The 144,179-nt window shown below is 38.7% G+C and overlaps 1 pseudogene; it reads right to left on the bottom strand.

Annotated features, from left to right (window-relative positions):
- Positions 1-70,302: 70,302 nt before the first annotated feature.
- Positions 70,303-132,901, bottom strand: LOC124508743 (nuclear receptor coactivator 7-like; annotated as a pseudogene).
- Between the last annotated feature and the right edge of the window lie 11,278 nt (positions 132,902-144,179).

Below are 144,179 nucleotides of genomic sequence, written 5' to 3'. Positions count from 1 at the left end.
TCTCATTCTTTCGGCATTGTTTTTTTGCAGAACACACACATTTCAAAAAATTTAATGAAGTCTGACTTATCAATTATATCTTTCATGGGTCAAGCATTTGCTCTCATATCTAAAAAGTCATCACCATACTCAAGGTCATCTAGGTTTTTACCTGTGTTACCTTCTAAGAGTTTTATAGTTTTGCATTTTATATTTAGGTCCATGATCCATTTTGAATTAATTTTTGTAAAGGATATAAGGTCTGGGTCTAGATTCTGTTTTTGTTTGCTTGTTTGGTTTGCATGCAAACGTCCTGTTGTTCCAACACTTTCGTTGGAAAGAATATGTTTGTTCCATTTGATTGCCTTTGCTATTTTGTCAAAGACCAATTGACTATAGGGATCCATTTCTTGGTTCTCAATTCTATTCTATTGATCTAGTTGTCTATATAGTTTTAACCAATATCACATTGTCTTGATTACTGTAAATTTATAGTAAGTCTTAATGTAAGGTAGCCATCAGTCCTCCAACCTTGTTCCTCTCCTTCAATGTTGTGTTGATTATTCTTGGTCTTCTCTTTTTCATATAAGCTTTATTATTATTTTTAATGATTTATTTTATTTTTGAGAGAAAGAGAGACAGACAGGTGGAGGAGGGGCAGAGAGAGAGAGAGAGAGAGAGAGAGAGAGAGAGAGAGAAAGAGGCAGAATCCAAAGCAGGTTCCAGGCTCGAAGCGGTCAGCACAGAGCCTAATGCAGGGCTCGAACCCATGAACCACGAGATCATGACCTGAGTCAAAGTCAGATGCTTAACCAGCTGAGCCTCCCAGGCGCCCCTTCTGCATAAAATCTGGAATCGATATGTCAATACCCATAAAACAACTTGCTGAGGTTCTGATTTGGATTGCATTGAGTCTAGAGATCAACTTGAGAAAAAAATGACATCGTGATAAAATTGTGTCTTCCTACCCATGAATAAAGTATCTCTCCATTTATTTAATTCTTTTTTTGCTTTTGTTCATCAGAGTTTTGTAACTTTTTTTCCAAATAGACCTGGTACCTATTTTGTTAGATTTATACTTAAGTATTCAAGTTTTAGGGTAATAATATAAATGGTATTGTGTTTTAATTTCAAATTCTACATGTTCATTGCTTTCACATTGGAAAGCAAATAACTTTTGTCTATTAACCTTATGTCCTACAAACTTGCTACCGTCACTTATTTGTTTCAGGATTTTTATGTTAAATTTGTTGGAGTTTCTACATAGATGATGTCATCTGGGTGCAAAAACAGTTTTATTTCTTCCTTGTCCATCTGTGTACTTTTACTTCCTTTTCTTGTCTGGTTGCATTAGCTAGGACTTCCAGCATGATAGGGAATACTCCAACAGGTTAGTCTCTGGTTAAGTAGTTTCCCTTGAGGGCAGATCTTAAGAAGATCAGAGCACTCTGGTGTATTTCAAAATGAACCCTCCACCCCTTCTCCTGCCAGAAAGGGAGTTTTTCTTTGTTATTCACAATGGCAATCTAATCAGAGCTCCTGGAGGTAAATTTGACAAGAGTGTAATGACTCTCCTATGTCTAGGTACCCCAGGAGTGTTTAACTCTCAGACTTATTGATGCTGAGACTCTAGCAATTCATCAATCACAGTTCAGATTTTCCTACCCAAGCCTGATTTGGATAGCAGTTTCAGCTCATGAGACCCTGCTCAGGTAAATCGTGTCTTCCTGAATTTACCTGTTTCCCTCTAGTCTTGGGGGATGAGGTTTGTCCTGTGTCCTCAATCTCTTACAAATCCAAGAAGAGTTGATTTTTCAGTCTGTTTAGCCCTTTACTTGTTAGGGTAGAGTGGCAATTCCCAAGCTCTTTATATGTGGAACTGGAAACCAGAAGTCCCATTATTATTTTTTTTTTATTTAAACTGTTTATTTCGAGATCATTTTAGATTCACATACAGCTATTAGAAATAACACCAAGAGATCCTACATATGCTTTATCCAGTTTATCCCAATGATAACATCTTACAAAACTATTGTGCAATTTATTGTAGTAGAACATTTACTTTCACATTTTAGTCTCCTTTTGTTTTCTCCCTAGGAACAATTTCATCTCATCTAGGTTACTCTTCCATTCTTAGACTCCCTTCTAGACAATCAGGGACAATCGGTGAAAAGTTTAGAGTCCCCAGCATCCCATGGGCTATTTCTATTTCTTTTTTCACATATATATATATATATATACCCACAAACTGAATGCTTGTAGAAGACAAGTTTTAGCCTGAAGGCAGAGGTTTATAAAGGACTTACCTTAGCAGGTTCACACAGGGTTGACATATAATATTAATGATGATGATGGTGATAATAATAATAATAATAATAAAGGTCAAACCTCTCAATATTTTTGTCTCTACTCAACTGTAATATTACCAGAGTTCTGCAAGAGAGTGCCTAAGATTTGTTTCTGTTCCCATATTTTAATATTTTATTTTTTGTCATGTCTTTAAAAGGTGCCCTGTATACTTCTCCATCACTTACCTCGCCATGGAACATGCTGAGCTTTTTTTGCTTCCAAAGGTTAACCTGAGTTCACTGAGGGCAGGGGCTTTACCTTTTCCCCGATAAAATACTATCCCCAAAAGATGGGAGAGTTTAAATAAATGTCTACCATTAAGCATTAAGCTGAATGTTATTCCAACAATTACAGCAACTGTGTCTTCTTTCTCTCATGTCAAAGGGTGAAGAGATGACCAAACAAATATAATCAATCCATCACGAACACAGGAAGAAATAGACTTGTTCTAAAGATGTGTCTGAGAAAAGAATAAGTCAAAGAAGAGGTACACGAGTTTTGCCACTTTTAAGGTTTTCTACACTTTTACATTACACTGCCATTTGTAAGGTTTTTAAAATATTTTTGCTATATAATACAATTGTTAGATGGCTATGGCAAAAACATGAAATGACATTTAGAAGAAACTGTTACATGATACAAAATGAACTAAAAATGTTATCCAATTCAGCCATATAAATATTAAAATTATTTGTTGTTTTATAGCACATTTCACAGCAATTCTAAAACCATGGATTATACATTGGGTCATATGTTCACCAGCTTAAACAGCAAGGATGAGTGAAAACACTCTAAGTTTGGCCTCTACTCAAACCTAATGCATTTTATGTGTCAAATGGATTCAATGCTTTCAAGGATAGAATGCAATTTATTTTTTGGCAAATACATGAGTTCCCGGTTTGAAGAAATGACTATGGGAAAAAGTTTTTCAAAACACTATTTTGGTGAGTGAGTACAAATCAATCAACCAATATAGTGTTTGATTTAAACACTGAAATATTTTTTTAAATGAATTACAAAAGCATTTCACTAAAACGCATTTAAGTTTGGCATCTTTGTTTTGTTTTATTTTGTTTTACGATTTCTAGAAATGTTCAGCTAGATTTGTTCTAGCACACAGATGATTTCTTTTTAATCTTCACGTGGATTTCACTGAGGACGATTAGATGAATAGCTGGTATGTGATTAAGAATTTAGAGAGAGAGAGAGAGATGTTTGAAGGGATGCATGTATGTATGTTGTGGTTGTTGAGACTGGTGTCATGTTCTTTGAGAAAGGGAGAAATTTAGGTCTAGACAGAAATGTAGAAAAATCTCTGCATCGAATCCTGCCCATGGTTCTACCAAAATTGCCAGGTGCTGATTTTCAAGAAGGCTACTAGAATATCTGTGGGTCATGGACGCTGAGTTCATGTCCGCAACAACGCGGAGAGGACCACCTTTACTGAGTCTTAGTATCATCTCAGAATAGGAAAATCAGAATTGGATTTTACACTCTGGGTCTGAGGGCTTAAATCAGGCCTTTCATGACAGCGGTCTCAGTAGCACGGGGCAAAGTGTATTAAATATTATTTTAAGACTGATGCATAAAGTGAAGTGAAGACCTTGAGAGAATCTTGAGTAATCAACTGTGTTTTGGTGAGTTGCACGGTTTGCTCAGCCAAATGATCTGTTATCCTGAGAAAAAGGCCATTTGCCCCAGTGAACAAAATATAGTCTTCAAAAGGGAACAGGTTGAGTAATTCGTCAGCAAACAAGGCATTATTGACTGGTTTACAGGGTTGGCTTCTTGGGCAAGAAGCTCCCGGAGCAAAGAGTGAAACCCTTGTCTAGGAAAACTAGGAAGGTGCCTTTGTACATCCTGATAGTGAAGGCAGGGTCTCTCCCTTCTCAAAGTGGAGATTAAAGTCATCTTGATGGGTTGGAGGAGCTCTCTCTTGCTTTGGAAGCCATCAGGTGGTGGGGCCTTGTCAATGTTCTGTGATTTTGCTATTGGGAAAGGTCAGCCTGAGGTCAACACATGAGGAAGGGTGTAGATGGGAGAGTCATGCTGAGGACAAGCAAGTCCTGACAAGGGCATGCCCTCAACTGGCCATGGCACCTGCGATTTCACACACCTGAGTTTTATTGCTTTAGACATATTACTGGGGGTCTGGTGTTTGCATCTGAAAGCATGGTGATAGAGAAACACACTAAACTAATTTTTTAACGTTTATTTTTGAGAGAGACAGAGAGAGTGGGAGTGGCAGAGGGGCAGAGAGAGAGGGAGATGCAGAATCCCAGGCAGGCTCCAGGCTCTGAACTGTCAGCACAGAGCCCAACACAAGGCTCAAACCAGTGAACTGTGAGGTCATGAGAGACAAAGTGGGAAGCCTGACCAGCTGAGCCACTCAGACGCCCCCACACTCAACTATGGATAATGGTTTCCTCTGGAAGGCAGAATTTACAAAGTGGAGAAGAAAATGTTCATTTAAAACTAAGGGTTGTGGGGGCATCTGAGTGGCTCAGTCAGTTAAACGTCAGACTTTGGCTCAGGTCATGATCCCGTGGTTCATGGGTTGGACCCCATGTCGGACTCTGCACTGATAAGGCAGAGCCTGGAGCCTGGTTGGGATTCTGTGTTTCCCTCTCTCTCTGCCCCTCCCCTGCTTGTGATCTCTCTCTCTCTCAAAAATAAATAAAGAAATATTTTAAAAATATTAGGGTTGTTAACAGTAGTTAAAGATATGGGGAAATCATTTAGAATATAATTTGATGGAAAAAAGGAATATGCAAAATTTCATTTAATTAATTCAACAAATGGCGGTGGCCATCAGTATGGATCAGACGCCATTCTAGGTGCTGGAGATATGTCTGGAAACAAAACAACAACTACAAAAAAAAAAAAACCCTGTGCTCATAATCCCTCTTTCCCTCTCTCTCTCTCTCTCTCTCTCTATATATATATATATACACACACACACACACATATATGTATATATATTAATAGTATATATATATATATATATTAAGAAAGGACATTCAAAGGATTATTTCCAATAGTTATCTATAAGTAGTAGGATTGTTTTCTTCATATTTAAACAAAATCACCATAAACCGTTATTATTTATTAAAAATGGTTCTAAAAAAGTACTAAACAAATGCAGAAGCAACGAAAATTTGGAAAAAGATCTTTTTGACTTTAACCCTATGTCTATAATTAAGAAACATCTAAGGTCACCCAAAATATCACTGATTTAAGACTCCAATTGGGAATTTCTAAATTCCCATCTCAATTGTCTTAACCTTACCCAATACAGAACTCAAGGAGAGAGAGAGAAATGAAGGATGTTTAAAGTATAAGTCCTGAAAAATTATTAAAATTCAAAACAACAATTTGTAATCTTAAAACAGGCTGGTTTAAACTTTGTTTTGGCATACTATTTCGTAATTTTAAACCTAACACTTGCTTACTACTGGAAACTTACAACACCTACTAAAATACATTAAAAAATAAATAATAAACAGCATCACAACTTGGATAATTGTAAGCATCATTTGTTTCCAATTTCATATTCCTATATGTTATTTGGAAGGTTTAGATATATGTAAATAAACATAAAAAGGAAATATTTTAATGATTTGTTTTAAAAATAGTATTATTCCATACATACTGCTCTTCAGTCTGCCTTCTAATCTCTATTTTAATTACCCATTTTTACAAGCTTTACTTGTAAAACTAGAAATTCTAGTTTTACTTTCTAGAAATTTTGCTTTGCATGATTTCAAAAGAAGCAAAGATCCCTAAACTTATTTTGCATTCATAACGGAAAATACATTTCTTTTCCGAAATCTCTTACAGATGAAAGTTTCTTTGCTTTAAGAAAGTTTACTTCTTAAATATCTTAAATATTAGAATTGAAAATTACAATGCATTTATAGCCAGATAATAAAAAATGTACCAATTGTGACAGAGATTGTCTTTTCAAATATATTCATAATTTGAGAAAATAGAAGGTAACTGGTGTATACATAATCTGGTAGAAGAAAAGGTCAGTATCTCTATCACACATCTAAAGTTTTAAATGGTTTTACTTTTTCACTGGTTACATATCAATTTTCAGACAGCAAATACAATTTTATGACAAGTGACCTTATCCTTGTCAGGAAGAGATCTATCTTCGAGCTAGCTGTACATCAACACAAAGTATATTTTTATTCTTATACTTCTATAGGAACAGAATAACACATCTTCATTAAATGTCAAGTGTTTATCTTATAAGATTTAGAGTTGAAGAAAATGTGGTAGAAAATTGTGTCACAATAATTGATTTAATGCGATATAAGGTTATATTTTAGGAAAATAAGTCATAAGCTGTGGTATCTAACAGCTTTTAGCATTTTGAAGTATCCGCAGGCTGAAGTTTTTGTTCTCCATATAGATTTATAGAAACAAATGTAATATGTATTTATTTCACATAGAAAACCATTTTGAAAATATTTTTCAGCATGTTTATTATATGTAAATATAGTCTTTCGTCAAAAGAAGTAATGAGAGGAAAAGCGGTGTTCACATAGCAAACCAAATTTTTCCCAGGCCATCTTGCCTTAGACCAGCAAAATGGTTGATCCCAAATCCAGTCCCTTGGCTTTGTATCCAAGGTCAAGTTGGGCAGTGTCTGACTTTACTAACGCAGTCAATGGCAGCCTTCACTGGTGCTATCCAAATTCCGTGTGGACAGACATCAGACACTTTTTAATCAGGTTTTTGTTTAAAGGATACAGACAAAACTAAAGCCAACCCATTAGAAAATGTGCTTTCGCGGTTAAAAATAAACGAAAAGGTCAGAGAAATTAGAATATGAGAAGGACACTATGTACAAATAACTAATATCCTGGGTAAGTCTTTGTTAGAGCTTCTCCTTCTTATTCTCCTCACCGATGCCCCCACCCCCTTCTTCTCTAATCTGTTTTCATATTAGCATCAAGGGGAGACTGGTATGAAACAGGTGGTGACACTCTCTTCAAGACTCTAACTCATCTTTTGTAGCCATATCCAGATTCTTTTTATTTAAATTCAAGTTAGCTACCATACAGTGTAGTGTTGGTTTCCAAAGTAGAACCCAGTGATTCATCACTTCCGTATGGCACCCAGTGCTCACTCCAACAAGTGCCCTCCTTAATGCCCATCACCCGTTTAGCCCACCCCCACCTACCTCCCCTCTAGCAACCCTCAGTGTGCTCTCTATATTTAAGAGTCTCTTGTGATTTGCCTCCCTCTCTGAGGAATCGTTTTGAATTCAGGATCTTCCATAACTTAAGCCATCTGTCAGGCTTGGATTCATTGGCAACTTACGTTATTGCCTTACTGTCTTATTTATTAAAATTTAAAATTGATAAAGCATGCAAGCTTATTGTTCTTTTTGAACTGTATGCATATGGATATTTCTTAAATTTGATGTATGCGTTTTTCTGTTAGCTTCTGGAGACTGTTGTTCCTGACTGCTCACCCACAGTCTCTGTTTCTATCCTTATGGTGCCTTCTCTTTCTGTCTTTGACCTCTGTTGGGGAGAAAAATGTGTCTCTTCTTCCCTTCTAGGATCTTTGGTTGGCTCAATATTTAAATTGGCACAAGAAAGATTGACGGAAGAAAAACACATTGAATTTCCCATGTACAGGTGCCCCCCAAAGCCATGAGAGGCTCCTGAGCCGTCAGGTAATTGGGGCTCACACGACAGCCTGAGCTAAGGCAGGAGGCTAGGGTCCTGGGGCCTCAAGCAAAAGGAAGGCAAAGTCCAGGAAGATGAAAAGAGCAGGTGTTTGGTAAATGAATGTTTTCCACACAGTGCAGATGAGTCTCTTTGATATAAAGGGTTATCTTTGTTGTTAGCTCTATCCTGGCACAGGTCCTCTATTTGAATTCTTTTAGGCAGGGTAGAAAGCCCTTCCTGAGTCTGCGGGGCCTTGATTATCTTCAGCCTGAAAGGGTTTACATCCGCAAGTGGCACGTTCAGGGGCAGCCTGCCCCGGATGCCATCACCATATTTCCTGTCTCTTAGGGGAACCCCTGGGAAGACACCGGCTTATCCAAAGCAACCTCTCCAGCTCAAGATCCTTAACTTAATCGCATGTGAGAAGTGCCTTTTGCCATAGAAGGTAACACTCACAGGTTCTAGGGTAACAACGCCCACATGTTTGGGGAACGATTATTCAGCTCACCTCGGTACCATACAATCCAGAAGAAATAAAACTAAGGTAAAACAAACAAACAAAAGATCCCAGCAACTTGGGATGTTTAGAAAGATATTTAAATAGGGGTGTTTAAGTGTTTGGGGATTACATTTCTCTCCATATGGCTCTACCTACATTAACTGGCCTATAAAAAATTATAAATTATCAAAAGCATATAAATGCTGTGCGTTTGGTTTTCAGTTTATTAGATCATGAACACACAAAACATAGAACAGATAATTAAACATAATTAAAGTTATTACCTAATAGAAAGTATTTTTCTTTCATTTCACATGTCAGATGGTATTGTCACAAAATACAAGATATTTAATTTTTGTAGGGCAGAAGAAAGGGTCTATTAAGGTAACTGTTATTATTTCTCTGTTTTTCATGGTCCAAAGTAAATTGTTCTATCTAAAACTATTAAATCAAGATGCAGAGGCACACATATAAAATTCGAGGTATTAAAAGCAACTCTAGAAGGGAGAAAAAACACTCATAAAAGAATCAACAAAATGTGAAGGGTTGTTGGGAAAACAAGGCAGCGCATTAGCTAATGACCTCATCTTTCACAGTGCTGAAGGGGTGTCTAAAGTTAATAAATCCTGGAGAAAAATCTCCATTACATAAAGTTATAATGGTAACTCTGCTGTTTGTTTTCTATTTAAATCTCACATTGATTTCAAGTTTTGCCCTGCCCCGTCGTCATACGTTGTAGTGCTCTGGTCCTTGTAGGATTCCTTCGTTAGGCTTTCCTGTCATCTGGCTCCGAGCTCGGGTTCAGCCAAAGGGAAGAAGCCCTGTACAGTGGCGTTAGGACAATGAAAAGCCAGCAGGGGTACTTTGTCTTCTGTCTCCGGTAACCTCTCCAGCCCCGGCTGTTAACCCATTCTCAAACCATCTAAACGTTCTCTGCTCGAACATGTCAATTATTCCTCCGTGAGAACGTAAGATCTGAAGATTTACTAACACTACTGTGTCCGGTATCTGATAATATTTGATGTCCTTCTGTTAATGATCTGCAGATCTGCTCTACTTTTAAACCCATAGTTCTGGTTAAAAACAAACAAGTGAAATGACAAAAAGTATATGGTTGAGGGGAGGACAAATAAGAGTTATTTGTCCTTATTTGGTAGAGTAATGATCAATCAATATTTGCTAAGCGCCTAATATGTGCTGGGAAGTAAATGAGACACTTGGGATGTTTGAGAAAAAATGATGGACTATAGTCTAGAAAACTGACCCATGCCATACGCACATAAATATAATCAAATGATAATGGTAATGGTGATGAGAGCATTGGGCATAGAAAGTCAAGTAAACATCTATAAAACTGTGTGTTATAAGAACTGACATTGGTCAAAATATCAAGTTTAGATATTTCACCATGTTTAAAAGTTGTATTGTATCATTTATGCTATTTTACAGGGCATAATGTGGTACTATATATTTATAATTTATTTTACAGACCTACAAGCATGATTTTGGCAACAACTTACTCAGACTCTCGAAGAGTGTTCACCAAATGGACAGGCAAATTAAGTAAAACAAACTATCAATTCAGCTAAATAATTGGCCAAGAAGTCAATTCTGTCAAGAATTTATTTGGACTGAAACGGCTTGTTGTTTGATGAAGTTAATTTTTCAATTTAGCCAATGCTTTTAAAGCAATTTTGTGTGTGTGCTAACAGCTTTGGTCCGCTGAGGGATTACATTTCCAGTCTAAAGTAACTAGCATTAATGGGGCTCTCTCTGATGGTATTGCTTTATATTCAGAAAAATCAGGGGTAGACCAAAGAAGAAACGATAAACAAGGCAACATGTTTTTGAAGCATGAAGTAGAATAATTTTAGGAGCCTAAAAGCCCAGGTACAAATAATTATACCTAAAATTGGTTAATTACAACTCAGAGTTAAGTGGCAAGTGTCCAATTGAAACTGAAATTGCTCTATTTGGCTGCCCAATTATCCAATTGCGGCAGTAATTATTGGCTGCTAATTTTTTTTCTCTCTAAAATAAATTCAGTGTCCATGTATGTCTTTTAAATCTCAAGTACATATCACCACACCTTTAAATTTGCTTGAAGCATCAGTGGTTTCAATCATGCAGATTTTTTGAAAAACAATTCTAAATGTTTCAGATACAATTAATAATTAATGGACTTCATCTATACCGGCATAATTAATCCACTTTACCTATATATTATTTCCTGGGGAAGCTTACAGCTAAGTTTTAGTTAAAAGAGTGCCTCTCAAAGTTCATTAAACACGGATCATCCCTTTTTGTCTGGTGAGCTAGCATTATGCAGAGGCTATTAGGCAAGGTTATTTTTGAAAATATAAATTATTAATACCGTGTATATTACTCCAAGTGGAAGCCCACGCTGTAGCATTGAGTAATTCAGCAATACTAGGAACAAATCCAAGCTTGCTTTACAAATATTTTACTGTTTTCCTGTGGTAGTCACTCAAAATAATTGATACATGTAATTGACTTAAAATGATTTTCGCAAGATAAGAGTGGGTGGATAATAATTCAAACCTAATGACTGCACAAAAGCATAAATCTCAGACCATTATTTTGACATCGAGTGTAATTCTATCTCTCATTGCATGTCTACCATTTTTTGTCCTAAGTATTTTGGACATAATGTTCAGAAGCTAAGGAATAAAGGCAGTTTGAAGAAGGATTACAGTTAAAGAAGGTATTTGTGAGCGGTGTCTCTCAAAAGAAAGAAAAATAAATAAATGAGAAAAACCAGGAAGCAAGGAGACAGGAACAAGGAAAGATGGCTGTGCTATGCTGGTTGCGATGAATATTACGAACTAAGCATCGTATATTTCAGACTGCATTCGCATTAATGACGTACCATGGTAATGCATTCCCTAGTGGGATAATATTGAAGAAAACAATCCCAACATTACCTACGAATCTGTACTTCCAAACTTGGCGATTACATTTCGATTTGGTTTCCTCATTCAGCCCCCAAGCTGCTTTCAGCAAAAATGCAGATGACCGTTGGGCCCATTTTTTAAATGGTGGACGTCACCTGCTCCCTTGAACAGAGTAAATGCCATGAGTTCTAATGTAATAATGATTCTAGCTTTGCTTCCCTAACCTGAGTCAAGGAAATTGTCCCCCTTGTGGGTGGAACTGTGTCCCCCTCCCAGATTTATATGTTGGTATCCCGACTCCTATATCTCAGAGTGTAACCTTATTGGGAAATAGGGCCTTGAAGATGTGATTAATTAACATGAGGTCACACCAGAGTAAGCTGCGCCTATGAAGGCAGTGTGTCTGGTGTCCTTACAAAAGGAGAAATCTGGGACAGTCATGCTCACACAGAGAATGACGTGTAGAGGTGCAGGTGGAGATAGGGCTATGCAGCTGAAGCCAAGGAACCTGGCAGATTGCATACTAATTGCCAGAAACAGAGAGGGGTGTGGAACACATTCCCTTTTGCAGCTCTCAGAAGGAGCCAGCCCTGCCAGTACCTTGACTCCTGGCTTCTAGAACTGTGAGAGAATTCGTTTCTGTTGTCTAAGCACCCAGTTGGTGGTGCTGTGTTACAGTAGCCAGCGGGAACAGACTAACTGATGACGTTCTCTTTCTAGGCGTCTGAGTTCCTGCTTCCTCATCACGTACAGAAAGCAAGTACAGTACAGTCCAACAAAACAAAAAGACCATCAAAAGTGGCTTAAACATACAGAGTTTTTCATTTCTCTATCTCCAAACACAAATTTCAGAAGAGGTCCTTCTCCTCGTGTCTCCAGCAGAGAGGAAAAAATAACTTTAATCTGTGTAATGAAGAGTCTATTGGAACAGTGGACACATGTATAGATTGGACTAATTGTTGCATTGACTTTTGTTACTTAACACACATATGCAATTTATTTTTATAATAGTTCGGTTACAGAGGACTTTGAATTTGAAAAGAAAGTTATAGAAGAAAAAATATTCTTGAAAGGATCATCTTCCAAGCCACTCCTCGTCTCCTTTCCCTTATGTTCCCAGACCGTGACTGCTCTTTTTTCAGAAACAAACAAACAAACAAACAAACAACATTGGAATGTGTGTAGAGGAAAATGTTACTTATTTCAATAATAGTCAAATGGTGGAAAAAGCAAAGTGTTTTTTTAAGTCAAATTTAAAATATATGATCAGGGGCGCCTGGGTGGCTCAGTCAGTTAAGAGTCCAGCTCTTGCTTTTGGCTGGAGTCATGATCAGGTTCGTGAGTTCGAGCTCAGCATTGACAGAGCAGAGCCTGCTTGGGATTCTCTCCCCACCCCCCCCCCTCCCCAGTGCGTGCACACATGCTGTCTCTCTCCCTCTCTCTCTCTCTCTCAAAATAAATAAATTAATTTTATTTTATTTTTTTTATATTTTTTTAATGTTTTATTTATTTTTGAGACAGAGAGAGACAGAGCATGAACGGGGGAGGGGCAGAGAGAGAGGGAGACACAGAATCGGAAACAGGCTCCAGGCTCCGAGCCATCAGCCCAGAGCCTGACGCGGGGCTCGAACTCACGGACCGTGAGATCGTGACCTGGCTGAAGTCGGACGCTTAACCGACTGCGCCACCCAGGCGCCCCTAAATTAATTTTATTTTTAAAAGTAACACATGTAATCAACACCATAACAAAACAGAATTCTTTAATTCTTTAACTCAAAACCGATAGTCCATATATATAAGATAATCATCCTTTGGAAAGATGGTAGTTCTGTGATTCTAACATTCTAATTGCAGATAGTTACATTTCAGAATATATATTGATTTGATATTTGATTTAATTTACGAGATTTATTTGTTTGTCATACTTTTATTTCTTAAAATTTTGGTTTGGTTCCGAGTTCTATGGTTTATTTGATGTACTATTCAAATTCGAGTTTCAGCAAATTAGTCTGATTCATTCCACATTTGGTTCACAGATAGTCATATTTACTGTCCTTGGTAATCTACCCGAGAAAAGAACGGATATTTCATTCCTAAGGACAATCATGGTGTCCACTGTTGGGCAAGCTTCCAGACCAATGCATACTGATACCAACTTGCTGAGATAATAGCGTAGAATAAACCAAGCTTCTCATAAAAAATAAAAGAAGGAAAACCTGTTTTCTCCTGGGAACATCATTTCAAAGCCTCCACTTGATCATATATTGCCACAAATTGTTGACAGTTTCAGTTTTGACATCAAGAACACGTTACCTCTATCTACTGCTAGGAGAAAAATGTCAACAATATTGATTACAAATATTCTCATGCCAAGAGAAAGCTGAACACTGAATATGAGACACCAAAAAGTCCCAAAGCATGTGGTTCCAAAGATACACAGCGCTTTCTCAAGTTGCCTTCCAAAGTGACATGAGCTGGCTAATTCAGTTCATGTTAGTTCTTTAAATATTTGTGGACCCTTGTTTTTCAGAAGCAAATGATTACAAGAGAACTGGTAACTATCTTTACCATCAAGCAGCTCACTCTTAATAGAATTGTTTGAAGAAGGGTTTTGAAAATGTCTATTAACTAGAAATAAACGATAAGGAAAAATTCATCTATCCCATTTTGACTAAAACATATATGTATTTCTTTATCATTGATACTAGAAAAATTTTAATCCCATGATAAGCAACTATTCCAATGAGTATAAAATGTTTTTAGTCTTTTGCTAAATATCCTAAATAATCTACAAGATGACATGAGGCATACCAAATATAGAGATGTTCATTGTGTCATGATAGACATAAATGTTGAATGTTGGAAAATGGTAAAAAGTATTATTAGAAATCCAGTGGAGAGAAAATCAGACCAATTAGATCTGACTTCAATATTTTAAATATTAACATCTTGTTATACTAGGAAATACAAGAATGGAAGTGAAACTATCAGATTATTGTGTTCCAAATGAATGCATGTGATTTTTAAAATAATAGTTTGTTAAAATCCCTCATGCAATAGCACAATGATTATATAACATGATACAGTAGGGAAAACATAAGAGTTGTGTAATACAAACAAAAACTAGAAAGGTTGAGTGCTAGTGATTTATTTAGGGATTTTTGTTTCCCTAGGGTGAAGATGCTTTATAATTTGTATAATGTTGCTATAAAAACTACCGGGGGCACCTGGGTGGCTCAGTCGGTTAAGCATCTGACTTCAGCTCGGGTCATGATCTCACGGTCCATGAGTTTGAGCCTGGCGTCGGGCTCTGTGCTGACAGCTCAGAGCCTGGAGCCTGTTTCAGATTCTGTGTCTCCCTCTCTCTCTGACCCTCCCCCATTCATGCTCTGTCTCTCTCTGTCTCAAAAATAAATAAGCGTTAAAAAAATAAAAAATAAATTAAAAAAACTACTAGTTTAAAACTCCAGTTTAATGCATAGTTATTCATTCATTTAGCAAATATTTATTCAGCATGCCCTTTACCAGCACTGAGTAGATACTGAGGCCGACTGGGTAAAAAACTCAGATTTCTTTCTCAAAGAGCAAGGTCTAGTAAACAAGTGAATTGGAATACTAAGTGATACATTTTTGATGGATTTATACACATGAATAAATGGATGCATTTATGAATCAGTGCCGGGGAACTTATCCCAGTCAATAGAGCTCTGGAGAATCTTCCCGGAGAAGGTAATATGAACAAATAATTTTAAAATATACTTATGTTCGCTGTGTTGCTTGTTACTAAATTATTAGGTTAATTCTTGTTTGGGTCTTCCATTTTGACTAAATTTTGTTTCTGAAGTGAATTCTAGTTATAAATCTATTCACTAAAGGTTTTCCCCCACCTTCATCCCGTTAGCCTAAAATGCTCATCATGAATGGACACACCTATCCATTCTTGCCACGCTCCCCCCATCCCCCCCCCGCAAAAAAGTAAGGGGAGAAGTAATGGGGTACAAAAGGTAATATCACTCCAATGAGACTTAGAAATCACCTTCATATGCTTAATGGAATATCATATGATAAATAGCAATACCATATATAATAGCAATGATGTTAAATGAAGAAGAACAACCATAACAAGGAGCTGTAAGGATTCCATTTAGAAATTCCTTGAATTGAATTGAATTGAATTGAATTGAATTTCCTTGAAAAGGAGTTGAATGGTCATGAAAGAAGATAAAATTTAAATAATGTTATTGCTATAAGAGCTAAACAAATAAAGAGGACTGTGGCTATATCACTGGGGTTTGGGTGATGGAGTTAAATATACAGCCTCAGGAGTGTGTGTTTGTTTTGACAAAAACAGTTTCAGAGGAGAGCGGAGTGCAGACACCATTAAATAGTGAACTATGTGTTGTGATTTAATTTTATTTTATTTTTAATTTTTTTAATGTTTATTTGTTTTTGAGAGACAACGACAGAGTGTGAGCAGGGGGAGGGGCAGAGAGATTGGGAGACACAGAATCTGAAGCAGGCTCCAGGCTCTGAGCTGTCAGCACAGAGCCCGACAGGGGGCTCGAACCCCCCGAACCGTGAGATCGTGACCTGAGCCAAAGCCCAACATTTAACTGACTGGGCCACCCATGTGCCACTTGATTTCATTTCAGATATCAGTATTATCTAGTCTTCTGCTTTTCCCTAGATGGATTGGGTGTTGAGAAATTTATCTAAAAGTATATCTGGAAGCCCAGTGTATGAAGCAAATAAAACCAAAGCGACTTTCTGAAAACAGTAGTGAAGTGATGATTCCCAAGACTTTCCAGTTCCCTTCTTCTCTCAGAACTCAGGAGGGACAGTTTAAACATCTCCACCTATAAAGACTGAAAAGGCCATTGACGGGCTAGGATGTGTTGATGTGTGTCTGATGGGATTTGGACTGACATTCAAAGTGCTAGAAATAATACTGTGGATGTGGGATTAAGGATGTATTGGAACAAAGAGAGATGGACATAAGGATTCCAGTTAGATGTTCACAAAAATCATCCAAAGTACCTTGAGATTGTTGGCAATGGGAGACTGAGAAGAAAGTTATAAGCTCTTGAAAGTTACTTAGCTTTGAGAGTGGTGCTTAGTGAAATATAAATCAGGATACACGAACATAATTTTGAGAATAGAGAGAATAGTGGGTAGCTTCTGATAACCTAATAGTTAGGGCTAAATAACATTTCATCCAGTCGGTCCCTAAATCTTAAAGAATGGAGACAAGGGAGCTCCATTGAAGGTAAATGTATATGCTGGAAAGACTAAGATAGTTCGGAAGCTTGCATCAAGGTATAAAATATCTACAAATATTGATCATTCTTGTTGCATTGGGGTAAACCAAATAAATAGAAGAAAACGACAGGAAAAGCATCACAGCCAACAATCTCCAGACTACAAAATTAAAATTGCATTTCGAGAGGAAAATAATTATGTGAGTGCTTTGACATTTTTTCATAGCTGCACCAAATGGCTTTTATCTTGAATATTTACTAAATATGAAATTGCTTGATAGAATACAAAATAGATTTAGAAGGAGAGTAGACACATTAAAAATAATTTATATGATTATTTTATGTACAATTCAATACAGATATAGCATATAATTTATAGGATATTGAATTAACGTAATATTTTAATAATTGTAACATATTATTCATTTCAAATTCCTACTTAAGGCATTAAGTAGCTAAGCACAGAGTTGCCACTCAGTGAATATTGAAATACAAGATTTAAAACTATGTCTGCTTGTATTTAAGGCAAAAAAGTCCACCCTTCCAGGAAGTAGTTATTATTGATAATAAACCAATATCGAACTTAAAATAATTTTTAAAAAGGAAATTTCCATAAAGGCAAAGTATTAGTAATGAATGCTATAAAATACAAAACAATGATGGACCAAAATGCAGAATTCACTAAGGAATTATCAGTAAAACAGTCCGCAGAACTTAAACTGTTTGCTCAACCTGAGAAAGGATATACAAATGGGTCACAGTATGGAAAATGGAGAATATTTAAAATTTTGTTAACTTTTATTTATTTTTGAGACAGAGTGCGAGTGGGGGAGGGGCAGAGAGAGAGAGAGAGAGAGAGAATCTGAAGCAGGCTCCAGGCTCTGAGCTGTCTGCACAGAGCCTAATGTGGGGTTCCAACTCATAAAATGTGAGATCGTGACCTGAGCCGAAGTCCAATACTTAACTGACTGAGCCACCCAGGCGCCCCAAGAATATTTTAAAGGGACACAATGTTTATGAGATTCTTTGCTATGAGTCCCAACCCCTATTGAGAGGAAAGCATTTAATATGGCAACTTGGGGAGATTAAGCGTGATGAAAGTAGCTCGCTGGAAAAGGATTGAATGTCCCCCCAAAGCAGAAAAGGTGAAAGACAGCTGAATAACGGCTTTGGTGGCAGAACCCAGACTTACTGTTATGCTGAAATTGGGCTGAGCTCTTAGAACTTGTCAGAAGGATACATTGTGTCTCCCCACCCCACCAAAAACAACGACAACAAAAAATACCAGAACTGGCATGGGGTCATCTTGAGATCTGTTAATAGAGCCACCTGGAGTGGGGAGGAGTCCCAATGGGAAGAAGGCACAGGTTGATGATGAATGTAGAGGGACAAAGGAAGGTGGCAAGTCTCCAGTGGCAGTGAACTCTAATTCAAGGTAGCTGTGTGAGAAACCCATGACAATGAGAATCTCCGGAGAATCCACAAAGACAGAACTATGAGAGAAGGAGCCAGCTTACCACCTACTAGGTCCAGAGCCCATGAAGTCCACACACAAAACCACCAAGAAAGAATTTACTATTCCCCTGTTGTTTTCTATCATCCTTGAGTTCTAATACCCATAAAAGCCTGGAGCCAAGGTTAGGGAATTAAAGAATGGGAAGAAGAGTTGAACCAGCTACCCCCCTGCCCCAAAGCAAAGGGGTTTCTGAAATACATCCTCGTGGAGAAAGAACGGAGTCTACTCCAAGTATGGAGTCACCGCTGTTCATTATTATCATCACTGTTCATTACTGTCACCCAACTGTCGTGAAGTCACTGAGAACTTATTCAGCCTGACTCGCATCATGTACATGGCCGTCACTTGTATAGATTTGATAGAAGACTTGCAAAATCTCATATAAGCAGTCGGTCTAACTACTATGCCATAAGTATGCGTAAAAATAAAACCGTAATTGCAATTGCAATTAGAAATTAAAATTGCCATGAAGGGAAATTGATAGCTCTTATGGTTCAGTGTTTGTGACTTACAAACTAAATAAGCAACAACAACAACAACAATGTTGAGACTGGTAAAAAAGTTATTTTGCCGTAAAAGTACTACCAACTAAAAGATAAAAATTTCAACCCCATAAATCTTTCTCGTGAGGCTACCTTTCTAATCAGAATTATCAGAGTTAAACGTAATCTTACTCATTTTATCTACTTACTGGGATCCAGGTCACTTGATTTCTTAAATTCCACTTATTATGGGATTCGCTTTATTCTAAAAATCATATCGTACCATTACCTGATTCCACCATCTGATACATCTAATATTGTCATGCGATAGATTCAGAATTGATATATATTTTTCACTCAATTGATCATTTGATGAACAGTAATAAGTGTAAGACCTATTCTAGGCACTGGCGGTAAAGCAAGGAATAAAATAGAAAACCTACCACTTCATGAGCCTTAGAGTGTAATAGGGGCAATTGTCAGGAAGAGAAACAAGAGAAGAAAAAGAAATCAGAGTAAGGACAATCATGCCTCACAGGACCTACCATTTCAGATCTGGTGGTCTGGGAAACCCATTTGATAAAGAACCACTTGAGCGGAAACCAAAAACAGATAGGAAAGAGCAGGGGTCTAAATAGGAAACGACATCCCAGAAAGGGGGGTAAGCAAGTGCCAGTCCCGAGGCAGGAGAAAGCACGAACTGGGAGCCACGTTTGGCTGCTGGAGTTGTTCCTGTCTCCCAGAACTGTGTCTGCTCTAGTGTCCTTCCAGTTCTTCCTCTTTGGTTGGGGTGGTCACCAGAGTTGTGGCTTCAGGGGGCATTCACGGGAGCAGTTCAGAGTCCAGCAGCTGGGGCCCTTGGCCAAAGTCTGCAGTTGCAGAGGAAAGTATTATATAACAAGACGCTTGTCCTGTGCAAGAGATACTCTCTCTAGGTCAATAGAATAGTCCATGAGAAGGATGCTTCCTCTATCGCATTAGAGTTAGTCGTTAAGAACTAATACTAGCAGGGGTACTTGGGTGGCTCAGTCAGTTAAGCATCCGACTTTGGCTCAGGTCACGATCTTGCGGTCTGTGAGTTCAAGCCCCGCGTTGGGCTCTGTGCTGACAGCTCGGAGCCTGGAGCCTGCTTCAGATTCTGTGTCTCCTTCTCTCTCTGTCCCTCCCCCGCTCATGCTCTCTCTCTCTCTCTCTCTCTCTCTCTCTCTCTCTCTCTCTCTGTCAAAAATAAATAAACATTAAAAAATTAAAAAAAAAAAGAACTAATTCTAGCAAAGTGAGAATTTCAAATAATCCTGTTCTCATAATCTATCCAGGCTGTCATAACCAGATCCACAAATCAAGTGACTTACCATTAGCAAACACTTATGTCTTACAGTTCTGGAGCCTGGAAAGTCCAAGGTCAAGGCACTAACAGATTTCGTATCTGGTGAGACCCTGCTTCCTCACTGAAGGCTGACTTTTCTCTGTGACCTCACCTGGTGAAAGAGGACAGGGAGCTCTCTCAAGACAGTTTCACAAGGACACTAATCCCATTCATGAGGGTTCCACCCTCATGAGGTTATCGACTCCCAAGCTCCCCACCTCCTAATACCATCATCAGCTCGGGGGTTAGGATTTGCACGTATAAATTGTAGGGAGGCACAAACATTCAATCGAGAGCGCTTACATGGATTATTGTGAATGTATCTGTGGTTCGAGAATAACAGCAATGACAACAGTAATAATATTATAGAGGCAATAGTACATTTTTGCATCACCAGGTATACTTAGGAATTAGCATATTTAACTGGTTTATGGGATGAGTTCTTTTAGTACCATAAATAGTTACAAAGGATAAATAAACAGCTGAGGCACAGAACGGTTATGCCACTTCTCTAAGGTCACCAATCTCATAAATTCGAAGAGTCCGTTGTCCCCATCGGGTGTCCTGACATCACAAACCAGATTCGTGGTTATCATTAGGGTTTTAGACCATTCGGAAATGGTTCATGGAAACCATTTACTTAAAACGTGTCCTTAAAATGACTACACATATCCTTTTGACTATAGAAAATAAAAGGAATGATTGTTCCAATTTCACAATCTAGAGTCTCATAGCAAACCATCCTCCAAATATTCAACCTCGTAACTCTAGGAGGAGAAAAAAAAAATCACATACTCCAGTAAAAACATAGTAGAGCCTAGGTGAAAAGAAGCTTTCTGGGGAACGGCTTGATATAAAGTTGGTCTGGGCACATCTTTGGAGCCTAGCTTTGAAGATGGTTTATCAATAACCATGGAATTCACGAACGGTGGAGAGTGTTAATTTCAAAGGTTTAGAAAAATCTGAATCATACTTCGTCAATCTGTTAACAAAATGACAATAAAAGCACTATATCCAAAGAGCTTCTCACATCCTGCATAATTATAATGCTTTTTTATGCTAGGCATGTCAATTAGCACTGATCTTCACTCTGAAAGCATTGTTAAGTCTTAGGAAGCCTGTGAAGGGTGCAAGTATGGGTCCTGTGAAGTACAATGTGTAACAATTCGTTAAGTAGCTTTTATTTTCACAGGAAAAAAAATAGCTAGAAATATGGCCAATTCAAATCTTCTTGGGAGAGCTAATCATCCAGTCACTGCTAATATCAGAAAGGAAGTTGGAAATTCATAAAATCAGGTTTTGCCTGAATCTATTTATTGAGCAAAAAATTCTTCCAGACACAGTGTTCCTTTCGGTTTATCAGTTGATATCTATCTATACAACAACTTGAATCCAAACAATCGCCATCAGTCACAGAGTCAGGAAAAGTCTGATGCGATAGGAAGTCCCAAGGGCAGACCCAGCTATACACAGACTTCTCAGTCTTACGCACGTATGTAGGTTAGCTCCCACAGTCATTTTTACTATTTAATGCAATTGCCTTCAGAGGGAATAACTGAATATTACATGAATTTTTTTTTATGAGCGTTTTTTAAGACATTCGTCTTTAAAGGTACTGAGGAAAAAAAATAAGGACATTCAAACCAAATAAGATATAGGAGAAGGAGCTAATATTTGTAATGAAAACAGAGGCAGGATCACACTGTGATAGAAGTGGGCAGATATGGTGACCAGGACCGCTGGCACACTTGATTAAATCAGATTTTTTTTTTCCCATAAAGAAAACTCTATCACAGGTGTCTGCTCCGACAAATACATACCTACCTCTATAACCAGTATAACAAAGGCATCATTCTGCCTCTACATCGCAGGCTCATCCAGAATATAAGAACCAAGAGGAAAGCAGTCATGTCTGTCTTGCTCCCTGTGAGATCCCGTACACCAGGTTATAGAATGAAAATGAGTAAGTATTCAATTAACATTTGTTGGCTGACTACAGACATACTCTTCCCTGTTCCTCTAAGACGAAAAGGTCACAGCAATAAACATTTCCTTAAAAAAGCCTCCTCAGACTATGACAGTAGTCCGTATCAGGACTAAATAGAACATCATTAGGCAGAACATCATTTATAGTATCTACGCAACTTTAGTGTTACTCAACAAATCTTAGAGGGGACGAAGACTATTTTCTGTCTAGCTGATGTTTAGATAACAGAAAAACATTACATTCTAATTTTCTGGTAAGAGGCACAAAAAATACCAGGTGTGTACTTTTACTTAAAGGAGTGCATTCTTTCAAAACCATTGAGACTTGTGTTCCGTGAGGAACATTCAGGTTAGCAAACAGGTATAGTGAATCCATTAATTCAGCAGCACCATCAGAATGAACCCCCCCAGAGTATGCTGATTGTACTGCTTCATGACCGAGAACAAGCAGGGGAGGGGCAGAGAGAGAAGGAGACACAGAATCCGAAGCAGGCTCCAGGCTCCGAGCTGTCAGCACAGAGCCCGACGCAGGGCTCGAGCTCATGGACTGCAAAATCATGACCTGAGCTGAAGTCGGATGCCCAACTGACTGGGCCACCCAGGTGCCCATGGAAACTGTTTTTTTTTTTTTAAATAAAAGAAAGTTCTAAGCCTCTGCCAATATTCCATATGGAGGTTAAATAATTGCCGAAAATTAATAGAGTCTAGACACGGAGGAAAAGAAGAAAAAAGATGGTGTTCGTTTGGGGACCATAATTCATAAACCCGCCTCACGATGTCAAAGGCAACATATTGTTATGGGTTGAATTTTGCTGTCCCCAAAATACATTTTGAAATCCTAACCCCAGTACCTCAGAAGGGAACATTAGTAAGAATCAGGGTCTTTATACAGGTAATGAAGCCGGCCATTGGGGTAGGCTCCAATGCAACGTGACTGATGTCATTATGGATGGGGGAAATTTGGACACAAAGACAAGCACGTGCAGAGGGGAGATCTGAAAACACAGGGGGAATAACATCTACAAACCAAGAAGCATCTGAGGCCGGCAGAAGTCAGGGGGCGGCACGGAAGGCATTTTCCCCCACAACCCTCAGAAGAAGCCAACCGTCTGACATCTTGATGCTGCACTTCCAGGATCCAGAACCACGAGCCATACGTTTCTCTTACTTAAGCGCCCAGTTTGTGGTACTCTATTATAAGAAGCTACTACGTGTATCATCTGGGACTTACTGATAATCCCTTCCTTCCCATCTTGAAATGCTCAACGATCATTATTTTACTCAAGCAAATGAGTGTCATAGAACCTCAGCCATTATATCCTGAATTGAGCAAGAGAAGCCCAAAGAAATGTTTGTATCTGTTGGGATTTTTTTGTTTCCTTGTTTGCTTACACTTTACACTGGAGCTTTCCAAAGAACCCGCCTTGTGTTTACCCAACCAAAACAAGTAGTTGGACAGTTGATTCAAATGGCCACTTTGGGAGTAAGGCACAAGTTGTTGGACTCGATGGTTCTTCTAGGTGAGGGTTGAAAAAAACAAAACAAAACTGAGAGTGTAATCCTCTGAAGACTCAACTTATTTGATAAGATTCCCATAAAAACAAAGCCTGAAAAACAGTAGGAAGGCTTCTTGAAAATAAGTCGTATGTTTCATTTCAAAATACAAGTATTCATACCAAAAGGGGAATAATTAAAGGAAAGCCAGCAAAGGGGCTATTTGAAGAATGATGATATTTTCCCGCTGATACATGTAAAACTTTGTTCATAAATCCTATTACCTAGCTGTAGCTCCCTGGAAGATCATGGCTTGAGAACGCTTTGATAAAAAACAAGCTGCCAACACGGACAGCAACGTGCTCTACAACAACAAGAAAAAGCACATTTCAAAAGCAGATGAGAATTATTCTTTTGCTCCCAGGTCCAGCAATGGTAGTGCTGAAGTGCCAGGACGTTTTAAGGGGGAACCGAATTAATCTTTATTAATCCTTGTCACTGTGATTGCATAATGTCTGGATGTGAATGCCTGAGGTGCGATAGGCTCTTTCCTCTTCCTCTGGCAATCAGAAGTGTGAAAATAAACCTTACACTTTAAAAGAAACGCTGAATTCGAAAAAAGAGAGAGAGAGAGAGAGAGATGTAATCATCTGAACTGAAAAGAAAAAAAAATGCTTTACAGGAGAAAAAATATACACTATGTCAGAGTTACAGACGTGCGTTTTATGTTAATGTATTCACTGCTATATGTCAGGGCTGTGAAAATCGGCGGCAGAAACAAGAAGGCAGGTGGCCAAGTGCATACAAGAGAAATTAAAAAAAAAATTCGTTCATTTGCATTTTTTGAGGATCTCTCTCTAGAGCGTAATTAATACCTTTAAAATTACTTCCTCCAACGATCTGTGTATAGTCCCAATTGAAACTGCCACTAGGTGCTAATTAGTGAGTAAGGTCAGGTTCCGTAATAAATAAATAAGTGCAAACACAAACACGCGCGACTCATGAAGCCAACCTCCCAGCAAGGACTAGTTTCTGCCATTCTTGATGTTCTCACTTGCTAACGTGGGTAGCCTGGATGGCTTCTGAGCGGAGCCTCTGCCCATAGGAGCCACACACACCAACTGAGTCCACTTTATGGTGTCACGTTAGCCCAGACACCCCAGTGTTGGGTGATGATTCTCTACAACTTGATTCCAGTCTGGCCTCTGAATCTCAGACCTCACAGACTGACATCTCAGCACACACCCAGTGGCCAGCTCATTTGCCATCTGTCATTTTTTTTATTTGTTTATTTTGAGAGAGAGAGAGAGAGAGAGAGAAAGAGAGAGAGAGAGAGAGAATGCAAGCAGGGGAGGGGCAGAGAGAGAGGAAGACAGAGAATCCCCAGCAGGCTCTGTCTGCATTGTCAGCGCAGAGCCAGATGCAGGACTTGAACTCACAAACGGTGAGATCTTGCCTGGAGCCAAAATGAAGAGTCGAAAGCTTAAGTGACTGAGCCACCCACATGCCTCCCTCGGCCATGTCTCATTTTGAACAGGATCCCAAGCAAAGGCTGTTAAAGGGCTCCGTGCGCATTCCTAATGTCACCTTTAAGGGTTCTTGGTCTAATTTTTTCTGATATGTTATTCCTTTCTGATTTATATAATAGGATTGACATTTAAAAAAAGGCTGTACCTTTATTTAAAATAATTTTTTTAAGTATTTATTTATTCTGGGGACAGCACAAGGGGGGGAGGGGCAGAGAGAGAGGCGGGCAGAGGATCCGTAGTGCGCTCAGCGCGGACGGCAGGAAGCCCGTTGTGGGGCTTGAAGTCACCATCGGGGAGACCATGACCTGAGCTGAAATCAGAAGCTCAACCGAGTTACTCAGGAGCCCCAGTCTGTACCTTCCCTAAGGGTAGAATTGTATTTTTCTACTGTAAAGAGTAACTTAGTAGGTCATACTTATTTGTTTCATTCCCTGACTCAACATTAATATTAAAAAAAAAAAAAAAAAAAAAAGAACGACAGGTGCCAGTAGGTGGGAGTCCTCGCAAGGTAACAGCTTAGTTCCGAGGAGAGGGCTGCACAAAGAAGCGGTCCCACTAGAAGGTAAAGCTGTAAGGAAAAATAGATGTGAGCTGCAGGGGTGCCTTCACCGGGCATTCGTGGGCAGTGGACAGTCAGCAGCAAGGCTGGGGTAACAGGCCTGCAGCGTGATGATACACGCCTCCTTCCAGATGTGGCACTTTAATTAGAGATTTCGGAGGTGAAGCAAGAGAGAGCACATTGAATTACTACGGGCCGGGGGTGACTGAGAATCCGGCGGAGGTGGAGCTCTACCTACCTTTCGGGGACACCCACGGGGACCAGCCAAGCCCGGATGTGGTAGATGCTCTGTGTTGCTTTTCTAAAAGCAAACATCCCTGGGGCGCCTGGGTGGCTCAGTCAGTTGAGCATCTGACTTCGGTTCAGGTCATGATCTCACGGTTGGTGGGTTCGAGCCCTGCATCAGGCTCCGTGCTGACAGCTCAGAGCCCGGAGCCTGCCTCGGATTCTGGGTCTCCCTCTCTCTCTCCCCTTTCCCGGCTTGCGCTCTGTCCCTCTGTCTCTCAAAAATAAATAAACCTTAAAAAAATAAATAAATAAAAGCGAACATCCCTGAATTCAGAAACAACCTGTAGCTCCCAGGATTTGGGCTACTCACGTGAGGACCTCTGTTCCGTGACCCGCATTTTCCTTCTGTCCTCATCCCGTCTTTCCATCCCTTCACAGATAAATTTCCCCAAAAAGTAAATGATGGGGTATCTCTGTTTTTTTCTTCCCCAGCTTCTGTTCACCCCACTCTTACTGTGTTTTGTCTTAATAAACCGGCTAGATTGCTATCAAGCCAGTTAACAATGTCACCGAGGTCGCTGCTTATGGCCTTGTACTCTACCTTGCCTGGTCCTAATGCATTTCCCCTTCTTCCTTGGGTCTCTCCCTAGGTGATCTACCCTACCCCCGATCGCATGCCCTGCCTGATAGCCCTCTGATTTACAGCTTAATGCCAGAAGGAACCCCTGCCATGCCTGGACGTGTCACTGTAACCTCGGTCCGCACACGAATGTCATAGAGGTGCCATCAGCTCAGCCCATTCAAAAATCAAGGTCGTGACCTTGACCTTGCCCCAACTGATTCTCATCCTGTGCATCGTTTTTCAAGGAATGTCCCCATAATCTTTTTAGCTGTACTAGCTGTAAATATTCTTTTTTTTTAATTCTTTTTTTTTTTAACATTTATTTATTTTTGAGACAGAGAGAGACAGAGTATGAACAGGGGAGGGGCAGAGAGTGAGGGAGACACAGAATCTGAAACAGGCTCCAGGCTCTGAGCTGTCAGCACAGAGCCCGACGCAGGGCTCGAACTCACAGAGTGTGAGATTATGACCTGAGCCAAAGTCGGACGCTTAACCGACCAAGCCACCCAGGTGCTCCTGTAAATACTTCTAACCATTTTGTTCTTCTCACCGCCCATAGTTTACCTATTGCCAGTTTGACTTTGTCTCCTAAAAATTGTTTATGTGTACACACTTCTCTACGTTTCCACTGCCACCACCTATTTAGCAAACAGAAGGCTCACTGGAGTTCATTCCTTTAAAAATATTCTCCATCATTCCTCTGTTTAGAGCTTCTCCATGTCTCCTCTGTTTCCTAGGTTAAAGACAAAGCTCTTATCAGAAACCTACCAGTCGCCCGTTGACCTGCTTTCCCCATTCCCAACTCCACAGAACCCTGACCCCCAGTTCCCTCTTTTCCCCTTGTTCTCTGCTCACACTTGAGCACCATCCACACAGCTCTCTCCATTCCTGACATTAATGGAAGTTTCGGGAATGCCATTCCCTTGCTAGCGTGAGTATCGGATTAACCTTTGAATTCTACACAACTTTATAAAATAGAGAACGGCAAGAACCCATACCGAGTTTTTCTTCACCTTGCCTAGCACACAGTACTTAATAAATATTTGTGAGAGAAATATACCTTCTTTTAACAAAAATATAATTTAAATTACATGATGCTACTATAAAGTAACGCAGCAGTCAGAGAAAGACAGATAGCATATGTTTTCACTCATATGTGGATCTTGAGAAACTTAACAGAAGACCATGGGGGAGGGGAAGAGGAAAAAACAAACAAACAAACAACTTACAAACAGAGGGAGGGAGACAGACCATAAGAGACTCTTAAATACAGAGAATAAATTGAGGGTGGATGGGGGGTACGGGAAAGGGGAAAGTGGGTGATGGGCATCAAGGAGGGCACCTGTTGGGATGAGCACTGGGTGTTGTCTGGAAGCCAATTTGACAATAAATTATATTAAAAAAATAAGTCACAAGGAAAAAAATAAGTAATGCATACTGTTATAGAAAATATGGACAATTGGAGTAGATTGAAAAGGTAAAAAAAAAAAAAGGAAGTAAAACTACCCATTGATCTCTATCTAGAAATGATCATATTTTGTTTATATTTTCCCCACTGTTTTGCCATTGACAGTTATATATCATAGGATTTATACATTTTTCTGACTATAATTCATTTAAGATTTTATTTACAATGTTCCCGCATCACTAACAACTTTAATCCTCATTATTTTAATGGCCATGTACTAATTCATTGGGTTTCTATGCTGGAATTTACCAAACACTTCATAACATAATTAGCTATACAGATTGTTTCCACATGTTGGCAATATAAACAATGATCTGACAGACATATCTGCACATAAAGCTTCTCTTCTTATTGTATTTTCTTAGAATAGTTACCTGGTAGAATAATGAGTGAACAGAAGGGTACATGACCGTTTAAACATTGTGTATGACTGTTGCCAAGCTGTTTCCGAAACGGTTTACCAGGGACCAGGAAAGCCACTTTCATTTACTTGCTGCCGTTCCATTTTCGCTAAGTTGGGAGACTCTCAAATACTGAATGGTTGATTAATTTGTGTTTCTTTACATTTACTAATGAATGTTTTCTTAAAATCGCATACACTCTTACCTATGTGACTTCATTTCTATTTTTGTGCTTATCGATACACGGTAAAACCTTGGACTGTGAGTTACTTGTTCCGCGAGTGTTCCTCAAGATGAGCAAACACTTCTAGTAAATTTTAACTTGATAAACGAGCGGTGTCTTGCAAATACGAGTAGTACGTGATACCAAATGTCACATGATCACAACTGAGCCAATGGTTCTTGAAATTCTCTTTGATATACAAGTGTGTTGGATTAGAAGCAAGTTTCTGGAAGGAATTGTGCTCTCAAACCAAGGTTTTACTGTATCTGTGTGTGTATATTTAGATATATATCTGTATGTTTACATAGTCTATGTATTTGTCTACTACTCCATGTATATTATTATGTAGGTATAGCTCTATTATATTCAAATTTATTCATATTTAACATTATATTTAATGTTTGGTATATAATACATTTATATCACATTTATGTTTAGATATAGGCATACATGTAACTATGGATACCTCTATGTGCAGAAAGTGTACTGGGCTCTGAAAATACAGTAGGGGATAAAATAGCCTTCTAGACAGTAATGAACGTAGCCAGGAGTATATAATGTGGCTGCATATAACATTGCTGCGTTTTGTCAGAATATCCAAATTTAAAGCATACGCATTAAAACACTATAATAAAATCTAGGAGTGACTTTTCAAGTCCTCTTCTTTCTTCCTTAGTGTTTTTAATAATTTTACTGCAGGTGGTGTCATCTCTCTCGGTGGGTCAATATAAAAGACCACGTGTGGTCTTTAGATGCACACTGGCCTTTAATATCTTGGCACAGCTGGAATAAACTAAAGGGATGCTGCCCCATTTGCAGACCCCAATGTGGGTATTTTCAGTCCAGTTTAGTATTTCTGGAATGCACTTTACCTGAAGTTCTTTATTCGCTTTGCCAGAGGAATCACAATTTATGAAATGTCTGTCTAGATTATCCTAGTCTGCAGGGAAAACTCGTTTGCCAGCCATGCTTTCCCTAATCTCTTGGAAGACCCTTAAGATCTAAATGTAGATGAAGATTTCCCCTTTATTTTAAGGTTCTTGCTACGAATTAAATCGAGTAAATTTAGAGTAACCATCACATGTGGTTTTTCTATTTTGTTAAATATTTAACAGATTTTTTTTTTGGTTTTCTTTTGTACTTATTGCATTAAAATATGGGGGCTTTGTTTAGATTTTAATCAGTCTGAGGATGTTAAAATGATTGGACTTTTTCACCCTTTTGCCGACAGATAATCTTACATTGACCTAAGAACAGGCATAAACCATTTACTACGCATTTTTTCACAGTGATTGATCTATTACCCTCGAACTTTGAACTTTGAGTTTCCTGATCAGCCTGCTGAGTACACTGGGTCTCGAAATCACATCCTATGGACACGTCATCGATCCAACTGAAATGAGAAACCCCACTGCAGCCAAGGTCTAATCACTGCCAAACATGTTAGGATTTTCTGCAAGTTTTTCACGAGTAAATAAAAAGCTACAAAGAATACCAAAAAGCTTTTTGAGGAGTATGTCATACCTAATCACTCAGCTACTTGTTCTTTGGTTGAAATGAGAAAATGCTAACGTTTATGGAAATTGTATCTTTCTTTTTTTTTTTTTTCAACGTTTATTTATTTTTGGGACAGAGAGAGACAGAGCATGAACGAGGGAGGGGCAGAGAGAGAGGGAGACACAGAATCGGAAACAGGCTCCAGGCTCTGAGCCATCAGCCCGGAGCCTGACGCGGGGCTCGAACTCACAGACCGCGAGATCGTGACCTGGCTGAAGTCGGACGCTTAACCGACTGCGCCACCCAGGCGCCCCATAAATCAATGTTTTTGTGTGTGTGTGTGTGTTCACTTCAATGAATTTATTTTCAAGGATTTTTTTCTATCCGTTTTAATGGACTATGCATTTAATTAAATGTTATTTCAAACATTTTTATTTTATTTATTTTTTATTTTTTTTTTCAACGTTTATTTATTTTGAGACAGAGAGAGACAGAGCATGAACAGGGGAGGGGCAGAGAGAGAGGGAAACACAGAATCAGAAACAGGCTCCAGGCTCTGAGCCATCAGCCCAGAGCCCGACGCGGGGCTCGAACTCACGGACCGCGAGATGGTGACCTGGCTGAAGTCAGACGCTTAACCGACTGCGCCACCCAGGCGCCCCTGGAAATTGTATCTTTCTAAGTAGCATGAGAATCACAAGTCACCAAAACACCAGAAACAGAAGACTTAAGGCAAATAATTCAAATAGTCTTTCTATTTCTTAGCTGCTTACTCCTATCAAAAACATCCTGGTATGTATTAACTTGTTATTGGGACTTTAAAGTTGCACATGAATTTTAGACACGTTTTCAATATATAGTATTTTTTTTTAATTTATTCATTCACCACTTCACCCTGACTCAGTTTGGGGCCAGTAGGACTCCCATATTAAAAGTATCCCAAAGCTCACATCCATGTATAATTAAAATGTAAAAATCCGAACTGCAACAGATGACTGTTTGTATATTATAGGTGGTATCGTTTCCTTAGATATTTGACTGCTTTCTGCTTTCTGCAAGTTAAGATAGACACGTGCTATTTAAATGCAAAAACCTCCATGAAAAACCGCCAGGATTCAAGCTCTTGCTAAGTCAAACTTCTTTTTTTTTTTCTTTCTAATTATCTTAGTTCAATTACACTTCTTGGGTAAAATGATGCTTCTGTTTCTGTTTTTGTTTTTCGCTTGTGGTTTTACGCTCAGCTCTTGATTCACAGGAAGAGCGGGGGCTCTGGAGTCAGACTGAAAGGTCTGAATGCAACTCTGAGGCTTTCTGGGGGTGAATCATAATCCTAACGTCTCTAATTAAGTGACAACCTCTGACCCATGTGCCTGCTCATTAAAATGGGGATAATAATAGTGACGGCTCCTGGTTTTTATGAATTTCTATGCACAATTCTTGGCCTATGTTAAGCCATCAATTACTATTATTAGCTTTATTACCATCATTATCATCATCACCATCACCACCGCTGCTCTCACTATTTTCATGATAATCCATAAAGAAAGAAGCTATTATGCTAATATTATTGCACTGAGCAAGAAAAATTTAATTCTGAAATGCAGTGAAGTCAACTTGATCTCTTACTTCCTAAAGAAATCAGTCCTGAAAGAGGAAAGGAATCTGTTGCTTTACGTGTTAATTATTTTCAAACACATTTTCTTTTCACGTGACCATTTCATTTAAAGCATGTGTGTTTCCTTGTTTTCTTTTCTTTCTGGCTCTTCTTCAAATGGTGAAAAATGGCCATTTGTCTTTTATTTTGTAAGTAAAAAACCCATTTTGGAGTTTGCTACATTAATCCTGTGGAATAACTACCTTGGACAAAGATTATCAACGTTTTTTGTAAGTTGTGTTTGAAGCCGCATCATCTGCTGGATTAAAATCAGGGAAGAATATAGAATAAAATAATATTTCATTTGCCTTACGTTGCAGAAACCCCTATCCCTTCTTTTTAACAGCCCTGATGCTGAATCTTAAATGCAGGCACACAGACTAAGGTCTTTCCTTAAGGATTTGGAAGGTAGTTTTGATTTAGGAGAAAACACTTTGAACCTGAGGCCCGAAGACATATTTAAACCCCAAATCTGTCTCTTACACATTGTGGGATCTTTAACCAATCATTGAATTTCTTTGGAGCTCCTTTTCCTGGATTGACATTCAGATGATAAAACCAACCATTTGTTTTTGCTGCAAGAAGGAACCGAGATGAAATGTTTCGCTGAGTGCTCTCCCATCTACAAATCCAACTTAATATTAAGAATTCACATAAACGTTGTTATAATTTAAACTAATGAAAAATGCCTCCTGGTCAATTTAATGAGAGAATATATCTTCTAGCAATTGGAAATTTTCTTTTCCTCCACTCCAGAAACAATAATTGGTTCAGAATGATTATGTGAAATGTCTATGCCCCAAGCTACTGCTTCCTAAAATCTAAACTGGTATATGGGGTGTGTGTGTGTGTGTGTGTGCGCCCACGCGCGCGCGTGCATGTGTATGAAGAGAAAGACACAGAGTTTTCAAGAATTTCTGGCTCTTTCATGGCTTCCATTTTCTAAAATGTGTGTGTATTTGCTATTAATTTTATTTAAAAATCAAACCAAACCCCACTGTTCTTTCTTCCTTTCTTCAACACAGGGCGGGCATTCTAGTTAGGACTTGGCATCTTCCGTTGTTCTCAGAATTCTCTGGCAATGAGGGTTGCTTTCATCTTCTCCCTCATCTGTAGTGTCTCACCTTCCACCTTTTCAGGCACCATGTAATTATTATGTCCACAGACTACTTTTCTTTTCTCCATCAGCTTTGACAAGAAGATGGGTCCTCTCGCTACAGAGTACATGTCATTGTTCATGAAGCACTTGCCCAACGGGAACTTAAATATTAATTGTGAAAAACCGGCATGGGGTAAGGATCTTTGATGAACTAAAATTACTGTTGTGCCATGATGGGAAGGGCCTTTAATTTTACCATCTGGGTCTAATTGACAGAGAATGACTAAGAATTGTAGCTGGGAGAATTGGTGAACTTTGCATATGGACAATTAACTAGAAAAAGAACAAGCTAGTTTGGAAAATTGTGATGAAAACGAGGTGTCTGAATACCTTCAGATTATGCCGCCCTCTTCCCGTCAACGAGACACGTTTCTTGCACAGAAACAGCAGCAGGGACTACAATTAAGATTAGTGTCAGTGCATTTGGACCTAAATAAAGATTTTGGCAGCCTCAAGGAACCATATCCCTTGTCACAATATCTCCCAGGGTTTCTCTTGGCAACTCGTTCCCCAACATTTCCTATTACAACAAAGGTAACATTTTGCCAATTCTCTGACAAGGGATGCAAATATCTCATCTGTGTGATTTAGTAGCTTCATCTCTGCAAGAAATGAAGAAAATTGATCATAAGTGTTTACATTTTTAAGTTAAAATCATTGATTCTGGGTTTATTTACAAGATCAGGTTTTATTTTTAAAACATCACAAAGCAGGGGTGCCTGGGTGGCTCAGTCAGTTAATCATCTGATTCGTGAGTTTGGCTCGGGTCCTAATCTCAAGGTCATGAGATCAAGCCCCAAATAGGCTCTGCTTTGATAGCATGTAGCCTGCTTGGGATTCTCTCTCTTCCTCTCTCTCTGCCTTTACCCTGCTCTCTCTCTCTCTCTCTCAAAAACAACAACAACCGACTTTAAAGATCACAAAGGAAAACTTAACTAAGTCATTAGATGCTTTGAAAACAACTCATTCACTAGAGCAACCAGTAAGAAGACAGTTATTGACATGCTTTTATCAAGTAACAATCTGCTTACGAAATTCATCATTTCAGCTGGTCTTATTTCTTTGAAATCAGCTTGTACAAATACACAGCCTATCTTGTATCTGACGTATTTTTTGGTTATTATGAAATAATGATTATTTTTTTAAAAAATTTAATTTATTTATTTTTGAGAGAAAGAGAGACAGTGTGAGCCAAGAAGGGGCAGAGACAGATAGAGGGAGACACAGAATCCGAAGCAAGATCCAGGTTCTGAACTGTCAGCACAGAACCTAACATGGGGCTCAAACCCACGAACCGTGAGATCCTGACCTGAGCCGAAGTCCGGCGCTTAACAGACTGAGCCACCCAAGCACCCTGAAATAATTATTTTTAATGTAGATTTGTTTCATTGCAAGATCGGTGAAAAAACATTTGCTTTCCTTTTTGTAATTGTTAATGTTTGTTTATTTTTGAGAGAGGGAGAGAGAGAGAGTGATAGAAACAGAGAGAGAGAGAGAGAGAGAGAGTGTGTGTGTGAGAGAGAGAGAGAGAGAGAGCAGGGGAGAGGCAGAGAGAGGGGGGAGACACAGAATCTGAAGCAGGCTCCAGGCTCTGAGCTGTCAGCACAGAGCCCGATGCGGGGCTCCAACCCACGAACCGTGAGATCATGACCTGAGCCGAAGTCAGACTCTCAACTAACTGACTGAGCCACCCAGGCGCTCCTTACAAACATTAGCTATATAGACATGATTTTAAAAATAAACTATTGAGATTTTGACCATTACATTTAAAAAGTAATGTTTCAAGTTTATATTTCTTCTCTGAACCTCAAGACATTAAACATAAAAGTGATGTGTGGGAAAACATTATACTGGATAGATTTTGTTTTACATTTCAAATTAGACGCGTTGAATATTATAATTTTAGGTCTAACAAGTACCTTAGACATCACCTCGCTCCCTCCTGCCTTTGTAAGGATAAAGGAACTCAAACCCAGAGGGTAGGTAACATCATTAGGTCATAACACAGCTGCCTCTGGTCCTACTCTGCTGACCTCACCCAGTGCAAGGCATCAAGAGGGTTGCAAGTACAATCCCAATTCATTACTGATAGGTTCAAGATCAAGATCAAGGACGTTTTGTGGGCAAAAATAATTATGGAACAGCCCTATGCAAAGCTCAGCGAGGAGCCTCCATATAAGGTTTAAAGGATACCAGAAAAATCAGCAAATTTTAATGGGGTGAGGAAACAAGACAACACATTTTTAGGAGGAAATATATCAGTGTTCCTTATTTAAGAGATATTTGGAAAGGAGAAAAATAGCAGATAAAGACGACCGTTTTCAGTCATTTCTTGGGAAGCCTCATGATACATGAATGAACAAAATTGGGTTTGGCAAGTATGTTGATAGCTAAATAAAATTTTTGTCTCCTTGCCCTCCTCTTTTGGCATGTTCTGGCATCACTTCTATATGTTAGCAAAATATGTGTTCCTGTGATCGATTTTATAAACTCTGTATTTTCATTCCACTCCCGAGACGGTGTTGGCATTGATTTCTAGAAGGAAAGAAGCTTTTAGGGGAACTATGTGATATGCCGCTGCCTCTGTTTCTCTCATGACAATGGTTTACGTGCACCAAAAATTGTCAGCTCAAAAATACAGAAAAATTTTTAAAATATGCACACGTTGCCTCTGAATTGTGCCAAAGTTTATTTGCTTTTTGTCGTATCTGGATAACCAAATCAACTACTTCCCCAAAGTCCCCCTACTTCAGACTGCTGAAACACCAGAGGTTGCTGAAATCTTTTCCCCATCGAACCGGTCATTCTGATCAAAACAAGCGTGCCAATGGCATTTCATCCTAATCAGAAAAAGAGGTGCTGTCCTGTCCATGGAATATGCCTCCAACCTCTTGAAAAACCATCTGAATGAAGGCAATACATGGCGTGCACAAACTAATACACGCTTTTCCAATCTTGTTCCAGTGTATCTCCCCTGAGCCAAACACTGCTCGCCGTGTGACTTCTGTATGCTACTATTAACCAGTAATGAGATATTCCATACACTGATATCAGCCTTCTATTTCTCTTCATGCCTGCCAAAACATCCTCTTTTAATAATACCCTAAAACAGATCTTTCCCGTCCTTTCTCTGATATAAATGTATTCTTGTTCCTGTGTTTTATTAACATCACCAGTGCTGTCTCCTAGGTAAAAGATTAATTACTTGGCTGTGATTCTCAGAGACAGAGCACTAACTAAATTACTGAGGGAATATATCAGAAAAAGTCAGTCATTGTTACGTTACTGGTGAAACTCTTTACAAGAGGAAATAAAGAAACACTCTTCAATAGAGTAACATGCCTATAGGTTAGGGAAAAGCACCTCCAGACTTCTTTAGAAGTGGATGGGAAGCCAAAGAACATTAACAGGCAATAAACAATGCCTACTGAATGCTGACAAGTGGGTCTGACTTTATCAGGATGCCACCCCTTTAGTGAATATCTCTCTGTTGCCCATTAATTAAAGTTGGGCTAGTTCTATTTCTGTGAACCCTCAATAACTGGTGGGTGCTAGGGGAGAATCAAACCTCACTTGTAATTAAAGTAGTAATTGTGGTTTGCAGTCTTTGAAGTTTCCGGCCTCCCAAATCCTATCCCTGAGACCCTGTTTTGTTTTCTAGCTTCTGTCAAAAAAATCCGTAACTCTCAAATACCATTGTACAGTGAAGATTTATTAAAACATAATGGACCATTAATAATGATAGTTTTAAGCCGAAGATTATGAGTAATCCAATTTGGTGCACATGAGAGCCAAATCGCAAACATACTAATGATAATAATCGTAACAACAATTCAACTGGAGAAGGCTGACATAAACAGGAATCATATCTCTGTGACCTGATGAGCCTCTCTTTCTTGCTCTCCTTTTCTCTTTTACTCTCTTTCCAACTCAACCTGAGCCCTGGCCCCTAGGTTATTGATTATGGCCCCTGAGAATCTTGCTATCGGCTTTTCTCAAAATATCTCATTCCGCAAATATATTAGCGTCTTCTACTGTATATTTAAAACCTATGATGACATTGACGACGATGATGATGGTGATGCTGATGGAGTTTAGCTGTTGCATTCACTGAGTTTCGAGGTCACCGGAAATCCTAATCAGTAAAATGCAGCATTGTGGCATCCTATGAGTGATGACTTTGGGGAGAATTTCTATATCCACTCATTGTTTTTTGAGGCAAAGAACCATTGCTCTCAAACGTGTCAAGAAATAAAGAGATTTATTCCAATACTATCTTTAATCATGCATAAAGCAATAGAGAGAATTCACTGAGATATAAGCAAATGTCAGAAACTAGCTTCATCCTGAAATTGCTAGTAACCATGATTGAACACACTCAGAATATTACATTAATAATCTTACGTTAAACCAAGATGGACATACTTGGTTTATATAATTAAGGGTTGTAGGAAACATATTGAATTCAGCCCTTTGTTTCATTTTCATTGGACGTGTTTTGAAGCCTTCGGTTTAAGTCATAATTTTAAATAAAGACTTTTTTATTTAAAATAATAAGTAGAAGAACTGTGGTGGATTTGATTTTTACTCCCAGGTAAATAGAAAGTTTCAATTTTGGTTCACCTGTAAAGAATATACTATAATTTAAAGCAAAGTCATAGAATAACAAATGCAAATGCTAAATATGATAGGATGCTTATGAAGGTACAAGATGTGCCAAAAAGAATTACAGCCCTGAGACATATTCTCATTTGAATTTCGGCTTTGTCACAGTGAACCTGATGATGTTATTCATTTTTTCTAAAACTGGATTTCTTAAGTCAAATAATAAAAATGATCTCTTGGATTTCTTGAGGGACTATACAAAAGCGCTATAGATGGAAAGTTAGTGGCACAATATCTGGCATATGGAGGTATTCAATGTGTGGTAGCTATGAAAGATTTGATCAACATGAGATTTTAAATGGAAAAAAAATAACAAAATCCATGTAAAACAACATAAATGGGGGAATATATATATATGTATATATATATACACTAATATATATATACCAATATACTATATACTAATATATATACTAATATATACTATATACTATATATATATACTATATATACTAATATATACTATATACTAATACTATATACTAATATAATATACTAATATATATATGTATATATATACTATATATATATACTCATATGAAAAAGTATTCGTATGATGAATATATATATATATATTCATCATCATTCGTATGATGAATATATATATATATATTCGTATGATGAATATATATATATATGAATATATATATATATATGAATATATATATATTCATCATACGAATACTTTTTCAATATAGCCCATTAGATAATTCCCATGGAAAAAGCAATAATATAGATAATATAAAAAGATATTTACAAGATATGCCAAGCTTTATTTTCATTTTATATTTAACTTTTCCATCCAAATCTTTTACAGTACTGAGAAATCTACACAGAAATGTGGCCTATAGCATATATTTCATTTTTTTATAACATATATTTCAACGAAGAATAAGTAAAAATGATTTATTGCCCAATGGCATCAACGCTTGCCTCTAAGATAATGTTTTCCTTGCATTACTCAGCTGTGGTCGCTGGATTAAGCTCAGTGTTTGCTGCATCTCGGAGTCTTACATAAAACTCATAGAAAATGTTGTGTAAAGAGAGAGAAGTAGGAATTATAAATGTAGGATACACATATTTGTAATAAAACTAATTTAATATAACTGTAATTCATCATTAGTGAACTGGGTTTTTATGATCTTAACTATTGCCTCAATCACCATTAATCATGTATTCTATTTGTAAAACTGTGTTTTGAATTATTTAAAAAATTGGCTATGTAAAATGATAAAACAGATATTATTTTTAAGCATTTAGATATAGGTCAACAAAGCAAAGCAACTTTAGTGGAGAGCAATACCAAATAAAAATGTCTAAATGGGTCATAACACATTTGGTAGTGATTTAGTTATTCCAAAAGAAGGACTTTGAGCAAAATTTTCTTTCATTTAAGATTTTGAGCTTTAAGTCTGCAGTTTTATTTTTAAATTAAGATGTAGTGATTTATTAGACTATTTTAGGGGTGTGCGTGTATGTGTGTGTGTGCACGTGTATGTGTGTGTGTGTATGTGTATGTTTCTCCTAAATTTATTCCTGCTCTCCAACCAGGATAAATGCTACGTTCTCCATATTGTATTGGAAATACTGACATAGTGATGAGGAAAATTAATCCTTAGTAATACACAGTAGGAATGACAGAAGATCTTAGAGCAAGGTTCAGCAAATTACTTCTCGTAAGCGAAATCTGGCCCGCCACCTACTTTTGTAAATAAAGAGTTATTGGAACAGCTATGACTATTCATGTAGGCATTCACTGGCTGTTTTCATGTTATAACAGCACAGTTGAGTAATTGTCAATGAGATCCTATGGTCCCAAAGTAGGAAATATTTATCTGACCTTGTATAAAAAGTGTTTCCAACTTCTGTACAGTGTAATGTGCCAATATCTTGGAAAAAGCAGAGTGTTTATAATAGTAGAACAAATTTCCAGACCTTATGTGGTCCATTTATCTATTCTTTTAAGCAGCTTTGGACTTCACGGGCATTTGTGGAACATACATTTTTTTTACATATTTTATACATAAAATTACATAAAATTCCTATTTTTTCATAGCACAATGACATAACTACAATCTGTGCAGAGCCTTTTTTTAAATTTTGAAAACTTAGAAAGTGCCTTTTAGCATTCCTCACTTGGATCTTTTGAACAATAGGCTCAAATAAAGACCATCATTTCTGGAAAAATCATTATTAACCAACACTAATCCCCTTTCTTTGGGCCACCATAACCAGTGTTTTGTTTTGTTTTGTTTTGTTTTTATTCTGTCATCTAAATTGCAATGGTGTTCCCGAGTCTACATCTAGACTCCATATTTTCATCTTTCTTTGTGTTTTTCTACCAACACATATTTTAATGTGCAGGAATATATTAAACTTGATGGTAAATGCCAAAACGTATTCTTTCTATGACTAATTTTTTTTTCACATTTCATTCCATCAAATGTTTACTTTTTGCTTTTATGTAATAAGTGTTATTTTTTCCTATGGTTGTTTCTCCATTTCTCAGTTTTCAAATTCGCTAATTAGAATGTGGCTCTATTCTTATGGTTCTTTCTCTACTAATATATGGTGAAATTCTTGCAACATGATTTAGGCTCAGGTCATGATCTCTTGGTCCTGGGATTGAACCCTGCATCGAGGTCAGCACTGAATGTGGAGCCTGCTTAAGATTCTCTCTCTCTCTCTCTCTCTCTCTCTCTCTCTCTCTCAAACTATATATATGCATATATATATACACATATATAAAACAAATGTATATGTACATATGTACATATGTAAAACTATGTATATGTGTATATATATATATATATATATATATACAGTATATTGATCCTTTGTTTTGTTTTTCGTGTTACATAAATCAACATTTATTATTACAGAAACAACTACATCAACATGACAGTAAATATAAAGTAAATATATTTGGAAAATATAAAGAGGCAAAACACGAGAACTCTTTTTCTCCATCCATTGTGGTCATCTCAAGTAACACTATGAATCATTTTATATCCTTACAAACACTTACATATTTTTGTTACAGAAAAGTAATTCATGTCGTACCTATTGTTTTGTGAGTGACCACTTTCTACCAAAGATCTATGCAGTTGCAAATGTTTTCTCTCCTTTAAACCAAGATTGAAATGTAAAACTTAGTGTTTCAAAGGGCACGCTCAAGAAAGTGAAAAATGACCCACAGAATGGGAAAATATATTCGAACATCATATATCTAATGAGGGACTAATGTAAAAATATATAAAGAACTCTTACTACTCAAAAATTTTAAAAAGTAAGCAGCTCATTTAAAAATGGACGAATGGGGGTGCCTGGGTGGCTCAGTCGGTTAAACATCTGACTCTTGATCTCGGCTCGGGTCGTGATGTCATGGTTTGTGAATCTGAGCCCCACATGAGGCTGTGCTGACAGCAAGGAGCCTGCTTAGGATTCTCTCTCTCCCTCTCTCTCTCTGTCCCTCCCCCACTCTCTCTCTCACACATGGTCTCTCTCTCTCTCTCCCTCAAAATAAATAATAAATAAAAATGGGCAAATGATTCACATAGGTATTTCGCCTAAGAAGATATACAAATAGCTAATAATCATCTAAAAAGATGCTTAATAAGATTAGTCAGTAGTGAAGTGCAAATCAAAACACCCATGATATGTCACTTTGCTCCCACCAGGATGGCAGTAGCAAAAAAAGACAAAAATTATAAATAATAGTGAGGATATGGAAACATTATCATCCACTGTGTCCCTTGTAAGAATGTAAAATGGTGCTGAACCTCCCTCGTCGAACAGTTTGGCAGGTTTTTTTTTTTTTTAATTTTTTTAACGTTTATTTATTTTTGAGACAGAAAGAGACAGAGCATGAACAGGGGAGGAGCAGAGAGAGAGGGAGACACAGAATCTGAAACAGGCTCCAGGCTCTGAGCTGTCAGCACAGAGCCCGACACTGGGCTCGAACTCACGGACCGTGAGATCATGACATGAGCTGAAGTCGGCTGCTTAACCGACTGAGCCACCCAGGCGCCCCAGGTTTTTTTTTTTTTTAACAAATAAAAGAGTTACCATATGACCTAGCCATTCTACCCATAAGTATATACCCAAGAAAGTTCAAAGGAGGTGTCTACACAAAAACTTGTACATGAATGTTTACAGCAGCAACACTCATAATAGGCGAAAACAGAAACAATTGATTGAAGAATTCAAGGGATATATACATATAATGGAATGGTATTCAGCCATGGAAAGGAATGACTTACTTTTCAACATTGCAATGTGGATCATCTTGCAGATTTTATGCTAAGTGAAAGAAGGGAGACATAAAAAGCCACACTTTATATGATTCCATTTAAGTAAAATGTTCAAAATAGACAACTGTATGAAGACAGGAAGCAAATTAATGATTTCCAGGGTATAGGGGAGGATTAATGGAGAGTGTCTGCTAACAGATGAAAATACTGCAGTTAGTGATGGTTGTAAAACCCGGTGATTATGCTGAAAACCACTGAATGGTACGCTTTGAAATTACAGCTTTTTTTTAAGATATAAAGTACAGAAAATAAAATACATCTTTTCAAAGACAATTATGAAAGTAGCTGGAAGTTTATCTAAATAAATTTGCATTAGTTACAAAACAGGATAAATCATGTGCTGAAGACACAATTGTTTTTCCTTTACTGCTTGGTGTTTCTTTCTGAGCCACAGCAAGACTGTTCACTTAGGATTTTCAGGGGACACCCAGCAGCTGCTCACCCGTGCACTTTTCTTCTTTTAGCGTCACTGGGAGCATCTTCAGATGATTCCGCCATTTCTCTCATGTCTTCAACCATCTTATGGTCCCAGACTGAGGCTCAACGGGGGGCTGTCCTTGTCTTTCCACTGCTGCTGAATGACTGCTATTTACATAGTTGTGCACCAAGTGAGAGGCCATAGTGAGGGTGATTTCTTCAGTTTAGAATTTTCGACGTTATTACGAAAGGGAAAGATTTTTTGGAATCGGGAATGAGCACTGAGGTGTTTTGTGCAACCTGCTTAACTTTCTTTTTCTTTCTTTCTTTCTTTTTTTTTTTTTTTTTGGCAGTCGTGGCAAGACGAAGGATCTCAGGAGAGAAAGCAAGAGCCCTGGGGCTCTGAAAGGAGGGACTTCACCTACTCCAGCCACTGTTCACCAGAGGAGAACACCGGCGGGTGATGGAACTAACATGGAGCCCAGTCTTTCATTAGTGGATGACGGAAGGTACCCCATACTCTTAGCAGTGACCTGGGAATTTTGAAATTTACTTACAACTACTTGAGGACATTTATATCTGGATTATAAATCAGTAAGTGTTCATTTAAAAGAGATTTGCTTATAAGCCACATAAATGTAAAGGGAATTAAAACCAAGCTGAATCAGTTCGTTTTTTATCTTAATCTTTTGCTTTACTTGCTTTATCCTTACCTACTCATTCCTTAATCCCTTGGATTTATTTTTTAGTGCCGATGTGAGCCTGCAAATTTTACAGATTCAAAAATATCATCTTTTATCAAATGTGAGGTGCATACATTTTCACACTGAATACACCTTGACTCCGAACGTGACTTACAATTGTCATCCACCAAGCCACAGAGAAGTTAGTTTTCGCATGGATATAGGTGGGTGACAATTTGTTAGAGTTGCCTCACTTTTAATTTAGTGGTGTTATTTTTTGGTTCCATATGTGGGGATTTAATTGTCAATTAAAACGTATTTGAAAAGATCGTATCATGAATCAGCAATAAAACCAAAAGATATTCCAATCACAGAACAGAGTAGACCTCAAAACAGCAGAAAGTAAATTCAGTATCAGTGGACAGCACATTTGTCATTGGTGGGACGTTTACAATTTCATATTTTCCTGCAGAGTAACACGAATATGCTTTATGAGACCTCGGGAAGTAAGATATCCAGAAGTTGGAAGCTCTACTGCATTTTGCTTGAGTTAGGATTGAATGTAGTACAAGACGCAGTGGATTTGATGTCAGGATAAATTGCCAAATAACTAGGAATAGATGAAACAAAAACTCAAAGTAACGTGGATCTGGTGTGACAGATTTATGTGTCAAACGGGACTATTGTTAAGGTGTCAAACAACAATTTGTCAGGAATTTCCTGCTGATGTTGGACAAAAGACAGTAATGGATCACTCTTAAGAAATGCTGCATCACCAATGCTCTTGAAGGCACATGGAAATGCGCCATGTCAAAAAATATGATATTAATAATTCAGAGTTGGAAATTGACCCTGAAGACTTGGACTCCAAAGGTGAAGTTAACATCAAACAAAGTTATTTCACGTTAATGTCTTTTTTTTTTTTTTTTTGTATGCACAGGAGTGATATGATGAAACCTTTATCTAAATGCTAATAGAGTCCTGGGGCACCTGGGTGGCTCAGTCAGTTAAGTGGCCAACTTTGGCTTAGGTCATGATCTTGAGGTCTGTGAGTTTGAGCCCCACATCGGGCTCTGAGCTGACAGCCCAGAGCCTGGAGCCTGCTTCGGATTCTGTGTCTCCCTCTCTCTCTGCCCTTCCTCCACTCATGCTCTGTCTCTCTTGCTCTCAAAAAAAAAAAAAAAAAAAAAAAAGAAAAAAATTAAAAATAAATAAATAAATTCTAATAGAGTCCTTCATTAAGTATAAAATAACTATCCTTTGTGGTAAGGAAAAATACATATTTAGAAACCTGTCAGTATGTGATTTGTAATATAATCTCAAACAGTTACAGATATAAATACACACTGAGTATATGTATAAAGGTGAGTACAAATTATAGATGTAAGTGGACCCAGATCTAGTCTTGGGGGAGGAATCGGGGAAACCTTAGTTGAGGAAATGACTGTTGAGATGAGGAAGGGTGGATAGATATAAATGGATTTAAGGAATCCATTGGAAGATTCCAAATGGAAGAGTATTCTGAGAAAAAGGAACAGAATGTGAGATGTCTGGAGGGCCAAGAAGGATTATAAGTCTGCTATTAAAATTAAACTAAGCAGACTTGACAGCTGAGGCTGAGGAAGCGTGTTTGTGAGGCAATGATGGAGGGCTTGCCAGAGACTAGATCACTGTCCTTGAAAGCCATGCTAAAGATGTGTATTTTCCTCTGAGCAATGATCTTTTATGTGAAGTATGATACAGGTAAACTCGGGTTTTTAATCACTTGTGAAGAAGAGAGGAGGGCTGGCAAGGAAGGATACAGTAGGAACTCTTCTGAGACCACCAGAGGTCTTATATGATGGGATTAGTCAATTGATGGCAGAAGGTTAAATCAGGGGCTTGGTTGCAGATGTGGAAAGAAATGAACACATTGGAGGGATGTAGAGAGGGGCCATCAACAGAGCGCTGATAAAGGCAGTGAGATGGAAGCCGGAGTTGGTCTTCCTTCTAAGACCAGTGGCCCTGATCACCGAGAGAGGAAGCAATGAAGGTTCACATTTGAGCAAAAAAGGGAATGAGTCAGTGTGGGATTTATCAGGGTTGAAGTGTTCTGAACTCTAGAGTACCTGCAAATAAGCCTCCATAGTTCAAATTTGAGATCTTACATGGTGATAGAAATTTTGGACAATGGTCTAGACTTATCCAGTAAATTAGAATCTGTGGGTAAATTACTACCCACAATGTAGTAATTGCATATCCAGGTATCTACATTGGAAAAGTGTGTGCACATGTATACTGGAGTGTTGTATAGAAACACTGTTAGAGGGGCGCCTGGGTGGCTCAGTTGGTTAAGCGTCCGACTTGGGCTCAGGTCATGATCTCACAGTTCGTGAGTTCGAGCCCCGCGTCGGGCTCTGTGCTGACAGCTCAGAGCCTGGAGCCTGCTTCACATTCTGTGTCTCCTTCTCTTTCTGCCCCTCCCCTGCTCATGCTGTGTCTCTCTCTGTCTCAGAAATAAATAAACATTAAAAAAATTTTTAGAAACACTGTTAGAAACCCCATTCATAATAGCCAAATATTGGAAACTCTTTGAATGGTCATCCTTAAAATTGTGGTCCATTCATCAAATGCATTGTATGGAGATCATCTAGGCATTCACTATTTAACAATGCATTTAACTGTCCATTAATATTTCATATAATCTTGGGGGGCCTGGGAGGCTCAGTCGGTTAAGCATCTGACTCTTGATTTCAGCTCAGGTCATGATCTCAAGGCTTGTGGGTTCCAACCCTGCACCGGACTCCACGCTGACAGCACAGAGCCTGCTTGGGATTCTCTCTCTCCCTCTCTCTCTCTGCCCCTCCACTGGTCATTCTCTCTTTCCCAAAATAGATAAATAAACTTAAAAACATATTTCGTATAATCTTAAATGTTATATTGTATCTTATGCCGAAATATCTAAGTGTATATATTGTAGTTATGTATACATATACACACAAAAATGCATGTATATGCACACAAAATACATAAACGTACATTGATATAAAATAAGAATGCAATTAAGAAATGTTCAAGAGGGAGATGAAATACAATTTTATTTTATTTTATTTTATTTTTATTAATGCGAAAGACACACTCCACAAGAGAAGTGGTTCATTGTGATGCTGGATAGGAAGGCTCTCAACGTCATGAAATCATTTCTCCCTTAATTAACTTATGAATTTGGTAACATCTTGGTGCGACTATTAACGGGAACTCTCTTTAGCCAGACTGATTTTAAAGCGTATATGGAAGATACTGAACGAATGAAAACCCCACATGAAACTCCAGAAAAACAAATAATAGCACAGAGTCACTACAACCAGCAGAAATGGAAACGTATTGTATCGACGTAAAAACATACAATCTCATGATTCTGGTATAGATACAGGAAACGAGAACAATGGGACATACCAGTCATCCAGAGATCAAAGAATACAGGTGTTTGCCGTTAGTTGTCATGTTAAATGAGTGTGTTGCAACAGGGGAGCAGGACAGTTCCAGTAGTACACGTGTAGAGCCTTGTATGTATAGCCTTCCAGTGGAAACAGAAAGTAAACTTTGATCTGTACTTCCTGCTTTACACAAATGGTTTAGACACTTGTTAATGGGTCAAAATGGAAATGCTTAAAAAAATCGTTGGGACCCCTGGGTGGCTCAGCTGGTTAAGTGTCCAACTTTGGCTCAGCTCATGATCTCCTGGTTCATGGGTTTGAGGCCCACATTGGGCTCTGTGCTGACAGCTCAGAGCCTGGAGCCTGCTTCGGATTTTGTGTTTCCCTCTCTCTCTGCCCCTCCCTTGCTCAGGCTCGCTCTCTCTCTCTCTCTCTCTCTCTCTCTCAAAAAATAAATAAACATTAAAAATCCTTTAAAAAATTCATCAAAGTGCGAAAGATGTGGGAGAAAAGAATTTTCTCCTGTGATTCAACTGAGAAGTCATGGAATGAAAAGAATGAAAAATACAACCTCCTTCCAAGTTTAGAATTGTGTTTTTAATCTTTATTTATTTTTGAGATGGTGAGAAAGAGACAGAGCATGAGCAGGGGAGGAGCAGAGAGAGATGCAGACACAGAATCCAAAGGAGGCTCCAGGCTGTGAGATATCAGAACAGAGCCTGATGTGGGGCGCAAACTCATGAGTCATGAGATCATAACCTGAGTTCAGGTCAGACGCTTAACTCAGCCACCAAGGCACCCCATACATTTTAAAATTCTTTACATGGAGGGACAAAAAACTCACCCAAAGGCAAGTCAAAAAGACTAGTGACAAATGGGGAAAATCTATTTTCATCTGATATCCACATCAGAAGGCCAAGCTCCCTAAAACATGTATAGTTACCATTAATGCATAAAATAGATCAGCTACCCGATAGAATCAGTAGTAAATGCCACAAGTTCGCAAACATGAAAATCATACAAATCACTCTAAAGTATCAAAAAGATGATCAGACTTACTCCTAAGAATAACACAGATTAAAACTGTACTGACGTGCAATGTTCCCCATTAGATTAACCAAAATCTAAGAGTTTAATAACACAATCTTGTGAAGCAAACTTGTGCCCACATTACGGCCCCGTGGAATGCAGTTTGGCAATGACCATGCAAACCAAAACGCTAGACCCTCTGATAGGATCTTGATTTTCACCAGCCCCCATATGGAGTTTCTTGACCAGGAAGATTGAATCTTGTCACTAGAGTCTAGGAGACTAGCAGTCAACCTCACCCAAAGATAAACCTTGTCACAAACTATCACAGATCCCATCTGTTCTCCTAAGGGTCCATTCTTCATTCCAAAAGCAAACAAACAAATTGAAAAATGAAATAAAAAAACAGACAAACAAAAATGTCCTCTTCCCAAAGTGGCTGGTGCCTCCTGACTCCTTTCCAAAGGAGGAGAAGAAAAACAATTTCCATTTCTGTCCCTCTCTATATCCCTTCCTAGGTCTCTCCCTCCCTCCCTGCCTTCTGTCCTACTTTTACTTTTTATTTTATTTCATGAAAAAGCATCTAATTGTAAAGCAAAGCATGTGTAGTCCTGCTAATCTTAGATCCCACTGCGTTGTAGTTTGGGAAATTTGCACTTAGATTCTGGCATCACATTATCTGTCATGTGTAGACATTATTCTTCTCTGGTGTGTTCTAATTTCTTCTCTATGTCCATGGATGTTTTCCAGAAAGCTTAGGAGGAGGAAACCTTAGTATATTCTCGAAGACATAATTTTTAAAAAGTTTAATTACAAACATGTGGTGTAGTTTTGTTTCTTTTTAATTTTAAGTTGGCCTTTAAGTATAGCCGATTTCTTTCTTTTTTTTTTTTTTTTGTTTGAGTTGAGAATAACAGGTATTTGAGTTTATACTTTTCACTAATATATTAATGACAATCTTGTTTTGGCCTATTCTCATACCTTTTATTCCTACAAAACCTAGATTATAAAAGAAATGCTGTTTGATTTAAATAAAATTAAACAAACAAACAAAGAAAAGAATAGTGTTTTCAAATGCAGAAAACTGAACTCAGTTTATTTTAAAAATCAAGTTATGTCCAAATCATACCGTAGAGCAATTTATAAATTCGATTTCTCTCAGCTATCATTCTGCTTGCACACGCACACACACACACACACACACACACACACACACACACAAATGGACAAAGCCAGAGATTTGGACAAAGCCAGAGAGATTTCTATATCATGAACAAAAACACGGAGATTGTTCCAACACTGTGATGCCACTGATAATACTTTAAGAAGACATTATATACACCCTGTTATTTTTATTGAACTTTTTAAAGATGCTAACCATTAAAATTATTGATTCGTGATTCTTCTGGAATTAAATAATCAAGTATCTCTGTGCACTTGATATCTTATTGATTTCCTTCAGAAAGATCTAAAGAAATGTGATGGAACCAAAAGATCAATAAAGAGTAAATTTTGTTTAGCACACTGTCCCTTAACCAAGGAGCTTTCTTAATTATTTCTGTAATTCTCTTAATTGTATTTCCTTCTATTAAAACTATTCTGTTCAGGGCGCCTGGGTGGTTCACCCAGTGAAACACCCAACTCTTGATTTTAGCTCAGGTCATGGTCTCATGGTTGTGAGATTGCACCCCCTTTGGGCTCCGCACTGAACATGGAACCTGCTTAAGATTCTCTCCCTCTTGGGGTGCCTGGGTGGCTCAGTCAGTTGAGTGTCCGATTCCCGCTCAGGTCATGATCTCACAGTTCGTGGGTTCAAGCCCCGCGTTGGGCTCTGGGCTGACAGCTCAGAGCCTGGAGCCTGCTTTGGATTCTGTGTCTCCCTCTCTCTCTCTGCCCCTCCCAACTCATGCTCTGTCTCTCTCTGCCTCTCAAAAATAAAGAAACATAATAAGGAAAAAAAAATAGATTCTCTCTCTGCCCCTCCCCCATGCTCGCTGTCTCCCACTCTCAAAAAATTTGTTTAAAATATTCTGATCGTTAAGTGATTCTAAGAAATACATATTTTAACACTATCACATTGTTGAATGTTGTTCATAAAAATATTTTAAAAATCCATGTATTGAAGAAGACATACCACTAAAAGGCTTTGTTCCCGAAAAAGTTTATCATCATTTCTTACTTTAGGGTTTACAGTGCTATCTGGTTGCTCTTTTCCTTGACTAGGTTCACTTTTTGTCATATATTTGTTTTCGTTTTGTTTTTTTAATGTTTATTTATTTTTGAGAGAGAGAGAGAGAGAGAGAGAGAGCAAGCTGGTGGCGGGGGGCAGAGAAAGAGGGAGACACAGAATCCGAAACAGGCTCCAGGCTCTGAGCTGTCAGCACAGAGCCCGACGTGGGGCTCGAACTCACAGACCATGAGATCATGACCTGAGCTGAAGCCGGACGTTTAACTGACTGAGCCACCCAGTTTTTATCATATATTTGAAGCCTGTATAAAAACAATTTTTCTCTACAGCTACTTCAGGATTCACTCCTTCATTCACCCATTCATCCAAATACTCGTTCCTCTCTGAAATCTGTGTTGTATGCCTCCCATAATTTATTATATGAGAGACAGAAAGAAAAACCCAGCCCTACATTTCAAGTGTTCAGGGTTCAGTAGGAAGAGTGGGACTTTGGGGAAGGGGGCGCCTGGAGCCGGTGTGTTTAACATGGGATCAGCTCATTAAATGCTTACCCACTTTCCCACCCTGTATGTCCTCTGTGTTTCAATACATTTAAACCGAAGATCATGGGGTGCCTGGGTGGCTCAGTTGGTTGAGCGTCCGACTTCGGTTCAGGTCATGATCTTGCGGTTTGTGAGTTCGAACCCTGCGTCAGGCTCTGTGCTGACAGCTCAGAGCCTGGAGCCTGCTTCAGATTCTGTGTCTCCTCCTCTCTCTGCCCCTCCCATGCTCATGTTCATGCTCATGCTCTGTCTTTCTCTGTCTCTCAATAATAAATGAACGTTAAGAAAAAAAATTAAAAAAAAAAAGACTGAGGAGTGAAAGTTTAGTGTTTTTGATGATTTGAATGAAAGCCAAGGAGCATAGAGAGAACAGTCAGGGTCTGGTCGTGTGTGAAGTTTGGGGTCATAGGAGGAGTTCGGTCCTGACTCTGGAGGCATAGAAAAGCACTGAAATATCTGAAGGGCTGGTGGGGGAGGGAAGATTTGGGGAGCCATCCTTTTATCCGGTTAATCATAGCCAAATTTGCAAATACTGCAAATGTGTCCAGGCTTCAGAGAGTAGCAATGTTGATCCGCCGTAGTAATGAAATATGGCAGAGACATATTGACTTCGGAAAATTCTTATATATTAAAGGGCAAGGTAGAAAACGAAATACCCATGTATTGTATTTCCACCAAGAAACCTTTTGGGGAAAAAAAAAACTTGAAGAAAATACTAACCTTTGATGGAAAATATAACACTGTTCTTCAGCCCAAATGACTATGTTACAAATATTGGCTAAATGAATGAGTTAGGCATGGGAATGACCCCATCTATTGACTATGTTACCTGAATGATTCAATGTATCCATCTGCCCCACTGTGTGTGTGTGTGTGTGTGTGTGTGTGTGTGTGCATGTCTGTGAGTGTGTGTGTGTGTGTGTGTGTGTTAGATAACAGGGGAACATTCCGAAGACTGTTTAAAATGTATTTATATTTAAAACTTATTTAGTTCTAAACATTTCTACTGTAAATGTTTGTTATTTTTACACGCACCAAGTATATGTATTATAATCTCCTCCAGGTAGCGTTCTAAGGAATACCCTTGGAGGTCTGTGTTCTTTTGGCTCTGAGAGGTAAGTAAGTGAATGTGGTAAAGCTTACCCCCTGGGTTACACATTAGAAGAATCCAGTTACAGTTCTGGTACTTAAGAATGCTCAGCCTTGTGAACAAACACATTTAAACTGTCTAGTCATTGGTTTACTAAACCACAGCAATGGAGTAAACAGCGAAGAGTCCATCTGTCTTGCACAGGTCAGCTTTGTAAACTAACGATAATGAAATTCTATATAAATTGCATCTAGTTGCTAATTTGAAAGCCCTGTAATTTTCCAGTTGTAATAATGGTACTTTAACATAAGGATAAAAATCACATTGAAAACTCTGTAGAGACACTATATTTCTAATACAGTTTTTCTTTAAAAAGGAAAAAAAAATAGATGTTGAAAGAATTAGTCCCCAGTAAAGCAAAAGTTCTGGTTCCTAAGATTCTCTTTCTTGAGTGAGGAGAGGTAGCTGGGAAGTTAATGTGAACCTTTGCAACTTTTTGTCCAAATCTCTTTTACCAGATAAATAAAAGAATAAACTTCATAGTTGTAGCAGTGATGTTATCCCTACTTTAAAGCTGAAGAAGTCAACAATTTATCACAGAGGAAAGTAATTACTTTTACTTTAAAAGTAAAATGACTTTAAAAAGTTATGCCATTAGGATTTTTAAGTGGTTAATTGCAAATTGCAAATTGCAATTGTAATTGACATTACAGTCACTGATTCTGTTTTTTTCAGAAGTTATTATAACATGTCCCTGCTCCATGTGCAAATATGAACTGTGCTATCTTCATAGTGCTTAGCTTAAAAAATATAGAAATCTCTCTCTCTGTTGGTAAAGAAATGCCAAAAATAAACATCCACTACTCATTTTCTTCAAAGGGAAGTAGAGTGTGAAATATTATATTTTTAATATGTGTTGGCATATTATAAAATGGTCCTGGTGCTTATTCCAATCTGTTAGCATAAATAAAAAAAGGTTTCATGACTTATTTTGTTCTCTAAATATAACAGGAGGTCACTAACATTTCAGTCTCTATTTCCTCATTAACTATGTATTTACTGAGACTAATTAAAAACAAAGATGGCACCCACCATCTATCAATTACTGGTAGCATTTTGATACATTGGCTTCCAGTCACATTTTACATGTGCACTTCTGTTCTCCAATATTGATATTAGAACACTACATATAGAGTTCCTACCTCCTTTGACCATTATCCCTGTTCCAAATACTTTTCCTCTTCAACGGCCATGTATTTGTTCTTTTGCCCACAAGTAAAATGTCCGTTACCGGGTAATTCTGAGCACTTTATCTTCTGTGTGTTGAAATTTCTTCTCATGTTTCCAGCTCTTGGCCTTCCTTATGTGTTTAACAATATTTGCAACTTCCCTCAGGGAATTTTATTCAGGCAATTTTGGGGATTAAACAACAGTATGAAAGACTGGTCTTGAGGAACCGTCTTCACTGTCTTTGTAGAAACTTGTCTCTTTAATCATTTTTTTCCCAGGTACTTGGTTTCCTATTCCCCACCTCATGGAGGCCGTGACTTGGTTGAGGCCCTGCAGGTACACTGGGAATTAAGTTCTAGACCAACCACGCATGGTGGGGAAAAGGACACTAGATATGGCAGCATATGCTTTGTCCACAGAAGTTATTTTCATTTTATTTAAATTTTATGTGATTCTTTTTTATTATGAAATTTTATCATTACAGCTAATATGAATGTCATTTTTTTTCATTTAAATTAATACAGCTCATCATCGTGCATCAAAAATCTTCCATTTGAATGTCAATTTAAATTTAAATGTCAAACATTTAAATTTTTAAATATTTCATAAAAATAATATATCTTGTTCTCTTTTAATCTGTACTTCTATTATTACCCTTAGAATTTCCTTTATGACTATTCTTTAAATAAATGTAAATGCACGCAAACTCTGAATTATTCTTGTTCTCATGGAGGGTTAGAAGACAATACGCTTCTTACTTTAAAATCGTCATCATTAAACTCAAGCACAGAATTAGCAGAGGTTTTGAATATTTCTTTTATATGTGAACACATTTGAGTTTTTAAGAGACTCTCATGAAGGAGCATCAGTAGAGTTTTTAACCAATGGGGTTAATGTGATCAAATTATAAAACCAATTGATTTAATTATCCAATGTTTACTAGGTGATCGGAATAAGGAGAGGTTTACTTTGAAACTTCATCAAAACCTACTCAACAGTGTTACAAACACACATGTTAAAAAGTGTTCACACATGGGCAGAAGAAATTCAACAAGGGGGCATAACTTCAGAGGCCACCTAAAGATGGTCGAACACTGAACTGGGCAAGAAGTGTGCTGGTCAGGGGTCAAAGAACCTTCGTAGGGAAAGGGAAGGGCTAGGGATCAATTAGGAGATCACAGGTCATTAAATCTAGGCTTTGACTTTTTCATCTTTACTGAAAAACATATTTGGTTATTACTTCTGACCTTGAGGTTACCGGGTGCCAATTATTTCCATCCGTTCATTTTATAAAATTCTTTGTGACTGACGATATCACAAGAAAATGTTAAGATTTTCAGCTACGGAGTGCAGTAAATGCCCTTTATTCATTCAAGTAGTTCTAAACAATTATAAAAGTTTCCACTTGAGATTAAATAAATGCAACTCCCATATTTAGAGTAAATCTAGTATGATGTAGGACCCCCATGCAAGAAGAGATACGTTGCGTATCAGTGTCGATTACCCAAGTGATCATTGCACTACGTTTTACACTGCTTCCACTTACACGTTCAAAAATAGGAAACACTTATTAAATAGGAATTGGGGATCCCTTTTAGTCACTCATAACTGATTAATGCATTTTATTAACTGAAGCCATCTGGGGCTTTTCAGATGTCTGTTATGATTCTGGAATTCCTTATGCTAAAACAAACAAAGTGCATAGAGCAAATGGGCCAGCAGCAAGTTAAATGTCCTCGAAGTACAAAGGTGCTAGACAATTTATGCCTTAGGAAACCCTCTGATTGCAACTGATATAAGTTTTAAAAATAACCAGACTTTAATAGACTAATTGTGAAAGATTAGTCCATTTATCTGAGCTTGTTAAACACTGCAGTAGACTGGAACCAATTAAATAAATAACTCTAATTCTGTATTATTAACTTCAAAAGTCCCCAGTTCCCATCACTGCAGTGGTATGATAGGTAATTTTTTTCAAAGCACAATTCTTTTCCCCCACAAAGGGAAGTGTAATTTGGCACATTTTTTTTTTTTTACTGCGTCTACATATATATATCAGACTACATATGGTCAATTGAATGTGCCACATTAGCCCTATATATAAATAGAGAAAAATATCAAATTAAAGTCTTGTTTTTTAGGTACAAGTAAAACTGCACCCAGATAAACAGATACATCAGTGTATTTAATTCACTGTGTTCCTATAAATGGAATCTATTTCTGGTTCTTAAAGACGATTCTCTTCAAGTTGCATTTAATAATTTAATTTAAAATATGTTCCTGACCTCACCAACCACAAAATGGAATACAAACAACTCCGAAGTTCTAAAATAGTGGAGGAAAAAAATGGAAAAAGGAATTATTCAGAGACTCTACAGAAGCACTCAGCATATGTGTCTGATATAAATGTGATGCTTCTTTCTTTATATTCACTGTTGCCTAAACAAGAAAATAAGCGTTAACATCTTTATCTCCAAATTAAATAGTCAGAGTCTAAAGTCCTTAATAAAAAACTTCTCTGCTCTGTCTTACTTAAGCCAAAAAAACAGGAAAATTAAATGTAATATGTTAAAATGGGATTTTAAGTAAAATGATCTCCAAGGGAAAAATATTTGTTGATTATTTGAATGGTGTGATTAGAACTAAGTATTAACAAATGTTCCCAGTACTGAATTGGAAAGGGATATGGACATTTGTTCCCGACCTTTAATTTTCAAAACTTGAGGTCTCTTTCTCCTCTCTTTCTCTTTCTCTCTCCCTCTCTCTCTCTTCCACAAACTCACAAATGTGACTTGCATAGCTACATTTCCAAAAGCTATCGGATTTGATAATAAATATATTTTATGTGAAATTCTCCTTTCTCTGGAACAGTTTGCAAATCAGACACTAAAAGAAAAGTTGTGGGACATTATAACTAAAAGTGGGGACACTTTCTGATACTTTCTCCATCTCAGTTTGTTAACAGGAATCAGACTCCAAGTCCCAAACTGTAATCGCATTGAATCATGTTCATCTACGCGTCAGATGCTAACGTGGTTTCATCAACAATTGCTTCAAGGGTCCTGTGCCATTTGAAATAGGGAACTTTGTTTTGGAAAAAAGAAAGGGACAAAGGTTGCCTGCTAATTTCTTCTTGTAACCAAAGCTAATGAAATTCTAAAGCACCAGGGGACATCAAGGGACACCATCCAGGCTCTAAAGTCTCTGGGACTGTGCTTGAAGGTTCAACGGCCATGAGAGTTTCCCCAGCTTCCTGGAAGCACGCAAAATGATGCCTTCATAGAACCCTATAAGAATCTACACCTGGTTTGCCACATTTTCATTCTCCAAGTGCTGAGCACCAGTAAGAGCTCATTTCAAAGAAACGAGTAAGTGAATTTTAATATGCTAGTCAAAGATCCCATATTGTACCATTTTCCCCTGCATTGGTAATTTTAAGGGGAAAAAAGGAAACATGTTCGTCATCAAATGGAAGGTCATTGTCTTCTTTAGAAGATAAGATGAGCGGATAAAATGGGACTCTAAGAAAAAAGGTAAAGACACCCTTTCAATCTCAGGGAAAGCATTTTTTTAGAAAGTGATACCTCTTAAAGGAACAAGGTCGTGTTTTAAGATGAGAACAAATAGAGAGGATGTTAGATTTCTTAAGGCAAAGCCCATGACTCCTTTGGTCAATGTCCTGATGTTTGCTTCAAGAAAGAGACCAGAAACATTAATTCACAGCCACTGTGACAACCCAGTTATCCCAAGTCATGGACCCAGAGTGTCATCTAATTAGTACCGCTCCGGGTCTAGAGGAGCCCTCCAGAGCTGGGAGGCACGGCGTGGACTGGCTGGTTGACGGTAAATGGTGGTGGAGACTCTGGGAAATATATCAGCTTCTGGTTAAGCATGTAAACTGCTTTATTTTAAAGATTTGTTCGTTAATAAAATGATTTTTTTTTACTATCACAACTATTGTTTTTAGGCAATTGCTCTTGGACGAGCAATTATTGGACGAGAAATTATGAAATAAACCAGGATGGGAATGTTGTAGAAACTCAATAATTGACACTATAAAACTTGCCTTAAGTTAATTTAATAGCTTCTTGGTTTCCCCCTGAGAACATGAGCCTGTATTTAGAATCCAGCGCTAAATATGTTAGTGAGTATTTCAATCTGTGTTCTATATTTAGTTTCTAATCAACTTTCTTGTAAATAGGACCATTTTCTCCACTTCGGTTTCCTTTATTTAATTTGAAACTGCTTAGCCAAATTCCTAACAAGCTTTGTTTGAACTTTGCTGTTGTATTTCTTGACACTGAGTTTCAAGGCCAGTAGTGTTAGCCTTTGGTGCTTGATTCCAACTTTGTAATAATATTTATTCTGATCTGTAGACTATGAACTGTCAATTCTGAATTCTTCATGATGCAGAGAGGCTGGGCTTCCTGTGGGGCATCTGCAGTGATCCAAAGATTCTGATTCCTCTCATTTCAAGTGATCCTGTGGAGGCCACCCTGTGTTTTGTAAGAGAAATTAACTTTCTATCTGGGTGCTTAGTGACAATGAGCTCCTAATGCGACGGTATTCCTGAGGGGAAAAAGAAGGGAGCTTTTAAAAAATACTAAAGATAATTTTCTTTTACTGAGAAGCAAAGTAATATTTCAACTGAGAGACAAAAGTATTCTGTTTATATAAGATGCTTATCAATATAAATATATATGAATAATATAAAAACATAAATATATACATATAAAATCTTGTTAATGAATGTTTATACATTAACGTATGCTCATTTATCTTCATTATCAATTATATGTTAAGATCATATTAGAGAGAGGCTTCTGGGTGGTTCAGTCAGTTAAGCCTGACTCTTCTTTTTTTTAAATTTATTTATTTTTGAGGGAGAGAGAGAGAGAGAGAGAGAGAATGAATAGGGGAGGGGCAGAGAGAGAGGGAGACACAGAATCCGAAGCAGCTCCAGGCTCTGAGTTGTTAGCACAAAGCCCAACACAGGGCTCAAACCCACGAACTGTGAGATCATGACCTGCACTGAAGTCAGACGCTTAATCGACTAAGCCACCCAGGTGTCCCAGTCAGTCTCCTGATTTTGGCTCAGGTTATGATCTCAGGTTCGTAAGATTGAGCCCCCTGTCAGGCTCTGCACTGACAGAGCAGAGCCTAGTTGGGATTCTCTCCCTCTCTCTCTGCCCCTTCCTCCCCAAAAAATAAATAAATGCACTTTATTTATTTACTTATGTATTTATTTATTTATTTTCATTATGAAATTTATTGTCAGATTAGTTTCCATACAACACCCAGTGCTCATCCCAACAGGTGCCCTCCTTAATACCCATCACCCACCCTCCTTCCCTCCCTCCCACCCCCCATCAACCCTCAGTTTGTTCTCAGTTTTTAAGAGTCTTTTATGGTTTGCCTCCCTCCCTCTCTAACCTTTTTTTTTTCCTTCCCCTCCCCCCATGGTCTTCTGGTAAGTTTCTCAGGATCCACATAAGAGTGAAAACATGGTATCTGTCTGTTCTCTGTATGACTTATTTCACTTAGCATCACACTCTCCAGTTCCATCCACTTTGCTACAAAAGGTCATATTTCATTCTTTCTCATTGCCATGTAGTACTCCATTGTGTATATAAACCACAATTTCTGTATCCATGCGTCAGTTGATGGACAGTTAGGCTCTTTCCACAATTTGGCTATTGTTGAAAGTGCTGCTATAAACATTGGGGTACAAGTGCCCCTATGCATCAGCACTCCTGTATCCCTTGGGTAAATTCCTAGCAGTGCTATCGCTGGGTCATAGGGTAGATCTAGTTTTCATTTTTTGAGGAACCTCCACGCTGTTTTCCGGAGCGGCTGCACCAGTTTGCATTCCCACCAACAGTGCATGAAACAGGTTCCCGTGTCTCCACATCGTCTCCAGCGTCTATAGTCTCCTGATTTGTTCATTTTAGCCACTCTGACTGGCATGAGTAAATGCACATTTTTTAAAAAAAGAAGATCGTATAAATGTAATGTCATCTGTTCTGAATCATATAGAAAAAAAGATTTAAATGACATTATAATAACTTTTTGCATTTACTAGTAAACTCTGGAGCAAATAAAATGCTTTTCCTCTTGGTGCTTCTGGAGTTCAGATTATGATTAAAGTTCTTATATATTATGATCATTTTTCAAGGTGGTTTTGAATATGGTTTAAACTAAAACTATTGGGGCGCCTGGGTGGCTCAGTCGGTTGAGCGTCCGACTTTGGCTCAGGTCATGATCTCACAGCTTGTGAGTTCAAGCCCCGTGTCAGGCTCTGTGCTGACAGCTCAGATCCTGGAGCCTGCTTCGGATTCTGTATCTCCCTCTCTCTCTGCCCCTAACCCACTCGCATTCTGTCTCTGTCTTTCTCAAAAATAAATAAACGTTAAAAAAATTAAAAAAAAATAAACTAAAACAATTCTCCTCCAATTAATTAATTAATTAATACCCACCTAATTTTCATCATTTAATTATTCAGATGCAAATAAAAATCTCCATATTCTGTTCAGTTGTAACTTCCTTTCAGGACACTGAGCAAACTTTTAACCCTGAAATTTCACCAAATTCAGTTTTCCATTCAGTGCATAATAATGGCCACTAATTTTTTTAAATAAGTCTTAGATGTAATAACAGGCATAAAAAGGAATGTACATCACAATGCTGAAACACATTGTTCTGCTTTGGATGCATTCTTACATTTAGATGGATTATGGAATTACCTGAACAGAAATGTCTCCCTTTGCTACTGGCTGATAATTGCAGCTAGTGCAGTGTTAACTTTCTTATTATATATATCCCTTCATGTCAGTGCTCTTTCTAAAACGTCTTGCCTCTTTTTTTTTTTTTAATTTTTTTAACGTTTCTTTATTATTGAGAGACAGACATAGAGCATGAGCACAGGAGGGGCACAGAGAGGAGGAGAAGCGGAATCTGAAGCAGGCTCCAGGCTCTGAGCTGTCAGCACAGAGCCCGAGGCGGGGCTCGAACTCACAAACCTGGAGATCATGACCTGAGCCGACGTCGGACGCTTAACCGACTGAGCCACCCAGGCGCCCCTCTTGCCTCTTTTTAAAGCCAGAATTCTCCATTAAGCGCATTCGGTCATTTGACGAAATTGCTTGTAAGACCGTTTGTTGCTCAAAGTCACGAGTGGACTGAAATTCAAATAAATCGTCATTTTCGAAGAAAGCGACAGAAGATAAACCGTTTTTATTTCTTTCGTGGAAAGCTGTAAGGTGGAAATCCTGTTCTCACCCGTGTTCACTTCCAGTAGGGGTTTAATTCAGATAATGGATCAGCGTATTAGCAGTAGAGGAAATATTGGAAATGATAGCTGGGGAGATACAATATAAACATTACAGTGGGTACTAGTTTACCGATTTAATAGGTAGTATCCGTCTTCCCATCCATGGATCCATCCATCCAAACTGAGAGTGTGTGAATGTTACAAAAGCAGAGTCCATTAGTCACTTGTTACGACCAGCACCACTTACAAAACTCAGTATGTTGAAATTTACAAACCTTTCTCTCGAGATAAGGATGACGTGACAGCGTAATAGTTCCCTGGTAATATTCAATAGGGATTTTAGTAAAAGTAACTAAAAATATCTAGAGATTATTTTCTCCTCAGGCACTGCGGCAAGGATTTTCATTTTGCCCCCCCCCCCCCGCAACAGGCCTACAACGAAATGATGGCGATTCACATCCTGTAGACGAGGAAACTAAGGCGTAAGAAGCTTCAATACATAAATCTCTCAAGGTCAAAAAGTTGACTTATCACGGAATGCACAGGAAAACTGAGACCATCCACTTGCCATTATTTCTACATTAACTGAGTGTTCCTTAAGCTTTTCTGTAAGAGACCGTTTACAGCAGTAACCAGACCAAATTGCTTTAACTTGCTTCAGATTTTGCAAAGTAAAAGACACCCCCCCCCAAAGGAGCTCACGTCAGATTATAAGGACAAAATTGTGTTCAAAAACATGACTTCTTCAGAGAAAGCCAGTGCTTGGGTGAAATGTATTTTATATTTCGGCACACCAATGAAAAACTATAGTTTTAAAATACCAGATAACTTAGTTTATCACATCCCTCCTCTTTCAGAATTGGTCAGTACCTCTGAAGAGGGGAAATTCTCCAAGAAAAACATTATCCTTCTGAAGGCTTCCTTTCTATTGCTCTATTTGACATCTTAGAAGATAACATTTATAATGAAGGAATTAGAGTATTATACAATTTTTGAGCAGATAATTTTCTGAAGCTGAAAGATAACAAGGAAATTATTACAATCTGGATTGTCATCATTATTGAAAACATCAGTGAAATAGTTCCGGGTAATTTCAAAGAAAATGAAAGAGGAGGAGGATTGTCCTGCAGAAATCTGCATCCTAAAAACTGATATTCTCATTAGTGAATCCATATGTTAGGAAATGTATGAAAGGCACCCCCCCCCCTCCGCGCGATCATGCTTAAGCAGGTAGGAAACAGGAAGCTACCGCATGTTCCAGAATTCAATCTTGAGCAGTGAGCACACCAATGCATTTCTCCCGAATGTTTCCGAACACCGTCTCTGCTCTCTGGATAGGTACCGATGCCATCCTGGGCTGTTCACCTTTCGTCTCAATGACAGCTGCTAATTGCATCCAAGTTTCCCTTTCCTGAGCGGACTCTTACTTCTTAGCTATTCTTCAGACCATTCTGAATATTCGTCAACTTTCCCCCACACGGAATCCCTTTTATAGTTTTGTTTTCCCACAGGAATGTGAGCCTATCATAACCTCTCCTCCCTCTTGCTTTTTTCACTCTTAAGGTGCCGTGGATGATATCATTCACATCAGTACACATAAAGCTGGCCACTCCTTCTAAAGGCTGAGTAGGGTTGTATAGATGTAACATCATTTATGTCACTAGTCCAACACTGCCAGCCGTTAGATGTTTCCAAGCTTCTAATGTTTAAAGTGTTGCCATGAATGACCTCGGGCACCATTACTTACCTATAGGACAAATATATATAAAGAAATGGAATTGTCAGACCAAAGATTTTATTTTATTTATTTTTCATGTTTATTTATTTTTAAGACAGAAAGACACAGAGTGCAAGTGGGGGAGGGGCAGACAGAGAGGGAGACACAGAATGGGAAGCGGGCTCCAGGCTCTGAGCTGTCAGCACAGAGCTCAAGGCGGGGCTCGAACTCACCAGCCGCAAGATCATGACCTGAGCTGAAATCGGATGTTTAACCGGCTGAGCCACCCAGGTGCCCCAAAGATGGTGTGCATTTTAAGCATATATGTGTAAAATATATAGCTAAAATATAGGCATTCAAATATATACGTAAATAGCAACCCCCACCCTGTAGATGTGCCCTTTCACGACCATAAATAATGTATAAGAATGCCTCACTAACACAACGTGATTTTGTTTTAACTTTTGCCAATCTTTGCCAAATTTAATTTATATTTATTTTATAATGAATGAGGTAGACTATCTTTCCCCAAACTAAAGCGTATCTCTTTATTTTCTGAAAATTGTCTATTCCCATCCGTTAATTTTTCTTTTACATTTCAACTTAATTCTAATGGATCTGTAGAAGCTCTTTATGTACAAGAAAATTTCCCTTTGTATGTAATATGAATTGCAAATATCAACCTCACTGTCAAAAATTGAATTATTAGTCCTAACTTTTCACTTCTCTTTGATAGTATTATACATTAAAATCCTGGCCCTTGATGCATTATAAGACAGTGTACTTCTCCACCCCTTGACTTTGTTCTTGTCAGTGTGACTTGTTTTGGCCAAGGATGAGTTCATAGCTGTGGCAGGAGTGGAGAATTTAAATTTGCTTACAAGATTGGTCTTAAATCCTGGCATTTTGTGATCCACAATTAGAGAAGGTTCTTCCCATTTACTGTTGTCCTTTTTAGCCTGGTCACCACAGTGGACACATGCAAAGACCTGAGCTCAACCATGTCCAACATTCAAGCACAGCTGGTGACACAGGACAAAGCAGAGCACCCTGGCATCCCAGTCAAAATTTGTTTATCCAGATGGACCCTGGGGCTCATGTGCATAAACAGAAATTCTTACTGTGGTGAGCCTCTGAGATTTGGGGATAGTTTGTTATACAGCAATAACTGACACAAGCATTAAATGATCAGTTGTCTCTCACTGTCATGATTCTTTTAATTCAAATTTTTATTTTTATAGCTTGAATTTATTAATCATTTTCATGTATACTTGTAGGATTTATATGCTGTTGAGAAAGGCCTACGTGCTGAAAACACAAATTAAAATAAGATATTCTACGATTATTTCATTGCTTTTTTTTAAATTTTTTTTTAAGTTTATTTATTTTTGACAGAGACAGAGTGCGAGCATCAGCTGGGGAGGGGCAGAGAGAGAGAGAGAGAGAGAGGGAGATACAGAATCTGAAGCAGGCTCCAGGCTCCAAGCTGTCAGCACAGAGCCTGATATGGGGCTTGAACTCACACACGAAGTCATGTGAGATCATGACCTGGGCCGAAGTGAGACGCTTAACCGACTGAGCCACCCAGGCGCCCCTATTTCATTGCTTTTTAATGTTAGTTTTCTTTCCCTTTAATTATATAGTAGCTTTAGGACTTATTTAATGTGTATTTTAGATTAGACATTAAAATACATTTTTCAATTCAAATAATGTAAAAAACTACAATTTATTTAGTAATCTATGTTTTATTGACCAACTTGAGATGTCGCCATTAAATATATTGAATTTCACAATGAATTATGGTTTATTTCTGAAGTTTCTTGACATTCTCTCTATATATCCATTTAAATGGACATATAACATCCTTAAAGGCCATATATGAAAACCAACAGCTAGCGTACTCAATGGGAGAAAAGTAGAGAGCTTTTCCTCAAAGTTCAGAAACAAGAAGAAGATGACCACTGTCACCACTTTTATTCAACAAAATACTGGAAGTCTTACCCACAGCAATCATACAAGAAAAAGAAATAAAAGGCATTCAAATCGGCAAAGAAGAAGTAAAACTTGTTCTCTTTGCAGATGACATGATACTATCTATAGAAAACCCTAAGGATTCCACCAAAAACCTACTAGGATGGATAAATGAATTCAGTGAAGTCACAGCATACAAAATCAGTGTCCATAAAGTTTTTGCATTTCTATGAACTAATAATGAAGTAGCAGAAAAAGGAATTAAGAAAACAATTCCCTTTATGATTGTGTCAAAAATAATAAAATGTATTAGGAATAAACAACCAAGAAGGTGAAAGAGTATAAAATATTAATGAAAGAAATGGAAGATGATACAAACAGATGGAACGATAGTCCATGTTCATGGATTGGAAGAGCTAATATTAAAATTCCCGTATTGCATACATAATGCAAAGCAACCCACAGATTTAATACAATCCCTATCAAAATATCAACAGCAGTTTTTCACAGAACTAGAGCAAATAATCTTAAACTTTGTATGGAACCACAAAGACCTTGGATAGTCAAAGAGAGCTTGAAAAAGAAGAACAAAACTGGGGCTACCACAATCCCAGATTTCAAGATGTAATACAAATCTGTAGCAGTCAAAACAGTATGGTACTGGCACAAAAACAGACACAAAGTCAATGGAACAGAATAGGGAGCTCAGAAAGAAACACGTGGTCAATCAATCCTCCACAAAAGAGGCAAGACGATACAATGAGAGAAAGACAGTTTCTCCAACAAATGGTGTTTGGAAAACTGGACAGCTACATGCAAAAGAATGAAACTAGACCATGTTCTTAAACCATACACAAAAATAAATTCAAAATGAATTAAAGACCTAAAGATAAGACCTAAAAACATAGGCAATAATCTCTTTGACATCAGCCATAGAAACATTTGCCTAGATATTATCTCCTTTGGCAGGGGAAACAAAAGGAAAATTAAACTGTTAGGACTACACCAGAATATAAAGCTTTTGCACAGCAAGGGAGACTGTCAACAAAACCAAAAGAACCCACTGATTAAGAGAATACACTTGCAAATGATATACCCATGAAGGGGTTAATATCCAAAGTATATAAAGAACTTACACAATTCAACACCAAAAAAACAAAAATAAAAGCAAAACAAACAATCAAATAATCCCATTAAAAAATGGCAGAAGATATGAACAGACATTTCTCCAAGAAGACATACTGAAGGCCAACAGACACATGAAAAGATGTTCAACATCAGTCATCATCAGAGAAATGCAAATGAAAATCAAAGTGAGACAACACCTCACAGCTGTCAGAATGGCTGAAATCAAAACCCCAAGAAACAACAAGTGTTAGCAAGGATATGGAGAAAAAGGAGCCCTCGTGCCCTGTTGATGGGAATGCAAACTGGTACAGCCACTGTGGAAAACACTATGGCAGTTCCTCAAGAAATTAAAAATAGAATTACCATTGGATCCAGTAATTCCAGTACTAGGTATTTCCCTCCTCCCCCCGCAAAGATGAAAACACCAATTCAAAAGGATATATGCACCCTTATGTTTATTGCAGCATTATTTACAGTAGGTAAGATATGGAAGGAACCTAAGTGTGCACCCACAGGTAAATGGCAAAAGAATGAAATCTTGCTATTTACAACAACATGGATGGATCTAAAGGCTATGATGCTAAGTGAAATAAGTCAGTGAAATTTGTCAGGAAAGACAAATACCTTATGACTTCACTCATATGTGGAATTTAAGAAACAAAACAAGGGTAGCTGGGTGGCTTAGTTGGTTAAGTGTCCAACTTCTGCTCGGGTCATGATCTCGGGCTGACAGCTTGAAGCTGAAGCCTGCTTTGGATTCTGTGTCTCCCTTTCTCTCTGCCCCTCCCCTGCTCACACTCTGTTTCTCTCTGTCTCTCAAAAATTAACTAAACATTTAAAAAAGTTTTAAAAAGAAATAAGAAAAGAGAAAAACAACAAAGTAAACAGACTCAATTATATATAACAAACTTGTTGTTGACAGAGGGGAGCTGGGCAGGGAAATGGGCAAAATAGGTGAAGGCGATTAAGAATACACTTATTGTGATGAGCACTGAGTAATGTAAATCACTATGATGTACACGTGCAACCAATATAACACTGTATGCTAACTATACTGGGATTACAAAAAATAAACACAAATGTAAAAAATAAACAAATGTCATTAGCAACTCTTTATTCATCACTTTAGTATGTGTTATATCTATTTTCTTCGTTTTCTTCATTTTGAGAAGTATCCTTATGTATTGTCTCCAAGGATGCCAAAATCATATTAGCATTTTCAAAAATATTTCCAATGTCAGTTTCATTGGGATTACATAAAACATAGAGGTTGATTTAAGCAATAGTTTTTTAAGATCTACTGACACCTCATTTTCAAGTATATACTTTTTACTTAGTACTCTTTTGTGTCCCTCGGGAGTGTTTTTAAAAGTTTCTTGATGTGATGTCTATTATTTAATTATATGAATTTCATCTTCTATTTTCCTGTTGTTTTTCTACATGCGTAGATAAACTTTTATCCATAGGAATTGTATTTTGATCTGAGATTCATTTTTATCTTTTCTTGTTTATCATAGTTTTCCAGGCAAAGTACAATATCTTAAAATAATCATAAACTGTTTTTTTTTTTAATTTTTTTTCAACGTTTATTTATTTTTGGGACAGAGAGAGACAGAGCATGAACGGGCGAGGGGCAGAGAGAGAGGGAGACACAGAATCAGAAACAGGCTCCAGGCTCTGAGCCATCAGCCCAGAGCCCGACGCGGGGCTCGAACTCAGGGACCGCGAGATCGTGACCTGGCTGAAGTCGGACGCTCAACCGACTGCGCCACCCAGGCGCCCCTCATAAACTGTTTTTTAACATACTTTTGAAAACTTTCTGGGGGGAAATAATGGTAGATTCCCATGCAGCTGGAAAAAATAATACAGAGAGACAGAGAGATCCTGTGTACCCTGTAGTTTCTCCAAATGGTGACATCATGAAAAACCCAACACAAATATAACACAGTATCACAACCAGGGCATTGACATTGACACAGTCAAACTACACAAGATTTCCATCACACCAGAATCCCCCGGGGTACCCTGTTATAGACACACCCACTTTTCCTCTTACCTCTACTTTCTCCCTAACTCCACTGAGACGCTAATCTTTTGTCCATTTCTGTACTTTTGTCATTTTAGGAATATTATATAAATAGAATCAGTGTAAAAAGCCTTTTGCCACTGGCTTCTTCACTCAGCATAATGCTCTGGAGATCCATCCCAATTGTTGGGTGTACCAACAGTCTATTCCTTTAGAATGTGGAGTAGGATTCCATAGTGTGGATATACCAGTTTGTATCCCCCATCGCGAGACATCTGGGTTGATTCTGGTTTATGATTATTATGGGTAGAGCTTCTGTGAACATTTGTGTACAGGTCTTTGTCTTCATTGCCTCGGAATAACAGCCTGGAAGTGTAATTGCAAGGTTGTATATTGAGCATTTTAAGTAGCAGATATACTATTTTACAGGTTGGCTGGATCATTTTCCATTTTTACTGGTAATGTAGGAGTGATTCAGTTCTTCTCCATCCTCCTCAGCTTTTGGTGATATCACAATTTTATTTTTACATTAGCCATTCGAATAGGTGTGCAGTGATATCTCATTGTGTTTCTAATTCACCTTTCCCTAACAGTAAATGACGTTGAACTCGTCTCATGTGCTCATTTCCAGCCCAAGAATCTTCTTCAGTGAAATGTCTCTTCATGACTTTTGACTTGTTCTAATTGGATTGTTTGCCTTCTTACAGTGGAGTTTTGAGAGTTCTTTTTTATATTCTACATGCCTTGTTCTTTGTTAGGGAAGCAATTTACAAATATTTCCCCTATTCTATAGGTTGTATTTTCTTTCATCCTGCCACCAAGTCTAAGGAGTCTTTCTTTGCCTAGCCCCATGTCGCAGAGACTTCCTCCTATTTTTGCATACAAGTTTTAGTTTTGTATTTAATTCCATGATCCAGTTTGAGTTAATTTTTGTATAAGGCATTAATTTTGTGTAGGGTTAAGGTTCATTTTTTGGGGGGGGGGCTACAAATGTCCAATTCCTTCAAGCACTATATGTTGGTAGGTTTACCCCCATTGAATTGGTTTTACAACTTTGTAAAAAAATCAGATGCAACAAGAATGTGTCTATTAATAGTTTTGCTATTTTGGTTCTGGATCTATGTGTCTATCCCTTGGCCAGTACCACATGACCTGAGCCCTGCAGTTGTATAGTAAACCTTTACATTAAATAGAGTGATTCCTCCCATTTTGTTCTTGCACATCAAGACTGTTGTAAGTATTCGAAGTCCTTTCCTTCTCTATATAAATTTTAGAATAAACTAATAGTGATGCCCATTGGCTTGGATTTCTTTGGGTTTATTCTATTTGAGGTTTGCTCAGTTCCTTAAAACTGTAAGTTTATGGGTTTTTTTTTTTTTTTTACAAATTTGAGAAGTTTACACCCATTATTTCCTTGAGTACTTTTTCAGTACTACGTTTTTTCTTTTCCTCTGGGACTCTAAAACATGTATATTAAGTCTTTCTCAGTAGTCCTACAGGTCTCTGAGACTGTTAAATTTCTTTTTCAGTCAATTCCCTCTCTCTTTTAGATGAGGTGGTTTTTACTGTTCTGTCTCTAGTTCACTGATTCTTCTGTATTTTCTCCATTGTGATGCTGAACTGAAGACACTAAAATTTTATTTTGGTTATTGTATTTTTCAGTCCTAAAATTCCATGTGGCTCTTCTTTATGTCTTCTACTTCTTTGTTGAGGCTTTTTATTTCTTCATTTGTTTCAAGTGTGGTCATAATTGCTCACTGAAGCTTTTATATCGTAACTACTTTTAAAATACTTGTCAGGTAATTCTAATATCTTTGTCATCTCAGTGTGGAAATTGAGATTTTTTTTTAATATTGATCTTGAGACTGTGTTGGTCCTTGGTATGTAGTGATTTTTCTTTTCGAAGACCTAACATTTCTATGTTGTGTTATGAGACTGTGGATCTTATTTAAGCCTTCAGTTTTAGGTGGCTTTCTCTGATACCACAATGACAGTGGAGGAGGGACACTCTCTTGTCTTTGGCAGATAGAGGTAAAGTCTAGCTCCACGTGGCCTCTGCTGACACCCCAAAGCAGGAGGGAGACTTATTACTGCTGAGCAAGAGGATGTTCTAGCTTCCCAGGTTGTCTTGACTGATACTACTGTGGAAGTGGCCTTGTCACTGTGTCACTACACCACTGAGGGGTGATGGTGGATGTCCAGACTCTCCACTAGGCCTGTCCTAACACCATCTAGCAAGGAAGGGATGGGGATGGAAGTCTAGGCTCTCCATGTAGCCTCCAGGAACTCCATAGGGGAGAGAAGTGTTGCCTGTAAGGAGATCTTCACTGGCTGGTGATGACAAAAATTCCATCTCCCTATTTGACCTGCTCTAATACCCTGTGGTCAGGTTATTGAGGCACCTTGTGACATCCTTGCAAAGGTGGAACTCTGAGCTCCTCACCCACATTTTGCTGCTGTGTAATTACACATTATGTGTAATGTCCACGTTTTTTGTTATTGTTGTTTTATTTAGAAGAAGGAATTAGGAAGAGTACATTTACTCCACCTTTCTTTATGAAACCAAAAGTCTCCATTAAGATTTTTATCTTACATTTCTATTCTTATCTAGCTTGAGTAAACTGTATATCAGAACAATGTTGAAGAAGAAGAAGAAGAAGAAGAAGAAGAAGAAGAAGGGAAGAACAAGGGGAAGAAGAAGAAGAGAAGAAGGAGGAGAAGAAGGGGAAGGAGAAGGGGAAGGAAAAGAAGATGAAGAAGGGGAAGGAGAGGAGAAGAAAGGAAGAAAGTACTCTTGTTATTATTCTTACTTTAAAGATAATGCTTCCTCTAAAGGTTCATATGCTTTCAGAACATTAAGAGAATGTTAATATAGGAACTTTTATTTTATCCATTAAGGAAATAGGAATTCATTTTATCTGTTATGAAAGTAATTATCTATTCTTGTTTAATTAAGAATTTTTATAAAGAATATATTATGCATTTTAAACTGCCTATTGAATATACGAGATCATAAGTTTTTTTTTCGTTTTACTTTCATTTCTTAATAAAATGAGTAAAATATTCTAACACCAAATCATCTTGACATTATACCTTAAATACTAATGGGTCATGATGTAGCAATACCATGTTGAAGTTGGATGCAGTTTCCTAATATTTTATTTGAGATATTTTTCATTGATACTGAAAAGAATGATTCATCTGTGATTTATTTGTGCTATGTTTTTGAGCTATTTTTAATTATAAAAAAGAGAAAAGTTTTCATATGAACAGCAATCATTGGTTTTTTCTAAATTAGGAAATAATCTCTTAGTATTAAGAACAATAAGATGACTGCTCTTTTTACATAGAACATTACCCAAATCTATGAAATACAATCCTGTTAAGTCTCAAGAAAGTGGTAGAAACTGTTTCATCAGATTTCATAAGCTTCTCCAGGCAGAGTCCCAGTCTTATTTACCTAGAACTGGCCCAGCACATGCCAGGATGTATGCGTTCATTAAGTGTTTGTTCATTTGGAATCTCATCAATTAGTACCCACAATGACTCATTTTTCAAATTAAGAACTTATGTTTCAAATGGATAAAGAATCTCAGTCCAGGGCACACTATTTCTAGGAATTCTCATTCGTCACCACTTGATTCTCTGACTCCTTATTCCACTGACCAGAGCAGGGCAGCCCAAGACTACACATCTCTTCCTGGAGCAGGGTACAGGATACCTTCTTATATTTCAGACAGCTGTTAACATAGGCTCTCCAGAGAAACAGCAAACCAATACTCTGTCTACTTTCTTCGTTTGCCATACTGCTGGACTATGGCTGCAGTGTGCGTGACAAGGAATTTTCCCATTGGCTTTCCTACTTTAATGCACAGAAAGGTGGGTGGAGTCTTGCTTTTCTCTTCTTTTGAAAGAAGTGTATCTTCAGTAGGTACCTGAATTCTTTCTGGTAGCCAAAACTGAATTTCAGACTTACTATCCATTTGTGCACCTTGGCAGTTGTGATCCAGAAGAGATTCTAAACAGGTGTCTGGACACTATTCCTATTTGCTTCTGTAGGCAGAAGAAGGCCATTTGCTATGGGAGGGACACTCTTTCACCCAGCTTTTACCTGGCTCTTTATTGCTTTCAGCTGATGAATCACCTACCTGGGAAACAGAATTACTAAGGGTGATGTCTGCCCCCACTAGCTCAATACTTTTGCCATCATTAATTCTGGCTTCTGCGACTTTATAACTGTGACCCTTCTTTCTTCTTATGAAGGTAATATTCCATGAATTTAACTTTATCTAGATTTCCATGTACATTCATGTCCATTCAATGTTTTCTACTTGGATTTCTGGGGAACCCAACTACTTGTCCATGTCTGGCACTATATCTTGCTTTTCACAGGTTTCGAAAGCTAGGGCTCCCTTCAGTTCAGCATTATTGTCTGTTCCGGAAAAGCTCAGGGCTGGCTCCACCTACATTTCTGTAGCAGAAGTATTGTTTATGACTTAGCCTTCCTTAGCTCTTCTGGGTCAAGAGAAAGGCACTCTGTTGAGATGTCTCTTTTGTCCATTCCACTATCAGTTGGAGAAGAAACTTCTTCCAAGTCAACGGAGTTAAAATCTTCCCCTAAAAGGAAATTTTCTTTGGCTATAGTTCAGATGTAGCACGAATGTCAGAAGGTTCCTTGCTGAACTTAGTCACATTACAGATCCATTGGTTGCCCCCCCAGAAGATTCTAGCATCTTTAACTTCCTTGACACAGAGCGAGTGGTCTGAGGGCTTTTTAGGTGTGTATTTTGTTGACTTCTCCAAAGGCCTTGTTGTTTTGGAGTTTAAAGCGATGGTTCTCTCTCCATCCTGCTAGTTTTTGTTGTTTTTTTTTTCCTTGTTGACATCTTTGAAGTCACTGACCCATGGAAGAGATTGTTTCCATTGCCTTCTACAGTGACATTTCCCACATGAAGAGCAAGATGACCTGCCATCACTTGGAGATTGGGAAGGTCTGGCTTCAGAAAAGGGTATCAATCTATTCAGTAAGTTTTTGAGCTATTTGTGATGGCAATGTAATCTTAACTTCATTTTTTAAACAACAAAGCTCCTTTTTTATTTTTTATTTTTTTCTGTTGTTTTTTTTTTCTTTTCTGTTTCAGTTCTTCATGGCAGGAAGAGCGAGATTTTAAAGCATTTTTATTTAAATATATCACATCTCTTGGTATGTTTACTCCTAGATACTTCACTCGCCATAGTAAATGAATTACATTTTATTATATTTCTTAAATAATTGGTAGAATAAGCTGTGAAATTATCTAGGCCTGCTACTTAGCTGGCTATAGTTCTTGATGACTTTCTCTATTACTCCCAGAGGTCAGTGTGGTTAATTTATATTTTCCCAGACTGTGACCTTTTCAAGGTGGCTTGAATCAAGCAAACTTCCACTATTCAGTCAGAGGGAACTCAACAACTTTGTTGCGTTAAATGGAAAACTGTAGATTATTCCTGATGCTGCTGTTTTAATATTATTATTATTGTTATTGTTATTATTATTATTGTTATTGTTATTATTGTTGTTGTTATTGTTATTGTTATTAATCCTGTCACTCCTATTAACTCCAGAATGTGATCTACACAAAGAATGAAGATGCCCTGGGAACCATGCTAGTAGGAACCATTCCAACCATCTCTGAACGGTTCTTTTGGGACTCATTCCCTTCAGGGGAAAGCAGGTGGGAGGCAGTATGGTCTTTATATCCACCCCCAACGAATCTCTAGGATGGTTTATGTCCACCAGTGCAAAAGATAGCATGCATGTGTGCATTTGTGTGTGTGACCAGACTAATTTCTCTTTTTCCACTAAGTTCTGATAAGAGATGTTTAACAACTCAGTTCAATTATTTTTAGTGTATTTATTTATTTTCAGAGAGAGTGTAGGGGAGGGAAAGAGAGAGAGGGGAGCGAGAATCTCCAGGAGGCTCCGCACTGTCCGCGCAGAGTCCAATGCCGGGCTCGAACCCACAAACCTTGAGATGGTGACCTGAGCCAAAATCAAGAGTCGGACACTTACTGGACTGAGCTCCCAGGCGCCCCGGCAACTCTGCTTGATTTTAAAGAGAACTTCTTCTCACCCATCTTCCTCAGTTTTTGAATCTCATGAAAGCTCTATGCCACAGAGAAGTCTTATTTAACTTTGGTATATCTGTCAAGCACCAGTGAAGAAAAAGTGAAGTATCTATTTCCTTCTATTTTCCCTGAATCAGTTTTCACCTTCTGCATGTAAATAAATAAATAAATAAATAAATAAATAAAGGATTCTCTTTTAGCTCATCATGTAAAATTGTATTAATGTTTGGTTTATCCTCTTGCAATGTGGCTATTTACGTTCCCAGTCTATATATATATATATATATATACATATATATATATATATATAATATAGGCTTCTTAGCCAGCTCATTGTGCCATAGACTTTTGACCTTAAAAGCACTGTAAGCTTGTTCTACTGCCTATTTTCCTTAAATACATTGAAGTAAGTCACTCTATAATCTCTAGCATCTTTTTGGCGAAAATAGAGACTTACAGTATGTTTGTTTAATTTTGAACACAGTGGGGCAATTTTCAAATATAATTGCACATTGCCCAAGTTCCAGATTTTTGGTTTCCTTAAACAGATCTAAGTATAAGAAAGGAAATGTTGGAAGATTCAGAAACTTTAGGAAGCAAACATCAGAAAGCCAGAAGGACATTGACTGGATATTGACAATTAGGAAGAAGAAATGACTCCAAGTGACACTGAGATTTTGCAAATGCATAGATGGGTGCATGAAGCATTCTGGGCAAAATTATGAGTCTCAGGATGGGAGAGGAGACGTACTGGGGTTGTCAGAGACGGTGCAGCCACTAGCACTGGCCCGGGGGCTCACAGGCATCTCATAAATGCTTTTTGAATGACTGTTAGATGAATTCCATACAAGACACACTGAATTTGATGTGGACGTTTTCTGTGGTCCTGTAACCTTAAACCTGTGGGCACTCTTACTTTACAAAGCACTTTCATATGCTGCCCCATTAATCCCCACAATAAACCATGGAGTAAAATATCATTAAAGCCCTCTTATAGCTGAGGAAATGGGGCTTAGAAAGATTAAGTTCCTTACTTAAGTTATATGTTTAGCATGAGCCAGAGATGAGGTTTAAGCCCAAGTGTTTTTGAAACCAAAACCTGGGCTCTTTCTCATACTGTGGAGTGTTCCAAGTAGCAGTAGCTTTGGCCGCCCGTAGCTGGCTATCTCAGACACGTCTGAGGAAATCATCATGCTTGGAAAGACACAAATATTTACAGAGAGAGTTAAAAATGAGAGCACATCAGCAGTAGGCAAGAGACTCACAAAGGATGGAAGACTATTTTTTTTTTTCACTGCAGTGTGACCAACACGGAGGGAAACTCAATGCTGTCCTTACTGAGTCAATGATTCCCCAGAATGTGCTGGAAGAAGACAGGTTTGTTTGGGGAAAAAAAAAATCAAAGACTACATATGCCAGAATCATGGTGAAAGAATCACCAGTAGCTGGAAACCCATTTCATGGAAGAGTTAAGGATTTTAAGAAGCAAAAAGAAAGATTCCCCAGGATTCTTCTTGAGGAAAAGGTGATGTATTTCAACTACAATACCCTGAAATATCTAAAAAAAAATAAACAACTAATATTCTTTTTTTAAATTTTACGTGACACCTTTTTGTAAGGGTGTCTTAGATGTGGGTAGAATATTGGTGAACTACATGACAGCTGAGTGGTTTTGCTGATCGATGAGATTGCTTTTGAGAACTTCTTGAGAAATCACTTTTGTTTTTTTGCATTGGTTTTTGTTTGAGGTCATTTTTTATAGGTCTATTGGACAGTCCCTACATCCATTCTATACCAGTCACTTTCAGTTGGATCCCTTTTAGCTCTTTCTTTATTTCATTTTGATTTTAAAAGGCTTATCTCCTTTTGCTTAATTTTTTTTACTCTAAAGAAATTATCTGTGTGCCCAGTTAATATTGTTATTTGTTTATTTCATATCCTTTTTCCATATGTTACCATCTCCTTTCTGAGTTTTTATTTTGGGCTTATGGTATTGTTTTCTATCTTCTATCATTTTCCTAATTTATTTTAGCTTGTTTGGAACATCTGTTCTTCCATTGGAGGGCTTCCATTTCCTAGACGGTCATTATTCTATGTCAATATATCTTTTTAAAAAAAGGAAACGCATGGTATTTAATTGTGATCATTTGTGTTGTGCTTTCTCTTTCTCTACATTAAATTCGTTTCATGGCATTTGAGGAAGAAGGAGTGCAGTCGAAGAGTTTTTCTAGGCTCATGACTCTAACGCCTTCCCTATAATTTCCATCAGTTCTTTAATGTTATGGTCCCTTACCATTTGAAATCTTCTAGTAGTGTCCTTTGTTTATATTAAACACACCCAACTCCTGCTTTTGCCCCTGTTGTTCCTCTTCTAATAAATTTAGGTTTTCTTTCAGATAGTCTCTCCTTGATGTAGGGTTCTGTTGTAGAGGGATTTTGCAGACTTCATAGACATCAGATCGTTCACGTGACATCATCTTAAATCATGGACTCACGCTATTTAGCCACAATTTAGCATACGAGAAAAATACGTATAGTTTCAGTAGAGTTTTTCAAATTGTCCTGCCCATGTTCCAGCGCACGCCTGGTGGCAAGTTGGGGCATCTCCACTTCTCGCATCCATCACGTGTCAGCTTGTCCCTCTTTCCTCCTGAAGAGATGCTGGTACCATTCAAGTCTTGTGTTGCCAGGCATTTGTACCCTCTCCTCTCATTTCCTGGTTTCGTGTCGTGTCACCGTGGGGTGTTGGTTTTGCTATCATGGTTCCAGCCACTGTTTTCATAGCTCTTCACCTGCCCTCAAGGTGAGAGCACAAAGCTCAGCCTTCAGGCTTTAACTGGTATAACTGCTTGGATTTTGGGCTTGAGTGCTTTAAAAATACATATTTCTTGGGACTCCTAGGTGGCTCAGTCAGTTAAGCATCCGACTTCCGCTCAGGTCATGATCTCACAGCTTGTGAGTTTGAGCCCCGCGTCCGGCTTTGTCCTGACAGCTCAGAGCCTGGAGCCTGATTCAGATTCTGTGTCTCCCTCTCTCTCTGCCCCTCCCCCTATTCATGCTCTGTCTGTCTCTCTCAAAAACAAAGAAACATTAAAAAATTAAAAATACATATTTCTTAATTTAACAAAAGAGAATAAGCATCTATATTTTACTTATTTATTTTTTCAATATATGAAGTTTATTGTCAAATTGGTTTCCATACAACACCCAGTACTCATCCCGACAGGTGCCCTCCTCAATACCCATCACCCACCCTCCCCTCCCTCCCACCCCCCATCAACCCTCAGTTTGTTCTCAGTGTTTAAGAGTCTCTTATAAGCATCTATATTTTAGATGCCTTATTTTCTGAAACTTAAATCTTCATATCCTTCTGTAAAAGTTTGTACACATACTCAAACACATACACTAACCCCTCATAATTGAAAACTTACCTTGATCTCCACAAAACATTCTAAATGACACAGCATATTCTTTATCACCAAATTACCTCATATATTCTCTTTTCCGCTTTATAATTGTTATCAGATTGACGTGTCTGTCCTCATTATCAGAGTGAACCACAGAGCTGTTCCACTGGTTTGATTTTACTGTAGAATGGTGTCCTTTTTTTTTCTTTAAGACAGAAAATTCCCAGTCACCCCTCCTATCCCAGTGACAAATAGAAAAAAGAAAATATCTTAGCAAACTGAAAACAAACACCTGTAGTGATGAGATAGGAATGTTTGTTTTTTTTTTTTTTTTTGCAATTTAAAAAAACTAAACCCATGTTTTTCTTGAACACTCAAGTTTATGTATGGATTTCATTAAGAATGTTACCAGATGTCAAATATTTACAAACCATTTCTACATTTCTTAACTGGTGATAAACTAAGAAGTAAACGATCGTCTTTGAGTGGCAGTAAACACTATGATAAATACTCTGCCCAGGAAATCTTTACCTGCTGGAAACGATTTTTAACTGTCAATGTAGCTCTAATGCCTTATTTTCTACTTGGTTATATTTGACGTCTCCTGAAGCCAGACCATTAGTGAGATGCGTTATCTCACTGAGGCCTTCCTCTGAACCTTTACAAGGACACCCCACAGCCTGTGGCCATACAGGCTCATAGTCTCCTGAGCAAGTTATCGAGGACTGCAACATCTTCATAGTGTTCTGAACTATCCATTTTTAACTTAATTTAGTAGTTAATGCAGTCAAATAGGATATATGATTAAAATGTAAAACACAGCTCTGTGCATCTAGCTAATTGTTTGTTTGGTTTAACTAATTAATAGGATCTATTTCAAAATGTGCCCAGTTTTATGAAAAGTAATTTTGGTTCTACTACAGTAATTTGTACACTCCATAATTTCTGGCACAGTATATGGCAATTTACAAACTCACTTACGGTTTCTTTTTACTCATATGATATATATACTTAGTATGTGTGTGTGTGTGTGTGTGTGTGTGTGTGTGTATACATACATATATATATATATGTAAAGTAATTCATGTGGCATTCAACACAAGAGTTCTAGTAATAAATATAACAAGCTTTTAGCTAAATATTTTCATAAAGTGGTTTAAAACATTTTTCCTGAGTAAAATTCCATTATAGACTCACATGCACACACACACACACACACACACACACACACACATCTTCTTTATCCATTCATCTTTGGACACTCAGGTTGCTTCCATATCTTGGGTATTGTGAATAATCTTGTGATACACCTAGAGGTTTATATATATTTTTGAATTAGTGCTTCTATTTTCCTTGGGTATATACCTAGCAGTGACAGTACTGGGTCATATGGTATTTCTATTGTTAATGTTTTGAGGAACCTTCATGTAGTTTTCCATAGTGACTGCTTTGCTGGAAAAAAACAGGTGAAGGGGATTAAGAGGTATAAACTTCTAGTTATAAAATAAATAAGTCATGGGCACGAAAAGCACAGCACAGGGAATGTAGCCAGTAACACTCTAATAACTTTGTATGGTGACGGTCACTATACATGTGGCCGTGAGCAATGCGTAATGTACAGAATTATCAAGTCACTATGTTGTAAATCAGAAACGAATATAAAACTGTGTGTCATCTATACTTCAATAAAAAAGCAATTAAACAAATAAACAAATTTCCTGGAGCTCAAAACCTAACTTATATTTTCAAATATGACTCTTATTTTCTGGAAAAAAAAAAGTCTCACACGGGTGTTACCAAATCGATTTTCACGTGAATAATTCCACATTTTCCCCTGAGAACAGTGCTTACTGAGAGCTTGAGGGATTTGAAGTAAAGGGCAGTTTATCCTCTGCATCTTCCTTGTGATTTGTATTCCTCAATCAGAGATTAAAACTATTTAGAAAGTAAATCTTCCCAAGCTCTTTGGACCTATAGATACAAACTGAAAACATAAGTTTGTTCAATTCTCCATCTTCAAAAACTTCCAGCCAAGTGGAAATCTTAACTATCTGTTACCTTTCAGGATACAGAATGATTTAAAAAAATGATTTTCTTCTTTTAAAAATCTTGTATAAGTTTCAAAAGAAAGGAAATAAAGGAATTAAAATTTATTGGAAGTCTAACATTTGTCAGCCACTATGCTGGGACTTGTGCTTAATCATATTGACTTCCACTTAATTTACTTACTTTTAAAGTATCATGAAAACTAGATTATATTGTCTTATAAATGAAATAGATGTCCGTGTCTTCATGATATGTTAAAGCCTCAAAAATAAAATAGGTTTTATTGTCTTATCTGACATGGGAAGAAACGATGAGATCAAAACCACAACTTAACCATCAGTAAGTAAGATGTTTGTATAGAAGCTTCACTGGCTCAAATGGTGAGTTTTCTCATTTTCCTCCTCACGTTGTGTAAGGCAGGCTCACCGGGGTTAGAGAAGCCATTCACGGGGGTAATTGCTCCCTGCAAAATAATAATCTATTTTTTTTTATCTGAAATAACATTTCAAAGGCAGAATGGAGCTAGGATTGTAACACTTACTTGCATAAGGGATACATGTTTGGTACTATTTGTCTCATTTTAAAAATAGGAGCTTAAACCAAATAAACAGAGATAATGTACACGTCGACCGTGAGAGGAATTCTATACTTGCTTGGAAGTTCACGATCATATGAAAATGTGAAACTGTCACATAATTTTACCAAAAGTTCCTTTACTCTTTCTTGAAAATGAAACAGGAATTCTTGTGAGTTTCATAGTCTGTAACCCGTTACAAGAAGCGCATTGTACAAAAGAAGGAAAAAAAGAGTTTGTTACAGTTAGAGCAGTTTGGAGCTCAGTAAGCAAGATTTCATTCTTGGCTGGTGACAAACAGGCAGTGTGGTCATGAAAAACTAATTCAGCTGTCTGTCCCTCTATTTCCTTGTCTGTGACATACCAGGAGGAAGTCAATATTCCTGTCATTGGCATTATTGCTTATCATTGTCTGAAAGTTTAATCAATGGAATAACACAAGAAATGGAAATGTGAGCCATCCCTGTTGGATCAAAACCAAAAAGCCACTAGAAGACAACACAGGGGAAAACGTGTTGATTCGTCTTAACGTTGGTCAGGTCAATGGTTTTTTTGGCCATGACCCCAAAAATACAGGCAATAAACGCAAAAAGTAGACAAATATGATTACATTAAACTAAGAAGCATCTGCACAGCCAAGGAAACAATTAACGAAGAGACAACCAGTGGAATGAGAGAAACTATTCTAAAGCATACATCCAATAAGGGGTTAATATTCAAATCACGCAAGGAACTCCTACAACTCAAGGGGGGAAAATAACTCAGTTAAATAGGCAAAGCGCACAAGTAGACATTTTCTCAGCGAAGATATACAAATGCCCAACAGGTATTTGAAAAATTGCTCAGCATCACTATTCCTCAGGGAGATACAGAGGGATTAAAGAAAAGAGAAAATATATACTGTCATTATATACTAGCAGATGTCTTAGATATAGTGGGCAGTTCATAAGGAAGGACCAGGTGGGACACACAAATTCTGGAATTTTCTACATCTAAATGAGCCGACACCAAAAGTCTGGGTGGTCTTACCAAAGACGAGTGCAGAGAAACATGAGAACCCAGGAGCCACATCCCGTGTCTGATGGAACTAGGTTACCAGGGGATGGAGGAAGAAGGGGCCGTAAAGCCAGAGGAAAACAGGTGAAAATGGTACCTCGAAAGCAAAGTGAGAAAAGCGGGGCAGGAGCGGAGCTGTTTATCTGAAACAAATGCGATTACATAAGATGACTAAAACCGACCTCGGACCCAAGGAGTCCGATATCCCAGTGAAATCCTTTAGGAAATACTCTCCTGTCACTGATCTGAGATGAAGGAAACAGTAACCCGACTTGCACACATGATTACAGAAACGTGAGTAAAACAATGACAAAAATATCTACTTGGTTACTAAAAGAAATGTGTATTATTAACAAACGAGATTTCGCACAGAAATGAAAAGACGTTTTCTCATGCTCAGAAATGCAGTAACATCATCCATAACACTAGAAAGTCAGATGAGAAAAGCTATACCATCATTTTTCAGGAGTCTGCAAAGGTCGTCATGGAATTCCTCAGTAAATTCTATGGTGAAACAGGCTGTTTCTTTACCCAATACATAAGCTATCGAGATGTACTTCCAGGAGGCAATTATGGTTTTTAACTTATATTTTTGTTTTTGAGTTTTCAAAGATTTAATTTTTTTTTCAACGTTTACTTATTTTTGGGAGAGAGACAGAGCATGAACGGGGAAGGGGCAAAGAGAGAGGGAGACACAGAATGGGAAACAGGCTCCAGGCTCTGAGCCATCAGCCCAGAGCCTGACGCGGGGCTCGAACTCCCGGACCACGAGATCGTGACCTGGCTGAAGTCGGACGCTTAACCGACGGCGCCACCCAGGCGCCCCGAGTTTTCAAAGATTTAAAATGTCTTTTTTTGTTTTTGTTTTTTTAAAGAATGCATGCTGTATGAGGGAACACCTGTCATTTCTTCTGTTTTGTTTTTATCTGTTTGCACAAACCATTCTTTTGCCACGCACCGTATCTGGTGACTAGCCACCTTCCTTGATCCATGTGTATATGAGAAGCAGGCGACCTTTGTCACGTCCCCACACAGTCTACAGCTGATTAGTACAGAAGTGACACAAGCTGAGATCATCTGCATGTGTACCTGAGCTTCTGAATCAGTATCCTTCTGAGCGGCTGAAACTGAGGACAGGTAAACACGGTCCCTCTTGGTAACCACGTTTATCATTTAAACAACAAACAGAAGAGATCTCAGATTGCCAGTGAACAAGGAGAAGGCAGTGGCTGGAGACACATGCAGGAGGAAAAACAAACACAGGCAAGAGGTAAAGTGAGAGAAGCATCCGGATTCTCAGTAATATTTCAACCCTTTTGTGCTAATCAAATTCGTATTGCTATATTCTTATAATTCATTTTGCCATTGAAATCCACACAGGTTGAATTCTTACGTAAGGCTCAAGTGCTGAAATGACCATAGGTAGTAGATTATGTTAATTCCCGGATTTATTTTCTAGCGTCCTGAAAAAAAAAATCTCGGAGAATGAAAAGAGATAACGTAGACCCATCCTCCTTCTATTAAAGAAAGAGATGCTTTTCTTAGAATCAGGAAGTTTCCTTATGACATTCTTCCTAAAAATTTGAATTCCAAGCAAGCAATCAATATCCAGTACAAATATTTTGAAACGATGGCGTACATATACGAGTAAACATCCAAAAATAAAAATAAGAACATGTAGATATATTTTTTTTCAAAGCACAGACTCCTCACTACATAATTATATCTCTAATACACTGAAAACTACAATGGTATAGAAAAACATTTAAAAATGTATTTCAGCTTATTGTTTATATTATTTTACAGTAATATTTTCTGATGTAACTTTTTGAGTTCCAATTGATCTAACCAAATGATTCATAAATGAAGGCGAAATCAGTATTCCATAGAGGCTGTTTTGCACAATAAAAACAATAAAAATACCTTTCAAGCTGTAGAATTAAGGACCCAGAAGCACAGGCTACTGTGTGATCTTACAAATATCTTCAAATAGTGTTGCAGGCATGCTGAAAATCGGAACAAGTTTTCAACTGATAAAAATGATTAAAGTCCTAGGATTATTGAGATATGATACCACAGACTGGAACGAGATCAGCTAAAATAATTGCACGGTGCATCATTTTTGAACACAACCGGTATTTTTCTTATTCTTTTGCATATTTTTAAGGTTTGTTTTCCGAGTAACGAGCCATGAATATCTGTATTAACTTTCATGCATAACTGATCCATGTAGTACAATCTCATCTATTGTATTATTAAAATGAGGATTTTTGTTATCAAATGAAACGTAATATAGATAAGAGTAGTTTGGGAAAATGGAAACAAACAAAATGGAAGTATTGCGCTCCAAGATTCTGCTACTACCATAGGCTTTCTGGGTTTTTATCCTACAGGTTTGTGTTTTTGTATGACAGACATTAGCTTATATATAAAATTTTGTTGACAGGGTCTGCATGGCTTTAAATGCCAATAGTACAGCTTAGAATATCAACGATAACAAGGTAGAAAAACAATGTTGCAGAAAAAAATGTCAAAACGCAAGTAAGACCTTATGCTGATTTTCAGGGCGCCTGGGTGTCTCAGTCGTTTGGGTGTCTGACTTCGGCTCAGGTCGCGATCTCACGGCTCGAGAGTTCAAGTCCTGCTGACCGTTTGGAACCTGAAGCCCGCTTCGGATTCTGTGTCTCCCTATCTCTCTCTCTCTCTCTCTCTCTGCCCTTCCCTATTCACGCTTTGTTTCTCTCTCCTTGAAATATAAATAAATATTTAAGATTTTTAAATAAAAGACTTTATGCTGATTTTGTGGTTAAGTCCATTTCTGTCATGAATTACTGTATGCTCATAAGAAAGAATCAATAAACAATTGTTCACAGACCAAAGTGACTTCCTTTTGTAGATAAAACTTGACTGGAACATGGCCACATTCACTTGTTAATGTATGTGGTCTGTAGTGCTTTTGCTCTAAAATGGCAGAAACAGTTATTGCGGCAGAGATGATATGGAAATATTAATTATTGATCCCCGTACTAAAAAAACGTTGGCCAACTCCTGCAGTAGAAGATCTAAGAAATGTAACATTTGGTCACAGCATCCAAATGCTTACGCTGGAGGTAAGTAGAAAAATATGCACATTTGGGGCCCCTGGCTGGCTCAGTTGGTTAGGTGTCTGACTTTGGCTCAGGTCATGATCTCCTGGCTTATGAGTTCGAGCCCCACATCAGGCTCTGTGCTGACAGCTCAGAGCCTGGAGACTGCTTCGGATTCTGTGTCTCCCTCTCTCTCTGCCCCTCCCGTTTGTTCTCTGTCTCTCTCTGTCTCTCAAAAATAAATAAATGTTAAAAATAAATTTTAAAAAAAGGGAAAGAAAAATATACACTAAGTACATAACCACCCATATCTGCAGTTTGTCTAATAAGTTCCTTAACCGTGATTTTCTACTTGGGAAAAACTCCATTTGAGAGAGTTATCCAGGATCTTTAGTGATATAGGCAAAAGTGATGTTTCTAGACAGACTAGGGTGGATTAAGAACCTAACATTTAAAAAATTGAATTGAGGAGTGCCTGCGTGGCTCATTCAGTTAAGCATCGAACTCTTGATTTCTTTCAGCTCAGGTTATGATTTCACAGTTCATAGTTCGAGCCCCTCATCGGACTCTGCACTGACAGCACAAAGTCGGCTTCGGATTCTCTCTCTCCCTCTTTCTCTACTCCCTCCCCGTTCTCTCTCTCTCTCAGTATAAATAAACATTAAAAAATACAAGTTTGAGTTGAAGACAAATAAAAATAACATTTTATTTCATCTATGTACAGTTTAAAAGTTAACATATTTAACATAATGTTGATTTATATTTTGATTTTTGATTTAACAACTCAAGAGTGAACCATAGCTGGAATTCCCTTTAGAAGCTTAAAAAAAGGCATGCATCCGGTTGAAAATACAGACACAGCTGTAAAATCTAAACATTTTCAATCCCATGTATGTTTTATGCTTTGATAAATGGTGTCCATAGAGGTGAATAAAGGTATAGAAGGAGAAATATATGCGAGTGTCAGCTTCTCTTATGGTATGAGTTTTGAAGACTGATTTTGTTTCCTTGAGTGACTTGATATAAGTCCTAGAGTATAAGGAGAATTACTATTCTGGATGAAGAACTACATTGAAAAAAATAATATTGTAACAGAGAAACATTAGGAATACAGAACTAGAATGTTAGAATGTTAGTTAAGCTGTTTGTGCCTCTCTTATTTGTGAGTTTTTTTTTTGTTTTTGTTTTTTTATTGTGGTAAGGATAGTTAACACAAGATCGACCCTCTGAACGCATTTCCCAGTACACAAGACAACGGCAACTGTCATGGAGCAGATCAATAGAATTTATTCATCCCACATAATTGAAACTTTACATGCAGTGAACTACTCCCCACTTCTCCTCTCCTGACAACCGCCATTTTGCTCTCTTTCTATGAGGTTGACTGTTTTAGATATCCCTTGTAAGTGGGACCATGCAATACTTACCATTTTGTAACTGGCTTATTTTACTTCACATAATGTCCTCCAGATTTGTCCCTGCTGTTGCATAGGACAGGATTTCTGTCTTTTCAAAGGCCAAATAATATTCCAGTGTGCGTGTGTGCATATGTGTACAAATGTGATTATATGCATATATACATGTGCATATAAATACATATAATATATAATAAAATGTATATATAATAAATATATAATATATATTTATACATAATAAAATATACACATATTTGTACACACACATACACATATACAAGAATTGAAATCAGAATGTCAAAGAGATATCTGCATTTCCATGTTTATTACAGCATTATTTGCGTGGGAGTAATAAGCATCATAGTGAAGATATCTCTTTGGAACTGATTTCAATTATTTTGGATATATACCCACAAGTGGGATTTCTGGATCATATGCTAGATCTGTTTTTAATTTTTGAGTGACCTCTACACTATATATATATATATTCTAAATGGTGGCTGCACCATTTTGCAGTCCCACCAACAATGCACATGAGTTCTAATTTTTCAACATCCTCCTTCTGATATATATATATATATATCTCTAATATATGTATATATATTATATATATATAGTTATATATATAACAATGTTATATATATGTATATATATTTGTTATATATATAGCAAATATATATATTATATATATAATATATAAGATATATATTTTTATATATATATTTATGTTATATATATATTATATATATATTTATATATATATCAGGTATAGATAAATATACATATACAGATTTATACATATATGTATATGTATAACATACATATACATATTTTGGATTTTGGAAAATTGCCACAGCTGTTGGCTATGAAGTGATATCTCATTGAACATTTCTCTGTGGATTAGTGATGTTGAGCATCTTTTCATATACCTTTGGCTATGTGTATATCTGTGTTAGAGAAATGTCTATTCAAGTCTTCTACCCATTTTAACAGAGTTCTTTATTTGCTACTGTAGGATTCCTTATATATTGTGCAAATTAACTGCTTAGCAGATATATGGTTTACAAATATTTTTCCAATCCTATGTTGTTTTTTTCAACTTGTTGATTATTTCCTGTGCTGTGCACAAGTTTTTCTTTGTTTGTTTGATGTGATCCCTTTGGTCTACTTTTGCTTTTCCTTTGATGCCACATCCAAGAAGTCCTTGCTAACACCAATGTCATGAAGCTTTTCCCCCTATGTTTTTTCCTAATAGTTTTACAGTTTAAGTTCTAGTTATCTTTAGGTCTTTGACCCACTTTCAGTTTATTTTTGTGTATGGTGTAAGACAAAGGTCTAATTTCATTATTTTGCATGTGGATATCCAATTTTCTGTACATCGTTTGTTGAAGAGACTATCCTTTTCCCATTGAGTATTCTTGGCACTTTAGTTGAAAATAATTGATATTATGTGAATTGATCACTATATGTGAAGTTTATTTCTGGGCCGTCTATTCTCTTCCATTGATCTATGTATCTGTTTTTATGTCAGTGCTATACTGTTTTAATTACTACAGCTTTTTAATATATTTGAAATCAGAAAGTGTGATATTCCCAGCTTTGTTCTTCTTTCTCAAGTTTGCTTTGAAAATTTGAGGTCTCAAATCATAGCATGGATCCTTCCCTTCTTGGTGAGATGGTCTCTGTGTCATTTCAATGTAAGGCTACGTTTCATAAATGGAAAATGAAACATTGACAAAAGATTTGCCTTTTCGCGTGGAAGGATAGATTTTACGTTTTTGCAATCTGCGCTTGCAAAATTAAAATCGGTAATCTGTTTGTTTCATGCCAAGTAACAAATTCCTGATTTCTGAATTTCTAATATATAAGGTTCATTTTAGATCTAAATACGTTACATAGCAAAATATGGTATTTTTAAATTACAAACAATTTTAGAGATTATAATTTTAGCCCATCATTTTTTTTTTAGCTGAGCAAATTGAGATTCAGCGATATATGGAAGTAAGTTGGTTATAGAGTTAGTCATTTTCCAAGCTAAAATATGTTCTCAGTGTTCCTAAAATGAAATTCTGCCTTAATTGTGAAAACTGTTTGGTTATTACTTCAGTACAAAAAAAAAGGTAAATAATAAAAGCAGAATATCAGAAACACTCATTAGGGTAATTCGGACGTGTATTTTGTTGCTAGACAAACTCACTTAGGCAGTCATTGGTTTCATTGATATTCTAGGGAATTATGGGAGGAATATTCACCAAAACTAATGCCAGTTATGTATGTAAATCCTCTGCACAATGATGGAAGAATAACCCCAAAGTGTTTGACTTAATTAATCTTTTTCTGAGGCCCTTCACTACAGAACTAAAAATCTAAATAATGAGTAGGGACAGAGTATTAAGTATCTTTCTGCACTTAGGGGATGATTAATTATAATGGCTAAACCCCTGAACATTAAGTTGAATACTAATCTGATGACAGAGTTTGGAAATAAGCCAGTACTGCATCTGGGTTTTTTCTATCCTTTTGACAGAATAATAAAAAGAAAAAGACGAACATATTAACAGTTTATGCTCATTCCACTTAATACAGTCTCTTTCAAATTTGCTTGTTAGTTAAGTGAAAGAGTAAATTTCTTCCACCTTCTTGAGCATAAATTTAAATTGCATACCTAGTGATTCGATACACAGCTCTGTGTTCTGAGATGATGTGGATGTTCTTCAAATATAAGTGACTAAAAAGGGAAATAATGAAGAAGAAATACCCTGACTCTACAATGCACACTTACATCTTTACACTTGCCTGTTGTCTGTAGAAGCTTGCAGAAAAAGTACAGTCTTGTAGAGAGGCAAGCTGCTTCGCGGTGGCTTTGATTTACAGAGAAAATACCTACTAGATTGTTCCGTAGCACATGGATTCACAGGGCTGGTGCAAAGAAACTCAAAGGGCAAATGGATAAAAGGTCAAAAGATAAATGTTATTAAAGACTTTTGCCAATAGACAATAGAATGTCTACCGTCACAGAAAGAGTTAGAAAACCAAGTAGTTCTTTCAAACTTGTTTGTGTTGTTCTAAGGGATTAACCATACTCCACTGATAATAGGAGGGAAAAAGTCTCCAAGATGCCTGCTTCTAAATCCCCCTTTGCTGGCTTTGGAATTAAAAAATAGGGAAGAATATAAAGTCTAGCATCGACCTCCCTGAGCTCTAATAAATTTCTCTTTTCTTCAATGTGGATCAATTTGGTCATGACACCATTCTTTAGATTGTTCACCTGGCTCCATTCAGTTAGAATAAAGCACCACACTATTGCTGTGTGCTAGGAATTTCTCCCCTTTAGTTTACTGCTATTTTCCATTTCTCTTTTTATGTGTGACCTGAAATTATTTAATGTGTATGCATGTATGTATGTATGTATGTATGTATATGTATTAGATTTTGGTAAATTCATATTAATTATTTTGAATAAATGGAATTTTAAAAATTCACATGCATTCCAGTGGAGCCTCTTTGGAGGGAAGATAGCTAACCTTATGTTAATACTATCAACTAGATCTAGCTATAAATACATAATCAAAATAACATTGGGTTCCTGCTCCTATGTTGTAATTCATCTGTGACAAGGTTACATTCCCAAGAAGTGTTGAAAAGTATAGAAACATTTAGGGAACTGTATCCATGATACAATGAGAGTGTACTTTGTTTGACTTAAAAAAATAATTGTTTTCATTCATTTGTCTTCTAAATGACCATAATAGCTGCTTTGGAGCCTACTTCTCTGATCTCTACACTTTCCTCTGAAAACTCTCTGCCAGAAACCTCTGCCCCCGGGGGCTCCTTATTTTCTCTCCTTTCTATTGCTGTCTCAAATCGGTAATTCAGGATGGAACAGGTCAACTTATCCCCTGTGCCCCTTTATTTCCATGAACTTTCTGACATTTTAGCCATTGTTTGTATTTAGTTTACAAGCCTTGATTTACTTGCAGAACTGCCTTAGATATTTTTTGAGAGGACAGAAAGGCATCGATCTGCTGACATGTGACTTTATAATTTTATATATTTTATTTTGTGACATTCTACTAAATGCATTTGAAATTAATCAACATACTTTTGGGTCACCTGGGTGGCTCAGTCGGTTAAGAGTCTGACTTCTGCTCAGGTCATGATCTCATGGTTCATGAGTTTGAGCCTCACGTTGGGCTCTGTGTTGACAGCTCGGAGCTTGGAGCCTGCTTCGGGTTCTATGTCTCCCTCTCTCTCTCTGCCCCTCTACCACTCACTCTCTGTCCCTGTCTCTCTCAAAAATAAACAAAAAATAATAATAAAAATAAGTTAACCAGCATATTTTTATTTTGGTTTCTCTTTCCACATCAGAATAAAAGCCTAGCAAACCTAAATTATCATTAAGAAGTATTAGAGAAAAAAGACTTTTCCAGGAAATCTACTCAGGACAAAGCAGAAAGTCTTCTTTCTCTGTTCAGGTTAGGAGCAAGGGAAGATTTTAGGACTGGTGGGAAAGGTGAAGAATTCTGAAGACAGCACCCACAGACTAGGAACATGACACCATAAACCCAAGATCTGAGTGTGTCCGTCTTCTGCAGATGTTGTCTGGGGCAGGTTGCAAGCATCCAAGAGAAACCCTGCAATCTGATGTTCTAGAAAAATAATGTAGGAACTAAGCCCAGCACTGGGAAAGTGAAGTTCAAGTATAGATTTTCTAAGGTAGCCATCTTGATTATCCATAGCCATTGTGTGGCTTTCAGGATAGCCAGAAGTTTCTTCTTCCAAGTGGAGTGGTAGAATTGTAGAATTCTGTGGTGGGAGAAGAGGGATGGGGCTTGTGTCTATTCTGAGTTACTGCTCTCCAGCAGAAAACCAGGATTAGGACATAGAAAACAGAGTGTGTGGCTAATTCTGCATTAGAGTTGAGGGCCAGGCCTATGGATTTCCACTGTAGATGTTATTTTTTTAATGTTTATTTATTTTGAGAGAGGAGAGAGAGAGAGAGAGAGAGAGCAGGACAGGGACAGAGGGAGAATTCTAAGCAGGCTCCACACCATCAGTGCAGAGCCCGATAAGGTGGGGCTCAAATTCATGAACTCTGAGATCATGACTTGAGCTGAAATCAAGAGTCAGATGTTTATCTGACTGAGCCACCCAGGTGCACTTCATGGCAGGTGTTATGATGGCAGCCCAATCAATAAGCCCAGCTGTGTATTCACAGGCACCAAGATGGCAGGGATCAGACTCACCCAGGTGCTGTGTGTTAGAAATAAGTAGAAGTTCAAGAACAAAACAAGGTCCCTCTGTCATGCCAACAGCCCCTTGTCTACCTATTATAGTAGCACATAGACAGCCTCGTGGAGAGGCAGAGGTAAGAGAAACACTGAAAGCTTGAACATTGATATTATTACCTTCTGTCCAAAATGGAGTAGCAGGATATAGATTTTCAAACCCATCTGCAACAAACAAAACACCAGCTCAATTTTAAAACACAATGATTTTCAAGGCACTGGATATCAGACCAAAACACGTCAGTGATTCTAACTGCAATAGCCAGAATTCTAAGGAGGACGCTCTGAGAATACCACCCTCTGGATATCCATTCAGATGATGTAAGCAAGCCCTGCTGTGAAGGAACTCTGTGAATTGCATTATGGTTACCAATCAGCTGACTTGGAGACAGAGCGGTCATCCTGGGCCATCAAGGGGATCCCAAAGTAATCACGGAAGAGGAAGGCAGAAGAGTCAATAAGAGTGCGGCTGCAAAAGAAGAGAAGAGGCAGGAGATGAGGCCAGAGGCGAGATCACAGACAGGAGAAGCCTGGAAGGTCTTGACACACCAAACTTGGCTTTGAAGTTGATACTGGCCGGGATATATGAGCAGTTATCTAGAAACTGAGAAAAGCCCGTGTCCTACAGCCACATGAAAATGAATTCTGCCAGCAATAAATGACTAGGCCAAATAACAGGTTGTACTCTGGAGCCTCGAGAAGGGAATTCAGTGTTTCCAGAATCTTTAATGCAGCCTTGTGAGACTGTAGGCAGAGAATCAGCTGAGCCACACTAAGTCTGGACATCTGATCTACAGAACTGTGGAAAAGAAGTAGTTTTGCTTTAAGTCTCTTAGTTTATACTAATTTATTATGGCAGCAATTGAAACTGAACACACGGAAGGACAGGAAACAGGTAAGTTGAGCCCTATAATTGTCCTGTTTTACTGCCTTGAAGGAGTGAGAAGACCATGGCTCTGGGAGGAAAAACCCAGACAGAGCTGGGCACACTCCCTTGTTTGAGCAGACAGAACTGAGAGTCAGGAGAGACCAAAGCAGAGAAAATTCACAGGACACAGGGGAGAGATGTGCAGAGAGAACTCCGAGGCTTCCCATAAAGCATCAGCACAGGTCTGATCAGCATCTGTATGTGAAGAAACTCCCTGCAGCCGTGGAAAGGATCACTCAACGTGATTAGAAAGAACAGGATTAGGAGCTCTTGCAAGGCTGACAACAGTGCTTCCTCCTACCAGAGAGACCAGAAAACTCTTATTTACAAGGCATCCATAGAGTACAGAGAAGTGTACTGACTCATTAGTGGGAAACGATTAGCTCTAAACCAAAAACTGCTCTGGTTCCCATGGTTCCCATGTTAAAGGAAACATGAAAGTATCAAACTCTTTCCAAGTAAATGGAAGCCCAGAACTACACTCAATAATATTTCGAGGAATTCAAGGAGATCTAGTCTCTACGAGGGTAAAGTTCACAAAGTCTTGCATCGATATGGGTCAGATATGTATGTAAAGAAGCAAGAAAACGTGACTTGAACAGGAGCATAATCGATGAAACCCAACCCAGAACTCCCATCTGTTAGAATCACAATGTAAGAACACTGACAATATTATAGCTGTATCCTACATGCTCATAAAATGTAGACAAAGAAAATATAAAAGAGACTCAAATTGAATTTCCAGCGATGAAAACTGTAGTGTCTAAGATGAACGATACACTGGATGAGATTAATGACAGACTAGATACTGCAGAAGAAGGTTAAGGAATTTAAAGATATAACAATGCATCGTATCTAAAATGAATAACAGAGAGAGGAAAGAATATATGAACAGACAATATCCATTACTTGTGAGATCAACCTCAAGAAGCTTAATACTGATGCCTGGGTGGCTCAGTCAGTTAAGCATACAACTCTTGGTTTCAGCTCAGATTATGAGCTCATGGTTTGTGAGTTTGAGCACCACATTGGGCTCCATATTGAAAGTGTGGAGTATTCTTGGAATTCTCTCTCCCAGAGAGAGGGAGAGAGAAAGACAGAGAGACGGAGAGAGATAAGATAAATAAATAAACTTAAAAAAAATAAGAAGTCTAATACACGTGTAATTGGAGTTCTCAAAGGAGGAAAGCAAGACAGAAAAAAATATATTTGGAAAAAAAAGGCTTATTTTTTTCCAAATTTGATTAAAATTATAAACTCACAAATCCAAGTAGTTCAAAGGAGTCAAACTTCATAAACATGAGGAATACTAAATACATCTGCATAACTGAATTAGTTAAAACCAAAGATTAAGAGATGATCTTAAAGGGAAATTGGAAAAACAAAAAACAAAACAAAATAAGGTTGACAGTGGATATTTTATCAGAGAGAAAGTGGGAAGACAGTGAGATCATCTCTTTAAATTCTATGCTCAATGAATTCTATATTATAGAATGCCATATTCAGTGAAAAATCTCTCAAAGAGCAAAGGCAAAATACTTTCAGACAGACAAAATCCAGAAGACTCCATATCTAATAAATCTGCACTATAAGGAAAGTAAAAGCTGGGTCTTCAGGAAGAAGAAAAATCACACCACATGGAAATCTGAATCTACACAAAGGAATGCAGACTCCCTGCAATGGTAACTATGGATACAAAGCTATTAAATATTCCTTATTGTTTAAATTTTTGAAAGGTGACTTATTATTTAAGCAAACATACTAACCATGTAGACTAAGGTTTGTAAAAACGTAAAAGTAGTGAGATGTGTCACAAAATAGCACAAAGCTGGATAGGGGAGGGATGGAAATCTACTGTTTAAGCTTATTGTCTGTGCCTGAAATCATACATTGTCATGTAATGATAGACTGTGATGAGTTAAATGTGGATATTCTAAAACCCAAAGCAACACTAAAACAAAATAAAAAAAAAAACAAAAAAGTTATAGCTAGTTAATAAACCAACAAATGAGATAATGTGGGATAATTTAAAAATACTCAGCTCATTAAAAATAGTCAAAAAAAGAAAAAAAGGTAAGGAAGAACAAGGAAAACTGATATTAAATAAGTAACAAGAAGGCAGATTTAAACCTGATAATATCACTAGTCATATTAAATGTAAGTGGTCTAAACACCCCCAAATTTGTCAATTACAAAAATGCAAGACCTGACTATACAATGAATGCAAGTGATGTGCTGCAAATATAAAGGCAAATATTGGATAAAAATAGAAGGATAGGAAAAGCTTGGATCAGTCTGTATCCAATCTGGAGACAGAAACCACAAGGTAAAGAGGATTTTAATACAAGTAATTTTATATATATAGTAATATATATTATTTATATAATATAAAGAAAATATAAAGAATATTAATATAAAGCAACCATAGGAGGGGAAGCCAAAACTTGGAGACAGAGGGGCGCCTGGGTGGGTTCAATTGGTTAAGTGTCCAGCTCTTGATTTCAGCTCAGGTCATGATCTCACAGTTTGTGCATTCAAGCCCCGCATCGGGCTATGTACTGATGGTGTAAGGCTGCTTTGCATTCTCTCTCTCTCTCTCTCTCTCTCGCTCTTGCTCTCGCTCTCGCTCTCTTCTCTCTCTCTCTCTCTCTCTCCCTCTCTGACAGCCTGTTTTTCTCTAAATAAATAAATAAACTTTAAAAAAAGGCACGAAGAGAGAACTCTAGAAGGTCTTACAAGTCTGGGGGATACCGCATACAGAAGAGCACACTTAGAAGGAAGACTCACCTCTTGGTGTAGAAGGTGGAGGTGCTGCTAATTGAATGGAAGTTCGCTGGGTTGCCCGGGCGGAGGCTTCTCCTGAGTTCCTGGGCAAGTGGCAGAGCTCTGGGACACAGGCCAGCTGCTATTGATGGACAAGGACTCAGAGGGTGTCAGCGTGCTACTGCAGGTGTCGTGGCGACCAGGAGCTGGAGAGACCTCCCTCTGCAGGAATCACCTTGGGCCCGGGCGGCTCCAGGATGCTGCCTGATACTAAGGGGGCACCCAGCAGCATCCGGGCCTGTGGGGAGGGGGGGGGAGGAAAGAGATCAGAAAGCAACCACGCAGCCTGGGCTCAGGTCTGCACCAACTTGGTTTCCCGGTGACACTGTCATGACCTGAGCTGAAGGAGACGTGATCAAGTTAGTGTGGGATCAGTGCATGGGCATACAAATAGACCACTGGATGGGAATAGAGTTCAGAAATAGACACATATCTACAAGGGCAACATATACTGACTTTCCATAAAGATGCAAAGACAATGGAGTGGAGAAAGGGAACTGTTCAGGAGCAGCAATGGAACACTTGAGTATCTATATGCAGAAAACCTGAGTTTGAATCCACACATTGGGCCATTTAAAAATGTACTCAAAATGGATGAGAGACACAAATATAAACTCTAAAACTCTACATCCTCTGGAAGAAAACATAGAGGCTTATTTTAGTGTTTTTCAGTTAGGAAAAGTTATTTCCAGATATGACACCAAAAGTCCTACCTGTAAAATAACAAATCAGTAAATTGTTCTTTATCACAGCTAAAAAAAAAAGTCTACTTTTGAAAAATAGTTGTTTAAACGAAGAGAAAAAAACCCACAAACTAGGAATAAAAATATTCGCAGATCATATATCTGATAAAGCACTTGGATCCGGAATACATAAAGAACTCTCAAACCTCACTGATTAGACAACAAACAGCTTAGTTTAAAAATGATTGAAGTATTTCACCAAGGTAGATATACAAAGATGCTCAATATTATCAATCATTAAGGACATGTATATTAGAACTAAAATGGGGTACCACTAAACAGCTATTAGAATTAAAAAGTCAGACGATAGGAAATATTGAGGAGGATGGGAGGGATCTGGAACTCTCAAGCACAACAAATGAGGGCTGCAAATGGTACAAACGCTTGGAAAACCAGTTCCGCCATTTTGTAAAACCGTATTCATACCCTGATTTAGCCAGGTCACTTCTGGGTAAACTTGAGTCTCTAGGTGCCTAAGACAAATGAGAATGTGGACCCTCTGGACATAGAGGAAGCAAAGAGCTCTATAAACAGGTGAATTTAAGCTTCAGAACCTTCCCACCCTCGCTCACCCCCACACCACTCTGTGTTTTCTCCTAGAGGAGGAAGTCAAGAATGAAGAAGATTTTATAGAGAAACAAAATATTTTTCAAATCTGAGTTTAGGTATAAACCTTTAACTTCATTATAGTAACTACTTTTAGTTATGAACAACATTTCTTAGGACATTCACTGACCTTTAGATAAATCCTTGCGTACTTTCCTGCAGCTCAGCTCAATAAGCGTTTTTATCCTGCCCTCTGCTTGAGGGAATACTATATATATTATGCAAACATCTCTACTAAAATGAATCGCAGTGCACCGAGTTTAAATAGACTTCATTCATATCTTTGAAATCTTGATAATGCAAATATCTAGGTTCCAGAAAATTCATGAATCGCAAGTAGTTGTTCTGAGTATGTCTTTGAGAAGAAAGCGGGGAGGGAGGCTCAAATTGGGATGCTTCACTTTTCATTCAGTTTATTGTGGTTCTTTCTGGAAAAGATAACATGTTGACAAAGCCATAACCAAAAGTCATAACCATTAGAGCAAAAAACGAATCCTGCCAACTGGTTAATTGGGGAAGACATTTAGGAAGGCTACAGTTTTGTGATAAGAAGCTGGCTTGAAAATGCCATGGAAATAAGGCATAACTGGAGTAAATATAAATACTCGTTTTTGATAGGGAAATGAAACACACAAACCGGGAAATACCACACACATTTATTATTAAATGTAATATTAAAATGACTTGCAAAAGATCACTGCCTATCTCACCAGGTATTTTACAAAATGAAAGAAAAATGCAGTTAGCAGCAATTTTCCTGATTGATGTGTTTCCTCGGGCTACAGATTTGCTACATTTTCCACTTAATCTCCAATCCCACCTATCGTGTAGCCCCTGCAGGCTTCTATCAATGCATTGGGCTTTGTTACTACTGTCTGGGGAAGAGGCTCAGGCCAGCAGAATGCCTGTTAAATAGTAGTGCCCCATACATACTCGATGAAGAAAGTAATAATAAGAGTAACAACATTAAGCACTTTTTTACTAAGCACTTGCAATGCCCCTGAATGTTCAGTGTTTTCCACATATAGGTGACCCTTGAACCGTATGGGTTTGAACCGCCTGGGTCCGCTTACAGGCGAATTTTTGCTGGTAAATATGGAAAAGTAATGTACATATATTTTCATTTCTTTTGACTTTCTTACTAACTTCTATTCTCTAGCTTACTTTCTTATAAGAATACAATGTATAATAGATATACAAGCGATGTGTTCATTGACTCTGTTGTCAGGGAGGCTTCCGGTCAATAGTAGGCTATCCGTTGTTAGGTTTGGGGGGGAAAGTTACATACAGATTTTTTGAGTGCGCGGGGGCCAGCAGCCCAACCTCCGTGTTGTTCAAGAATCAACTTCTCTGGACTCTTCAAGAGTCCATTTATGATGGAAAGTCTCAGGAAAGACCCATAATGATTGCAAGAAGCAAGCTAGGGAAAGGAAACCAGCTACTTAACGATGTGGGGTCAGGTAGAGTCCGGTATGTAGCCAGACTCCAGCCGAGGCTCCTCCGAGCTGTCTTGCCTTCATGCAAAGTATTTGGGTTTTGTAGGGCTTGGAGGAAACTTCTAGGTCCCCCCTTCTAGAGAGGCTTCCACCACCACAAGGGCAAGGCACAGAGAAAGAATGGATGAGGGGCGCCTGGGTGGCGCAGTCGGTTAAGCGTCCGACTTCAGCCAGGTCACGATCTCGCGGTCCGTGAGTTCGAGCCCCGCATCGGGCTCTGGGCTGATGGCTCAGAGCCTGGAGCCTGTTTCCGATTCTGTGTCTCCCTCTCTCTCTGCCCCTCCCCCGTTCATTCTCTGTCTCTCTCTGTCCCAAAAATAAATAAACGTTGAAAAAAAAAAAAATACAAGAATGGATGAGAGGGAAATGCAGAAGTCCCGCTGCACGGAGAGGAAGAGCGGACCAAAGGGGCCAGCCAAGGATCCAGGCATCTGAACCTGAGCCAGTAGCATCTGCTACATGCATGTTAACACGTGTAACCCTGGAGGCAACCCTGCCAGGTAGGTAGGCTTTTTATGTCTATTTTTCATGGAAACTGATGCACAAAGGGGTTATGTAACTTGCCAGTCCTACCTAGCAAGTAAGAGCTGTGTCCACATGCCAGGAAGGAAAGGGAGAGTGGGAGGGATGAAGAAGCCAGGGGGCAAAGAGAGAGAAAGAGTGACAGTGAGTGAATCGCAGACGTGACCTTGACCTCCTCCTGATTCTCAGATGCTCCGACAATATCTGCTTTGGGAAATTCAAATACATCACTTCCAGCCAAATTTGAAGTTCTTTACTTGGTTCTGTTTATGGCGGAGCTTGAGTAAGGGTCCACGGCACTTAGGACTCTACTCCAGACACCCAATTTAAAAATCTATTTTTTTTTTCATTTCAAAACTGTAGTGGAAACTATCATTTCTAACTAAACAGCCAGGAAAACCTTCATTCCCTTTTCCAAGGCCTTTACGTGAATATTTAACTTTTTGGGTTTTTTTTTCTTTATGTTTCGCCATACAGGGATTGTGTATTTACAAATACAAGATGATCTAAGTGAATGAATGGTGTGTAAACGAGACTAGGTCAAGTCAGTAACTGTTTCCGTTTGTTTGTATTAAAATATATCACATAGTTTAGATAAAATATATAGTATATTTCAAGACATTTAAAATGGAAAAAATACTGCAGTCATGCTAAAGTATGCTTAGTATGAATGGTTTTCCAAATGACATGTCTTGGGTTAACAGTCCATGGCAAGTCCGTACACACAACGGCAAACTCTTTTTTCAGTCGTAATATGTTTCCGTCCATTGATTTGTCTCTCTGCTTGTTTCTGTAGGCTCAGGTTCACTCTGGATATTCTCTACCTGGCACCATAAATGAGCTATCTTACATGTTTCTGGCAATATCAACTACTTCGTCCCTTTTTGTCCATTTATAGGATTTTACCAACACGTCCGTTTACATTACGTGAGATTAACGAAATGGCTTACGGCAACATGATTAATCAAATCTAAAATCTTGTCTTTTTAAACAGCATACTTTATTCTCACTTTTTCCTCTTCACTTAGTTCCTTGTCCTTTTGGACAAACTCACCTAGATTTCAGTTTTTTGAGCCTATATCTAAAACTGAGCTTCCTCTTAAGTCGTCCCGCATTGCTAGGTTTTCCTATCGCATGTTTTGTACCTTAAAATGAACTCCAGACATCTCACATCATCATTGCCTGTATGTCCACCTGGATGTCCAAAAATAACACTAGAATTATTTAGGCCCTTTGTCTTCTATACCACATCGCCTTGTTAACCTTGACGGCCACGGTGTTCATAAGATGAACCCTGAATCGTGTTAGACAATCCTCCGAATGACATTACAATTTGCAAAAGGTTAATATGATTTCAATCACATGGTGAAAATATTGTGGCATTGAGATGCACATGTGATTTCCATCTAGAGGGCATTCCATTTCCCACCAACTCTTTTATATACTTCATGCGCAGCTCTTCTCTCTCCGAGGTCCCCAAGGAAGTTTGCCGTCTCTCCCAATTTCCGCCAGGTGCCCCTCATACAGGCTCCACAATTCCAGCAAAGCCCTGATGAAGTCAGACAGAGAGAGGAGGCAAAGGAGAGGAGGAGTGATTTTCTACATCGGAGATAATAGAGCACACTTGCCAGTGTTTTATAACAGGATGTACAACACGCATTATCCATGCATCCTGAAAACATCCTTGTCATTCCAGGGCTATGGTGAGTCTCGCCAGGAACTCTGAAATTGTACTTGCAAATACAATTTCTAGTTCTCGCAATACGATCTAGGTGAGTGATGCATAAACAACCGTCTCTCTTATCACCCATGTGGGGAAGACAAATGGAATTCGAGTAGCGTATTCTGAGCAATTATACAGAGACTACTCCCGGCGGCACCGCTGTTCATCCTACACATACCTCATCGCTTATATAGAACAATCGCTGTCTGATGAATGATTTCAACAGAGCAGCAAAGAAACAACACCATGGTGGCATAAAGAAGCAACACTTGACCTACCGATGTAACAGCTTCCAACGACAATTGAAAAGGAAATGAAGGTGTCAAAAATTGTAAATATCAAACGTATTTTGAGGCAAAGGAGGGAGTGGCAGAATTTAGTTAGCGTGACCAACTTTTTGCATAAAAATCAATTATAGCCATAATCACTTAGAAGTCAGCATCTGGTAGAAAAGGAAAAGCTCTCAAGGCACCTGGTGGCTCAGTCGGATAAGCGTCTGACTTCGGCTCAGGTCATGATTTCACGGTTTGTGAGTTCAAGCCCCGCGTCCGGCTCTGTGCTGACGGCTCGGAGCCTGGAGCCCATATCAGATTCTGTGTCCCCCTCTCTCTCTGTCACTCCCTATTTCAGGCTCTGTCTCTCTCTCTCTCTCTTAAAAATACATAAACATGAAAATTTTTAATTTTTTTTTTAACATTTATTTATTTTTGAGACAGAGAGAGACAGAGCATGAACGGGGGAGGGTCAGAGAGAGAGGGAGACACAGAATCCGAAACAGGCTCCAGGCTCTGAGCTGTCAGCACAGAGCCCGACGCGGGGCTTGAACTCACGGACCGCGAGATCATGACCTGAGCCGAAGTCGGCCGCTTAACCGACTGAGCCACCCAGGCGCCCCAACATGAATTTTTTTTTAAAAAAAAAAGAACAGAAAAAGCTCTTAAGGCTTTTTTTTCTCTATTGTGTCAAGTTCTGTGCTCCACAGAATATAGGGAATTATTATATAGTGATAACATCAAATTTTTAAATAAACTAATCTTTGATGTCAATTTAAGACATAGACTATACTAATGATCAGTGTAGAAAAAGGCAAACCCCTTTCCTGATGTTATAACTCATATGCCTTTCTTGGCCTATCTACCTTGAATATTAAGACTACTATGATCCAAAGAAGATTTTTTTAATAATGGGTAGTCCATGAAAAATTAAAAGTAATGAAAAATAAAGACATTCAGTAGCTTAAAATAGTTAAATGATTATGTTCTAGGGTCATACATTTCTAGCATAAGCCACTTCCCACCACACACACACGAAATGCTAAGATAAATTCTCCTACATAGAACACAAAAATTTAGGTTTCTAGCTATAAAACACAAATTAAATGACCTCAATGTTAGCCAAGTATTTTCTTGTTATATCACTATACATTCAGGTCAAACTTACTGGACACTAAACTGAAAACAGCTATTTCTTTTTACTAAAGAACATAGAGAGAAAAAAATTATTTCCTTAAGTAAATAATTGATGGACTTTGGATAGACTGATCTTTCTAGCCATTTAAAGAAATCCCCTTGATATTGTCATTGTTAACACTCATTGATAAAAAATTAGCTAGACCCCAATATTCTCAATTAATTAGCAATACTCATTTCCATTGTTTATTGATATAATATTCACTCCACACCTGAGTAAATATCCTTCCTTCAGAAAGTCACCAGTTAAATTATCTTGTGCCAATTATCACCAAAGGCACAGACCTGTTTGCACTCTGAAGTTCCTTCCCTGCTAGAATTGAGGCTTTGAGCTTCCAAAAGGTTAACTAACCTATGAATGACCAAATAGTTTCATCTCAGAGGGTCATTGTTCTTAAAAGTCACCGTCATTAAAAGCCATTATAGCTTAACTACTTGCCTTGGACTTGTTTTTAAATCACGAGGAATTAGAAACCAAAATAAAATTTCTCACTTTTATCAGGGGTTAGATTACCAGAGGGTCAACATCTTCAAGGTGAGGGTGTCAGTGCCTGTGCACAATTTTGTACTCAGTTTTGAACAGGCCCTAAATTGCTTCCAAAAAAAAAAAAAAAAAGCATCCCCGCCTCCTCTGGGGGGGCAAAAATCCACAAATGCAACTACAAAAAAAATACCCCACTAAAATGTCTTGGAGACTTTTCGTTGCTGTTTTACTGTTAAAGATGATATTTGAAGACCTCAAATCATAGAAATAACATCACATGTAATAAGAAAAACATGTCCTAGATACCTGTACCTGAAGAAAAGGAAATATTTAAAGACAATGGTTCCTCTTTTACTTCTCCATCCAGAACAGGCCTGGAAAAAGGGCAATAACACAGCATCTCCACTTTTCCCAACTGTGGCAGGATGGGGGGGAGGGGGGGTGAAGGCTAAGGATGTTAAAGATAGAACATTCTTTTTACTTTTTTAATATTTATTTATTTTTGAGAGAGAAAGACGGGGGGGGGGAGAGAGAGAGAGAGAGAGAGGAACAGAGCATGAGCAGGAAAGGTACAGAGAGAGAGGGAGACACAGAATCCGAAGCAGCCTCCAGGCTCTGAGCTGTCAGCACAGAGCCCAATGCAGAGTTCAAATGCGGGGCTCAAACTCAGGGACCGCGAGGTCATGACCTGAGCCAAAGTCAGACGTTTAATCGACTGAGCCACCCAGATGCCCAGAACAAATATTCTTATTACTGATTTCCATTTGTGTGTGGTATACTGAGTTTCCCCTGATAGCATTTCCTATAAATGTTCAATGGATGATGAATGAATGAATGGGTTGCAATTCAAAAAAGCATGAAAAATACGATTCTTAGGCGCAATTTCTTCTCCTTTCTAAAACAGATGAACCAGTGACCTGTGTTTCTTTTCATAAGGGGCTTGTGTGGGTTAGCTACAGTACCTGTTACTACGTGCTCACACATAATTGTGACAAGAAAAATTGCCCCAGAGCAATTACATAGGCAAGGAAGGTTTACTCAAGATTAGTGGAATAGAAGAAAAGGAACGAACTCAGCGTCACTGACATAAAAGGAGAGAGAGTTTTAAGTTCTGGGCTGATCTCCTGAACGAGTCCTGGAAGATATCAGGGAAGGTTGGTTGATGTGAGAGGCGGGCTATGTTTGCAGACTGGAGCTTATGGAAGTTTGGAACCCACAGAGTCTGGGAGCTGGTGGCACCATCATTCTTGATGAGGACATTTCAAAGAGCTGGCTCCAAGTTCTTGAGAAAGACATCCTTGGGGTGTAGAAGATCCACATCTCAGAGGGACAGAGAAGTGTGTGCAATTGCAAGTCTTCAAAAGTAAATGCTTGCAGAAAAGGGAAGTCAGAAGACTATAGTTAGAAATCTGTCTAGGGGCGCCTGGGTGGCTCAGTCGGTTAAGCGTCTGACTTTGGCTTAGGTCATGATCTCCCGGTCCGTGAGTTTGAGCCCCGCGTCGGGCTCTGTGCCGACGGCTCAGAGCCTGGAGCCTGCTTCAGATTCTGTGTCTCCCTCTCTCTCTGACCCTCCCCCATTCATACTCTGTCTCTCTCTGTCTCAAAAATAAATAAACGTTAAAAAAAAAAAGAAATCTGTCTAAAGTGAAAGGGACACGGACCCAGTTTATACCAAATTAGACACGTCTCTATGCCCAAAGAGCTTAATATATATTAGCAGATACTATAATATTTTCAAAAATATAATTATGGAATACATATTCACCTGTTATCATTATTAAATGCACACTCCAGACACCTAATTACAACTATAACATATCTCTCTACTGAGAGAACTATCGAGTGAAAGGAAACTACATGCTAGTTGCTTATTTCCAAGAAAAAGCTTATTTTACAGTTACTAATTGATAATTCACTTTCTACCTTTTGAAAATGCCATTTGAAACAATGAATTAATCTTTGAAAAGTAGATGAAGAGAAGACTTGCAAGAACAGTCCATATACCAAAATTTTAAATGCTTTCTGACACTTTCATTTAAGTTGGGATGTGCCAGCAGCCAATTTCCAGTTGAGGCAACTTTTTGTGGCCTGGTGACAAGTCAAGGAGGTGATGTGCCTGGAACCTATTTTGCCTTGGGTCAGACCTTCCTCTCTCTCCCCTGGACTGCTTGAGGGTGCTCTTTATCTCATCCCCTTTCGTTCACACTTAGAGAATCACTTCATTTGTGCTCCGTAAAACATCCAGATTTATCTTCCTAAGATGTCAGAATGCAAGCTGGCTTCATTCTCTTTTCTCCCTACTGTTTCTTGCCTCCCCAAAGCATGTCTGCCGTCCAAATACCGAACTCAAGTGAGCTCACAGAATGCCTGTCTTCTTAACCACTCTCTACCCCAATGCAGCTACGTAACTCCTTTGCCCAGATCATCTTACTAAAACCGGAAGACAAGGGGTTGTAGACTCCACTGTGCTATCAAATAGGACACTTGTTTGAAATGCAGATTCCAAGCTCTCACAACCAGGTGTTCAGCAAGTCTGTGCTGGACCCAGATGTCTGAATATTAACAACACCTCAGACTGTGTCTGAGGAAGCAGTATTATACTTTCTTCAGATTTGGTTTATAAGTTCAATTCTATGCATGAGAGTGGGCAGCAGGGTGAAAGTTATATTCTTCTAAACTGACTCGTTCGTTGCTTGTGATGTTGCAGCTAGGAAGATATATTGCATAATTATTTTTTTTTAAAGGAAAGCAATCCTTCAAATGTTAAAAAGTCTATTTCTGAAAAGCCTTCCCTGAAACAGACTCTACCCTTAACACCCTCTGTGTTTCTTCCTCGCTTTATGCTGCCTCTGGACTGAGCACACACATGGGTGAATTACTGTGCCCACCTCATTGGACTATGATTACAGTTTGTTAAACTGAATGGATTGTAAGCCCTATTGAGAATAGCACCTTAATGTGCCATCGTTTTCTCTCCGGCATTTAGTACCGTGATTGGGGTACATTTAGTTTCCTTAGTAAATGTCATATTATTTATTTACAATACATAGGCATACTCTCCCAGGGCTCTAAAACAACATGACAATGTCTTTAGTCTTTATCTTTTTAGGGTATCATAGCTTACACAAGTAACATGGGGGCAGGAGTTGTGTTCAAATTAACATCCCCAGTGTCTAGAACAGTAATTAGCACTTAGTAAGCCAATTCTGTGGACAGGTGAATGAATGAATGAATGAATGAATGAATGAATGAATGAGTGGATGAATAAATGAATGAATGAATAGCATATCTATGACTAAGACACTTGTAGATATTGGTGTATCAGACTCATTCACCAGGTCAATTCTACTGGTCATTCTATTTCTTGTTTTATGGACTTACCAAGGTAATAATGTTCCCTTTGAAATGGTCCAAAATATATCAAAGGAAATGAACGATATTTATAAGAGAAATATGTTGTAAAATAAAAGAGGGGGACACAGCAAATACAGACATATACTTCCCAGTTTTCTCATTGAAAACAATCCCTGCAAGGACTCTGGTCTTATTGGCAAATGAATGACCACTCTGGGTTTTCAAACACCCTTTTTCAGTTTGGTATAATAAAAAAAGAACAACTCCTCTCTGCCATTGTTTGAGAAGGGAATAGCTTTGATTTGAGGGGCATTACCTGCATTTTGCTAGTAAAAATAAAGCCTTGAGATGCATAGACTGGTGTGACTAAATTGAGCTTAATTTCCCAATCAGCAGGCTGACTTAAAGAATTTAGAAATGATTGACTGCAGGGCTTCATTCAGGAGAGATTTATGTAGGCAAGACCTAGTTTACAAATAGTTTTCTTCTGCATGTGCTAAGTATTTTCATTAACAAACCGGATATGTCATTTGGATCTTTGTCTAGATACTCATGTTTAGATGTTGGCCTTTAATACCTTATTGCCCCACCCTGAGTATTCCATCCAAACAGTTACCCCAGTGCTCATCCACAGATTATCCACAACTGATTGTCATTATTCTTTAGCAAAAGGAGGGAAAAAAAAACACCATTATGTCTATATCTAGATCTCTGTGTCCCTATATCAGGACACAAGAAAGAGTAGGTAATTCTACATGGTGTTTCAACTGGACAGGAAAAGAAACTGTTCTGTGAAAATCTAACATCTATGACTGTTCATCTGTTCATTCTGACCAATACACGAGGATGATCAGTTCACCCCACCCCCTCCCACCATAAACTCGTCATTCTCTTAACACTATTATTCTATATCTCTCTAATCCTTAGCCTCCACTGTGCCCCTTGTCTTTTTTTAAACTTTTTTTGAAAATTTGTTTTTCTTTGAGAGAGAGTGCGGAAGGTGCAGAGAGAATGGGAGAGAAAGAATTTTATGCAGACTCTATGCTTATCATGGAGTCCGATGTGGGTCTCAATCCTATGACCCTGAGATCATGACTTGAGTCCAAATCAAGAGTCAGACGTTTAACCAACTGAGCCACCCAGGCGCCCCCTCTACTCTGCCCCCTTGTCTTGGAGTCCTGCTAGGCAATGACTGATCTGCTCTATCTGATAAAATCAGATGTAGTTCCCCTGATTACTTTTCCTTCTTCGTGATCAGGGCCAAAAGAATATCTCACACACCAGCAATGGGTTTTTCTCATTGAAAGATTTTGAAAGACATGTTGGGAACACCTGGTAATAATGGTTAAAAAGATAATATATTACAGTTTTTAAAAATATTTTTTAATGTTTATTTTTAAGAGAGAGAGAGAGAGAAACAGAGCATGAGTAGGGGCAGGGGCAGAGAGAGAGGGAGACACAGAATCCAAAGCAACCTCCAGACTCTGAGCTGTCAGCACAGAGCCCGATGCGGGGCTCAAACCCACGAACTGTGAGATCATAACCTGAGCTGAAGCCAGATGTTTAACTGACTGAGCCATCCACGTACCCCAAGATAATCTATTACCTTAGGAAATTAAAGTACATCAGAGTTACCTTTCTCTCCCATTCCCTGAGGAAAACTAGAATATGTGAAATGAGAAAACTCATAAAAACGTATACCAGTCATCAAGATGTCAGGTATGAGAAAAAGCAAAGGATCGCAGGGACTGCAGGATATCTAAATTCCTGCCAATAACCAGCACCCCAGTGAACCGAGCATGTGGCTAGTTTGCTCAAATACCGCAGTGGCCACAGTTCATACGAGATGTACATGTCCCGCTCCTGATAGATAGTCTTTGTCCTCACAAGGATGGTCTTGAAGGCAGGGGAGCCACCCAGGTGAGGTAAACAGTATCAAAGAAGTACTTGGTTGTCTAGATAGGTCCTCTCACAGAGTACCAAGAATTGGTTAGGCAGAGGACTGCGCAGAAGTAAAAACTAAGACCAAGGGAAGGAGAAAGGGCTTGCGTGGTTGGACATGGCTCACAGGAACATTGAGGATACATGCCTAGAAACTTCTCAGGAGGTCAGCCGTGCTGGCCTGAACCTGCTAACCCTAGTTAGTGACTGTGAAGGAGGTAAATATTCCGGGGGCCTTTCCTTACTGCACCTGTCCTGACTGCCAGGACTTCCGCATGGAAAACCCTCCGGGGAGAAGGAGATGGAGTACACACAACCTACAAACAAGTTTTTGTGTTTTTCTGCTCCTTGAGGGAAGGCAGTGGACTTATTCACCCATATCTATGCAGGGGCCATCCCTAGGAAAGAAACTGGCATTCGGTCAGTCTATCAAATCTTGTTGAATCTAATCAATTAGTTGACTAATAGAGGGCACAGACGATATTTAAGCAAGATGTGTAACATATCTGAAGCAAGAAACATGAATAAAATACCAGAAATGTTGCATATGATGGCATGTTGTGGGGGCGTGATGGTTTGATGCCAGGTCTGTGCACGATTTTTCCTGAAATTACATCATGTAGGAAGCAGCAGACTCCATGTTGGTAATATCGAGAGCCTGGGCAGTGGTTACGTCAATAACGAATAACAAAGAGAATCTGGTTCATTCGGTAACGCCTCATTTCATATCACAGCGGCTTTCATGAAGAGGCAGTGTATACAATTGGACAAAATGAATCAGATGATGCTCAGGTAGGCATATTTTTAAAAGAACGTTGCAGGTGATGTTGATGTGTGAACTGTTTTAAAGAAGCAAGAATTGGGGCGCCTGGGTGGCGCAGTCGGTTAAGCGTCCGACTTCAGCCAGGTCATGATCTCGCGGTCCGTGAGTTCGAGCCCCGCGTCGGGCTCTGGGCTGATGGCTCAGAGCCTGGAGCCTGTTTCTGATTCTGTGTCTCCCTCTCTCTCTGCCCCTGCCCCGTTCATGCTCTGTCTCTCTCTGTCCCAAAAATAAATAAACGTTGTAAAAAAAAAAAAAAATTAAAGAAGCAAGAATTATAGCGGGGGGGGGGGAGATTGGCCCACATAACGGATGGTAAGACATAATCTTAATCTTGCCTCTGCTATCACTTTCATGCCTAACTTGGTCCACTATAACTTGCCAGGTTTCCACTTCCTTGTTTATTTTAGGAGGTGACTGATGGGGAGGCGAGATGCATGGATGTGTGGGTAGTTTGGGTGCCAGATAAGGTGACCTCTATGACCCATTTCTTCTCAAATGTTTCAAAAATTTATGAGCAAGAAGTAACGAAACTGAGAGCAAATAGGAGTTGAGCCCAACTTCAAAGAGGAACCCATTGCCTAATGACCCATTGCCTTGAAATAAGAACTAAACACACAGGTCCTGGCTCCGGGGCACCCTGTGATGTGACCGTCACTGCTGTCACAAGTTGCTGTGAAACTGATGCCTTCATATTTTGACTGCGCATTTCCAGTGACTGTGGGTGGATTTAGATTGCTTGGGCAATGGGCTAAAAAGATCATATATCCTGATGAGTTACCGGATCATTGATATCTTTTGGCCACTATCAGGGCCATGGATAGAGATATGACAAATTTAATAAGGAAAACCCTGTGGAAAACACAGACTTGTAATAGTCAGCTTAGGCGCTAATGAACAACCCCCAAATCTCAGAGTTTTACAAGAAGCAGACTTCGTGTCTCTTGTACCCTATGTGTAGTTGTGGGTTGCCCGGGTCTGCCCTTCATGCGGTGATTCAGTTTCCTAATTCTTCTCTTTCATTGACCCAGATTAAAAGAGGAGCATCCATCCCGGGCATTAACTTGTATGGCAGAGGACAAGAGCAAACTACATTAAAATCCTGGCATAGATGTGATAGTGTCATGTTCCGCTGGGAAGAGTAAGTTGCGAGACAGTGGTTGGCAGAGGACAAGGAGTACATCCTAACTGCAGGGGGCATCCTGGGGGTGGCTAAGCTCAGGCAAGGTGGTGCAAGGCTGCAGAGGGATTTCAAAGTGGTGACGACTAGTCTGGCTCTCACTGTGAGGCTGGAGGCCATTCCTAAATATCATGTCTCATACACAGTCTTCCTACTTCTTTATCATGGGGAGCCCACTTCCCACAACTCTTGATGGCCTATGGGTGCTGGAGATGGGGTCCAGTAAGAGAGAGAAGAAAGAAGAAGAAGGAGGAGAAGAAAGAGGAAAAGAAGGGGGACAAGGAGGAGATGTAGAAGAAGGTGAAGAAGATGGAGAAGGGGAAGAGAAAGAAGGGCCGAAGGAGAAGAAGAAGAAGAAGAAGAAGAAGAAGAAGAAGAAATAGTAAAAACAGTCATCAAAATGATTCGATGGATTTGACAGGCAGAATGGAATTTTGGAGAATGTATTTCAACGAGGACATACATGACAAAGCAAAAAGGGATGAAAGGCACAGAAATCCGTAGGTTCTACAGACACTGGCAGTTTCACATTTTGAGGCTGGGTCTTTGGATTCCTGAGTTCTTTAGGCCAACAAGAAGGCCACCCCGCCTGCCCACCCACATAGAGTGTGACCAGAGACTCTTGCTGTCCACATTTCTAAAGAGTAGTGATTTTCACTGAAGAATGACACACACATCTCTCTCTGGGATGCGTTTGTTTATGCTATTATTAGAAGTATACAACTTGGAAAGCTAATCTACCACTGCCCCAGTCTCCCTGGTTCACTGGAACAACTGAAAATGAGTTGAGCCCTGTGGAGCCTCTCAAGGGATTCAGATAAATTTCACTGAATTGTAATTCAATATTTTCACCTCAATCCACACAACTATGTATATTGGCGAGATTGGGTGCTCTCATCATCCCAACGAACTGTGATGTATCTTCCCTGAATTACATGGAAATTGAATTTGAAAAGACTTTCCAGCCCATAAAAAGAAAGACCAGGGAAAATGGCTCATTTCTCTCCATCTCCGAAACCTAAGGGAGCAGGTTGCTGAGAGTTTTCTCATCAGAAGCTCCTATTCTGTAAATCTGAATTGGGAAATGTGAAAAAAAAAATCAAGCCAATTTAAAATACATTAGGAGAAGGAGGAGGAGAGAACAGTCGACCTGTTCAATTCATTGTCAGTGATTAGCTGATTATATCCCGATTTAAGAAGCACACACGCAAAAATCATTCCCCATTCTCTCTCCGACTGTGCTGTGAAATGAATACGGTGATCGTAAAATGATGAATTTTTAAATATATCTTTTGCTCCTTTAAAAAAAAAAAAAAGAAGGTAGCTGGCCTGTCAAAATAGGTGTGGCGTTCCAAATGTCCAGATTACAGGTGTTTCTCCGTGATATAATTAACTTAAACGGCTGTCTTCCTGCCACGATGACAAAGGTGGGACACTTTACGTAACTACTATCCATCTTGTAAGGTGTCTATAAAGCTCTCCCCCCCGAATGGCTTCACACGCTGATTAATAGACACTTTCTATTTTAGGCTTTAATTAAAAGCAATAAAAGCAGTCAACTGTAGTCCGTGATTCTGTTGGTGACAAAAAAATTTTTTTTTAAAAATGTCATTACAGAAATGAAAGATCAAGCACTGAACGAATTTAGTGTGAAACTTCGTAAGTGGGTCCATATGCGTGTGCTCAACCCTCTCTGAGAATCCCCATCTCTTGGAGATTGCACATATAGCATAAAACAGCAAGTAACAGGAGAACCGACGGCATTAGGCCCGATCTGCTGGACTGTAAGAGAAATCCACGCCATGTTTTTTTCTGTATTTAGAGAAAAGTCGAGGTTAGTGGAAACAAGCAAAAAGAGATGATAACTTTCAACTGAGCAAACTGTAGCCCACTGGTTTTGTTATGAAACACAGATAGTCGAATGAATTCCCTTCTCTATGGCGTAGTGGGAATCAAGACTAAGTAAGGACTTAAGAGAGTACCTGAGCTCAGTTTAACAGAAACTTCAAATGGAAGGAAACTTCCATTCTCAGTCCTGTGGTTGGGGAGAGCCCTGCTGTGTGTGCACATGATGCAAGGCCCTGACTTTTCAGGGCTCCGTGTTTTGGCCCAGAAGGCAGACAGACACCAAGTCAGCCATTTAAGAGGGCAGCGCTACAAAGGTTTGAAAATGAAATCTAGTGTGACAGGAAAAACATTCACATATGAGTTTCATAGCCTCTCTCTTTCATTCCCCATTAAAGATAATTCTATTTTTGCCAGTTTTATTCAGGGTGTTATGTGTGCATTGGCCAAACTGGGGCAAAGGGAGGTTGGAAGGGTGGAAATTAAGGAAGCCAAACACACATTGATTGATTTTGTTGGAAAAGGCAGAGAATTACCCCTGGAAAATAAAACGTATGGAAAGTGGAACCGGTGATAAGCGTAAAAGCCAGCAATGTTGTGCTTTAGAGAGGCAATGCAGGGGTGGGGGTGGGGGTGGGGGTGGGGGTGGGGGGTTGAGAGACAACACAGCCTTGCTGAAGGCAGCAAGTAACAAAATGGAGGCCAGGAGAGGACTTGTAAGATTTTTAATTAAAATTTCTTTATGTGTCTGTGATCTTTCGGGAGGTAACAATAAATATTTAAAGCATTTTTAAAAATGTGCTTGGCCATTGGACAGATTTTATTTTAATGTAATACAGATTTTGCTAATACAATATTAAGTACAGAGTCCCTGTCTTTTCAAATTCACCCATCTAGAAATCTAGCCAGCTCTTCTTAAAACTGCCACAGGGCAATTAATTCCACTCGCTCAAAACGGGAGACAGGTTTAAATTATATTTTAGTGTGATTCTTAAGATATTGAAAACTGATATTAGATATTTATGGGTAGATTAATTTTGCTGCTAAGAGAATAACTACATTTCTTTCTACTACCATTAATACTATAAATCAGAATTAGGAATATCTAAATACACACACACGCGCACACACACACACACACTGACATTTTCCTCTTGGAAAGAATGTTATCCCGTTTTGTAGTTTCTATAACCTTCTTATCAATTGTAAAACACTGGTTTTTACACTCCTGCATCCTAAGGAGGGCTATACTTCCATCATATCCAGTTACATTAAAAGAGTGTAAATCTTTCTGATTATTTTTTTCAGCAGTCCAGAAGTCCATTAAAATTCCAATATTAGCAATCAGCTTTTGTAATTAAAATGCATCTCTGGGTTCTTTTCATTTGATCAATAGACAGCTTCTCTTTGCATGTAAAATCATTAGGATATGAATTGTAAGCAATTCATAATGAGAATCCTAGACCTAAAAATGTCTCTCTACTTGTAAAATTGCCCAAATTCTAATTAGCAGACAAATTCAAAGTTACACATACCTTGTTTCTACCAAGCTCAAATCAATGCAGAGACTTTTCTAAACTCTTTCCTGGGTTTCATTATTTTACTTACATAAGTTTTGAGTATGTCCAAAGACCAGGGCTGAGCCTGGGCTCCTCCTCCTAAAGCAGAATATTCCTTTACAATCAGTGTAAATGAGATGGCTTTCTCACCTGTGAATTGGAGATAAAACTTGTATATGCCTCATGTGTATTTTGTGAAGTTTTTATAAAATTGTGCATGGAATGTGCTCAGGACTCAGCACAGGGACCAGCACAGGGCAAGCTCCGATAAAGTGAAGCTGCTATTTTTGTAAGAAAATTAGCATTTACATTCTTCTCCAGAGTCTCAAAGAGAAGGTGCATTTCACTATGGACTCTTCTAGCAGGGTAAATCACTATCAACATCAACATGTGCAGAATGTGTATTTTATGGATAATAAAGTCCCCACTAAGCCTAGAATTAGAATGTCTTGACTTTCCTACATATATACTCTTCTGCTTCACAGAAAAACCTTCACTGCAAACACCTCCATGAATTTTGGGACCTAGAAAAGAAACATGACTCTGTCTCAGATGGCTCTACAAGTGGAATTTGCGAAAAAGAAAATTTGGATTTGTTTCAAATCTCTCTCTCTCTCTCTTTTTAAATGAACAGTTGAAAGTATTTTATGTTCTCACTACAAATATATCTTTTGGAGATGTTAAGATCAAATGTAGTGGTTACTTTAATCAGGAAAATATTACTTACTATAAACCTAGGTCTAAGTATCATTATTGTTCATGCTGTCGACTGGAGCCATTTTTGATGAGATGGACGCATGTTTTCTGTTCAAGGGTCATTGCTTGTAGTTCCTTCCTTCCTTAGGTGAGCTAAAAAGGCTAAAGGGTGCTGGTGATGGGGAGGTGGCTAGGAGAGGGAACACCCTTCCCTGAAGACATAAGGCACAACTAGTGTTTCTCCTAGAGGACTGTCCTTTGTCTTGGAAACTATTCGGGGCATATTTCCTACTGGTTCCTTCCCACATTTAATGGCAGAACACTGAAGGGATCTCTCTTGGCTCTTAACCACAAGTGCCTGGTGGGATCCCAGAATGTAAAACTCGTGCAAATATAGGTGTCCCTCAAAGAGACCCTCTTCATGTCAGACGACATTTAGCCTCCAGAAATGAGTCACAAGTGCCACTGAAATGTTCCTACCAGTTTATCACTCCAGGGGCAACTTCAACTCCAGCTGGGATGCTGGATTCACCGTTTATTCAGAGTCTAGAGTGGTGGCTTGCCCTCGGAACTCACCCCTTTGATAGACCAAGAAAGGTCACCTCAGAGTTTTGCAGCTTCTTTTCTTTGTTATAAGGTCAGGTCAATCTCTTCACACATCAGAGCTGAAATTGGAAGTCTCAGTAAAGTTATTATTAAAGCTTTTTTTTTTTTTTCATCTTTCAGGTAATTTCATTTGGATTTTAGAGAATGGCATAATTTCATCTGGTTGACTGTCATCATTGCAAATTTAGGTGTTTGAATTTTACCAAACCTATACTGTCACCATTTTCAGGATTAAGGTGGTTGAGTTCAAATTTAAATATAAATATTATACAGAAAAATATTTTCTTTATTTTGAAGAATAAAAGTATAAATTATTTCTTAACTCTAGAGCTTAATATTTATATATTGTTGGTTCTTTCAGGCCTGACAATATAAAATCATAAATGATTTAGTCTAGTATTATTAGAAAAAAATTCTGGGGCACCTGGGTGACTCAGTTGGTGAAGCCTCCCACTCTTGATTTCATCTCAGGTCATGGTCCTGAAGTTTGTGGGATCGAGCCCTGCATCAGGCTCCGGACTCACAGCAGGAAGCCTGCTTGGGATTCTCTTTCCCTCTTTCTGCCCCTCCCCACTGGTGCATGCTCTTTTCTTCCTCAAAATAAATAAATAAGCATTAAAAAAAGAAAAAAAATATTTCATAACCCCTTTGAAAATGTCAACCAAATAGTAATTTACCAAACTTTCTGATGACAACCAAAATAATGTATTTATTGCATATTTCTTGCGTGAGAAAACGTCTTCAAATCCACCTACCTAGCATAAATATAAATACATAATAAAACATGGATTAATATAATTTAAATTAAATAATATAATTACAAAATTGGATCATTTTTTAAAAATTTTTGTTTCTTTTAAAAGCAGTAACACTCATGGAGATAAATACGTATTCTCTCTCGCCCACTCCCCATCATTCCCACTCCCTGAAGATCTAAAAGAATCGAGACATTTTTGATAAAATCATTATCAATTGGTTGCCACATTTTTAGCCTATTTAATACAAAAAGTCAGAGAACAGAGAAAACAAAATGGAAGCTATAAAATGATGCATGAGGATCACTCAAAAAAGTCATTGCCTAAAAACAGTAGTTCTGTTTTACCCCCAAATGTCTGATAATGACAGTGGTAGGGAAATGAAGGACATTTTCTGTTTAAAGCCAATGAAGACACAAAATTTTCATTGCAGCAGCCCCTCCTTCCCTTTAAGGGGCTTGACAGGGTTCAGACATGTTGGAGAAGAAATCTCCATCTGGCTTAAGTCTGCTTACAGCGAATGTGTGAATGAGGAGATAGATGTTCAGTATTATTACCATTATTATTAGTAGTAGTTGTATTATTAGTAGTATTCTGTCCCTGGACTTGGAGTCCTGTTCCTTCACTGGAGAACTTCCCTACTTTGAGTATTTGGGGGTGCAGTGCCAGCTCCCACGAGAAAAGGCGCCAGACGACGACTTAAGCTCATCCATGTAGGCACTTCTGCCCAGGATGTCAAAGAAGAATCTAGTGATACGCTGCAGCAGCCGTGATGACAGAAATGGGGATGTAGTCAGCCAAAACGTTGTCACAAAATCTGTGTGGAGATGAGGTCCAGTGCCCTGTGGCGATGGCAATGGTAGTTAAGCTATGATACCCAGAGTTGGGCAGAAAAAGCAACCATTATCTCACTGAACTAATTTTGGGGCTTGACTTTGGCGGTGCCTCTGCCTGCAAAGCTTCCCTGGGCTCCTACTTGGTTTTGAACCTGCTTCTCCAGCTATTTCTTGTGATACGGCATTGTCCAAAGATCATTTTCTTCAATCAACCTAAACTGTTTCATTGCTCCCAACTAAGAAGCCTGGCTAGTATTGAGGTCATGACTGATAATATGATGGTTTTAAAACAAACATAGGACCTAAGTTTGAATTAGTGACCACATCTTTTGTGGTACCAAACAATTGAGTTTTCTTTAGCCGTATGTGTTAATGCAAGTTTGGTGCACCAAGGGAAGCATATACTTTCATTAGAGGTAAGAAAAAGAGAAAGATATATGTTTGAGGAATGACAGTAAAAGAGTTTATGATCTTTTCCTGGGGTTCAGGAGAGTTGGGGAAGAGAAAAAAAGAGGGAGAGAGAGAAAGAGAGAGAGAGAGAAAGAGAAGATCTGCAGGAAATTTATAGTAAAAAGAAATAATCAAGGGACTCTTCAGAGCGAGGATACCTAATTCTGAAATTTAACATGGGGTCACAACATAATCACACTTCTATCCAATTTCCCTCTCGCTGTCACACCATGCTATATAGAGCCAAGATATTGGGAAAACTCTCTGTGCCGATTGATGCTATGGAGGAAAGGTAGATTCATTATTAACAGAGATCAATAATTCACCATGGGAAAGAGATCAAAGTCAAGACTGACCAGGAAATATGTGAGATTTCTCAAAACTATTATTATGATTATTATTATTGCAGGAGGGGAGCCAGGTTCTCCACAATATTTGGAATGCAGGGCTTAGTGTTTGCCTTCAGATATGAAAGAAACATGGAAGCCCCATTTTGCAGGCATTCTAAAGAACACCAAGCAACTAAGATGGATGTCATCTCCGTAATACTCGCGACAAAGAAATTCCTTTACAACGTGTGTCTTCTAGGCCATTTTATCATAGTGCTGAGACTAAGATGACAGTAAAGACTTGGAAAAACGATTTTCTCATTGCATACATTTCAAATTTACAGAAACCCGGTCCCAAAGAATCTTCCCAAACAGATCCATAGAGGGTATGGAATGAGATGAGAAGAGGAAGTATAATGCCCAGGTCAGTGTCTACCATGAACTCTCATAGACATTTTGGTTATTCCTAAAGGCCCAGTGAGATTGTGTCCTATCTTCTTCCTGAGCTAGGCATTGGAATCGAGAACAACAACAAAATAATGACCAAATACACATCTAGGGAACGGACGCTTATTCTACAAAATGAGGTGATTAAAGTTCTGTGTTGCCTGAATGGGATTCTCCCATCCATTTGGAAGGCTTTGCTTTCCCACACAACTGATGTATGAGGACGATCGGGATGCAAGTGGTCAGGAGTAGGGGAGGAAGCATCTAACTCACCTTGACAAATCAGGAAATGCATCATGCAGGAGTCACTTAGTCTGAGTCTTGGAGATTATTTGTTAATTCACCAAGAAGTGATGGGAGGGATACCATATTTTCTTTTATTCCACAATATCCATTGAGTGTTTTGGGCATGCTCTGTGCTGTGATATGGAGTTTAGAAAAGAAGAACATGCTTTCCCTCTAGATCTACCAATCTAATGGAAAAAAAAATAAACTTTACACAACTACTTTCATAAATACGATGAGTGCAATGGTAGAAAAATTTTAAAAATGGTAGAAAACCATTAAAATATGGTAGAAAAGTCTAGGTTGCTGTTGGTTAACAAAATAAGGACATTAATTTACACTGGGACCATAGGGAAGATTGTATTGAAGAAGGGATCATATATATATATATATATATATATATATATATATATATATATATAAGATCAGATCTGGTTAAGTGAAGGGTGACTGGAAGGATGTTCCTTGGAGAGCAAAGACCAAATGGGGAGCCCTTGGGGATTAAATGTGTGGTCATCCAAGGAACTGAGGAAGTGTCAGTTGGACTGAGAAAGCCACAGTTGCCTGAGTTGCCTGAGGAAGGCACAGAGAGGCCTCAGAGGGAATTGACCCTACTGGCAACTTGATCTGGGACTTCTAACCTCTAATAGTACGGAGGAAAAAAAAATGTGTTGCTTAGGTCACCCAGTCTCTGGTGTTTCATTACAGTTGGTCTAGCAAACTAATGTAGGTTCCAAAGTGCTTTACCAACAGGTGAAACAAGATTTGCCTAAATATTTATTTTCAAAATTAAAGCTTGTGATACACACAATTCGATCTGATTTATATTAAAAAATGTGATGGTCACCGGGAAATGTTCTAGAAATAAGGAGCCCCAGAAATGGAGATTTCGTCTGGATTAAGTTAAAATAGTCAGGTCTGAGTCAGTACGGTGGTATCAGAGAAGGAAAAGAGAGAATTGATTCACGAAGTATTCAGAAACTGGAATTAAATAGACTTTATGACCCCTGAGATTTTTTCATGAGCAATGACTTATCTTTTCCAAGTAGATTAAGGAAAATTAACTTAACTGGGGCAGAGGGGAGAAAACTGCAAGATGTCATATATGGATTGACTTTAGTTGAAGTATCAAGTGACCATCTAAAGGAGATGTCCAGTAAGGACTTGTAATCTCCAGTAAGAATTTGTCAATGGAGCTTGTAGTTTGAAATGAAGACAGTCTGCTATAAATACAGGACTGTGGTCACTCATGAATATTTAGAAGAATGTTTCAAGAGAAAAATTGTATATCATGTTCTCATTCTGCCAGAGGAAAAAAAAAATGTTTTCCAGAAATTGTGTCATTATCACTTTTAGAGTTTAGATAAAAAATCTTCTTTTTGGAATAGTTTGGTTGATAACCAAAATCCAAACCAAAATCAACAACTACGTTAAATGCTATGAGGAACACACACACACACACACACACACACACACACACATTAAACTAAATGAAGCTTTGCCCTAGGAGTAACAAAAACAAAACAAGACAACCACAATGACATAAATACAGTAAAGTCACAGAAATGACGAGAGAGAGAGAGAGAGAGAGAGAGAGAGAGAGATGTTTGCCAGGAAACATCAAAGGAGCAGTAGTCATGGCAGACAAATATGAATGGAGAAAATCTCAAAGATTAGGATGCAATTCACATGAATTTGAATGCGGATAGTATTTGGCTAGTCATAGAAAATAAAACACCTAGAGAGCAGGAGAGGATATCCCAGGAGGCCATCATGAAGATTTAATGCCAAGAAGAAATAGGAAATATGGTTTGGGAGAGACTGTGAACAATTTAAAGTTAGAAGAATTTTCCCAAGAGAAATTATACACAATAAGTAGCTGCAGGATGATTGAGACCACAGAGACCCCTTCTTAGCTCAGGATGTGTGGACTTAGAAAGAACACAAATGTAGCCTTCTGTCTTATTTACTCTCTGCTAAACAGGAATTTTATTATGTATGATGTGAAAATAAATGGCAATGGTCCACAGGTAAATATGGTCATATTTTCTTGAAATAATACTGTACGGGCCAGTGATTGTGACTGTTGTCAAAACATTCGATTTAAACTGACATTGGCTAGGTGTGCCTGGGTGGCTCAGATTGTTAAGAGCCTGACTCTTGATTTCAGCTCAGGTAATGATCTTGAGGTTGTGAGATCGAGTCCCACGTCAGGCTGTGGGCTCACAGTGAGGCATCTGCTTGGAATTCTCTCTCTCTCCCCCTCTCTCTCTGCCTCTCTCTCTCTCACCCTCTCTCAAAATAAATACATATACATTAAAATGTTATTAAAAATAAAACTGACCTTTTCTAGAACATAATATTATGTAGTCAAACTCTGTATAAGACATTTCCCAAAAGATGAGTACACTGAGAAGTTGCTATGTCTTACCGATACCTAAGGAGTCAACTCAGTTGGCATCTGTCCAACTGACTCCAGTGTCGGAATTGTGGGCTTTAGAAGCATAAATTTCTCACAAGTGTCATGACAGCCAGTGCTGCATTGGGTACATGGTCCAGAAGAGAGTGGAACTTAGTAGTAATAGGGCAATATACCCTCGGGACAATGTGTCACAGGGCTGTTCCAAGAGCTTGTAGGTTTACCTCTGAAAGAAACAATGTGTTTATTTCTTTAATAAATTTTAATCAGCAGGATAAACAAGCAAACAGTTCAGGCTTACTCTGCAGGAAATATTCTGCCGACAAAATCTTGGAAACTACGTCCAATGCTGTCTTAAAATAAAGGTTAAGAACTGTTCCATTCAAAAGTGAAACAGTGCGTCCAAAGTGCTGGCAACAGGTGGCTGTAGGATCAGTGGTTTAAATTTATGTTGACACATCTCCCCTTCTTCACACCGGAAACAAATATAGTGCTATTGTGGTCCTTTCCCCCTTTAATATCTAGTAGGCATTAAAAGCCTGCAGAGTGGCTGCTAATCTTTGCATATATGTAAATAAACTCATCAAAGATAGTAAAGCCATCTGTCATGTCCATGTGAGGCTCACAGGATAAAGAGAGAGTTGGAAATAAGCAAGACCTCTGACGAGGTCTATATACATTAAAGGTGTGGGTATAATATATTATGCATATATATTTTGTACACGTTTATAATATATATTATATGTATACATACATATATATTATGTATATGTATATAATATACAATATAATTATATATATTACATATATATGTATATTATATATACATATATATATAATTTGAACCCAGGGGAAGCTTGTAAGCAAGCTCAGGTGACCTATAACCTATAGCAGAGCCAATAAACGGACCCCAGCCTAGGTCAGCTAAACAACACCCCACTTGCAGGTTCATGATTAGGAAGCAAATATTCACCATCCAAAATCATTCAGATTCATGATGGTTGTTACACAGCATCATTGCAGCCATAGCTAATTAATAGTTGAGTCAATGACTAAGGAAAAATTTGGTAAATCTGAAACGAGAACAGAATTCACGGAGATGTTCACAAAGCGTGAGACCGTGCGATCGCTGAAACAAGAAAACAAAGAAAAGAAAATTAGAGCAACAGGGTTAAGTAAGGATTGATTAAAGTAATAAAACTAGGCTGAATGAAACTTGAAATCAGTGCGCTGAGCTGTTGTATGTGTCAATAGACTATAATTCTTGAAAACAAACAAACACATAAACCAACGGTTCAGCTGTGTGGTAAAAACACCCCCCGCAGAGTTGCCTGGTTCCCTAGGTTCATACTGATATTAATACCTACATCCCTGCTACTGCTCACAAATTGATTACTCACGTTTTTCCTAAAACTGACAAAATGGCTATGACATTTGTTAGGCAGAGCATGGGATGAAACTGAGTAGTCCATTTCAACTAGGCTGAATCCCGTGAAGGAGCAGGAGAAGGGCAAAACCATAAGAGCAGATGACTCTTCATTGAAGGATGCAAATCCATTTCTCTTACACAAATGGCAACACTCTTCTATCACCTGAATCTGCTTTGCTACCTGGGCCACCCAGGATCTGGACACCTCTCTCAGGGTAAGATCATCACTCTTCTTGGTCCTACCAAAATTTTCAAAACTACGACACAGCCAGGCAAAGTGGATCTTGATCCCTTTGGCTGGACTGCAAGTTTTGCCTCAAAACTCTGGTACCTTTTAGTCAAGAAATATATTATTACCGGGGCACCTGGGTGGCTCAGTCGGTTGAGCATCCGACTTCGGCTCAGGTCATGATCTCACCGTCCGTGGGTTTGGGCCCCGCGTCGGGCTCTGTGCTGACAGCTCAGAGCCTGGAGCCTGCTTTGGATGCTGTGTCTCCCTCTCTCTCTGCCCCTCCCCCGTTCATGCTCTGTCTCTCTCTGCCTCAAAAATAAATAAACATTAAAAAAAAAAGAATTAATGAAAAAAGAAATATATTATTGCCTCTAGTCTCAAGGATAAATCCTTCCCATATTTTGTGTAGCTAGTATATTTGGAGATAACTCATTAATTTATTCATGCACACAGTGATATTTATTGAGGGCCTACCAACATGCACTGAACAAGTAAGTGAATGGTTAAAAAATAAATTAAAAAAAAAAAAAAGTAACTCCATGGGTCCTTCTCTCAAAGAAAGTATAAACCAGTGAATAAAGAAGAAATGTCCAAGGGTAAGTTTAATGTTAGAAAACAACAAGATAGAATTGCAAAGCAGGAGGCAGGAAACATCATTGTACGATTCAGGGGTGAGGGAACTTGTCACAGAGGAAGCACATTTTTATTTGACCCTTGAAAAAAGAACTTGATATGATTTGGTTGCATGAAGAACAGAAAACCTTTTTATGCTGATACAGTGCCTGGTCCAAAACTGTGGAGATGGACGTATGTGCATGTCGAGGTAGTTGTGATAAAGCAAATTTGGTTGCAGTGTAGGTTCCTTCCGGATAAAAGTGGCCAACAAAGTAAAAATTAAAAAAAAAAAAACACACACACACACACACATAAAATAAAAGCCAAGAATGAGGCCCTATTAGGTTCAGAGCACTGGTTGGTATCTACAGAATACATCAAAAGAGGCCAGAATCTTTATACATTCAAGGATTCATAAGGACCTAAAGCCATAAGAGCTTCCCCTGGCTTAGGTTTAAGGTAAAGAAGATGCCTCCCTCAAACACACAAGAATGATCACTGGAAAACGCTATAGTAACGGAAACAGAGCACCCCAGTCAGATGGTGGGGAGCTAAGTGGGTTCCAAACATGAAGAGGTAGATGTCCGAGCAGTCCATGAAGTAGAGCGCTATCAGGATTGGGGACCATGCAGTATGGAGAAACTAATCAATTCTTAGTAGGATTAATATTTATTGAGATCCTACCATGTGCCATCTGACCTCTGGGAACTAAGCGATGGGTGAGGCAGGCAGGCAAGTAAGTGGGACTGTGGATTGGTGGAAAGAAGACTTATGTTAGAGTGACAGTCGTTCTTTCCCACCAAATCCAAATACAGTTTTCGAAGCTCATTTCCTCCTTGTCTTCTAAGCATGGGGGCAATTGCGGACCCCAAGAGGGCAAAGGCAATGCAGTGATCATTTTATTTCTTGGCCTTGCCCATTAGGGTTCTGAAGACCAGTTGTAGAATATCCGGTTAAGGAAGAGACATGAGTCCGCATCAATCACATATGCCTGCTTAGGCAGTGCAGTCCGGAAAGGTCCCAAATTAAAGAATAAAGTCAAGAGAAAACATGGTTTGAGCCAAATTAGCAAGATAAGCAGACTGCAGAAGAAGGAGCAGTCAGGATGGTGAAGGAAGTTGAAGAAGTGGAGCACGGGATGGCATTGACGGGTGAAGCAGGGCAGTTCATGAGCCATATCTAAGAATCGACAACATCCATGAGATATTCATTTTATGTGAAGTTCAACTTGACCCTGTCACTGCACAGATAAGTCAGTAAAGCTATCATGCAGGTAGCAGACCTCCAGACACAAAGCAAGGGTTCCAAGACACATCTCTAGACCAAAAATGGAGAGCCGAGACGAAAAGAATACAGAGCCATTTGCCAAAGAGAGCAGAGAGAGTCTTGGACAACAAAGATCCTGGGTGTAGGCAAGAGATCAACATCGATTTAGTGCTGAGGAGAATTGGGGCTGAAAACTTGAAATACTTTGCATACTTTTAGTCCATCCAGACTTGGGAAAAGGCTGATGTTCAACACCAAGGGCTGCAAGGGACTGTGTGACTTGGGAGGTTAATGTGGAAATTAATCACTGAAATGGATGGTTATGGGGTATAAGATTGGCCGTATGATGGATCCGAAGATGAATTCGAGAAGCAGGTATCAGACACATGGAGATGGGATAGGAAGGTTCTAAGTCCATCGAAGCAGGAGGTCAAGATTGTACCTCAGCCTGAGAGACTATGGCAATGGGAAGGAAGGATGGGTCTGACAACATTATAAAGGAAAACTCCCAAGGCATTAACCAGGGAAGACATATATCAAGAAAGGAGCGGGAAAAGACCAAACTAAGACTCTTTCTGGTAACCTCTGCTCCTTAACAAAAGTTATCACTTACTGTGTGCCAGGAACGGTGCTATGTGCTTTTGGTTTACTTTGAAACCTGAGATGAAAATTAATGAAATAACTGAACCAATACTTTTACCTGAGCACGGAGCCATGGTGGTGGCCATCTTTTTCTCCCCTCCGCCCTTCATGTCTGCCTCTCTCCTTTGCTAGTTTACTTGGGAGAAATTCCTCAATAAGTCACTTCCTCACGAACTGTCAACACAGGGCCTCTTCTGGGTCACTTAAGAAAGTGCTGGAACCAGAGCGCCTGGGTGACTCAGTCGGGTTGAGGGTCTGACTTCAGCTCAGGCTGTGATCTCTCAGTTCATGGGTTTGAGCCCCGCATCGGGCTCTGTGCTGACAGCTCGGAGCCTGGAGCCTGCTTCGGATTCTGTGTCTCCCTCTCTCTCTGCTCCTTCCCAGCTTGCGCTCTGTCTCTCTGTCTCTCTCTTTCATAAATAAATAAATAAATAAATAAATAAATAGGAAAATGAAAGTGCTGGAACAAAACTTGAGTTCCGGGTCATTTCACTCCAAACCTCTGCTCCTAACTCAGTAATGCAATGTGGTAAATGTGCGAGGGCAGATGAGCCTTCAACACTGCCTCACCTAACCCCATAACACCCCCTAAGTCCCTCCTGGCTGTCTACACTCATATCAATAACAAAAGTAAAAGTATCCAAAATGTTAATATTAAAGCACAGAACACCTCTGGCTGAGGGAAATTATTGATAAAAGTGTTAAGTCACGAGATGGACACATTTTTCTTCAAATTCACCAAATTTAGAGAGTCGAGAAGCTTAAATTGAAAAACACCATTGACAGGGGCACCTGGGTGGCGCAGTCGGTTAAGCGTCCGACTTCATCCAGGTCACGATCTCACGGTCCGTGAGTTCGAGCCCCGCGTCGGGCTCTGGGCTGATGTCTCAGAGCCTGGAGCCTGCTTCTGATTCTGTGTCTCCCTCTCTCTCTGCCCCTCCCCCGTTCATGCTCTGTCTCTCTCTGTCCCCCAAAAAATAAATAAACGTTGAAAAAAAATTAAAAAAAAAAAGGAAAAAGAAAAACACCATTGACAGATTAAGAAATCAGGTTAAAAAAGAGTAGGTACTACCCTAACAGAGCCAAGGAGGCCTTACTCTTTGTGCATGTTTTATCTTTAGATGTGAAAGAAAAGAAAAAGGAAGGAAGGAAGGAAGAGAAAGGAAGAAAGAAAGAGAGAAATGAAGAAAGAAATACTACTTCAAGGTAAAATACTCTATTTTATCTATTTTATTACTCTATAAGTTATTATTAATTTATTGTTAATACTCTATAAAATATCTATTTTATCACAGTACCTATTTGAAATTATAGCCATTTCTAAGACTTTAGAGTCTCTATTTTTTATGGATATTCTTCTGACTACGTGGTTTGATCCTTCTGCCCTATGGTGAGAAAACTTTGCTGCCTGGTGGTGGCAGAATGGATAAAAACCCAGGTAAGCTGGTGACTCTCCCCAGCCTTGGAAAAGAATGTCTCCCACAGAGTCTTCAGCAGTAGCTCATTTATATAGTAATTGACCAGGTTGTCTTATAGAGTCGATTACCATTTGTCAAGCATTAAAAACACTCCTTAAATTGTGCTACTGGATTCCTGCAGGGATACGATTAAACATTTAATCATTTAATTAATCTAAACGACACACAAACAAACAAAAACTATGCCCCAAACTTCTCCTCACAGCCAAGGTCACGTTCATGTCCCAGGAAGAAAATTGACAAGATCAAAACCCGGTGGACAGACACTTAAACCATGATTAACAGAGATCCTGCTTTCTCTGGAAAAAATGATGCACTTCCAGAAACTAAACCACACTCCGATATCTACTTTGCTACTTTGTGAGATGGCTCATTCACTGTTTACATGACCCTTGGGAGCACTCTTAAGGCCAAATAAAGCCATTAATTTTTCCTTGAGCTTAGTCAGAATATTAAAGATAAGTGACGGAGACAGCATAAAGGCATGGGGATAAAACATCGGAGATGAAGGCTCCAATACTATATCTCACTGAGGAATTCTCCGTGTGAAGGGCTCATTAAGTCGGGACACGAGGCTGTGCCTCACCATGGCAGGCAGGACAAGAAGAGGGGAACCCACGGCTGAGTCTTTGCTGAGGTGGGGGAGTGGGATCGCCTTCCTGCCGGGGTGGCCATGCCCTCCGAAGGCTTCTGGGTGTTGACCACATAAGCACAGTGGCTTCTTCAGCATCACGAAGTAGAAATTCAGGGACACAAAGAATTCTGATGAATGACAGGGTGTATGTATTATCAGGTCTAGGAACCGAATGCTGCCAAAATGGGTCTCTGTTTTTACTTTTTTTAAGTTTATTTATTTTGAGAAAGAGAGAACGAACAGGGTGGAGCAGAGAGAGAGGGAGAGAGAGAATCCCAAGCAGGCTCCGCACTGTCAGCACAGAGCCCGATGGGGGGCTCCAACTCAAACCAGGAGATCATGACCTGACCAGAAACCACGAGTCAGATGCTTAACCAACTGAGCCACCCAGGCACTCCAGGTCTCTGTTGTTAAACCTTCCACCTTTGCCTGCTGCTAAGGAAGGGAGGAGACACAGATAAGACAGCCAGGACGCACGTGTTTGTCCCTTGGTCTGTCCATGCACCCTTTGCGCTCAAAGCACGGGGATTTGTGGTTTCCTCCTATCGGGCCGTCCCCCACACTTTTCCCCTTCCGCCAAACATCTTGAAAGATCACTACCCTCCACATGTAGGACCTAAGTGCAAGTTACGTATCCTCTCAGTGGTGACGTTAGTCCTTCCTTCCCTCCAAACTTCCAAATGATACTTCTACCTTTTCTGTTCCGCTCCGAGCCTGGCTCGCACTTTGCACTAGCTCCGAGGTTCCCCAGAAAACATGAGATCAGCTACATCTATCTCAAGACAATTGATGTTACAGCGGTGCAGATTGGAGGCCGGGAAGCCGACAGCACCAGAGGCCATTAACTTTCTTTCCCAAAATCACCTTTCTCATTAGATTTGAAAAATGTGTTTGAGAACAGCAGCTTATGGCAGTCGACTAGATAAAACTTCAGAAAGATAGTACACACAAGGAAAGGTGAGACAAATTGCAATGATAAGGTATGTCAGCAGAGGGCTGATGTTGCAAGAATATAGTGTCTTTGTATCTGTAGCCATTCATTAAGCAAGGTTATGTCAGGGCTGTTGGCAGAGAGAAACGGAGACTCCAATATACCCAGAAGCCGCCGAAAGTAATTACTGGACTTCTGTATCCCTCCCTCAGACTACTCATTGGCACTGGTATATTCATTTGCAAAAATATACATGCCAGAAAAAATATTTTGAAAATAATTATTTTCAACACGGTAACAAACAATTGATAATCTGAACATAACGACACAGTCCCCATTATGATATTGGTTCTGCCTCAGGAAAAAAAAAAAAATGTGTCTGATTATTAACCCCGAATAATCACGAGATTCCAAAGGTGTCTTATTAGCTTAGGAAACAAGAGTTACGTTTCTATGGGAGTTTGGGGGGCGGGGGGGGGGGTTGGGGAAGACACTTAAAATGAAAACAATTCTGTTTCCACTGTTAAGCTCTGATTGGTATATATCAGCACATATGATTCATCTGTAATGATGTCAGTATTCAATCCTTTCTTTCTTCTTATATTTTTTTTTAATTTTTTTTTTCAACGTTTATTTATTTTTGGGACAGAGAGAGACAGAGCATGAACGGGGGAGGGGCAGAGAGAGAGGGAGACACAGAATCGGAAACAGGCTCCAGGCTCTGAGCCATCAGCCCAGAGCCTGACGCGGGGCTGGAACTCACGGACCACGAGATCGTGACCTGGCTGAAGTCCGACGCTTAACCGACTGCGCCACCCAGGCGCCCTCTTCTTATATTTTTAATCAATTTTTAATTTTTACCGGTGAAACAGTGGCAGGTTCCTGTTGAGAAGGGAAATGTCTGTATAACCCACCAAGCGTATTAGGAATAAGGCCAATTCTTATCTAAGAGAATTTTAGTTATATTTTTTTAATTAAAAAAATTATGTTTATTCATTTTTGAAAGACAGAAACAGAGAACAAGCAGGGGTGGGGCAGAGGGAGAGGGGGACACAGAATCCGTAGCAGGCTCCAGGCTCCGAGCTGTCGGCGCAGAGCCCGACGTGGGGCCGGAACTCACGGACCGCGAGATCATGACCTAGGCCGAAGGCGGACGCTCAACCGACTGAGCCACCCGGGCGCTCCTCTCATACCCACTCAGAAAGGTTGCTTCTGCGAGTGAATATTCTCACGTATCTGCTGGATCATTACATGTGTGAACACATAGGGCTCAATACCCTTCACAATCACAGCGTGCGAATACACAAAAGCCTCCACGTCCCTGCCAAGCTAATGATTCACTTCTCTGCTCTCTTTGAAAGATGTCACAACCTTCTAGAAAATGGAAACTGAGGGGCGCCTGGGTGGCGCAGTCGGTTAAGCGCCCGACTTCAGCCAGGTCACGATCTCGCGGTCCGGGAGTTCGAGCCCCGCGTCGGGCTCTGGGCTGATGGCTCAGAGCCTGGAGCCTGTTTCCGATTCTGTGTCTCCCTCTCTCTGCCCCTCCCCCGTTCATGCTCTGTCTCTCTCTGTCCCAAATAAATAAACGTTGAAAAAAAAAAATTAAAAAAAAAAAAAAAGAAAATGGAAACTGAAGCAAAGCTAAAGGGCTAGTCTTTCGTGGAGGGTGCAATCTCAGGCAAGGGTGAGGAGGGAAACCAAGTATAAGATTATGTATTATCAAGCCACTTAATGCAGAAACATAGCTGATTGCTCAGTTGCATGCTCTGTCTCCAGCGGGCCAAAAAGAAAGACCCTATCTGGGAACCATCTGTTAGTACAAGAAGGGGGGGGGGTGAATTTATCTACGGGGTTCCCTCACATGTCCCTTGTGTCACGGGGCAAGATTGGTATCGCAGGGCATTAATTCCATATGTTGTATTCTATTACCTGGACCTTTGGAAAGCTACTGGGAAGTCAGATGTCATGCCCTGAAGTGTGAGACTTCATCTGAATCCAAACCAATGGCAAGAGCCCAGGTCACTCCCTTCAGTTCAGCTCTCAGGTAGGGTCAGGGTGACAGCCTCACTTTGGCTCGCTCTGCGTCAGGACTGAAGGGAACCTTTGCTGCCCATGGCACTTACCCCGGTCGAAGACCCCTGGAGAATGGGCCAGAGGACTGTGACCACGGGCGGTGGCAGCTGTGGATGATCTAAGACCAAGACCCACGAAACAGGTAAGGCAAAGCAGAGGGGAAGTTACGTGTAACTTGTGCCTGATTGAAAAGCACAGTCCCTGCTCACTCAACTGTCTGCACTCAGCCAGTGATTTTCAAAACACCCGCTCCAGTGGTCAGTGGACCTCTTCTTCATTCTCACCCCGTCAAAAGTACTGAGTCTTTTCTACCGAAGAGATTGCCCCCTCATGTTTGAATCACTTGCTTGCCTTCCTGCAGACCAAATTCGCATTTTTCTGCTACCTGCTCTTTGTTTCTTTTCATTTGTTGTTGTTGTTGTTGTGGCTGTTCCTCAATCTCTCTGCTGGCTACGTCTTCTTTTCTGAGATTTCTAAATGTTTAAGTATCAAGACTCCATCCTTGGGCCCGTTCTGTTCTCTCCGTACACCTTTGTGCGTGTGTGTGCTATTATCTAAGTTGCAGTAAATTCTCTTGCTTTGCTGACAGTGCCCGCATTAATTTCTCCGGTTTCAGCCCACCTTTGAACTCATTTCTCATGGACTGAACTGTTCCCTCATCATTTCCTCTGTACTACCTTCAGATCTTAACTCAAATAAATACCCAAATGAATAAGTTCATGGAAAAGGAATCTTGAAGGACTGGTAGGAAAGAGTCTCCACTTTTCATAGTCATCAGGAAGGTATAAATTAAATCACTGATTATATACAATGTCACAACCTCTGTAGTAACGAAAAAAGCAAAAAACAAAAGGCAAAAAGCTAGCAAGGATTCTGGCCTGGCATAGAAGGTGATTATGATGCGAGGAAACGAAGTCCAAGGTGGCCCTTTACTCTTAACACTTGGGAGATCAATCAGGTGATATGGTAAACTGGAAAATTCACCTGCCCTATGACACATCAGACTTCACTTCACCTGTCTAAAAAAATGGTCTAGTGAGAGGTTATCTCGAGTGACTACACGTACTCTGTGTCTACAACATGCCTGTGTTTCCTTTTAATTAGCTTCATTAAAGTATAATTGATAGACAAGAAAACCTATTTAATGTAAATGAGTTGATGACTTTGTATACATGCAAATACATGTGCAACCATCGCTATAATCAAGATAATAAACATATCCGTCCCCTCCAAAAGTTTCCTCCCTCCTCCCCCCTTTTTTTGTGCTAAAAACATGTAACGTGAGAGCTACCTTCCCATCAAATTAAGTGCACGCTCCAGTATGGTTCAAATAGGCACTCAGTCGTGCCGCAGATCTTCTGACCTTACTGCGTGGGTCCCTTAAGTGACAAGTAGGTTTCCTACAGAATCAGTCGCTGTAGTAAAACACAGAAACAAGCAGATTTTACATTAATGGCGGAACGGATTAATGTTGATATATTTACACCATTAAATACGGAACAACTTAGGGTAACTCTTAAGGCTGTAAGGGTAAGCGAAAATGACAAGTTGAAGAGTGTGCACATTAATGCCCTGAGGGAAGGTCTTACACATCTCCAGCCTACTAAAAATAGATTGGCCCGGAGAGAAATGCACTGTCGTTGACATAATGTGACTTTTGTAAGGAAGGAGAGAAATGGGTCCAGGTAGACGACTAACAGAACCCGAGCTGTCTGTATTAACATTTTATTTCATTAAAAAGAAGCTTTGAAGGAAAACAAAAACAAACAAACAAAAAACATTTGAAAATCTGTACAAGTAGACAGAAACCGACCTTTATCAATGGCTCACTATGTGCCAGTTTTCTGATTCAGAGCATACACTCCAGAGCCAGAAATCTGGGTTTGAATCCCAGCTCTGCCTTTCCCCAGATGTATTGCTTTGAATAAGTTAGGTGGCTTTCCGAAGAGTTGGTCTGTATGTCTGTGAAGTAAGGATTGTGGTAATATCGACCTCTCAGCATTCTTGTGATCATTTAATTGCGTGATTTATTTATGAAGTGTTTTACACAGCGCCTGGTATGAATAGCTGTTCTAGAAACGTGAGTTATTCTCATCAGGCTAAGAACCCGGGCAGTCTGTCTGCAAACTCCCCCCATGCTGGTTGAAGGAGAAAACCAGACGGACAAAATTATAATGAGGATGCACCGCTTTTTATTTTTTTCTTTTCATCTTGAAAATACACCCACCGCTGACTGAGGTCATCGGCAGGGGAATCACTGGTCTATTCTGGATTAATTAGCACGAGGCCTTAGGCAGGGGTCAGGCTTGGTGAGTTGTCTCCCGTCAACTGACACATAGTATCTTGTTCATAAATCTAAGCAACTTAAAATAGGACATCTGACCAGCCTTTCTTGTCTTGCACTATCTGAGTACTAAACGGTAAGATATTATTTCAAAACTATTCACTAATGCAGTTGTATCATTGTGTTGTCTAAATGACACTGGAGCTGAATTATCAAACTGAAAAGAAAAACTTCAGTCAGCTGTCAACATCAGCCTAAGGATGGTATATTTACCAGATGACAGACATAGAAGCTAACAGCTCTGTAAATACAGAATATAAAATTTGCTGAATTTGAGTCTGTTTCCCAAATTTGCACTTAATTTTTTTTTCCCCCGGCATATTTGAATATACAGCAGAATTGAAGGTTAAGGAAGAGATAGGGAAGATTCTTGCAAGAATCATTTAAACTAAAAGACCGTTCTGTGCCTGGCCTAGTTACCAGCTTTCTGCTGAGGTGGCATTCTGGGGAGCGTTCCCCCTCGCCAGCACATGCTTTTGTATTTATTCCCCAGGTTTTTCTCATTTCAACTTTTACATGGTTTCCTTCTATAATTCCTCAGGGGCCACCTGGCCTCCTTTTTGGACTAAATGCTTGGGCTGCTACTGAAGGGGAACTGGTAGCCACCTGTGCTCAGAGACACCCTCCCTCAGCCTTCATAAAATGGCTGCGGGGCCCACAGAGCAACCCCGCTTGCCCCCTCCACCCCAGGATGCAGGCTTCTTGCTCTCTCCACTTGCCTACCACAGTCTGACTGAGTGAGAAATGCTCTAACCTTTTCCCCATCTTTCTTTACGATAACACCAGAGAAGAAGGATAGCTTCAAAATTTCAGATTACTTCAAAAGCGTAGCAACAGACTTTCAGACACAACTCACTTTGATTTTAGAGTGAAATCCGTTGAGGTTGGTTTTTCCCATCGCTATTTGGATGTCTACATCAAAAAAGAAATAAACACAAATAGAAGCTTGTTGACTGGCATTTATACATACACACCGAGGACTGGGTAATAACCTATGAAGATTTTCTTTTCACGGCATCTCTATGGAGGTGTAGTATTTTAACTTAAATTTTGCACCAACCAATTTGCCTTGGAGCATTTTAATTGTGGGTTATCACTGTAAGGCTTGTAAATAAAGTGAGGTCAGGAGCAAAGAGATTGAAATGTTTTCATCTCCAAAAACATGTAAAGAAAATACCCCATGTGGGTAATGGAATGTTTAGTGTCCACTTCAAGAAAATAAACAAACAAAACAGAAAAGCATAACTCTGAAAGGTCATCCCAGGATTGCAGAAAGTTACTCTGTGATTCTTCCATGAAGAGATATTGAAAAGGAAAAAGGCAGGAACACTGTAATCAGAAATCACAGTTGATGAATAGAAAAGTGAATTGTTCCCTCCTAGAACGATTTGAAATTCTGTAGGATATTGGATTGGGTAGGAATTGGCATAAAATTATTTAAGGGCATATTCAGGGCGATTTTGATTAAATTCTGTTTTGAAGTCAAGCTTGTGAAAAGAGAGATTCTCTTTCAACCACTTTTAAAGCTTTCATTTTTAGGGTTGCAATTTCCTGTATTATCACTGATGACCATTACTACTTTTTGGTTGGAAATGGATTACTGAAAATACAAGAGTTAATTTAAAAGGTTTATTCAACACAATGGACTGAAAACGCATACTTTTACTCTTACAAAGGTATATTAGTGTGTAATAACACAACAATGTAGAAGGAAACATAGCTAAAGATGTCATTGTTGTTGTATAAATCTAGCATTTACTCTCTTTATATGTAAAATTTATAGCGTCATCTAATTACTACGGTCGATCACTCCATGAATACTTATCGTACATCTTCTGTGTACTACATTCTGGGCACTGGGGATATAATAGTGGGAAAAAAAAAAAAAAAAACAGACAAAAGCTCTGTCCTCACCCAGAGCTCCTTGATAAAGAAGCACAGACAATAAGCAGGCGTGTGTGTGTCTGTGTGTGTGTTGTACACAGAAGTTTCATATGGTAATAATAATACTAAAGGATAAATGGACCGTCAGAGTTGGAAGTTACAGTGTTAGATAGGGTGCCCAAGAATGGCCTCATTGGGAAGATGACTTCTGAATAAAATCCGCAGAATATGAGGGTGCTAGCCATTTTAACACACGTGGTTTCTAGAAGTAAATCTTGGTGATTCTCACATTGGAGGATCAACAAAGAGGCCAGTGTGTGGAGGCCAGTGTGGATAACAGAAAAAGAGGTATAGGAGAAGGAAAGAGGCACCCGATCCTGCAGGCTTTGCATTTATAAGATTTTTCATTTTAGTTTGCTCTGGGTGAATTGGGAAGGCAGTAAAGACATTTGAGCAGAGGAACTACATTTTAGTTGAATCCCTCTGGCTGCTTTTCTGAGAGGAGATTTTGGGAGCAATACAGGAGCCAGGAGTCCCTGTGGGAGGCTGCTGAGGTATTGTAGCATTTTGGGGATAGATGATGGTGAGACGAGAGGGTGGAACATACTTGAGTTCTGTGTATTTAGTGGCCAGGATTTACTGACAAGTTAGAATAAGAGCCTGGGGACAATAAAATGGGGAAGAATTGACTGACATCAATATCTTCAAGAATGTGGGGGTATATAACTAAGGAGAGGGGAATACAGGAGGAACAGGCCTGTGAACCTCAGGGACTCCCTAGCAGAAATGGATATGCCGATCTGGAGTTCTGGGGAAAGATCAGGGTAGGCTATATCAGTTGGGGATCATCAGCATGTAGATGGCATGCCCGTTAATGACATCAATGAAATAAGCAAGGGAGCGGAGATACATGGGAGAGAGGAGACTCTCCAGGACTGAGCACGGGGCAATGCCACACTGAAAGGACAGGCGATGAGGAGGAACAAGCACAACAGGAGAGAAGAAATAGGAAGAAAAACAGAAGTGATGCCCGGTGAGTATGGCGTCCTGAAAGACACATGAAGGAACTATTACAAGGAAGACAACTATGCCAAATGCCTTTGACAGCGCCTATAGAGTAAGGATCAAGAAATGATCATAGGACTTCATAGTCTTTGGTGAACCTGACAGGCTCACTCAGTTTCAGCACTGTGGGCAAAACTTTGTTAGAGAGCATTCCTAGAAGGATAGGATGCCAGGGGCGGAATATGGACAGCATTTTTGGGGAGTTCTGTTAGAAACACAAGGAGAGTAACAAGGAAGTACCTGGAGGAAAAGGGTGAGGGCACAGATAGAATTCTAAGGTGACTGAAATGATAGCATGAGTGTATGCCAACGAGAAAGATACCTTGGAGAGGCCATAAGAAGGTGGTGATCCAGGAGGGTGAGGAAAGACTTACCTGAGCAGTTCTTGGGGCTTTGGGGAGCAAGAGGCATCCAGCGATAAGGGGAGGGTGTTGGTCTAAGGTCATGTTCCATTACTCATTATAGGCACTTAGGAGAAGAGCTCATTTTCCACCTTAAATTCCTCCACACCCCAACCATCTAGGCACCCTCTGTTCCCTTACGCTGTTTTATTTCCCCATGTGTAATAGTTAATAAATTAAGCTGCAGTTAAAAACAGACCACTCAAGAGGTGCCTGGGTGGTTCAGTCAGTTAAGCATCCGACTCCTGATTTGGGCTCAGGTCATGGTCTCATGGTTCCTAAGTTCGCGCCCCGCCTAGGGCTTTGCACTGACAGCAGGGAGCCAGCTTAGGATTCTCTCTCTCTTTCTCTCTGCCTCTCTGCTGCTCTCTCTCTCAAAATAAATAAATAAACATGCAGAAAGAAACACAGACCAATCAATAAGTAACTGGTCAAGCATAATAAGAATATTTTTGCTTCCACACATTAGTCCAAAACGGGTGTTCCTCCTGATCCCCGGATGACTGTTTTTTTCCCCTCCCATGGGGACTCAGAATTAGAGGCCCATTTCATTTGCAGTTCACCTTATAGTAAGAGGCTTTGTCATGGCTACACGCAGCACAGATGAGGTGAGAAGAGAGGAGAGAACCGCCTTGTGAGCCTTGAGAAGGAGTGGTCACACATAATGTCTGCTCACTTTGCATTGGTGAGAAATAATCACCAACAGGGACCATATCCCAGGTAAATGTGAAAGAAAATAATGCATTTTGGTGGAATCTTGCTTACCATGATTGACTTATTATGGATGGATATGATTTCCACTCTGCTACCATTAGTAAGCTCCGGGAAGGGGGTTCATCTACTCTTACATTTCTAATGCCTTGACGAAGGTCAGGCATGTACTAGCCACTTAACAAGTACTTCCTAAAAGAATCAGTTCGAAGAACATACACTTATTTGGCCTAAAAACAGTTTTCCCTGAGCCAGATAAAGAAGCTATCTCAGCATTCAGGATAAAGTATCCTTCTGCCAATTTTACTAGCTTTTGCTTAATAAGCTTCAACTTCATAATGTATTTTCCACTTTTTCCCACATGTGACAACAACGGACTTTAAAATATTTAATGTTTATTTATTTTTGAAAGGGCGAAAGAGACAGAGTATTAGCAGGGAAAGGGCAGAGAGAGAAGAAGACACAGAAAATGAAGTGGGCTCCAGGCTTCGAAGCGGTTAGCACAGAGCCCGAAGCAGGATTTGAACTCACAAGCCATGAGATCATGACCCGAGCAGAAGTCAGATGCTTAACTGACTGAGCCACTCAGGAGCCCTGACAAAAATGGACTTTAAAAAAATATATGTTTTGACTGTTGGGATGGTTGAATACAATGTAAAACAAAAGAAAACAAAACAACTTCATTTGATGTAGTTCAACGTGCTTGAAGTATTTTTTGCCTTTTGATATTTTTTTACAATATAAATATTACTACGTTTATGTATACCTTTTTGACATATAATTGAGAGTAAAATTAAGTCAACACTTTCTATCCAGGAGAAACAAAGCAAGTTTTCATTATGGTCTTTAAAATTTTTCAGCGTGGGTTAATTGACTTGACTGTTCCCTAGGACTGTTAGCACAGGAAGAATAAAACAAGAATGACAGTATTAAAATTCATGGTTACATTTTGGACCTACAAAAGTCATCAAACTTCGTTAACAATTTGGATGCTTTCAATTGAGTTAAGTAGAAATTATCGAAATTACAATATCGCATACTACAATATAAATCTTGGGGAATTTATGGAGGTTTGCTTCCAAATATGTCTATATGTAATAAATGGTGTTTTATTAAATTATAGGACTTCTAGATACACCATCATTTGCTTATTCAGATTTTCTGAAGTCTGGACCCTAAATGAATGAGAAATAATTATAACAATCTGCTCTGGGATGTTAATGTGGAGTGACACCCAGAAGCCCCAGCTGGTAGGCAACAGCAGTGGCAATAAACTTGAAGTCATGGGATTTAGGAAGCATATACCAGCTGTGTTCTAGAGCCACTCCGGCTGCCTCTCCACTTCTAAATATAATTCACAGCATTGACATTTGATTTAGAATGGTGTAGAAGTCCGGGAGTCTTCTCCAGTAAGTGCTCAGGCAAATGATACTCTGCTGTGCTGGTTTTTGAAGTTCAGTTACTTTCTACCAAGTCTTTTGGTTAAAGATCTAGTCTAAGGCAGTCATCTCTAATGCCAAAAAGTGATTAGGGTTAAATTCTCTACAATTTCCTCGGGCAAAGAGGCCAATCTTGCGCTTGAATTTTGTCAGTGAAGTCTACTAGATTTCCAAGTTAACCTAGAGCTGACAAAAACTCTGTGTGTGTGTGTGTGTGTGTGTGTGTGTGTGTGTCTAACTAAGCAGTCAATCTTTGTGGATGTTCTGAGCAAGATGAGGCAAGAAAGGGTGGCCAAGATAAGTTTTCTTTTCTTTTTAATTTTTAATTTTTTTAACTTTTATTTATTTTTGAGACAGAGAGAGACAGATCATGAACAGGGGAGGGGCAGAGAAAGAGGGAGACACAGAATCTGAAACAGGCTCCAGGCTCCGAGCGGTCAGCACAGAGCCCGACGCGGGGCTCGAACTCACGGACCGTGAGATCATGACCTGAGCTGAAGTCGGACGATTAACCGACCAAGCCACCCAGGCGCCCCCAAGATAAGGTTTCTCTCAGAGTGAGCGCACATGCCCTGGGGAACCATTTTGCGTGGCCTGCTCCCCAAATTGTCTTAGCACATCTGAACTGTAAACTACCAACATTACTGAGGGCAGGAAACCTAATGGGACACCATTGCCAAACCTGCTTGTTGTCCTGGAATCTAACAAGACCTTCCAAGCTATCGGTTCTACCCTTCATCCTCACAGTCTTTGTTACAACCTATTTGATCAATACATATATTGAGTTGGGCCAAATCAGGAAATAGGTAAACATGAAAAAACAAAAACAAAAAACACCCTTTTGGGCGGTAGATCTATGCCTACTGATTCTATTTAATGTCCTTCAATATCACTAAATCTTGATTAAGTTCTTATCATGCAACAATGCGTAGAGTACACAACTCATATTTTCTATGAAAAATATTCACAAAAAGTACATGGAAGATCTTATATATAAGGTGCTATAACGAAGACTTCATTGTGGAAAGAACTGAGGTTCAGAGAGGTTAGCTTGGTAGGGATTGTTTCACAGCTAATACATGACAGGATAGAAACTCTAGATGTAAAGCCAGGATATGAACTCAGGCTCCCTGACTCCAGACTTCTCACCTCCCCATTGGATTTCTGCCATTTCAAGTGTCATATTTTCGATTCGTTGGTCACACCAGCCTCTTTAGCTGAAATGCTATTCCCCCCCCCATTTTTATCTATTGAATTATTCTTTATGTTTCAAAGCCCAACTAAAGTAAATATACTGATAACTGCTGTGGCAGAGACTGGCTACGTTTTCACCAGTCTTTGAAAACCGTTTTACTAATTTTTCACCAACACGGGGAATATTTATGTTCTCCCTTCCTCAGTTCACCTTGTGCTCAGTCCTCACCAATGGAAAGTAGTTAGAGATGGTGGGAGTGGTTAAGGCACATGATCCCAGAAATTCGCTTGCTAGGCCTTCCCCGCTGTCTTCTTCGTTTCCTGGCTGGAAGCACAGATTCCAATGAAGGGCACCAACACCCTAGAAAATGATGGAACTAGCCTGTGTCCTCGATTCGTCATGTCCTGACGACATAGATTCCCCACTAGGTTTCCCATGAGTTGGTAATATATGTTTATTGTCTTAAGCCCCTCAGCCTTATTTGGTATAGCAGTTGGTGTTATAGACCCTGCCTAACACATCATGTGACCTGTGCTAATCATTTTCAGTTTACAACGTACTTTCACAGACAATACCATCATTTAATATCATAACAGTCAAATGACATGAACATTTTAGTGTCTGTCATAGGTGGAATTGTGTCCCCCAAATTCGTATACATCAATACATCAGATTGTGACTGCATAAGCTCTTTAGAGAGGTAATTCAGTTAAAACAAGGCCATTAGGGGGGCTTTAATCCAATATGACTGATGTCCTTCCAAGAAGAGGGATATGGACATAGACACACACGAAGGAAAGACCATATAAAGGCACAGGGAAGAGACGATCGCATCTCCCATACAAGGAAAGAAGTCTCAGGAAAAAGAGAGGAGAGAGAGAAAGAGAGAGAGAGAGAGAGAGAGAGAAACACAAAGCCTCTGCAAATGAGAAAATGGTAACATGTAGCAGAATCCGGGGCCAAAGACAGTTTTTGAGATGACCATGTAGACCCTTTCTATTGTTCCCAACATTTACCTAGGAGATTCTAGCTTGATAAACTCATCTGAATTCCTGTGATGTTTATTTTTGTGCCATCAATCTGGAATGTTTATGTCACAATAGCGATTTATTTTTGTCTTATTTCTTCACTACATCTTAAGCTCATAGTAAGGAAAGACTGTATCTCTAAGTCTTTATACTCCTTATAAAGAATCTGGAGCAGTGCCTTAAAGTCAAGAAGGGTCAGTAAACATTCTTCTGAAAATACAGAGGTTACAAACTTATACTGAGGGAGTCAAAAGCCAGGGTTAAAATTTCTTCATGTCACAGTAAAAGTACTTGGGTAACAGGGTGTGGCTACCTATAAAGATGCTTTAATTTAGTTGGTTGAAAAATGTCAAACAGACATCTCTTTGAATTTTTTTGATATGAGATTAGCCTAAGAAATCACATTATTCTAGGTATGAGCCTAGCCACATATGTAAACAAACTTTACACTTAACCTTTCGCTTCTTTGTGCAGTCACAGAAAGCTCTGTTCAAATATTTATTTGACTGCTTACCTTGATTCATTCGTGCATCCTATTTGCCTGATGATATCCCCCAAAAAGGTCTGAGGCTTAATTCCTCAAATTATGATTGTCATGGTAACAACCAGCAGCCTTGCAACAGTACCCCTGGTAGATTCCTTTAAAAAACAGGAAAATAAGGATATAAAAGAACATTGTGCCCAAACAAATTAATAAAAAAATAATAGATTTGTAAAGCCTCGCATTCCCATTTGACACTTTTGAGATATTGTTAGTTTGCAAGACATAAACAAAATATTAAATAAAAATATATGCATGCCGAAATAAATTAGATTTCAAAAGCATCATTTTTAATAAAGGCTTTTAACTGCGTCGGTCTGGAAATAGTCTGCAATCTGGTTGATAAATATGCGGCAAATGACAAATTAATATGTGTTGGCCCTCATCAACATCGGAGACAAATGTTATTATAATGTTTTGGACTGCACTCAGTTTTGACTGTCTGGGGAGAGGCTGTACTGGGGGCAGAGAATCTACAATCCGAGGGATAAAGGTGCCCTCTATGTGAAAAGATTGTGTGCTGCACCCCATAATAAACAGTGGAAGTGACAGGATTTAGAGGGAAACTGATTGTATTAATTTGCCAAATCCATCAAAACTCTTAAATGTATATCTAAAAGGACTGAGAGGTCCCACAAAGACCTCTAGAACCTCAGCAGAACCAGTATCTCTTGTCCTAATAAATTATATATTTCTAGAAGTTATATATTCCACTTAATTTCTAGTGCTTTCAATTGACCATTGACGGGCCCCCGGGAGGCTCAGTCCGTTAAGGGTCCGACATTGGCTCAGGCTCAGGCCATCATCTCGCGGTGGGTGAGTTCCAGTCCTACGTCGGGCTCTGTGCTGACAGCTCAGATTCTGTGTTTCCCTCTCTGTCTCTGCCCTTCCCCCACTCTTGCTCTGTCTCTCTCTCTCAAAAATAAATAAACAATAAAAAATATTAAATTGACCATTGATAAGCTTTTAAAAATGAAATAAAACCATATTACAAATCAGAAAATTTTAGATAGAACTACTTTAAACACTCTTGCTAGGTCATATAAATATTCAATAATAAGCTAAACATTTTCCTTATACTCAGAATATTTCCATAAAACAAACGTGTTAATGAATTTCCTAAGATCCACTCCGAGGTGAAAGAAAACCAGTTCGGTTATGACAGATTGTGTAACTTCTGAGTCTACAAACATAGACAAGTCCCAGTTGCTAATAACAGGTTTTTTATGAATTTTATTGTTTATATTTTTAATTATTTCTCTTGTATTTAAGTCATCAACAACTAATTACTAGGATTTTATGTAAAAGACACCATATCATATTAGTTAATGACCATGACGTTATAAATAATTGTATTTTAGTCCCAGATCTGCTCGTTAGTTATTTTATTGGGCAAAAATAGAGCAATTAGTAGTGTTGACTATTAACCAACAGTCCTCTTCTGAAGATTTAATAAAATGTAAGTGTAAAACATTTATCTCAATAACAGACATGTAGTACGTGATTAATAAATATTGTATATTCTTATCACGGGGATTGCTATGATGCAATCTACTTTCTCTGAGTCTGGAGGACATCATGACAAAACTTTTTTCCACTACCGTGCTCCGGATTGCCCTCCACCCCAGCATGTCAAAGCAATAGCGGTCAGCATATTGTGCCACAACTATTAAATTGTTTTTGACCCCTACCATATTCAATTCTGATTTCCTCCTAGTATAGGATCACTACTACATTTGGCTCCAGATCTACCTTCTCCTTTTCTGCTTAAAAATTGCTTTGGGAGTTTGGGAATTGAGTTTGTTCAGTCTTAGAGAAAGCCTAAAGCTAGTAATATTCTACAAGTGCACTGCCGTGTGTAAATACCATTACAACAAATATTAAAACACTCCCTATATAACAAAGATTTCCAAATTCTTGCCATTGGCATTTTCCATCTGAGCGGGAGTCAATACAACTAACTTCCAGTACATGGAATACTTGGGGGAATTTTGAAAAGTATTTGGTCATTACATAAGAATATGACTTACAAGTCTTTTCAAAATTGAGCAGCCATCCATTTTTTCTTGAGCATTTACTTTGTGTTTTGGTGTAAAATGTACATCACGTAAAATGTAGCCTATGGGGCAGGAGAGAATTCTAGTGCCCATGATTATTTCAACTGGTATAGCTAAGCCATAGATTCAAGTTAAGACAGTTCAACTTGTCCATATACTGAGAAGGTTCATTAGTGCTGGTATATGTCCCAGTGCACACAGCATGAAAATATAAAAAAAATGAGGAAACCTACTTGATGTGATACAGCAAAAATAAATAACAGTAATAATAATAAATAAAAATAGTAATTCAAGTGTCGGAGTTTTCTACCTTTTCTGCTGTGTGGTCATTGGCCAATCATTTAACTTATCAACCACTGCAGACCTTTGTGTATAAATTCAGAGATGTATTTTTCTCCAAGTTTTCTCTCACCTCTCTGATGCTAAGATTCTAATATTCATTGGGAAAGCATTGAGGAGCTCACACCACATCTATGGTGGCCTCAGATCAGAGAGGATGGACAAGAAGTCCTAGAAGCTCTTGTATCAGGCACACGTTTGGACTAAACTGTAAGGTAGCTGGGTTCTACCCCAACATCCATCAATATCATCTATGCTCTCAAGCAAACCAAATGAACTTTCCCTCTCAATGTAAGAAGAGAGCTCATATTGCCTTCCGTTATTCCCATATTGTACAGTTGGAATTGACACATTACAAGCTTGATGTACAACAGACGTATATGAATGTCTTTGTAAACAAGATTCTAACTGTAGTGTTTGTATGCTTAGGGGAGCTAAAAAAATAATGAAGGTTTAATGACATTTTATTTTTCTTCCCGGACTAATTTAGGTACCAGGGAGGATCTGAGTAGTTATAGAAAGTGAAAAGAATGAGGAAAACCAAGATGTTCAACCAATTAACTTGACTACTCTGTGAAGGGGGAAGGTTGGGAAATAAATGGAGAAATGATATAACATTTACCAAGCACCTTCTTTGCTATGCCATGTATCACGCCATAGTGGGTACTTTCCACATTGTATAAATGTGGCATCGGAGGTATGAAGGGATTTTGTTGTATGTCTCAAGTCAGGCAACAGGTGTGCTGTGCAATAGGAATTAGATTCCATGCAAATAAGTCACTAAAAGTTTGTGTTCTTTCTACTATGAATTACTAGGCTAAACGTCTTCATCTTGGAATGCTCTGAACGTATTCCAGTAACTAAACTTCTTGATGCTGAACATTCTTTGTATCTCTTCAAATTCTCTTAAAGTCAATCACCACCGGGGCGCCTGGGTGGCGCAGTCGGTTAAGCGTCCGACTTCAGCCAGGTCACGATCTCGCGGTCCGTGAGTTCGAGCCCCGCGTCAGGCTCTGGGCTGATGGCTCGGAGCCTGGAGCCTGTTTCCGATTCTGTGTCTCCCTCTCTCTCTGCCCCTCCCCCGTTCATACTCTGTCTCTCTCTGTCCCAAAAATAAATAAACGTTGGAAAAAAAAAATAATAAAGTCAATCACCACCTACATATACACATACACACTCAAATTATTCTCATTATGGTGGTAGTATGTCAGATGAAGTCTTAATAATAATAATAATAAATGGATTTTTTATTGTCCTTTGGGGGACTTAACATTAAAAACATGTCATTCCTGTAGAATCTGTCTGGATAATATTTTAATCCAGGGGGGCACAGAGGAGGGTTTAAGCCGTAGGTAGAAATAGAAAAAGACACATAGGAAGAAATAACAAGTTTTTCTCATGCTACAAACCTAGATCTTGGTCCTTCCTATTTGAAAACACATATCTTGAGATCGATGTGCGTTTGATCACATTAATACATTGTATCTTTGAATTTCAAATTCGCCATCGTATATTAAACAACACCAGGGGCGCCTGGGTGGCGCAGTCGGTTAAGCGTCCGACTTCAGCCAGGTCACGATCTCGCGGTCCGTGAGTTCGAGCCCCGCGTCGGGCTCTGGGCTGACGGCTCAGAGCCTGGAGCCTGTTTCCGTTTCTGTGTCTCCCTCTCTCTCTGCCCCTCCCCCGTTCATGCTCTGTCTCTCTCTGTCCCAAAAATAAATAAACTTTGAAAAAAAAAAATTTAAAAAAAAAAACAACACTAAGGTATTTTCAACAAGTTAATGAATGTCATCGCCCTTTTACAAGATTGGTCTTGTTTAGTCTCATAGGTATGTGCAAATCTTATGTTGACCATGTCCCTTATTTCCAAAATGAAATAACCTTATAAACTGTAGGAGAAAATGACATTTAAAAAGCAAAACAACAGCAAAACTTTCTTAGAAGGTAACAATTACAGTTTTATTTGACCATGACATAGAATAAATGGAGAGTAAGGAGGCGAGAAAGGGATGCTTTTATCCTATACTCAGCTTCCATTCTAAATAAAAATGTCATTGTTTCAAATAAGAGAAAGCTTTTTAATTTTTTTTAATGTCACAGAGATCAAACTAAATAAAGGCCTTATGAATTTCACAAAAGATAAACTAAAGCTTCAAATGGAAAGCCAAATGGAACAAAACCACACATCATTAACCTTGGCAATACTAAGAAAAAAGTTACATTAAAATTCATAGGGCAAACTACAGACAATATTGCATCCAACAAGGATAGACACTTTCTAAGTAATTAAGAAATCTACAAAGAATATCATTAAAAAGAAAAAAAGAAACCAAACTCCCTATTTGTGGCAAATAGGTGGGTGCCTATATTGTAGCCCTATACAGGTAGAACCATTTAACGATTATTTAATTTAAAGATCCTGAAATAAGTAGAAAATTGAGGAAAATTCAGTGTGAGAAAGGAATCTGTGCACAAAGCGAAAGCAAAAGTGAGAATGTTAGCTAAATAAAGTTAAAGAAAAATCACTATCAAACTTAAATATTTTTATAGTATGAGGAATATGCAAAATATAAATGTTCTCGGAAAGCCAATTATATATTTTTTAGTAAACCCCATGTAGATGGATGGTTGACAGCTTTAGCAACTATTGACTAATTTATTCTTTTACCATGATTTGAAAATGAAACCGTATTACATAAAAAAAAAAAAAAAATCCCAGTATTTTGGTGGGTCTTCCATAGGCTCTATATTATTTTCCATTAACCTATTTGTACACAAAATAATAGTTAGTGATTCACTTCATAGTGAAATGATAAAGTTTTCAGTTTGTTTCAAATTGAATTTGTAGTTTGACTTAACAAGAATTTTCACCTCTACGATATTTTGTCTTACCATCATTAATATAATATAGCTCCTGATGCTATAGGACCTTCTCTAAATTCCTCTGCTGAAGTTTTATTGGTTTTTACTATATTGTCCTTGAACCTTTCTTATTAGGATTATTTCCAATTTCTTTATATTTTTCTTGTTGTTGCAAATCAGTGCGTTGTTCCTTTCATTTCCCATTTGGTTATAGTTGGACAGAACAGGTGGTGTATATGATACTCTTAAACAAAAATATCTTTATTTCCCTTTTTGTTCTAAGAATTTGATAATAATACTGGATATGGGAAATTTAAAATTAGTGTCTATACCTTATAATTCTTATGACACTATACAACACATATATTTTCTTCTTTTCTCTTATTTTATACATTAAAATAGTTCCAGTAAAATAAAGATTAGCAGTGGCAGTAGTGAATGGCTTTATTTTTTATACATCAAAATTTAATTGGAATACCATCTAAAACTATTTACTGTTTGCTTCTGGTAGTAATATTATGTAATTATATCTGTTTTATTCCACTGCTCAGAGGATTATTATGAAGGAGTAATACATTTAATCATTATCTTCAATATAATCAACAAGTATTTGTGAAGCACTTACTTTATGTCAAGCATTGTTTTTTTTTTATTTTTTAATGTTATTTATTTATTTTTGAGAGAGAGGGAGAGACAGAGCGTGAGCTGGGGAGGGGCAGAGAGAGAGGGAGACACAGAATCCGAAGGAGGTTCCAGGGTCTGAGCTGTCAGCACAGAGCCCGATGCGGGGCTCGAACTCACGAACTGTGAGATCATGACCTGAGCCAAAGTCAGACACTCAGCAGACTGAGCCACCCAGGTGCCCCATATGTTAAGCATTGTTAAAAAAAAAACTTTTCTTGAATGTAACTATTATGGCAATAGACTGTCTAATGTTTCTGTTTTTGTCGTTACTGCAATGAGATGTATTAAATTGTGCTGTATTTTAAAAACACTAATGAAGAAAGTATTTGATATTTTTGATGTATATTTCTTAGTATGATTGAATAATAATTTGATCTTATTTTATTTTGTAAAGTTTTGTATTGTTAGTTCTTCTTCCCTTCATTGGATTGAATAGCTTCACACATTTTCCTATGTCTTGGGAAAATATGAAAG

The sequence above is a fragment of the Lynx rufus genome, unplaced genomic scaffold (assembly GCF_022079265.1).
Source record: "Lynx rufus isolate CCGP_SWC_20201006 ecotype Redwood Valley unplaced genomic scaffold, mLynRuf1.p SCAF_1, whole genome shotgun sequence".
NCBI lineage: Eukaryota > Metazoa > Chordata > Mammalia > Carnivora > Felidae > Lynx > Lynx rufus.
The sequence above is the reverse complement of the archived record's forward strand: the minus strand, read 5'-3'. Positions and strand labels throughout refer to the sequence as shown.